The sequence below is a fragment of the Patella vulgata genome, chromosome 2, assembly GCF_932274485.2.
Source record: "Patella vulgata chromosome 2, xgPatVulg1.2, whole genome shotgun sequence".
NCBI lineage: Eukaryota > Metazoa > Mollusca > Gastropoda > Patellidae > Patella > Patella vulgata.
This window is the reverse complement of record NC_065880.2, coordinates 74,526,348-74,657,777: the sequence shown is the minus strand read 5'-3', so window position 1 is coordinate 74,657,777 and position 131,430 is coordinate 74,526,348. Positions and strand designations below refer to the sequence as shown.

The window sequence follows — 131,430 nt, the reverse complement described above, 5'->3', positions numbered from 1 at the left end:
GCTTTTGGCGCAATATTCTGATGTTTAGGCTTACACTGTTTTTAACGGCGTCAGCTTCTTATATTTATTGGGCTACAAACACTAAACAGTTGTCTTTTATTTTCTGAGGAGATTTTCTGACCTGGGTAATGTAAATGAAGTTTGTTACTTTATAGTAGGCTAGTATTTGACTAAAACTGCATAAATCAAATCTTAATCATAGATGTACCGATTGTAAATAATTTTTTTTGCTGACGAAGTCTTTTCTAACTTTTGGGGTAAGACTACTAACTAAGTAGCCTACATTGAAATTAGTGCTAGTACAGTAGAAGTGGTCTTGGCGTCGGGTAATCGATATGAAAACAAGTCTACATTATAATTAGGCCTAGATATCTACCTAGTCCGACTTCATTTCAAGCATTTTATTTATACCCCTTAAGTTGTAGTAGTGACAGTTTAACTATTAAGAACAAATGGCTTGTAACACAATGAACTGTTCCAGATAAGATTTGAATGTAGATTTTTGTTTTCAAATATTGACAGTGGGACTTTAAATTGTTAATGTATATCCTTTTTACTACTACCTCTTCAACTTATTTTTAATTGATCAATCCATTCCAGAATTATCCAAAGTGTCAATGCTTAATCAACTCTAAATGTTCTCATGTGATTATTTAATAAATAAACGTCACTGGAAAAGCTTCAAAATCATTTTAAATACATGTAATGCAAGTAATTATGTCAAGATATCCTTTCCATACATGTGAGTGTGAGTATAACGCAAACCCGAATGTCAATATCACCTGCAATCAGGGAAATTTCAATGCAAGTCATAACTTTGCTCAAATTCTACCCTACATTTCTATGACTTCAATGAGTACAATAATTAAATCATTTCTACATTTTATTTTCCAAACAAGTATTGAAATGACTTAAAACCATTCTAACATCCATCTTCATTAGCCTAGTCACATCCTAACTTACAAAAAAAGTGTAGTTAAAAAGTAATTTGAACGAAAATGGACATCGCAGTAGAACAGAGAGAAGCTATCCTTGACATTGCATGAGAGCTGATTAATAGATTATGGTCTGGATAAGTTAATTAATGTCTAATTTAGTAATTAATAGTTTTTATAACATTTAAGGCCTAAAGTTTAAAAGAAAGACCTACGAATACAATAGGCAGATTTTGCTCTTGCATAATGTATGTTTAATATAAATTATTGAAATTTAACTGGCTTCTTCTTTATTTTACAAATTTAAATAATGCATATAAATTTAATACAGAAAAGATCACATGATATCTTTATTTGTTTACAAGGTCAAGTTATAATATTCATTAAAAAAAAAATGTAAACTTACATGTCAAACACCTGAGTCACTTTACTAAGGTTTAACTTTAAGATTTGTGGTGCATTACTAAACCATAATGCTCCCACCAAGAAAATGGACAACGATAGAATTAATAATAATAAGTGAACAGTTCACTCGTTGAATAGGGAAAGAGCCATTATAAATGCTGCACGAATCGAATTGGCAAAAAGACGATTGCCTGCAGCATTAAGGTGAACTCCCCAACGATCGAAGTGCAATGCCCTATACCTCGTCTTCCGACTGGAATTCCCAAAAAGCACTCGATATAAAAATGACAACCTGTGGCGGAGCAGGTTGTTCACCGAATTCTTAACTTCGTTGTACTGCTTATCACTCAGACCACGAGGTTTGAGGCGAGCAAACAAATTGCCCACAACAATAACAGCCCATGGGCATTGCTGACGAATCAAATTAACTAAGTTAATTATATGTCGTTAACAATGCGAACAGCCTGTTGATTGTGTAGACCTATGTCATTACCCCCAGTCTGAACGAAAACAACATCAACGCTAACAGGAATCTTTCCTACATCCTGTCTTAAATTTAGTGACGTCCCTCCGCTACGCCAAACACGATGGATCCGTCCCCCACCCCCCAAATGACGTGGTAGTCTATTACCAATCCTATGGGATACACGATGAATAAAATAATGACCGAATAGACAAAGTTCAGCCATAACCGCTTAATTGCTTTTATTTAAAATGATCAAGAAATCAAGAAATTTCGTAAAAGTAGGTAGAAGCTAAACCTTACGTCAAGTGACGGCAGTGTCGTTGTTCCAAATGGCGGCGATCGGTAGGGAAATCATACGATAGGCCTATTGTCTCGAGAAGATAACTCAGTTTGGAAAATGTATCAAGGATCAAGTGACAAGTCGTAGAGTTATATCATTGAAATATATACTGTCAGTATATATTTCTTTGGCTTATTATAGTTTCTATATATATAGCTCTGCCGAGGTTTTCCGGAATCTGTCGAAGTTTGCCGAGTGAAAAATAGAATTCAACTCATTGTTAAAAATATAATTTGCGGGTCACGGAAAGATAACTCTGTTTGGAAACATGGTTTGGTGTAGAGGAGTAACCGAAGTTGGCCGAGTGAAATCTGCAGAGATATGCCGGGTTGCCGAGTGAAAAAATAGAACGTGACTCATTGAAGATCCAGTATTGTGCCTGTTGCACAGAGAATTACATGCGTCGCGGCCAAGCAAATATTCACTGCGGATCAGTGTGTCACAGAATGTGCAAATTTATCAAACTCATCAGAAGCAGGAGGCTACCGGTAAATATTTGCTTGGGCGTTACTATCACCGAATGGGATGACGCTATGGAAGACGAAATGGGACAATATGCATAATTTGTGTTTCTACACAACAGTTGCAACATATTATACGAAAACAATATCTTAATTAAACTCATGAATTGTTTCTACATTAACATTTTTATGCCGACATTTTCATGCACAAAATCAACATTTTAAACAAAATATTCACTTTATGTTTCAATTTCGGCATTTTGTCGATAACATTTCTATCATTAACGGGACAATAACTTTAATGATAACACTCTTGCTGGCTTGAAAGCTCCAGAAAATAAATAATATCTCTATCTAAGTACTAGATGTTTAAGTGTCCTACCTGCTGTGTAAATTATCCATTACATCCTATTTTACTTGTCCAGAGGGTTCGAAAATATTTTTAAATCGATGTTTCATTTGAAAAGGTTTACGTTAGATTTTTCAAACCAGTATGTTGAATTTTTCAAAATTTTTAAAAAAGGTGTGTTAAGATGAAATTTGTATCATCAATTAATTGAAATATTCTAAAATAGTACAATTTGTTGACCAGAATAAAGATTGGGACATATTATTCAGTTACAACAAGAGTGGTATTGAGCCTTTAAATAAATATTAAAATTAAATATCCCAGTCGGAGTAGAATTTAACAGTAAGGGGTTAAACCCTAATTCATTGTTTTCTGGGGGACAAAAGGTTTTGAGAATTATTTGAAGCAACCATTCAGATAGTTCAGGAACAACCAATCCATTCAGATGCTGAGATAGTTCAGGAACTACCATTCAGCTTGATTATGTGTTTAGTTGAGTGAGATACATTAACACGTCAGACAGATTGTACAAGGGAAGCAACCTTTTTATGTAATAAAGAATATACTGATTTATGGGCACCCCTCTATAGGTTGTCTTCATTAGCTCAGTTAGAGCAGAACAGTAGGATGTTAATCCCAATTTTATTTCATTTCTAAACCTATAAACACTATAATATACTTAATATTAATTTCTATGAAACATGTAAATGTGAACTTTTTGTTGGTTGGTGATGTAGATGATGAAATTGAATGGTATATTTCAAGATGTGTGCCACGAACATTGACCGTGTATAAATTTCAAATCGACTGGATAATATATTTGACCACTAAGAGGCCCACAAGATTTTGAAATGTGATGAAGAGCAGAAATCCTGAAAGATAGTTATCGGCTTCTTCATCTCACGAAAAAATGAGCATCCACAGGTTGAAAACCGTTAGGCTACCTTGTCTGATGAAATACATGTACTGTATGTCCATAATGGTATAGACACATAGGCGTACGAGCTGGGGATGCGGCTGCCCCCCCATTTTGGGCACCAAATGCTGGGAAAATTTGGGCACACAATTGTACTTTGTAAAAGTTGTATAAAAAAAATATTGTGTTCTTGAATGTGTCCAATTTAACAGCGAATTTATTATTATTATGTAACATACTAAGAACCTAACTACATTTTTTGGGCACCAACCACCACCCCAGTCAAAAATTTCCCCGTACGCCTATGTATAGACAATGTACCGATGGGTGAGGTGACGACAATATAGGACTGCATATCAATGTGGGGCATATCAAAATGCGTTTTTTTTATGTATTTTTACTATGTTTGAAAATCAAACTAGTTGGACTTAACGTGTTTCATTAAAATCTGACAAAAACTCTTGACTACACTAGCAATTGCCGACGGAAACGAAGGCCATGGGTGACAACAATGTATGTTCACATTAAAATTGAGCTCCAAGAAAGTATTTTTATATGTAAATAACTTTATTATAAATATTTCATCTATATAGCTATGTACCAAATACCCTAACAGCTGAATTTTACACTTATACAATACAAATCGTTTGACGGAAGAACGTCTATATAGATACATGATACCAAGATAACAAACTATAAAAATAAAACAGATACATGTACAGTATTGATACCAGTTCATGGTATTTAATATATTAAGGAAATGAATTAACAATCCTGAAATGACCATGAAAATGTGAGATTTAAAAAAATTGTGCAATTTGTGGAGAGAGTTTTACATATACATATACCTAGAATTTGATTTATAACATATTTTTTACAGTAGATTAATGTACATGACCAAGAAGCACTGACATTTAATATGAATTACATGTATATAGACATCTATAGTGCATCATGGGGACCCAAAGATAATGGTGCTACAATGGAAGGACTCAAATTTTATAGACATCCATAATAGTGCATGATAGGGACTTAAAGATACTGGTGCTACAATGGAAGGACCAAATTTTATAGACACCATAATAGTGCATCATGGGGACCTAAAGATAATGGTGCTACAATGAAATCCCCAAAATGTTATAGACATCTATAATAGTGCATCATAGGGACTTAAAAGTTCTTATCTAGTTTATATATATAAATAATTTGTATTATGTCTGAGAAGGAGAAAAATAATACTGACAATTTCCAAAGCCTTATTCACGGCTCTGACAATTTTAAGAATATGTTTTTTCTAAACAAGCGACTCCATTACAAGTATAACTGGAGTATTTTTATGGTAAATAAACAATAGATGCAATCAATATATGGGAATATTCCCACATTAGTGATAATTTAATCACGTCTATCTTTATTGTTCTTCCAGATACTATAAGTTAAACAACTAGCCAGAGATACCCAGCCAAGATAGGGTATCAGAAGATAACTGGCAGTTTTATTGATGGGGTTAAATGTGATAATTGTGGCCAGGATAGTGCCCCATAATGCTCCTATTTCAATGGTTGCCTGAAAAAAAAATGCACATTTACAATATATTATTGCGTCAAAATTTAAACTGTTCATTTATGGTAAGGTATTGTGTCACATGTTTCCGCTTTGTCAGCATGGTGTACATAAAAATTTCTAAAATCTTAGTATAATAATTATTCATTAATGAAACAATCCTTTATTGCTATGCGATTATTTCCAATCCATTATCGAAATTTCTTCTTTGGTTAAAGAGTTGAAATGGTCATAAAAAGATCCCTCCCACATAGCCAACACGGCGTATTACATGTATATACTTTAGAAACCGCTGTCCTTGATAATTTTGAGTTGTATTACAATAATTTAGAAATAGGGTTCAATATATAATCATCCACAACATATTTCTAATATTTGATGCATTGGAAATTGTGATCAGATGAATAACAGACAAAATTCACAGCTAGTGCCCCCTAGAATATTGCCAAAGCATATTAAAGTAGACATTTACAAAGTACTTGTGTGACAAGCAGATTATCTATAATACAACAGAAATAGCACTGGAATATGTCAACCAGGAGATCAGATACGTACTTTTCTTGACAGACACCACATCAATTATATGTATAGTTAAAACAATTCGTTATTACATACCAGACCCAGTTTCTTAGCACCAAAGAATATGGGAGTCCATGCCCAATTTAATGCCAGCTGAGTACCAAAGACCGCTAAAGGAAGTCTGGCTTCACCATCAAATCCTCCACCATCCCGCCAAACTAAATAGGAAGCATATCCCATGGAGCTGTACAGATATGTCCACACTGGACCAAACGCCCAATTTGGAGGTCTCCAAGATGGTCTATTTAAATGCTGAAATAATGCAAGTGAAATTATGTGGCAGGTGCATAGCCAAGGGAGACTGGGAGGGTGTGAATGTGGGGTGGAATGTAAAATTCTTTGGACAATAATTGTGCCCTCTAGAGGGTCTACAAGCTTTGTACATATTTCACATTTTGCGTAAAAGGTAAGGGACAGAACTCATCTAAGATCTTTAGACTCTTAACATATATATTGAGTTCTATTTCAATTGGTCAAAAAGAGCAGCCTCTAGAAGGTTCCACAAACTTGATACATAATTAATTCATATTTTGGGTAAAAGGCAGGAGCATATATTTTGGGTAAAAGGCAGGAGCATAACTCTGGCATGGAAAGTCTGTCCAAAACACACATAAGAACTGATGATCCTTAACATACATTTGAAGTTTCATCAAAATCGCCTCTGGAGGGTCCAAAAACATTGTACATATTTCAAATTTTGCGTAAAAAGCTGGGGGCATAATTCTGACGGGAAGTATCGGTCCGATTTTCATGAAATTCAAACATAATTGAGATGTAACTGGTTTTTATTTAAATTAAATAAAGTGTGACCTTTAGATGGTCCACAAGCTAAAAACGTGATTTATTTGTTCAGGGGCCATAATCCAGGTACGATACGTGCCAATATATCGACAGGAATATAAACATATATTTTAAGTTTCATCAAAATCATATAATACTAATAGTTGTGACCTTTAGGGAATCCACAAGCTAAAAATGTGATTGTTTGTACAATCAGGGGCAATAATCCAGGAAGTTTCGGTCTGATATGTGCCAATATAGAAATGAATCGTGACCTTTGAGGTATAAACCTATAATTCAAGTTCTCTCAAAATCAGATAAAAATTGTGACATCTAGAGCGTCCACAAACAAATGGTGAACAGATGCACGGGGGCGATCGCAAAATACCATTAAAATGTGTTTAAAAAGAAAGTCAAGGGTATCCCAAAACAATCTTTTATAGCATCTATATTTGTAATACCCATGACTTTGTTTTTAACCGTGGTTTCCCCTTGTCAATGATGCAGGACAGAGGGCCTGACAAGGACAGCTGTCTAGTCATTCGGATGAGACGAAAAACCGAGGTCCCGTGTATACATTGGAATGCACGTAAAAGATCCCTTGGCAGTTGGAATTCGATATAAGAGTAGGCGATAGTGCCGCTGCCCGGGCAAAATTTCCCTCATAGCACACTGTATGGCGTATGCCCATCTTCATTAGCCCAGGTTAGGAGCAGAACAGTAGGACGTTAAACCCCATTTCATTTCATTTGTTTTTAACCACTCCTGAGTCCTGACTACTGGTGTCACTGTATCAATTTTATGTTAAGTTATTAAAATGGTTTTTGATTCTACTCTCTTTATTTTTATTTGGATTCACATGAAAATGTGGGCATATAAAAAGCTCAGAAAAAGAATGTTACCAGTGAAAATTAAAGTTATCCATGTTTTATATAACAATGTAACCGGTTAATAGGCTTAGTTCCGCGAAAACGTGATTATTGTCGTGTTTTGGGATGTTTATTCAGATCCATTATAGAACGGTTTATATTTATTTATTTTAATTTTATCCAAAGATACTAACCTCATACCAGTTGGGGATGCTTTTACGTGTTATGACACCACCAGCTATACCACCAAGATTTGGTAGAATTATTGCAAATGCTGGTCGTAGATATTCAGCCATCTGCAAAATTTGTGTTAAAATGTTTAACATCTAGTATTAAATCTTACGTATTGTCAAATGAGAGTAAACGTTATGTATTCTACATAATATATATTAACCAAAATTACTTATTGAAATATGCATTTTTGAAATATTTAGTTCTCAATAATACTTCAGACCGTTATGCAACGAATCACGAAAAAAACTTATAACCTGCTTGTTATTTCCATTTTACACTATCTGTCAGTAACTATGACATATTCCACAGGACAACGAAAACATAATACGAATACTTACCTTCGAGTTTGCTGCAGATTTTCTTTTAATATTTCCAAATCTCCAACAGAGTTCTACGTTTTGAGCAGATATTTTAACCCTTGAACTAGTCGGAAGTTTTAGTCTCGGTTAAAAGTCTATAACAGAGTGGGACACATTATCTAGTTGATCGAGAAAATAACGCTATATTATGGAAAACATAAGGCGCCAAAATACTAAAAAAAAAATAAATACTGTCATTTTAATTTAGATAACCCGTGTACGAATCTGATCATGAATTGACCGACTAGATAAATACACCGGGAATCTTAGTATTTATTTTGCACAATAAGTGAACGAAAAGTTTATAATTCAGGAAGAGGTATTCTGAAATCGCTTAGAAATGGGAACCTTTATAAACAGTAAAAATAATATACTTCTTCCTCGGAGAATTTTGTCAATTTTTACTTTTGTGCCGTTGGGGAAATTGTGAATCAACAGTTTGGGCTGATGTGACCTTATCGCAAAAATGACCTTATGCGGTGGACACACTAGCCGAATCGTTCGGCCGAATCAATCGGCGTCGAAATTCGCCTAGTGTGTCCACTGTCATTCGCCCGAATCAAACAGGTTTGATATATTATTCGGCCGAATTATATTCGCCTGGTGTGTCCGCTTCGCCGAAGCATTCGGCCGAATATAGAATTCATTAGCCAATCACCACTCATATCGAGAAGTCACGTGATAGATTGAAGACATAGACGCCGCCATGTTTAATCATGTGACGTGAAAGGTGATGCAATCGACAGGTTGAATCGGGCAAAGCATTCGGCTAGTGTGTCCACCCATTCGGCCGAATAAAATTCGGCACCGATTGATTCGGCCGATCGATTCGGCTAATGTGTCCACTGCTTTACTGACAAGCAAAATCGTAAAAATTGTCAAAGAAGTGTATGGTCGCTACCTAACCTCATATGGTTTACTACCATTATAATCCCGAAAAACCCAGTTTGTGCCGATTCGATGTTAAGCCCCATCTTAATCTATTCGGTTTGATGTATTAATTAATAGGCTCAAATTACCCGCCCGCCCCACCCTACAACACCTCCCCGTAATAAAATCGTCGCATATGATGGTGCATGAGGTTGAAAGTTCAAATGTAGTACACCTAAGTAGTACATCTATTACAGATTTCTATATTTACATGACCTCTTGTCACTAAAACGACAGTAACCAAGGTACATTATTCAAGTACTGCTGATCAGTTTATGCTGAACTCACATATTCTTTGTCTAATAGTATATGAAGTCATCCGATGCAACTATATATGATTCACTTCAGCCCAGTTAAATACGGGATACGTTATGATATATGTTATTGGGGCACAATTGATCAATTGAGTAGGGTAGAGCAGAACGATTGGTCAATTTTATGGTCGAACGCAGCTATATTTGCCATGCAAGATCCGCCCACATTTTGCAAGAGATTCACAAAGAACAAGCTATAAAAGCGATTTTCGTACAATAAGAGACCATAATCCAGTATGTTACAGTTCCACGTGCGTCATCATCAAAACGAACCGAGATCTTTGGGATATAAACCTATATTTTAAGTTTCGTCAAAATCGGATAAAATTGTGACCTGTAGAACGTCCACAAACAAAATGTGACGGACACAGATGTCCGGACTGACATGGGCGACGAAAATTTACGTACACATGAATATGTTGGCGTACAAAAATACTGTCACAACATTTTCTAAACCTAAACGTTTGAGAAATGTATTATTTCTTATTTTTGACTCCAAAACGAAAATTATCCCAAGTTAATCAAATCAATTCAATTTCATTATTTTAAAGTGGATATGGAACCATGTTAATAGTATACTAACTAATACGTGTTCGTTACTCAGTGTATCGGGGCTTCTTGTCGCCATGCTATATGCAAGCACCGTTTTTCTGGAATATATTAACAACTGAAATTTGTAAGGTCATTTCTATTGCCAATTTTAAAACCAATTAAATAAAGCCTTGTCCCTTTAATAGATAGATTACCCAGAGTTATTTTAATTACATGTAATTTTGCCCGAATAAAATTTTTAACATGTTCTGAATTATTCTATTTTTTAACCAAATACCTTCTTTGCTGAAAAATCATTTTCAAGAAAACTTACTATACGCCGTATTTTTATGGCAAATATACAATATGTAATCATTGTATAAGCTAAGGGGGGTTGGATGGCCGAATGGTTAGTACGTGCGCGCTGTATCATAAGGTCTGTCAATGAGTCAACTGGCGGGATTTCGATTCCTCGCGGTGTTGTACGTTATAACGTGTAGGATCGCCTGTCCAACATCGTGGGTTTTCTCTGGGTCCTCCGGTTTTCTCCCACTGCTAAAGACCCCTACGCGCAACCGAATTATTAAACTATATGTAAATCCCGAAATGACTTAGTTTGTGTCGAGTGAATACTAAAACATGAGCGATAATTCAATCCTGTCTATTTTTATTGTTCATCCAGATATAATAATTAATACAGCTAACCACAGATATCCAACCTAGATAGGGTAGGAGAAGATAACTGGCAGTTTTATTAATTGGTTTGAAAGTGACAATTGTGGCCACGATAGAGCCCCATAATGCTACTATGTCGATGGTTGCCTGAAAAATAAAAGATATCAATATTTATATTTCACCTGTATATATATATATTTCTAAATATTCTATATGTCGGGCAGTATTATGGCCTTGTGTATAGCTGGAAAACTGTCCAGTGAATCCTGGTGGCTCTTAAGAGTGACGTTTGCACCCCTCTCGATTCAGCCCTGACATTCTTCTATTGTATTTAACACCCGCTTCCTGCGAGAGTGATATCACAGACAAGTTTTCTGTTTTTATTATCTAGACACTATGCCATCCCACCCCCCATTTTCCACACAAGTCTCGCTACCCAGCATTCAATAGTCGACATAAAGACCGATGCAGTACATGATTGGTTAAAATTTGAATATATTTGATTTTGTTTTCCAGCCAACCAGATGGCTTACATACTCTGCTGGGGCTAAATGGCAGCTTGCGGAAACATTTGGAAAACTACGAAAACTTTATCAAATGTTTTAGAAGGTTACTGTTTAATGCCACTTAACAATGTCCGCATAGCTACAGTAATTAATTTGTCACAGAGCAAAATTCTTATCAAACAAGAACAGAAATCATTTATTACATACCAGATCCAATTTCTTGGCACCGAAGAATATGGGGGTCCATGCCCAGTTTAACGCCAGCTGGGCGCCAAAGACCGCTAAAGGAAGTCTTGCTCTGCCATCAAATCCTCCACCATCCCGCCAAACTAAATAGGAAGCATATCCCATAGTGCAGTAAAGGTATGTCCATATTGGACCAATTACCCCACCTGAGGGTCTCCATGATGGTTTATTTAAATTCTGAAATAATTAAATGTGCAAATATGTGGGTTAATAAACGTCTACATGTTTTACGACACGATGTCAAAGGTCACACAGTTTGGTTCAGAAAACGTGACTATCGTCATGTTTTGGAATATTTATCCAGCTGCATTCTAAAAAGTTATAGCAAATATGATCCAAGAATACTAACCTGATACCAATTCCGACTGTTACTGCTGCGGGTTACGAACAACCCAGCAAAACCACCCAGATTTGGTAGAATTATAGCACATGCTGGTCTTAGATACTCAGCCATCTGCAAAATTCGAGTTCAGCTATTTACCATTTAAATTTAAATCTTGCATATTGTCAAATAAGAGTAAAAGTTATTAAAATTTGTTCTCCAGAAAGGATATTAAGTATATTATGTTTGTTGGGTTTTTTTACTGAATACATTTTTGAACCCTTTAGTTCTCCGTAATAAATTAGACCATTATGCAACGAAGCGCAGAAATTTATGTGTATCTTAAAATACCTGCCAGAAACTATATAATAAAAAATATGACATATTCCACACACATATTGACAACATAATGTGAATACTTACCTTCGAGTTTGCTAGAGATTTTCTTTAATAGACTGGGAATTAGTCCCAATCGTCAATCAACTTTCCATTTTGAACCGATATTTCAACCTTTGAACCCGTCCGACAGCGTAGTCTAGGTTAAAAGTCTACCACTGCGCTATGGAATACACAAAGCGCCGAAATACTAGAAAGCAAATATTGACATCGGTTAAAAATTGTGGTGAACTTTTTATCGATATGGCCTAGTTTGTGTTGAGTGTACACATACATAGTTCTGAATTTTGTCACTAAAAATGACAAACATTTATCACATTAATCAAGGTACGTGTATTTATATCATTCAAATACTGCTCTTCATTTATCATACTCATGAATTCACACGGAGGGCACCGGGAACCGAACATAACTTCATCGCCGCCATCATCGAATTGTGACGGTAGTTAAAAAAAATCGAATAGAGCCATACGCAGGTCAAAGGAACAACCATACCAAGTTTCATGCCGATCGTACTTAAAAAAAACTACTGTGTGAACCATCGTAAATTTTAAACGGATTTCTTCGATTATGAACAAACTACTTAACTTTGGTTATTATAAACTTACCTGTGTGTTTGTAATGAACTCCCGTTCGATAAAATCCATTGCACAACTAATTATCACAACGATGAGAACAAGTTCTCTCTTGAAAAATTTGAAAATTTACTTGTAATTTCGACAGAGTCGATGTCAACAATGTCTTCGTGACGTATTGGTCGAATCCAATATACCTGTTGCGGGGGTTGGTTAACATTGAAAGATAGTTTGACAGCGCGATCATTTTGATCGTATATGGGTTTGGGCGACGAAAAATATCAATTGAAGGCAATTACATAGGAGATTTATATGGAAACCATTGATCGCCAGTCTATCAAATTTTCTTCACAACTAAAATATCACTGATTGCACGGATACTCGTAAAAATAAAGTCATGTATAAACTATAAATATCCTATCTTCTTTATATTATAAATAATTTAACAAGGATCATGAAGCTTACCTCCGAATTCTCTGAGTGTATTTTTAATTTTATACGCATTCTTTCGATCGAATAATAACCGCTTCAGTAACATCTTTAAGTGTGTTGCGGCAGCCCCCAGCGTGTCTATTTGGTGCCCGGGTGGGTATATAATGCTACTAAGCCCGTATGACCCCGTAAGAAGCGGAACATTAATTCTCGATTCGACAGTTTTGACCGAAGTGTGATAAAGCGCGTAAAACGAATGTATAGTTGTGTTTGTGTGGCATGCGTGTTCAAAAGTAAATAATCCCATCCGAGTCGCTAATAAAATAATTAGAACAAAATATTTCAAAAAGTAAAGCTATAAAATTTGCAGAGATTTTACTAGAATGTAAAAGACGGTAACTAAATACAGGAATGCGGGTAGTTATGTGTGTGAACGCTCAAACTCAATGCCAATTGTCGTAGGTATCCAGACCACTCGGACCAAAGACTACTCGGACTAAGACCAGTCGGACCAAAACAAGACCAGTCGGACCAATTAAATTATATTATAAGGCTAGACAATATGCTATTTATTTATTATTAAATCACAATACAAAGAGGCAAATAATTCTTATACGGAATTATTATATTTAGAGTTCTTTGGTTCAATTTTGTGTACGGAAAATAAATCAACGATTAGTTTTAAAATTAATTAATAATGGTGCCAAAAAAAAATATCAATCTAATTTTTCTTTACTCTTGCAATGAGACTCGGTATGTCCAGACTTTTGACAGTTTCTACATATACGGGTATACTGTTCTTGTCTGATAGCCTAATTTTACTTTTTCCACATTCGCGGTATCCCCAGTGGTTTCATTCCGTTCTACCCCACTAACCCCTGGGTTACTATATATGGGGGGGGGGGGGAGACACGTTTTCAAGTTATCCGCCCTTGATGCGTTAATATAAACAGCACATAATAATACGAAGACCGGACGTTTATATGCCCCTTTTTAAACGTGACTACAAGTGTGGTTCTCGATATTTTGCGATTTGGAATACAATTATCAATTTATTCAAACAACACGTTATTATTAGTTCGAGTAGTCATATTAAAACACACACAATTAGCAATTTATTCAAATAACACTTTATTATTGGTTCGAGTAGTCATATTAAAATAAACACAATTATCAATTTATTAAAATAACACTTTATTATTGGTTCGAGTAATCATATTAAAACAAACGCAATTATCAATTTATTAAAACAACACTTTATTATTGGTCCGAGTCGTCTTTCTGTTGGGTCCGAATAGTCTTTTTGTATGGTCCGAGTAGTCTATTTGTTTGGGCTGAGTGGTCTATCAGTTGGTCCGACTGGTCTTGAACCGGGTGGTCTTTGGTCCGAGTGGTCATGGATTCTTGTCGTAATTGTACTTGAATTTCTGTCACCCCTAATACGAAATGATATCTTCCGCAGAGTGACGTAACCATCTTCCATATTGGTATTTTTCTCTGGGAAAAGTTTGTGATATTTCAATTTTTCAAGAGAGAACTTGTTTTCATCGTTGTGATAATTAGTTGTGCAATGGATTTTATCGAACGGGAGTTCATTACAAACACACAGGTAAGTTTATAATAACCAAAGTTAAGTAGTTTGTTCATAATCGAAGAAATCCGTTTAAAATTTACCAAGACTCAGACAGTAGGCGTTAACTTTCTCAATTCTTTTTTAAAGAGAGGGAATTTACATAGGCTAAGCATATTCTCCTATCCCATTCCGATATTCTGAATATATTAAAAAATATTGTTTAAATTAAATTAAAAAGTAGTTTCGGGTGTTTCGATTCACTTAAATCAGATGAAAAATGCCAACGGGCAATAACTCAGTGAACACTAACCAATCAGGTTTCAATAAGCATGGTTCCAAAGCGTACAATACCAAATTTGATGTATTATGTCCAAGGGTGGTAAACTGGAACTAGTTCGAAATCCAGTGGCAAGCAGGGAGTGGAATGGGCATCCATTCGAAGGGGTATAAAATGAATAGGATAAATATCAAAATTCCCACAAAAGTATTGATTGGATTGTTATTTCAAATAAAATACTGGATTCCCTGAAAACCACCCAAGGAGCGCGTACAGGACAAAAATGAGAGGGTGTCACTAATTGTCAGTCTTCCGATTTAGAACTGTCTGCTCGAATGACGTCAAAGGTTGCACGGAGATTGTCTGACCTCTTTTCATTAGGGAGCGCTTAATGTGTATGCTGATAAATATGATAGTGAGCGGACGTGGAAAATGCGAGTAACTTAAACGTACAACAGATTCTGGGACTAAACTGCGGAAAAAGAAGTGAGCGGGTGATAGTCCCAGACTTGGGGTTCGATATTTATGGTAAATGGACAGCGATTAAAGGCAACATATTATTTTATATGCAATGAATTCCCCTTTGGATTGACAATCTCCAGAGCCATCACGTCAAATGACACAAACATGTCATCCTTAAATAGATGTTTTAGCTCAGCATACAAATCAAGGTCCTAGCTCAGGGCACAACCAATCCTTGCACGCCTTCACTAGATATCTTAACAAGTTTCGTTGCAATCGCTCAACTCTAGCCATGCGTAGGGGCGTATTTAACAAACAATTAAAATTCAGATGTAAATAACTTTATTATAAATATATCATTTATATAATGGTCCACCGAATGTAAATAACATTATTAAAATATACTCTTCAAAAAAAGTAGGGGATATTCAGAAACAATACAAAACTGCGGAAATGCACAACTGTTTTTATTAGAGGTAACCAGTGTACGTTAATAACAGGCCAATTGCCTACACATGAACATAAACTGTTCATATGGGCGGCTTATCTGACGGCCCAATTTCACTCGCAAAGAGATACACCGTCAAAAGTGAAAATGGACGTTTTTGATTTTTGTCTTAAAAATGAGTAATTGCTCCACCAATCCTCAGACATTCAGCAATTCGTCGTGGCACGCTCCTAATCAACCGTCCAATTACAATTTGGGGCAATCTGACCCACTCCTCTTGTAGTGTCAAGGCCAATTCTTGCAGTGTTGTCGGTTGACGTTGACATCGACGAATACATCTCCCGATTAAATTAAACGTAACACACTAAAGCAAAGATACGTTAAACAGTAAATCTTATGCAAGAACCGATAGGAAAGCAAACATGGATAGATAAACCAGCACGCGGCAGTTTTCATCAACTCTTCCTTGAAGTCTTAAATTTAACAATGAACCCCTCCCACGCGTATGGAGCTGTTGCGTGTCACATGTGCAGCTCAATGGTTCTGTTGGTCCAATACGTTCTTCATCTGTGAACATACTCTGAAAGCATGTCAAATGTCCATGACTATTTATCATATCGCAACCTGCATAGGTATTTGCATTTCAATATCCCCTACTTTTTTTGAAGAGTATATATCTTATAGAAACTTTCAATTCAACTTAAACATACATTATGCAAGAGCTAAATCTGCTTATTGCAGATCTTTCTTCAGGCCGGAATTGTTATCTAAATTATTAATTAGACATTAATTAACATATCCAGACCATAGTCAACTCTCGGTGGCATCGCTAGTAGACCAGGAGCCCGGGGGGTCAACCTAGCTGAAAAGTGTACCAATTTTCTACTATATTTCAGATATCAATGTACAATGTACCCCCGACAGAGCTATGTAATTGCCAGACATTTGTAGTGGTGGCGTATCCCAGACAAGAGGTACTGGCTTAGCCCTTCTATGGCCCAGGAATCAAGCATGATATGGCCGCCATCTTGGACAGAGATTAGTTGTCATTAATATAAGAATAATATTACACTGATAACATCTATACTGATTTACAATTAGGGATTCCACTTAAATATTTGCGTAATGTGGCCCAGTTGGTACTAAAGTGCCATTTTAAATTTTACAATTAGGGATGTATATGACTTCATTAAAATGTATATTTTTATGGCTTATCTATGGCAAATAAACAAAATGAAACCCTTGTATGGAAATACTTCAAAATTAGTGATATTTTAAAATGCAAATGTTACGTCATCTTTCATATTGCTGTACCTGCACTTCAAATAACAGCACGACCAACGAGTCAATCTTACATTATTTATACCTGAAGGAATTATTGTAATCGCTTCATGATTTCAATGAAATGCACATGTGGGATAGTTTGTGTACTTTAAGTTGTTTAACTGTTTCCAGCAAGACGTTGGCGTAATACATTGATACAACTGATATTACTTGCTGTCTCGCTCTTAACCATCAACTTACACTTAGTAACTATATTAATAATTTAATCACGTCTATCCTTATTGTTCTTCCAGATACTATAATTAATACAGGTAGCCAGAGATACCCATCCTAGATAAGGCAGCAGCAGATAACTGGCAGTTTTATTGATGGGATTAAATGTGATAATTGTGGCAACGATAGCGCCCCATAATGCTCCTATTTCAATGGTTGCCTGTAAGAAAAGAGAAGACACATTTATATCATATATAACTCTGTGTACCAAGTGTATGCTCAAAGCCCGACATCTGCCCAGTGAATCCTTGGAAAAAAACCTTTCTACGTCATCTTACGAATGAATACTCGTATCTACTCCGGCCTGTCAGACTTACGTGACATCCCGACCAGTTATACTTAGTCGCCAAATGAGTATTCGATTAATCTGCCAATCGGATAGCTTCAACACACTTTCTAGGTTAAATGGTCGAGTATGATGATCAAGTACGCCATTATCTGGAATCGACAGAAACATCCGGAATACAACGAAATGAAAAAGGATTTAACTTCCTACCTTTCCGTATCGACTGGGTTAATGAAAACGGCCATACGCCGTGCCACGAGGGAAATTGTGCCCGAACAGCGGCACCACGGCCTCCTCCCATTCCGAATTCAGTTGTCAAGGGTTCTTTTACGGATCTTCGTCGATTTTTCCGTGCGACTAGACACTGTTCCTTGTTGGGCGCTCCGTTCTGTGCAGCTTATTCACTGAGCTACCGCGGTACTCGGAATACAACGAAGAATAGAATGATTATACTACATACCAGACCTAGTTTCTTGGCACCAAAGAAAAGTGGAGTCCAAACCCAATTTAACGCCAGCTGAGTACCAAAGACGGCTAAAGGAAGTCTTGCCTCGCCATTAAATCCTCCACCATCTCGCCAAACTAAATAGGAAGCATATCCCATAGTGCAGTAAAGATATGTCCACGCCGGAGGAGTTACCCAATTTGGAGGTCTCCATGATGGTTTATTTAGATTCTGAAATAATAGATTGTGCAGCTATGTGGGTTAATAAAGAATTATACTAGGACACAGTACACAACAAAATATACAAAAAATTATTTTAAAAAAATCCGTATTACCAGTTTAAAGGTCATCGGTGTTGTACGCCACAAAGTCAAAATAAACATGATTATTTTCGTGTTTTGGAATATTTATTTATCTCAATTCTTCATATTGAAATGATCTCAAAATACTACTAACCTTATACCAATTGGGATTGTTTATGGCCAAAAACCCAGCAAAACCTCCAAGATTTGGTAAAATTATCGCAAATGCAGGTCGTATATATTCAGCCATCTGCAAAATTCGTGTTAAACTATTTATCAGCTTATATTAATCTTGCATATTGTCAAATGAGAGAAGAAGAAAGGTTATCTATTCTCAAAAATACATATAAATCCAAATTGCTTCAAATCTAAGCCATGAACAATGACCAGTTTTCCGGAATACATTTTTGAACCATTTAGTTGTCCATAATACTTTAGACCGCTGGATTATGACCTATTCAATTATATACAGGGCAACAAAAAAAACCTAATGGGTGCTCATCTAGGGGCTTTACAAATAGCGATATATTTCACACATGAAGAGTAACGCGAAAATAGACACCAGTAAGCCATACAGGCTGGTCTACACATTATAAAATAATTTCAAAACGAACGCCTTAATTTGGCTTTTAAAAGTATTAACTCTAGAACATTGCCTTAGAAACTGTGGAATTTCATCAGGTATAAATGTAGTGCAAAAGAACCGTTGAATCGTAACAGGGTTTACTTGACCAGATTTATCGACGTCGGACCGTTACATACGGTATGCCAAGAAGCACAGAAAAAAAATCAAAATTACATGTACTTCCATTTTAAGACCCGTTTTCCATGTACGCGATTTCGAGGCGTTTCCACGCAGTTTTCGCCAGCGAATCGATCTAATGCAAATGTAATGGGACGCGTAGGCCTACCTAGGTCCTAGGTCATGAATTAATACATTTTTGAAATATTTAGTTCTCCATAACACTTTATGCAACGAAGCATAGAAAATACCTGTTATTTATAATTTACACCGTCTGTCAGTAACCATGACATATACCACAGAACAGGACTGCCAATATAATGTTAATACTTACCTTCGAGTTTGCTACAGATTTTCTGTAATAGTCTCAAGAAAGCAATCACAATAACCCGGCCAACCTCTTTGACCCCTGGTATAAACCTTCTTCAATAATAGAGCGGGATCATTCAGTATCTGGTTAATCGAGACTACATGGACTACACAGCGCCTATTCAAACAAACGGTTGTATCTTTAGATTAAGAAAAGGGTCAATATATTAGTTGATCATTAGACCTTGGTATGTTGAGTGTCACACTATAGTTTTAACTGGTTGGACAAGGGACAGTGTTAAGTTGTTCTGATGGGACAAAAAAACTGAGGACCCGGGTGCACATTGGCGTGTGCGTAAAAGAACCCTTAAAGGGCCAATCTCAATAATATTTTCGAGAATAAAACTGCCTAATTTTGCGTTAAAATCCTCTACCCTAGGCCCGAGCAACTAACTCAATATATGTGATACGTTTTCAAACAACTTAAACCTGTCAGCCTTCATCTGGAAATGGAGACTGGTGTCCCAAGCTGTATTATGCGGTGTCGTGATAAAACTAGACTTTTATTTTATAAAAATAATGTGTAGGTGAAATTTACCTTTCGTTATCAAGTACAGCACATCGGTCATTCATTGTATAGACCTCTAAAGGAACGGGAATCAATTATCAGGTAACCCAACGAAAAAACTGACCTGAAATCTTAAAAGGGTTACGTGTCCGGATAAGCAGTTTTGACGCTCACGTCCAAACAACTTAATATTCTGAGCTGAAATTTTCATTCAATGTAAATACACCATTCCTGTATATTTTGGGGCTTAAATTTCATACGTAATCAGACTTTTATTTTTGAGACTCTGTTCAAATCGGGATAGTCCCTTTAACAGTTGGAATTGGAAATAAGGTCGTAGCGTTGCAGCTGTCCGGGCACAATTTCCCTAATAGCACACTGTATGGCGTATGTTCGTCTTCTATAGCCCAGCCGGAGCAGAACAGTAGGACGTTAATTAGCTCACAATATTAATTATTTTCCTTCTCCAAATTAAACATTTTTTGAAAGTATTAGAAGAATAAATAAAGCTGTTTGGATAAAAATTGGTTACATAAAATAGTACGTTAATGCGTAAAATGAGTAAAGGGTGCAATTCTTCCCGGTTAGATCTATTTCATAAGGCCAACTTCAAGTTTGGTCAAAGGTCACGAGATGTTAACAGGATTAGCGCTTATCCTAACCTTAGCCCTAACGCTTAACCTACAATGTTGCCAACAATTATGTGCAATAACCTAATTTAAATCTCAGCGACCTTGACGAAATCTTGAGTTGGCCTTAAGAAATAGATCTAGCCATTCTGTTCGGACCAGTTTACGTTACTATTTCTTAGGTAAACAATGCATGTGTGATGTGACGTAACATACCGCTTAGAATAAAAATCAGTCATCTTATCACCCCTACAAACACTGCTGACAACCCTGTAAACGCGATAGAGGCTATTAAAACATTTTGGGCTGAAGATAACATGATGAACCATATCAATATTCAACGTTGAGAATGCCCTATATTTTACTCAGGAGAGATTTTACTGGACGATGAGAATGGACACGCTCCATCAAAGACTCAATACAGCAATGGCTACGGGTAACATCGTTCGTTAACCCGATTTGACTTAGGGATTGTCCTTTCAAAGCTAAATCACACTAAGTATACGCGGGCTGTGTGCTATACGCATAGGTGTATGTAGATTTTGCCCATGGTCCTGTTGACTATGTCAAGTATATATTGACGTATAATAATGACAAGGAATACTTATATAAAGAAAAATGAAAGCTTTATCTAAAAAAAAGAAGCCGTACTCGTTAATGAACGTATTGATGGGATAGCAAAGTTACAAAGAATTTGTTACTGTCGCTGATTTATCTTTGTCACTAATGATGAGGGACTCATTATGATTATTCAAACGCTTCCTCTTTGCTATATTCTTTAAGGTTTCCTGGAGATAATTAAACAAGTCTAATCTACTTCCGGGTGGTTTCCATGCCTTCGTCCACATCATATCCCGTTCCCCATTTCTGATGAGCCTTAGGGTCTGCTCCGCACGTCCTGAAAGATTAAATAAAGGAAAGTGCAGACGAAAATCTACCACCTCCGACAACCTATGTCATTTCGTGACCTTTTTTTTGTTACATTTATTCAATGAATTGCTTGTCCATAGAGGCCTTTCTGTAGCAATAGGAAGAAAGCGGAGGACCTGGAGAAAACTCACGAGGTCAGGCAGAAGAAACTGCCCATTATCCCGTACAAGAGTGTGGGATAGAAACCACGCCAATTGACCCAATGACAGATCTTATGATCTAAGATTTGGTACAACAAGAGTTGGTTTAACGTACACCCACGGTCTTTCTATAGTCATCGGAAGAAAGCAAGGAACCCGGAGAAAACCCACGAGGTCAGGCAGCAGAAACTACCCTTTGTCACGTACAATTGTGGGTTCATAACCACGCCTCTTGACTCAATGACAGACCTTATTATGCACGACCATTCGGCTACCCAATCCCTCTACCCGACAGTAACAACTACAATATATATAATTTGATATATGTATACATACACAATTATTAAATGAAAAACGTTAACTTACCCGATACTTTTTCATTATTTTTATCCAACCAATAATAGATATACACCATATATATATAACCCTTGGATCAGTTTATTGTGTTATCTTAGTGCTATTATGCTTTGTTTTCATAACATCTTGTGAATGTGGTTTTATTTACAAGACCGTGTGTTTATAAGCTATATCTGTTATATACTGTTTGTTTAATGTATGGTTTCCCCCTAATCATTTTTCTTTTTCAATATCAGGGTGGTTTTAAGGTTCATGTACAACTATATCCTTGTCATCACACGGTGCTTTTCAGGTCTTTGATGTTAAATATGTCTGTTAATTGGTTGAACTCTTCTAATGATTAGTAATAAGAATGGTTTCGCATTGTACATATATATACTATTCAAAAAAAGTAGGGGATATTTGATTTTGGGGGCATAATACTAAAATATGCAAATGACTACGAAAAATGTCACTATAGAACCTAACAGAAGAAACATTTCCAATTACATGTGACGCCCAAACGCACCAATAGCTACCGCATGGAATGCATGTGATGCTTGGGATCATCATGGGGGTCCAACCCAAGATTTGCACGACTCTGACTTTGAATGTTACAGTCAATGTGGCATTGAATTCCAGGGTGGAAACATCAGTTTAATTGTTTTAGTGACCAGAAAACAAATTTTGATATGCGTCGGCTTACCTAAAATGAAAGGTTACGTGCCCTTGGCATGCTACAGATCGGCACAACACAGGCGGTTGTGGCGCGGACGATGAATGTTTCTCAGTCTGTCATAAGCAGGCTATGGTCCAGATACCGTGATACACAATCTGTACAGGACAGACCACGCCCAGGTCGACCAAGGGCGACAACTCAAGCCCAGGATCGATTTATCCGTACCTTGGCCTTGAGAAATCGTGTCATCACAGCAAATCAGATCAGCGCTCGTCTTCAAACAGACACTGGTGTGAGAGTGAGTGGCCAGACGATTCGAAATCGACTGCATAGGGGTCACCTTCGCGCCCGACGTCCTCGCGTGATCCCTTGTTTGAGAGATCATCACATTCAGGCAAGACGTCGTTGGTGTAGGGATCGTCAACACTGTAGGGGATATTTGATTTTTAAGTGTTATTAAAGTCACCTAATGAAACTGACGAAGAAACAAATGACAAAATGAAATGAAGTTCACATTCATCGATTTATTCCAAATGATCGTTAGACTAAGTAAGGCACAGACTGACCATTATAAGGGTAAAATGATACCCGGGGTCAAACAGAAAAGTTACCACAGCATCACAACCAAGTCAGTAACGGGTAAATCCTCCTCTGTTTGCCAAACAAGCATTGATCCGACGTGGCATACTCCTAATGAGACGTCTAAGGTCATTTTGGTGCAGATTGTCCCATTCCTGTTGCAACGCAGCAGCAAGTTCTTGGACATTGGCAGGACGTTGTTGACGTTGACGTAACCTCTGTCCAAGCATGTCCCAGACATGCTCGATGGGGGAGAGGTCGGGACTCAGTGCTGGCCAAGGTAATGTGGTGATGTTCTGTTGTTGGAGGTAACCTGTAACGATCCTGGCCCTGTGACATCTTGCGTTGTCATCCTGGAAGATGAAACGGCGGCCATGACGTCGTGCGAACGGCACAACATGGACTGCCAAGATGTTGTCCCGGTAGTACTGGCCTGTAACACGCCCTGCAACAACATGTAAAGCCGTTCTTCCAGCAACAGTGATGCCTCCCCACACCATAACAGAACCACCCCCAAATCGATCATGTCTGATGACGTTAACGTCTTGGAAGCGCTCGTTTCGACGACGCCACACCCTCCTACGTCTGTCCAAAAAATCAACAGTGAACCTTGACTCATCTGAAAACATCACATTGCTCCAGCGTCGATTATCCCAGTGTTGACGATCCCTACACCAACGACGTCTTGCCTGAATGTGATGATCTCTCAAACAAGGGATCACGCGAGGACGTCGGGCGCGAAGGTGACCCCTATGCAGTCGATTCCGAATCGTCTGGTCACTCACTCTCACACCAGTGTCTGTTTGAAGACGAGCGCTGATCTGATTTGCTGTGATGACACGATTTCTCAAGGCCAAGGTACGGATAAATCGATCCTGGGCTTGAGTTGTCGCCCTTGGTCGACCTGAGCGTGGTCTGTCCTGTACAGATTGTGTATCACGGTATCTGGACCATAGCCTGCTTATGACAGACTGAGAAACATTCATCGTCCGCGCCACAATCGCCTGTGTTGTGCCGATCTGTAGCATGCCAAGGGCACGTAACCTTTCATTTTGGGTAAGCCGACGCATATCAAAATTTGTTTTCTGGAATTCAATGCCACAATGACTGTAACATTCAAAGTCAGAGTCGTGCAAATCTTGGGTTGGACCCCCATGATGATCCCAAGCATCACCTGCATTCCATGCGGTAGCTATTGGTGCGTTTGGGCGTCACATGTAACTGGAAATGTTTCTTCTGTTAGGTTCTATAGTGACTTTTTTCGTAGTCATTTGCATATTTTAGTATTATGCCCCCAAAATCAAATATCCCCTACTTTTTTTGAATAGTATATATAGACCCTCAAGTTTGTGCTTGATAACGATAAGAGAATACTCATCGAAACGTCGTGCCTGTGTATAATAAACCAGTGATTGTTGTCCCATATAACTGTATAGTTTTGTTAGATATACACCAGTTGACAATAACTCAGCTTTTCACGGTGTCTGACATATTTCACTTGATGTTCTGTCGCTTCTAGCTTTTTCCGCAGTTCCAGATCAGAAACATCTTTCACACATTTGGGTATTGTAAACCTTTTTGTCGACGATGATGGTGTACCAGAAAACGTGTTCCCTTCTGAAGTCCCTAGTTTAGTAGTAGATTGAGATAACGGCATCAATTCATCATCTGAATTATCCACCTGACAGGAAGCTGTTTCTATTTCATTTAAGGATTTCTGGGGAGTTTTGATCTTATGTAGATTGCGGTTAGTTGACACCTGCATGTCCTCTATTTTCTATTCCGTCATTTCTACTTTGTTGTTTTCCAAACTTCTGGTCTCGTCTGGTCTTTCCTTCACAGAAGTAAAACCTTCTTGTAATTCTTTTAATTTGCCTCTGAAATCCTTTGAATCATTTTCAACAACATTTAATCTTTTTTGAATAGAGACTAGTTTTTTAAACACAAATTCTTGCAGAGCCTGATATTTCTCTTCCCTTTCGTCTACTTCCTCCTCCATGCTGAAATCTAAAATGAAAACAAAGATACCGCTGTATATATCACGGGTGACTCATCTCTTTTAATGTGACACGTGACAGTTAGGGCTACACATGGGTATACCCTGAGTGCACACTTCGGTATACCCTAGGTATACATCTGGGTATACATTTGGGTTTACCTATAGATCTTCAGGTAAAAAGAGATGCATTAATCGTGATTCTTTCTTTCAGCTGTAACCGTCGCTAACCTGGAGGTCCCGTGTTCGATCCCTATGTTGGCCAAGAAAGTTTCTCGCGATATTCCGGTGTGATTTCACCTCCTTAGTAGGGCTGGACAGAGGGCCTGGCAAGGGGAAGCGTATAGTCACTTGAATGGTACGGCAAACAGTGGTCCTGTGTACACATTGGCGTGTACGATTAGGTACATGGAGATCCCGTGTTCGATCCCTGCGTTGGCCAAGAAAGCCAATCGGGATATTCCTTTGTGATTTCAATGTATAGTTATTTGAATGTGACGGAAACCCGAGGTCCCTTGTACACATTGGCGTGCATTTAAAAGATCCCTTAGTAGGAATACGATATACGCGCACGTCGTAGCGCATCTGTCCGGGCAACATTTCCTTCACAGTACGTTGTATGGCGTACGCTCGTCTTCATTAGCCCAGTCGGAAAAGAGCAATATGACTCTAAACCCCAATACATTTCATTTCATTCATATTTAGTTATACCGTGTGTGTAAACTAAGGTATACCCTTGGTTGTGAACTTACTACTTAGGTATACCCTGGTGTGAATTTGGGTATACCCTGGGTTTAAACTAAGGTATACCCAGTGTACACTTAGGTATAACCTGAGTGTACACTTAGGTATATATAACCTGGGTGTGAACTTAGTTATACCCTGGGTGTGATCTTAGGTATACCCCTAGGTATACCCTGAGCGTACACTTGGGTACACCCTGGTGTGATCTTAGGTATACCCTTGGGTATACCCTGGTGTGATCTTAGGTATACCCTTGGTGTACACTTGGGTATACCCTGGGTGTAAACTAAGGTATACCCTGTGAACTTACTACTTAGGTATACCCTGGGTGTGAATTAGGGTATACCCTGGGTTGAACTAAGGTATACCGTGGGTGTGAACTTAGGTATACCCTGGGTGTACACTTAGGTATACCTAGAGATCTTCAGGTAAAAAGAGATTCATCAATCATGATTCGTTGATGTTTGTAAATTTTCAATTGTAAAGAACAGAAAACATTTATTTAATTACCGCATTCGGTAGATATCAGCAGCCGTGTCATGAGTTTTTGTAATTGAATAACAGAAAATTACAGCAAGAGCTATTATTTGTTGTAGATGGGCGCTAGGTATATCGATCATTGATAGGACTATACGGGACTATATCGATCATTGATTGGACTATACAGGACTATAAAATTGTGCTAAATCTAATCAGAACATACGTCATACACCAATATGCATCAATCGTTACGTATTGAAAACTGTACTTTGTTTTATTTATTGTCACCATTTGGCCTGTACGGTTTACGGTCACTTGTCCCCCCCCCCCCCCCACCTCCAAAAAAAAAAATAGGGTCGGTCGGAAAATCTTTTTATTTTTTTCCGTGGGGTTTGTAATATCCATATCCAGCTTAATTACTGAGAAAGGTTCTTGAAAATAATACAAAAATGTCAGTGTTGCAATATATCCACAGCAAACCACGACAGGGCCGAATTATAGGGCATGCGAAATGAGGAAAAGGGTTTGGGGTCGGCGAATTCAGCTAAACACAGCATGGTTCCTCTTTGTAGAAAATTGTCCTCAAAATGAGCTAGAATGCACTATAATGTTGATCTTACCGGCGCCCCATTCCGCAAGCCTGCCCAAAAATGGTCGCGATTGTAGTTCAGTCACAACTTCCCACAAAACAGATTTGAAAAAAGAAAACAAGACAATATAAATTCGTCCTCTCATGTCCACAATGCTTCACACCAGTTACCTTACCTCATATTATTCAATACTTTCAGTCGCATTTCCGAAAATATATCCACCCAAAAATTCGCCGATGCTGGGTACAATTACAGCAAAGACTATTTTCAACAGTTCATTCATTTTCAATACAAACAAAAAATAAAAGTTATATTTAGTCATAACAGAAAACCAACGAAAATTAAAAATCCTAAATATCGGTTTTATATTGGAATCAACAGGAACGAATTTTTATAATAATTTTCATTTTTGTATGGAAAAAATTATTTTAACCTAGCGACGTTTATACAAGGTAGGGTATGCTTTACTTCAATCCGTGAAGCTGCTTACTTAAACTGACTTTTTACAGGTAAAAACGATCATGTGTTGCGGAGCTGGCCCTATTGAACGCAATAGCTTGAAACAGATTCTTTTCAAACCCAATGTGAAGCATTGGTGCAATGAGAGGATGAATCCTGTTGTGTTCCGGAATTAAACCGCCACCCCAGCTTCATCCGCAGCCCCACCCTCCACGACTTTGCCAAATATCCTGTGAACGTGATAGGGCTATCCTATTTTATATTAAGTGTTTGCAGCATTCTGTTCCAGAGTTGTGCCCCCTTTCACAACACCTTGTGCGCATGATAGATAGTGTCTACTTCCTCCTCCATGTTGAAATCTGAAATCACGCATTTATTTTAACTGTGCACTGACAAACAGGTCTATACAAAGGCTACAGGTATACCTTGGGTGTACACTTCTGTATAACCCGGGTGCACATTTCGGTATAACTCAATGCACACTTCGGTATAACTCGGATGCATACTGCAGTATAACCCGGGTGCACACTTCGGTTCAGTATACACGAATCGGAATACATAAAGTGTGCTACGGGTAACATCCTTCGTTAACCCGATTTGACTTAGGGATTACCCATTCAAAGCTAAATAACAGAGTATATGCGGCTTGGGTAATATATGCATAGATATGTGAAGATTTTGCCAATGGCCCTGCTGACTATGTCAATTAAATATTGACGTATAATTAAGAAAAGGAAGACTTAGAAAATAGAAAAATGAAAGCTTTATTTAAAATAAAGAAGCCCTACACGGTAATGACGTATTGATAGGATGCTAGCAGATAATAATACAGCTATTAGAAAGTACAATACCAAATTCGGTAATCGGAAACACCCACACCGACACCAGTAAATCATCCCCCACCCACCCAAGAATCAAAATAACATCAAAATAACATCAAAATAAAACTGCAAAATATCCAGCATTCTAAGTATACGGTATCCTTGTATATATAGACTAGAACGCTTCTTTTGACATTAACCCAACTTTTATGATAATACAATAAGGTAAGCTCAAACCCAGACAAGCATGGGAATAGTTACAAAGAATTTGTTACTGTCGCTGATTTATCTTTCACCCATAATCAGAGATTCTTTATCATTATCCAAACGCCTCTTTTCTGCCATATTCTTTAGGATTTCCTGGAGATAATTAAACAAGTCTAATCTACTTCCGGATGGTTTCCATGCCTTCGTCCACATCATATCCCGTTCCCCATTTCTGATGAGCCTTAGGGTCTGCGCCGCTCGTCCTGAAAAATTAAATAAAGGAAAGTGCGGAAAACATCTACCATGAGGGGGTGTCGGGGAGGGGGAGGGGCTGGGGGCCACCTCCACCCACGACAACCTAGGTCATTTCGTGACCTTTTTTTGGTTAAATTTTATTCAATGAATCGCTTGTGCATAGGGCCTTTCTATAGCAATGGAAAGAAAGAGGGAGGTCCGGGAGAAAATCCACGAGGTCAGGCAGAAGAAACTGCCCATTGTCCCGTTCAAGAGTGTGGGACCGACACCACGCCAATTGACCCAATGACAGATCTTATGATCTCTAAGATTTGATACAACAAGAGTTAGTTTAACGTCCACCCACGGCCTTTCTATAGCAAGGGACCCGGAGAAAACCCACGAGGTCAGGCAGAAGAAACTACCCTTTGTCACGTACAATTGTGGGGTTGAAACTACGCCTCTTGACTCAATGACAGACCTTATGATGTACGACCATTCGGCTACCCAATCCCTCTACCCGACAGTAACAACTACAATATATATAATTTGATATATGTATACATACACAATTAAATGAAAAACTTTAACTTACCCGATACTTTTTCATTATTTTTATCCAACCAATAATAGATATACACCAGTTGACAATAACTCAGCTTTTCACGGTGTCTGACATATTTCACTTGATGTTCTGTCGCTTCTAGCTTTTTCCGCAGTTCCAGATCAGAAACATCTTTCACACATTTGGGTATTGTAAACCTTTTTGTCGACGATGATGGTGTAACAGAAAACGGGTTCCCTTCTGAAGTCCCTGGTATAGGAGTAGATTGAGATGACGGCATCTATTCATCATCTGAATTATCCACCTGACAGGAAGCTGTTTCTGTTTTATTTAAGGATTTCTGGGGAGTTTTGATCTTAAGTAGATTGCTGTTAGTTGACCCCTGCATGTCCTCTTTTTTCTTCTCCGTCATTTTTACGTTGTTTTTTTCCAAACTTCTGGTCTCGTCCGTTCCTTCCTTTATGGAAATAAACCCTTCTTGTAATTCTTTTAATTTGCCTCTGAAATCCTTTGAATCATTTTCAACAACATTTAATCTTTGTTGAAAAGAGACTAGTTTCTCAAACACAAATTCTTTCAGTGCCTCGTATTTCTCTTCCCATTCGTCTACTTCTTTCTCCATGCTGAAATCTAAAATGAAAACAAAGATATCGCTGTATATATCACTGGTGACTCATCTCTTTTAATGTGACACGTGACAGTTAGGGCTACACTTGGGTATACCCTGGGTGTACACATGGGTATACCCTGGGTGTACACTTGGGTATACCTGTAGGTCTGCAGGTAAAAATAGATGCATGAATCGTGATTCGTTGATCTTTCAGCTGTAACCGTGGTTGTACGATTAGGTACAGGGAGCCAAGGAGGCTCAGTGAGTAAGACATTGGAGATCACGTGTTCGATCCTTGCGTTGGCCAAGAAAGTTCATCGGGATATTCCGGCGTGATTTCAACTTGTTAGTAGCGCTGGACAGAGAGCCTGACAAGGGACAACGTATAGTCATTTGAATGGGACAGAAAACCGAGGTCCCGTGTACACATTGGCGTGCATGTAAAAGATCCCTTAGTAGGAATTCGATATACGCGCACGCCGTAGCGCCACTGTCCGGGCAAAATGTCCTTCACAGCACACTGTATGACGTGCTGTATGGGAGCAGAACAGTAGGACTTTAAACTCCAATTCATTTCATTGGGTGTATACTTAGGTATACCTTTGGTGTGCATTTAGGTATACCCTGGGTGTACAGTTAGATATACCCTGGGTGTGAACGTAGTTATACTATGGGTGTGATATTAGGTATACTCTGGGTGTGAACTTTGGTATACCCTGGGCGTACACTTGGGTATACCCTGAGTGCGAACTAAGGTGTGAACTAAGGTATACCCCCAATTAATTTCATTTCATTTACACTTGGGTGTACCTTGGGTGTGCATTTAGGTATACTCTGGGTGTGAACTAAGGTGACTCTAGTGTGAACCAAGGTATACTCTGGGTGTGAACTAAGGTATAACCCCAATTCATTTCATTTCATTTACATTTGGGTGTACACTTAGGTATACCTTGTTCATGGGCGTACGGGGAAATTTTTGACTGGGGGGGCGGTGGTGGTTGGTGCCCAAAAAATGTAGTTAGGTTCTTAGTATGTTACATAATAATAATAAATTCGCTGTTAAATTGGACACATTCAAGAACGCAATATCTTTTTTATACAACTTCTACAAAATACAATTGTGTGCCCAAATTTTCTCAGCATTTGGTGCCCAAAATGGGGGGGCCCAGCTCGTACGCCTATGCTTGGTTGTGCATTTCGGTATATCCTGGGTGTACAGTTAGGTATACCCTGGGGGTGAACTTAGTTTACCCTAGGTGTGCACTTAGGTATACCCTGTGTGTATACTCTGACTTGGCCACACTTTCGTTGTAGACTGGAGATCACGTGGCTAAAATAGAAAAAACTTGATCGATCTTATTTTATTGAAAAAAATCTCCGACCTTGAACTTCTTTTTTCCATATTTCCCATGCACGTCCTATAAATCGGTTTTACCGTTGTTTTCTACAGAAAAAAATCCAACACTGAAATTTCGGTATTTACAACAGCCAGAATCAAGTTTATTTAGAAAATAAACACTTTGCATACCGTATTTAAAATGACATGATAAAGTCACGGGATTACAAGCATCCACGACAAAAGAACATTCCGTGTGTCGCCGAAGTGACCTAATTCTAGGCCTACTATCTCTATTTTTGTCACATCCAAAATAACGCAATAATCATTAAAGTTTCTTCCTTAAATATTGCACCAAATGCACAATAAATATTTTTGTTTTCTTTAAAATAGAAAAAAAAACAAAAAAAAAAAACTTTATCATGAAGTTATTTTTAAATTTATAAATTCAACCCATTGGTTTCCTCTTGCGAAAACAAATATAAATACCCCACCAAACTAATGTTCTATTTTATATTTTTATAAGATTATTACTATTACTATTATTAGGCCTATTATTGTAGGAAAATTTTTCTCGAAGCTATTATATGTTCCATATTCTCAAATATTTTGTTAATAATTTACACACTGAAAGTCCTGGTAAAAGCGACCTTTCGGCTATTTGCAGATGTCACTAAGAGAATTTTGATGTTTTTACGAAAAAAAAACGTATGACCGAGCTAGGCCGCCTTTTGTCAAAAAAAATCCTACAAATATTATGGCACGATATGAAATTACAAGGTATTCAACCGAGATAATATGTATCTATATTCAGAAAAAAATAATATGGATGAATCTGATTAAAGATAGACAATTAAATATCGCACTTTTCCTATACATTGATTGTATAATTGCCCTTCGACCTTTGTGAGATCATAGATCGTATATTATAATACATGTAGATACAGTTCTATGGCATAGTCTATGGTGGGATTGCCGATGAACAAACGACCTTCACACTCTCCGGAAGTTAAGGAATCCAATATGGCAGCTTCTCCTAACACTTCGGCTACTCTTACGCCAAAAAAGAAAGATGAGTCGTTCTTGGATAAAATTGGAACACTTGGACGCAAGAAGAAAATAAAGGAAGGTTTGTAGAACCCCTGTGCAATTTTTTGTTATGGTTCAATAAAGTTTTAGTAAGATATAATATAAATGTTTACATCGATAGGCTAGCTTTTAGCTTTACCAAACCTCCAAATTCCTTACTTCCTTTTATGGAGATCATCCAGATGCAACATTCCTGTCAGATTCAACATACTTTTATAAATTTAAATCGGACAGGCTAATCAGATTTTTTGCAAGTTAATGCTTATGTTGCGATTGTTAATGGATCCATTTGATCCTTGCTATTCTAATGTAGGACTAGGCCTAATAGAGAAGTAGTTACTAAAATAGGCAGCCACTATTTTTGTTATTATTATTTTGGGCGGTTGCTGTCACTAGCAATGTGTGTCAATCAAATGATAATATTCAGGCCTAGAAGGAGTATTTCTACTTACAGCTACATGATACAGTTCATTCGCTTCATAATAACCGGTGTGTATTGAGCCTGCAGGATTGATCGTCTCACTGCATTGAGCAAGTGAGCATTGTAATTGTATGATGAATTGAACTTGCACACTGACAGTACTGAATTTGAAAGTGAAAGTAAAATATTATTTAATTTTTATGAGCATAGTCTGCTAACTTGAACTTGCACACTCGCAAATTCTGAATCAGAAAACAAATGAAAGTAAAATACCATTTTTACTCTTAGTCCATGTAATCTACGGTTCTGGTACTCTCAAGCGCATTATAGAAATAAAATTAAACTATGTTAGTCCAGAAATAATCTAGTTTGTTTCAAGAGGACGTTAAATTCCATTTCTTTCTCACTCTCTTATTGTTTTATTTATGTATTTTAGTTAGTGAATTAGTTGAAGAAGGTAAACATGCTATAGAATCACCAACTAGTCCTACAAACCCTGATATAGGACCTGAAGGTTATGTACTTGGTAAGTCTTTCTTTTTATCAATAAGCTTAATCCATTTTAGGGCTGCATTGTGTATGCGTACATGCAGCAGAATACTTACGGTTAAATCTATGTGTATCTCTTTGAGTTCCAATCGAGACTCATGGTCCGAATACAACAGTAGTGATATTTTATATTGATGTCACTCGGTAATGCTATGGTGTAGTTGTTCAATGTATGATACAATGTATGAACAAAAAGGCATTCTTCTGGCACTATTCTTTTGATTATTTTGCTGTGTATGAGTGGTTTGACTATATAACCCTCATTTGAGCTTTCCTGTATTCAAGTAAGTTTTAGCCCTTCTAACCCAAAGCATTTTTATGCATACTCCACCTTTGTAATTATTTTTACAGTAATGTTTGATGACTTATTAAATCGAATACTACCTAGCCAAGCAATATAAGATACAAATTCAGTGGGTGTTTTTTTTGGTACCTGTCATTTTGTTTGGCATCAATTTATCTATTTTGGCACATTGTTAAATATGCCAGGTCCAACTTCAGTAGTGTCAAACATTTTGTCAGATACTAAAGTCATTATTTCCAGACCTGTGTTAAACAACTTTGTTTTGAAATGGGGGAGGGGGAGGTAACTGGCTGAGTGGTCTAATGCCCTAGCTTTAAATCATAAGGTCTGTCATTAAGTCAAGTGGCATGGTTTTGATTCCCAGCTTGTATGTGGCAAGGACTCGTAGGGTCACTTGTCCAACCTTGTAAACTTTCTCTGTGTCCTTCCACTGTTAAAGACCGCTATGCACTAGCGAATCACTGAAATATGATTGAACCACAAGTTAGTCCCGAAATGTGTCAAGTGTATGCAGAACCCCATTTCTCTCTGTGTTTGAAGTTTAACTGATAGATGTAAAATCTATGTACAACTGTGTTTGCCATAGTTAAGGTATGTTGGGTGGTCAAGTGGTCATGGAGTCAAGCAGCTTTTACCCCATTTCTCTCTTTCTCTTGTCGGAATTGGTACATGATAATTATTTATATTTTTACAGGTGATAATGAAGAGAGATCTATTATTGATCCTGCATCTAGAGAAGATCCAAAGTTAAAGGAACTTATTAAAGTGAGTATAATAGAATAACAGACAGCTTTATGAATAACATTCACTAGGCTTATTAACTTCAACATTTCAGTGAGGGTATACACACCGTTATCATGTAACCTCATTGAAACATTACAGTTAATGAATGTTATCCATAAACTGTCTGTTATTATATATTGCTTTGACTAAATGCCCTTTAAAGCGAGTATAATAGATATTGGTATATGATAAGGTCTCTCAGTAACTGTTTTTATTTATTTATTAACACAACACACAGGTATCGTGTTTATGCCCAATACAATTCATGCTACAGCTAAGAAATGTTGTGTGGGAATAACATTTTTTTTGAGAAAAAAATCTCATTCATTTCTAAACACTAACAAATCGATGAGAAACGAATAGCTAGACAGTGTTCCTGCATTCTACACCACAGACAAGGAGTAACCACACCAAAAAATCCAGAGCCAGTTAGCGAGCCAGTACCATAATCAATAAGCCACTTGGGCTCCCACTTCTTAAATATGTTAAATGTCTGTGGGTAGAAATCATTTTCATATCTCTCTAAATAAACATTATTATTAAATAAATAAAAATAAGTATATTAATTAAATAACAATTACTAGGCGTCATTGCCTGATGAAGACTAGAGAAGCCTAGTTGAAATGTCGCTATAATATATCCTTGTCACTTACTAAATACCATTTAAGCAACAGTTTTGTTATAATTTTTTTATAGATTTTACTTGATTGGATTAATGATGAAATGGCTGATCAGAGAATTTTGGTAAAAGATATCGAAGAGGATTTATTTGATGGACAAATTCTACAGAAATTAATAGGTAATTTAAACCACACTCCATGCACTGTATCCTGGGTACATCCATGGGTATTCCTGTATTCAAATTGTCTTCCCTTGATTGTAGCTTGATTCTATGAACCAATCAATAAACAGTTTACAAACCAGTCTTAGCCTCATTGTTTACATTCACTGGATTATAAGAAAGTTTGCATGAAATTTAATATAAAAGAAGTGACAAGCACACAAAAAGATATCGTAAAATATCATTTTGATGGGAAAGATGTTTTTATGTCAGTCAAAACAGGCAGTGGCAAGTCATTATGCTATCAAGCTATAAAAATAGCACAATCATCAAGGGCAGATAATTTGAATACATGTTTCCGCCATGGATGAACGGAATGAGACCACTGGGGATACTGAGGATGCACTCTATGTGACCACGTTTTTGTTCTTTTTTTTTGCTGCTACAATCTAATTAACAGACGGACCATTGTGTTGTTTCAATATCTTAAAGGAAACATAATGCCCATTTAAAGATACATTATGTAAGATTTAGATTAAAGATGGCCATTCTAGTTATAGTTCAATAATTGTTAATAAAAAATAATATATTGAAAGTTTCAGTCAAGTTACTTTATTCTGAGAGAAGGAGTGAATGTTTGAGGTTTTGACAAGAAATAGCCATATATAGCTGATCATTGATAAGTGGAAACTCTGCCCACAGTTTGTATTCTCGATTATCCAATTCTTACCATTGTCACAATAATAAAGAAATCTGTATTGTCAGTCCTTTTATCATGAGTGATGTCATGCTGTATTGCTGTTTAACACAGGTATTGTCTGTCATTGCCTAATGCAGTCAATATCTAAGCCATCCGATGGTCTAGAGAGTTGATTATCGGCTTGTAATGTAAGTTAATGTCTAAATAATAATTTATATAACATTAGAAGTATCAGTACCTGACGATTATGTTTGTGTATTTTACAGAGAAACTACAGGGAATTAAAGTTGGAACACCAGAAGTATCCCAGTCTGAGATTGGACAGAAACAGAAATTGAGAGTTGTATTGGATTATATCAATCGTATTTTAAATGTAGGTGGAGGATGGAATCAACAAAAATGGAGTGTCGACAGTGAGTGTGATTATATTATTGTAATATCTGAAATTACTTGTAAAAAAATGTTGTCAATGAAAGTACAAGTACATGTAAGCAAGGTTCAAATCATTCTACTGGTTAAAATTAAAGGATCTGTGATGGTGAGATCAGACATGTAAGCAAGGTTCAAATCATTCTACTGGTTAAAATTAAAGGATCTCTAGATGGTGAGATCAGACAAAGCAGGAAGAAAAATGGGATAAGTCTGTGTATAACCTAGTTTTGATTGGTTCTGTACTTCCATTTTAGGGGGGAGGGGGGAGGGGGGGTGGATGGTCGAATGGTTAGCACGTGCACGCGGTATCCTAAGGCCTGTCATAAAGTCAACTGGAGTGGTTTCGTTTCCCTGGTTGTACGTGACAAGGAGTAGGGTCGTCTGTCCAACCTCATGGGTTTTCTCCGGGTCCTCCGGTTTTCTCCCACTGCTAAAGACCCCTACATGCAAGCGAATTTTTGAAATAAAATTGTACCATATGTTAGTCCCGAAATGACCTGGTTTGTGTCGACTGGACGTTAAACCCCATCTCTCTCTCTCTCACTTCCATTTTAAACGATAGTTATAGTTCATTCTGGTAGCGCTATAAAGAAACTGAAGTCATGCTACTCATATTGTTATTACTGTCTCTTCCACGTGGATTACAAATCGCAATTAGAGGAACTGTTGTGATGATGGTGTTTTAAAAAAAACGGTTAATGATATTAGCAAGCTTGTTTATATTCAGCAGTTGTAGGTAACTATTTTAAAAAATTACAGAAGATGTTCACAGTAAATTTTTTAAAAAGTTACATTATGACTCAATTTGTGGGGTTTCTCTGGGTCGTCTAGTCTCCTCTCAGTTCTGTAGACCCCTAATGTGCAAGCAAATTCACTGTCTCTCTTTTTTTTATTGGTGTATAAGTTGGTATTTTTTTATTTTATTTTAACAGGTATCCATTCCAAGAATTTAGTAGCTATTCTGCATCTACTAGTAGCTCTTGCCAGACATTTCCGTGCACCAATCAGATTACCAGAAAATGTTCAAGTTATTCTGGTTGTAGTTCAGGTAAAACTTACTTAGAAATATTGTAGAATGGTCATTTAAATCAGCCGATTGTCATTTGAGGGGAGCCACAGCAGCTAAGTGGGTAAGACGCTAGCCTGGATGTCGCGTATTCGATCCCTGCATTGGGCAAGGAAGTTCATTGCAATTTTCCGACATGGTTTCCCCTTGTCAGTGGTGCAGGATGGAGGGTCTGCTTAGTCATTTAGATGGAATGAAATTTTGAATACATTGCAAAATACAATATTGTGAAAGTTGGGTCATTCAAGAGAATATTTGTCAAAAATGGTTCAATTCCATTCATTATTTACAAAGATATAATGAATTCAAAATTTCTCAAAATTTAGCATCCTCTGTTAATGATATAAACAAAACAGCACCACTTGTTAGTGTTTGGTACAAATGGTTAATGCACCTCTTTTTAATCTGTGGTTTAACACATGCCCTTTAAATAATAAGGTATGTCATTGAGTCAAGTGGCATGGTTTCAATTCCTTGCTTGTACTTGGGTTTTCTCCTGGTACTGCGATTTCCTCTCACTGCTAAATATCCCAACACGTAAGCAAATTATTGAAATAAAATTGAACCATATGTTAGTCTCAGAGTGACCTGCTCTGTTTCAAGTGGACATTAAACCCCATTTCTCTCTCTCTCTCTCTCTCTCTCTCTCTCGGAATGATATTTGTGTATTTTGTATTTAGAAAACAGACAGTTTGTTACAAACTAGAAAAGTTGCTGAAGAAATTACTGGTTGTAATGAGTAAGTTTATTTTTATTGTTTTTATCCACTTCAAATTGTATGAAGAATTTAGAAACATATAAGATCAATATAGAAATAATAAGATGATGGACTAAACATGTAAAGTTATTGTCTTTAGAAGAGAATTTCCTGGGTTTAGGATTGCTTCATCCATACTTGTCAAAATGTATTTTACCCAATTGATTAGTCATACTTAGATGTTTGTAATATTTGATATTATAACAAAATGAATGATTTTGATAGTCTTGATAAAGAATTAAGCAATAGTAAGAAAACTTCAATGATTTTATTCATAGTAGAATACAAGGCAGATGTGGTGTATAAATTTGAGTTATCTTCCTTCGTCTTTCATCTTATTTTTGTAAAACTTTAATGAAATCAGTTTTAACTTTCTTGTTTTCTTGTTTTCAGTGATATTGGGGCCAGATTTGGTATGTGTACCTTATTTAACTTTGTTTAAACTCTAATAATTAGACAATAACATCAATATTACATCTGGGGTTGGGTTTGTTGTTGAGTCAAGTGGAATATTTTCGATCATACACTTGTCCTGGTATTCCCTAATATCAGGATTTAATCTATTGTTTATTTATTAATTTTAAACTTACATACATTGTGATAAAGAGATCTATTTTTATTGAGTAATACTCAGAAAATAGAATCTGTTAATTTACTTGTCAAACCTGATTCCATTGATTGGTTTATTGTTTATTACAGAACGTGATGCATTTGATACTCTATTTGATCATGCTCCAGACAAGCTTAATGTCGTCAAAAAGGTAAAAACAATCATTTAATGTAAATAATAACAGACTGCTTTATGGATAACATTCACAAGTTTTATTAACTGCAACATTTCAATCACTGCTTGATAACGGTGAGAGTGACCTCATTGAAACGTTGCAGTTAATAAACCTAGTGAATGTTGTCCATAATGCTGTCTGTTATTATATATCGCTTTCACTAAATGCCCTTCAAAGATATTTAATTTAAACTTGAATTAGCATTAAGCTGTTAGCTTGCACCTGGATCCCTTAAGAATTTGCTTTCTGTCTTACATTCTTAGATAACAAATCTTAAAATTGTATTTGATTTTTATTTTATTTTTTCTAGACTTTAGTAACATTTGTGAACAAACAGCTTGTTAAAGTGAATTTAGAAGTTTCTGATTTAGATACCCAGGTAAGTGTTCATTAAATATAGGAAGTTGGTTTATTTAACACCTGTCACTATTTATAAACCTGAACATACACGACTTATATATTATAACATGCATTTTGTGATAATTGGTGGCTGATAAAGTCTGTGACATGTGCTCCTGTCAATCTTGAAAACAGATGTGATGTGATCCTTTAAAGGCATTTAGTGACTGGATAGAGCATTAAACTATAACACATACTTATATATAAAAACAATTACCTCCTTATCATCATTCAAGAAACTTTTGAAAACATTTGTTTCAAACATGTCAAGAGCTACAAGCACAATTTTTATGGAGTCTTGGCGCTATAGAAATAGAAATTTATTACATTTATAGGCCAGATATTTGATTATGTTGTTTGTTTCGTTGAGTAATCCCCAGAGAAGGTGAAATAAACTAATAGGTAAAAACAATCAGTTAAGCCAGGCTTAGCTTTCCACATATATTAATGCGGCATTAGGTAAGATTAAATAAGAAGCTAACAGTTCTCGCTATAATACATGTAGTTAAAAAATAGATAATGAAAAGAGAATATGGTGAAAATTTCAGTCAAATTTCTTCACTCTGAGCCAAGCTATCAGTGATTAGTCTAGTTCTGATTGTCATTACTAGGGTTGTTACATGTATGATAATAAACAAAGTCTTGATGTCCATTTTTACGTTTTTTCATCCTCCGCAAAACATGTTCAAATCTACTAAATATCAAAGTCATCTAATGGCATCGAGAGTTGATTATGGTCTTGACAAGTTAATTAATGTCTAATTAATAATTTAAATAACATTTCAGGGCTAAAAAAAACCTGTAATAGGCAGATTTAATTCTTGCATAATGCATGATTAAGAATGATGTTTACCAAGCTTGACATATGATTTTGTATTTTGTAGTTTCATGATGGAGTATTTTTAGTGATTATGATGGGATTATTAGAGGAGTATTTTGTGCCACTTCATAGTTTTCATTTAACACCTACAGCATTTGATCAAAAGGTAAGACTATGTTTCTTAATTGTCTTATATTTAAATGTTGTACAATAGGACTTCTCTCTATGGAAGAAATCTATGAATTTCCAAGATTTGTACACTTCATAACTTTCATTTAACGCCTACAGGGCTCTGTTTCTTTGATGTACTATATTTGATTATTATACAATAGGACAGGGCTTCTCTCTGTTGAAGAAATCATATTATTGCACGAAATTGTCATTTTAGACATTTTGCATGAGTTTTTTTATACAGGGGAGATAACTCTGGTAAGATTGAATTTTAAAGATTCTGTGTGATGAAGCAAAACCATAATAATAAAAAAATATTTAGCCATGGAAAAAAATATTCAGGTTCTTAGACAATTCTTAAAAAAAATAATCTGATGCAGAAGAGTTTTTATTTTTGTTGTGGCCGAATGAGTAACGATCACATCTCATCATCTGTTTAATCATTGTTAACAGTAGTAAACAAACATAATTACTAAATCTGGTGTTTCATAATAAAAGGGGAATTATGGGAGATTAGATAAAGAGCTGGCAGTTCTCACTATAATAGTTAAAAAAATAGATAATGTAAAGGGAATATACTGAAAATTTCAGTCAAATTGATCCACTCTGAACCAAGATAGTAGATTTTGAATTTTAGGTCTATCCCCGATCATCATTACTAAATTCAGTACGGTTATCAATTTTTGGATTTATGATTTAATCGTCAATGAGCCTGAGCAGCAGATCGGATTCAAATCCAGTAGAGTTGATTAAGATCTGGATAAGTTAATTAATGTCTAATTAATAAGTTAGATATCATTTCAAGTCTAACGAAAGACCTGCAATAGTCAGATTTAGCTCTTGCAATATGTGTGTTTAATCTTAAATGTTACTGTACACTGCTATGCTGAATACAGGTTTATTTACAAGGAGTAAGTAATTGTTTTCTCAGTCTATGAACAAATAGGGAAATATTATAGTTCTAATATGTAAATGCTGCAGGGTATTTCTCTTACTACCAGTTGAAGTAATGATAAGATACATGGTTGTTTTAAACATATGTTGGTCAAAAAAATGTCCTAGTTTGTGTTGAGTGGACGTTAAACCCCATTTGTCACTCTCTCCTTTAATATTATGTTGGATATGATATGTAATGTACAAGTATGAATTTCTCTGCATAAATGTACTGAGTATTTCTGTTACTAGCTATTGAGGTAATGATAAGATACATGTTTATTTTAAACACTTGTAATGACGTCTTTATTGACTCAGCCATCTTTACCTGGTGAAATATTGACTAAAATTAACCTTTTTTGACTTTTAAAAAGGAACTTTTTGTTTAATGTCATCTGACGAACTTCGATCCTGTGAACTCTCACCTCTGTAGATTGCTTGTGGTTGTATTAGTCATATCTTTTTGGAAATGACATGAGGTTATATGAGTGCATCTCATTAGTCATGAATAGTGTCTTTATGCCACATGTCTGTCTACCTTGGGTTGTCTGCAGGTTGTGGTTTATAAATAGCATCGTGTCAGTATATTATATAAGTATTATTCGTTAATATTAGCACAGACTAAAACAAAATTCTTGGCATCAATTAAAAGGAAAATGCAAAAAAAAAAATAGATTTGGCATCATATACTGTTGGTGCACACAGAAAATATCCCTTGATAGTTTTAACTTGAATGTACATGTAGGTCATAGCGTCGCTATCCAGGCAAAATTTCCTTTATAGGACACTGGATGGCATATGCATGTCTTCATTGACCCAGTTGGTGCAGAAAGATAGGATGTAAAACCTATTTTATTTCATATACTGTTGCTACATGGGAGGTTGGGTCACTGAATGATCAACGCGAGCGCTTGCAGCATAAGGTCTGTCATTGAGTAAAGTGGCATGGTTTTGATTCCCTGCTTGAACGTGACAAGAAGTGGGTTACCTGTCCAAGCTCGTGGGTTTTCTCCAGTTTCCATCCACTGCTAAACACCCCTACACGCATGCGTATAATTGAAGTAAAACAGTGGACATTAAACCCCCTCTATCTCTCTCTGTTGATAATGTTTAAAAGATTGCTCAAAAGAATGTTTTTTTTTTCTTACTTGAACACATAGACAAGCACCATGACCGCACTAGTTTCTCCTATAGTTTTCTATATTACATGTACTTCTGGCAGTATGTCCTTATTCAGGAAGCTGTCAAACCAGTGTGGTTATCATTTGACACCTGCAGACGGATTACCTGCCATAATTCGTCTTCTGAAAGTCAAATTGTGATATACACCATTTTGATGTATATATTTCGATGTATATATTTTCATGTTATTAAACCTGCAGTCTTGACATCAGGTCAATGTTGAAAGGGCTGTGGAGACTCTTCTGACTTCATATAACTCATAATATATTTTTTCTTTGTTCAAAAAATCAAATTATTCCAAACATTTGTAGCATAAATTCATTTGATCTCAGAAATCTAGCTTTAAAATGTTGCCATTTTTATCGTCACAGCTAAGTGTCATGTACAAGGCAGGGTATGTTGAAGCTGATTTTTTAGATGATTTGCCTTATTTATAGCAATATCTCTACAAATGATTTCTTTTAAAATAATTAATAAAGATTATCTATCAAAAGCAATTAACAAACCAATTTTTTATTTTGAATTGTTTTTTTATGATAATTGTTTACATGTTTATTTTTTTATAGAAATATTAGAGAAAACTTATTTTTTGTTGGTTGCACAGCAACAAATATAAGTATTCTATTTTTATGTACTATACACTTATCCATATTGGATATCGTTTATGGATTTTTATTAATTTATAAATAGAATTGTATCTGTAGTTTAAGCTACCTTAAAGTAGCTAAGTCTCTAACTCAATATCATCCACAGTCTTCCACATTCAAAACACGAATTATTCAGTAACTTAAATCAACATGGATGTTGTGATTTTACTGGAAAAAGATGGGCATCTGATATCCAATATTTAAGACAAAATAAACATTTTACCATTGATACACGAATCGTGTATCGTTAAGCGTTTTAGCGCCATTTGTAACAAGGGACTCAATGAACAAGGCTAGACATATTCCACAAGTCATGTCAAATGGTGAAACTATATTCTTATCTGGAGAGCGTGCGTAATAAATACTATCGGTGCAGACTGGAATAAACAGACGCTAGAGATTGCCATTCTATTGAGATGTCTGGTGTATTTTGTCGAACATAACTGATTAGAAATTACAGTAAAACAGAAACGATTGAATGTAAATCAGTTTATATACATTCATATTACATTATTGAATACGTTGCGACCAATTTGTGTCAATTTCTAGGTCCCAAATATTAGCGATTTAGCTCCTTTAAATCAATTTGAGTGCTGATTTTTTTGTTGGTACGTTGTAAATCAAACAGAACCTGAAATATATAATATACAGACGATTAGAATATAAACAGGTCATCGTGGTATACTAGTCTATATATATCATGGTGCCGACTGCCGATATAGGAAAGGCAAGATGCCCTTATAGTAATATGATAGACTTGTACTTTAAGTCTTTCTTGCAGTAGTCTTCAGAAAAAGTATTGTGGTCAGTTATGTAACGGATTGATTTTTTTCTGTTTAATATTTATTAGATGTGCAATGATAGAATTTTGCCAAAGCAGCACCACAACACACATACATAGTACACATAGTATACAGATGTTTTAAAGAACTGTACAACTTGATGTTAGAAGCTACCTGTTGTCTTGTTGCTGTCTGTCTGAGTAAACTTTAACAAACAGTTTACTAAATATATAACAAATGTACAGCATTGACATAAGAAAACAGGTGTTTTACTTATTGTAATAGCAATGTATATTTATAGACATTTATACATGTTGGGAGGCATTCAACCTGCCGGTAACTAGATATACATGGGTTAAAGGGCACTTGTTATTTTGAAGATGGTTGTATTGTGTTTTAAGATATATATAGATATGGTATATAGACTGGTATATTGTTATCATATGTAATAAGATATACACATATATTAAAGCACCTGCTACTTTTCTTATTAAAAAGTATATGTGTATATTATACTTACATGTAAATATACCTCAAATCAGACAATATAACATTACATACATATTACATGTTGTAATTAACACAAAATGTTACTTCACTGCATGGCATTGAGATAGAGAAATGGGGTTTAATGTCCACTCAACCCAAACCAGATCTTTAGATCAGACCTTATCTAATTATTAACACAAAACCTTGCTTCACGTGCTATGGATTATGTACACAAAGAAATAGAGAAATTGGGTTTAATATACTCGACACAAACTAGTCTTTAGATCAGACTGTTTTTTCCTATACAACATTTCCCAAGGAATATAGAGAACTGATTTATTTCTACTGAATTTGGATTGGTGCAATTGACACATTCAGTTTAAAGGGATGATGTTATTTGATGGGTGTTTGACTTTTTTCATTCATTTACGATCGAATCCGATTCTCGCCAGAGATCTCTCACAGGCCTTCGCGTGAATAAATTCCTTGAGAGTAAAAAAAAAATGCTTCCAGAAATTGGAAAAAGGGAAAATCACTCACCTGAATCTCTTTGAGGAGAGCGTTTTTGCATTTTACCCTTAAATATCTGGTTTATTGTAGAGTCAATGAAAAGATAACAGTATTATTTATTATTATGTGTTAAAATGAACCCTAAACGAGAACGAGATTTGGGGCATGTTGTAGCACTTTCAGCAGTGGCAGACATACTAAAACAGTTACGAAGCTTAGTATAATATACAAAATGCAACCGTACAATTTTTTACGAAAAAGGAAATCAATGTTGCCAAGGCGACAGTCGTTAAAGTTGGGTCGATCTGATTGGCTATTTTTGTCAAATGATCCTATAAACTCTCCTGTTGTTATATAATGAACAACCACAGTATAGACTAACTTAACCAGACCCAGCTACAACCTCTGTCTATTTCATATGTCGAACGTAAGACTAGTAAACAATAAACAGCGAGAGAGACGGGGAAACCCAAATTTTTGGTATGCAGATTGGTACATGGTACTCGCATCAAACGGAAGTAATCAGTCTTGAAGTAAAAAATGTCGAGATTGACAGTATTCATTACCGGTATATTTTTCTCTGACTATTTTTATTGAGGAGAGTCAATTTAGACTATTGAGACGAGCAATAAAAAGAGCATCTCAACTAGGAGAGCGATCACGCTCCTTTTGCGTCCAGGCCTGCTGTCAATCTGAGTCATCCATGCGCCTCCAGGAGAGCAATCACACTCCTTTTACGTGAAGGCCTGCTGTCAATCTGATTAAGGCCTAGTGTATCGATATGGCCAAACCAATTCATTATTAAGTTCTTCTGGGTCTTGGTCAATAAATAACCCATTTAATTCTTGTCTGTGATATTTTAAAACTTAAATATTTGGAACTAAAATCTTTTGAACAGCTCAACCAAGTACTTTTTGTTTTTAAATCAGTTTTTTTTCTAAACAAATTGGAGGCAGAATTTTTAATAGGTGTTCCCGAAAAACAGAAATTCAAATTGCTATGGCCTAATTGGTGTAACCTTCTCAACTCATTTGTGTATTATTATGGTTAAAGTTGGTCTTTGGTAGCACTTTAATGTTGAGCTGATACTCATCAGGTCTTAATGATTTATTATTCTTACCTTGACTTTTGAAGACTGAATGTGTGCTATTATAAATTTGATTTGGATTGACAATTCATCTTAAAATCATTAAAATTTCTTTTAAAGATACATTATGTAAGATTTAGATAAAGAGCTGACCATTCTTGTTATAATAGCTCAAAAATAGATAATGGGAATGAAAATATTGAAAATTTCATTCAAATTACTTCATTCTAAGCCAAGTTATCACTGTTTCTAGTTTTGACAAGATGTGTGCATTGTGGTAATTAGGGCACTGGTATATTCGAGACTTAGGCTCGCTTTCCCATTTTTAGATTAAATTTTTAAATGGCGAATTGTTCTAATTTAGTTAAAATCTTGAGTATTCGATGCCATCGGGAGTTAATTATGGTCTTGTTTTGTTAATAAATGTCTAATTAATAGTTTATATAACATTTCAGGCCTAAAGAAAGACTTGCAATAGGCAGATTTAGCTCTAGCATAATGTACATGTATGTTTAATACACTGTTTCATTGCCATTTTAATAAAACCATTTGGCAGTCCAGTAGATAAACAGGTACGATCATACTATGGATCAGGAACTGACCATGTTGTTGTATGAAATTCAAAAATATGATTCATATCGATGCAGAAGCGTTCAAAGAAGAAGCATGCTAATTTTCATGTTGATCAGACCTGAATTGACAGAGCCTTAGGCTTTTTCGAAGAGTGTCACCCGAAGAAGAACAAGAAAAGATGAGTAGCGGTTAGCGACCAGTTGCAGGTCAAAAAAAAAAATGAATTTAGGTGAAATCTGGTTTAATGTTCTGCATGGACCAACCCGGGTAACAAGCGGGCTAATGATGATTTGATAATCAAAAAGTTAGAGAATATTAATATTTAGTTTATCCATAGGATATCTATGAGGTGGGTCGACATGTTTTGTTTGTGAATTCAGTGTGGGACTTATCTAACCTTGTAACGTTCAAATCTTGTCATTGAAATCGATTTTGATAATCCATTTGGCGATGGCTACCCTTTAGTTGAGAAACAAAATGATTTGAATTGATTCAGACAGTGGTTTATCCATTATCCATGGATATTTATAAGATGGGTAGACATTTGTTTTTTGGTTGAATTCAATGTAAGACTACTCTAGACACTAACCTTACAACGTTTAAATCTCGTCAGTCAGGTGTAATATCACCTACCTGGAATAACCTTTAACCCCAAGTAAATTATCTCTAAAACAGAGCAAATATTGTAAAGGCCAGGATTACCTTGTGTGAACGTGAACAAATAAAATTGATCTCTAAACCAATTCGACAAAACTGAACTTGTTTAATTGTTACAAGTTCTAAGTCTCTAACCAATGACACACTGCATAGATAATACTCTCCAAGTCTTTTTCGTCACAATATATTTTATTTTTATCTAGAGAAGGATTTAAGACTGCAGTTTTCAAGTTTTTCTTTATTTGAAAAACAATGTCATATATTTTAAAAGTTTATAGCAGACAAACATTTTTTTTCAAGATCTTTTGTCTGTCTTGGTGTCATCTAGATTGAATGAAAGTCAATTTTCCTATTTTAAAGTGTTTGTCTTATTTATAATTTATTTATGTCAGTTCAGTTTTGGTTTGTTATTTGAAAGTTATCCCCAGTTAAAAGAAGTGTACCCCTATGTACTCCTCTCTAAGTACCAATTTTATTGCACATATCTTTATATTCCAAAAATCTCGGGGGGTGGGGGGGGTGGGCGGGGGGGGGGGGTTGGATGGCTGAATGATTAGCATGCGCGCGCTGTATCATAAAGTCTTTCATTGAGTCGACTGGCGTGGTTTTGAATCCCTGGTTGTACGTGACAAGGCGCAGGGTCGCCTGTCCAACCTCATGGGTTTTCTCTGGGTCCTCCGGTTTCCTCCCACTGCTAAATACCCCTACGCGCAAGCGAATTATTGAAATAAAATTGAACAATATTTTAGTCCTGAAATGACCTAGTTTGTGTCGGGTGGACGTTAAACCCCATTTCTCTCTCTCTCTCTCTCCAAAAATCTCAGTCCCTTTTGATACAGTATTTGCACATTTCAGACCATAACTTTCTGGATTATGGCCCCTGATTGTACAAAAAATCATTTTTGTTTTTAGCTTGTTCTCTATCCATCTCTTGCAAAATGTGGGCGTATCCTGCCTGGCAGCCGCTGGTTTGTAAATCTCATTGGCAAAATTAAGCACATTAAACCACCCAACCACCCTATATTTTATGAATAGCCTTTTCATCAGTCTCTTTGTATTTGATGAGTGATATTGGTTTCTAAATAAATTATATTAAGTGGTTATTATTTATTAAAGCCTTAATTTCGGTAAGTGGAAGTTTGTACTCCTTCCTGTATGTTTTATGGGAAATGAACATAAGACAAGTAGAAAGATTTAATGTGATTGCTTCTCAGGTTGTAAACAGATTCTTAAAGATAATTTGTATGGCTGACTAGCAGTTGGTGTTATAAAAAGATGGCACATAGTCAGTCTTCATACAGCATAGTAGAACATGATGTTAAAGTTGATTGAGTTGGGTAGATTGGATGGCAGCCAAGTGAGGTGAACCTGTAGACTAGTCAGCCTGTTAAGAAACACAACCAGATGTCTTTCTTTAACTATGTTCTATAATTGACTACTAGTAGTATGTACATGTACATGTAGTAGTAGATATATGGTATAGCTGTATGTCTGTCTACAAAAACTGAAGTTGTCTACAAAAACTGGGGTTTAATGTCCTACTGTTCTACAACAACAGGGTTAATGGAGATGGGCATACACCATGTATTGTACTAGGAGGGAATTTTTGCCCAGATAGCGGCGCTACAGCATACTCATTGTTATTTTGAATTCCTAGCTGCATGTTATTGTGTAAGCTAGCACAGGACCTCAGTTTCTTGTCCCATCTGAACGACTATATACTGTTTTTGCCAGACTCTCCATCCTGCATCGTTGACATGGTTAAACCACATAGGAAACTCTAGAGGAACTTGTTTAAATCTCAGCCAACACCAAGCTGAGACTGACTCTTTAGCTTTCCAGTGCCTTACACATTGAGTCACTGTGGCTTCCATTGACTGAAGTACTTGTTTTATTAAATGCACAGTATGTCAGAATACATTGTTCTCATTTAAACTGGGTGGGTAAATGTTAAATAAAACCTTAGGCTAGCAAGATTACTTATGCCGAATTATGGAACTTTTTTATTTTAAAAGAATATTAGTCTTTATATTGGGGAGTCCCCAAACTCAAGAAACAATAGTAATGAATAGATAAATTTAAATCAAATTAGTCAACCTCTTTATCTTCATATATTTATATGGTTGGAACATATTAATGGAATATATCTGTTATTAAACTAAAATCCAAGACCCTTTATCTTTATTTCAAAGCTCAAGAAACAATAGTGTTGAATAATAATAATAATAAAAACTTTATTTAATGAGGCAACGTATTTAGGTTGCAAAAAAACCCAAAAAAACCTAATCTTCCATAGGTCCCTCCTAAGCTACAAAGACATATATACATGTAATATCAGGATAAATTTAAAATCATTAGAAATGCAATAGCATTTTAAAGTGGGAAGTTTGATAATCAAATTAGTCAACTTCTCTATCTTCATGTATTTATTTGGTTGGAACATATAAAGATTGATGGATTATATCTATTATTAAACTAAAATCCAACACCCTTTATCTTTATTTCGAAACTTAAAGTGGGCATATGAAATAATAAAACAATATGTTTGTTTATATATTTAAGATAGAATCAGATCTAATGTCAGTGCATGAAGTTTAAATGTTGTTTTAAATAATAATAATAAAGTGGGAGTGTGTTTAATGTGATTAGTTTGTACCCAGTAACCAGCAGTAGTAGGTCTTTAACTCCAGTAAAAGATGTAATTTAATCTCCAACTTACACTCAATCAAGCAGAACCTATTGCCAGGCATATTTCATACTCACAAATAACTGATATGCATTAATGTCACATGCTGGAAGTGTTATTTTAGAAATTAACAGTGAATGAGCCCCCTCTTACTTATTGTAATGAAGAGAACAAAATAATTGATGCCTTTGTAGAAATATTCTCATATTGGTTTATTATTTTAGAAATTAACAATGAATTAGCCCCCTCTTACTTATTGTAATGAAAAGCATGAAATAGTTGATGCCTTAGTAGAAATATTCTCATATTGTTTTAGCATTTTGGAAATTAACAATGAAAGAGTCTGGGTTTCCTTATTTGAATGAAGAGAACAAAATAGTTGACGCCTTTGTAGAAATATTCTCCAATTGATTTATATTTTAGAAATTAACAGTGAATGAAGCCTGGTTACCTAGTTTTATTAAAGAGAGAGTGAAATAGATGATGCATTTAAAGTAGAAATTTTGTTATTAATTTATAAAAATCAACCACATCCAGTCTTTAAATGAAGTTGATACATACATGTTATATAATAGTCATCTACAGGCTTATTGAATCTTACAAATACAACATATGAATACTCTCTTTTTTTAAATTGTTCACAGTAAGTTATGTCATATAGACAATTAATCAGACATTATTCATGAAGATTGTAGGAGCAAGAGCTAAAAATTGCTATATTTTCTAAATTAATATGCATACTCTACAATTGGAATGATGAAAAGCTGATAACAAATTATTTAGGTTTGCATAGACTTATTATCACTTAAGTGTCACTCCACGAGAAAACCATGCAAAATCCTGCAAAAGTGATAAGGTGGGGGTCAGCCGATCGGATTCATATTCACAGGGATTAATCAGTCCGACTAGACTACTCGTTGACCAAAAGGGCCGATCTCAAAAATTAACTGTTCGGGAGATATGGCCCTATAACGATTTTCAGCCTATTTTCACCGATTTTGAGTCAAAATTTAAGCATATTTAGAGTCATTTTTCCATACTGATGGTAGGTGATGATAGTATATGTCTTCGACTATTCAAGCATCATGACCAATGATCAATCCATCTATAAACAATACTGTAAATTGTTACGTTCGTGTATAATTACTGATTCACTTACTTAATTGTTACGTTCGTGTATAATTACTGATTCACTTACTTAATTTTTTTGATAAAATTTCGTCTATTGGTCTGATCATTATAAAGCTTCCGCCGCTTTAGGACTAGGTAGAGATAGGGGGTATCCATCAAAATAATTTTCGATAATGCATAAAGGTACTTTTGGTCACCAAACCTATGAAATCGTATCATGAAGATTTATAGTCAATATGCGAAAATTTCAGAAACAGTGAATGAGTGATATCGGAAAAAAAAATTGACAGTTCCCCCTGATACAGGAGTCATTCTATCAAACATTTCTAGTTCATTCGAGCAGATTCGAGCAAATTTATGGTCGATATGGCGATTAAACTATGCGCATATATAGTGAACAACCAATTCACTATCGGTCAAAATTTCGAAAAAGGGGTAACTTTAAAAATTATTTCTGATAATGGGACAAAAGTGGGCAAAAATTTTATTGTTGATTTTGGTAGCACTAGTACCCCTCTACATAATTACCGTTTACCCATCTTGCCCATACCCGTACCATCGGCTATATTTAATTTCAAAGATAGGGTACTTTCAAGGTGATGGGCGACACCTATCAGTGGTTTCCATACTATGTCTCAGAGACATGGAGCAACATAAATTGGTCATGATGCTTGAATAGTCGAAGACATATACTATCATCACCTACCATCAGTATATCACGCAGTCCCTATTTTGGCCTGGAAAAATGACTCTAAATATGCCTAAATTTTGACTCAAAATCAGTGAAAATAGGCTGAAAATCGTTATAGGGCCATACCTCCCGAATGGTTAATTTTTGAGATCGGCCCTTTTGGTCAACGAGTAGTCTAGTCGGACTGATTAATCCCTGTGAATATGAATCCGATCGGCTGACCCCCACCTTATCACCCCCTGCATGGTTTTCTCGTGGAATGACACTTAATGTATGAGCATATTATAGTTAACACATCAGTTGGGAAGGAAAACAAATTAATTTCTTCTGCACTGTAAACAATTTTGTGACTCCAGGTTTTTTTCCATATTTGATTTTTTTGAAGAATAGTTACATCCATGTTATGGCTTGCTTTTCATTTTCTTAGCACTTTCAGTTATTTTTTCATTAACAAAATATTTTCGTTTAATTTAAAATCAGATTTTAGCACCTGATTGTTTAGATGGAATTTGATGGGGGAAAAAATTATTTAAAGCCATTAAAGGGGAAATACCGAATTCACAAGTGATTTTGTTTAAATTTGTAAAAAAAATCTCAAATAGCTTGTCAGAAAGTTCCAGCTCAAGATATATCTAGATTGGCTTAACACTAACAAGGTTACATGTACATAAATTAATAAGGAATTGTATGTATATGGTTAAAGGCTCATTAATGAGGACAAATCTTTTTGGCTTCAATAGACTTACTGCTGCTTTAAGAGGAACTGACTTTTGTTAACAATAACTGATAGTATATTAGTTTATATAATAGAAGACTTTCCACTATCATGCGTTTATATAAAGAAAGGATAAAAAAATATTGTGTTGAGAGCTGTGGTGTAAACAATTTTTTTTTTTTATTATTATTTGTGAATGAATAAATATCTACATCATGCTAATATAAATAATACTACTGATAAATTCATCTTTTTTTAGACAGAGTTTATGAATACATCAATTGTTAAATGTCGCTCACATGAGAAAATAAAATTAAAGGAGCTAAATCGCTAATACTTGGTACCTAGAAATTGACACAAACGCATATAATAATGTATTATGAATGTACATGTATATAAACTGATTTACATTAAATCGTTTCTGTTTTTACTGTAATTTCTAATCAGTTATGTTCGGCGAAATACGCATGTTCTCCAGATAAGAATATAGTGTCACCATTTGACATGACTTGTGGAATACGTCTTGCCTCGTTCATTGAGTCCCTTATTCCAAATGGCGCTGAAACGCATTATGGTACACGATTCGTGTACTAATGGTAAAATGTTTATTTTGTCTTGAATATTGAATATCAGGCGCCCATCTTTTCCCAGTAAGATCACAAGCCCAATGTTGATTTGAATTGACAATTAATTTGTATTTTCAAAGTCGAGGATTTTTGATGATATTGAGTTAGAGACTTAGCTACTTTAAGTTCAAAATCTCTGTCTTATGTGCTCTTTGAACTTCGTTTCTGTATCAATTGAAGGGTTCGAAACATAACTCACATGCCAATCACACTCTTGTCAATATCAAATGGTGAGTTGGGTGGTCAAATGGGTTAACGTGTGCACTTTAGATCACAAGGTCTGTCAATGAGCCAAGTGGGAGTGGTTTCGATTCCCAGCTTGTACGTGACAATGAATAGGATTGCCTGACAATGAATAGGATCGCCTGACGTATCTTGTGGGTTTTCTCCAGTTTCCTCGCACTGCTAAAGGACCCCTACGCACAAGCAAATTATTTATATGAGTTTGAGTCATACTGTTGATCCTGTAATGGCTTTCTTTGTGAGAGTTGAGTTAAAGCACCTCTCTCTCTCTCTCTCTCTCTCTCTCTCTCCCTCCCTCTTGCTTTTCAAATAAAAGAAGGGATCAAAACTGGTCTCCCATGCCTTCTAGGCCTAAAATTGTCTATTTTAGGCTGTCAATCGGGAAGTATAAGGCTGTGTTAAAGGAGGACATGTTTTTATAATAAAAGTTTTAAGTGTATAAATGTTATCTAGATGAAGATAGCTGTGTGCGGTTTTTTTCTGGTTCAGTGATCGTGGTGAAAGGCTGATGTTTGTTTTCAATTATCAGGTAACAAGGATGGGCTCATAGTTGGCTATTAACTAGACTCAAGACTTAGGCCAAATCAATTTAATATTTTTGTTCTTCAGGAGTCTTGATTAATGAATAGCCACTTGTGTCTTATGGAAAATGTTGTTTGTTTGGTTTTTTTTTAAAAATTGACAATGTGGAACTAAAAGCTCTTGAGGAAAAACAATCAAGTATTATCATTGGGTTTAAAATAGGACACATAATAGATATTACCTAGAAACAAAAGTTCACACTGATGTGGCCTTACAACAATATATCTGTATCTATATATATATTTGTGACTGTCGTTTGTCTGTCTGTCTGTCTGTCTGTCTTTTTCGGGGTTGGCGGCTACACTAGGTCTGCCCCGAGTCTGAAATTTGGGGTTTTGGGGTAGCTCGGACCAGGGAGTAACATAGACCAGGTGGCGTTAGTCTACCACATCTGGTTTCGAAGTTATGACCCCCGAGCGAAGCCGGGTATCCTGCTAGTTTACAATAAAGACAAGACTTACTTGTCCTACTAAAACTTAAAGTGTGGTTCTAAATGCTAGATGTTTTGGTGTTTTCGTTTTTGGTTTGGATTCAGTCTGAAAATTTCAGTTACATATCATTTCATTTGATTAGATTACATTTTATTATTTTAGTAAAATATTTTGTATTGAAATTTAAAGTTTTCATTCCTCGTGGATTCAAACGTCTCTCAGAATACAGGTTAAAAAGTGTTAATGGTCAAATATGTTAACCATAAAAAAAATTAATAATACCGGCTACAGGTTCGTGGATAATTTCTTTGTGAATCTTTGAGAACTTATTCGCCATGCAGTGTGTATGAGGGATATTTTACCCTAACAGCACCGCTACAACCAAATTTTATTTCAAATTCCAATTTTCAAGGGTTCTTTTACGTGCACACCAATGAGTAGACAGAACCTAGGTACATGTATCTTGTTCCTTCAGAACAACTAGACGATGTCCTTGCCGACCAGGCCCGCAATCCTGCACTACTGACAAGTTGAAACCACACTTTATCAGCCATCACCGTACTTTAGTATAATTACAGTAAATCTGGTTTAAATTTGACCTGTAGATTGTAATCCACAAAGGAGGCTTAAAATATGACCTAATTGATCAAGCTTTTTATTGTGTAGAGTAGATTTATTAACATAGATTAGAAAATAAACATAAGACTTTTATATCAACAACAACTGTCAACTGATAATGTTGTCCACAATACATAATTTGTCTATATTATGGTTAACATTCTAGTACAGGATACTACTATAGCTCCGTTTACACTTGGCCCTATAATAAGCATTCTGTTCCCCAAACATTCCCCAGGACGCGATAAAATTTAAGAATTTGCATTTTGAAATTGTTATTACATACCGGTAATCGTTGGGAATATTTGTACAGTTTTATTTTTTTAAGTTAAGTCCCTTCCGCATACAGATCTTTAGCAGTGGAAGGAAACCGGAGGACCTAGCGAAACCACGCCACTTGACTCGATGATGGCCCTTACGATCTTAATCTTCTCTTATAAACTGAAGAACATTTGCTTCTGAACAAATTTACTTCTTTACGACATAACAATATTGTTAATATTTTACAAATCATAAATAATTAAATGAATACTGTTGTTACAAATCATTAAATAATCAAATCACAAATAATAAAATGAATACTGTTACAAATCACAAATAATAAAATGAATACTGATGCAAATCAGTTGAATTTAAATAAATGAAAAAAAACCCAATAAAAGCCAAAGGGAGAAGGGCAAATTTTACAGCAAGCGGTTCTCTGTAATTATTGATACAGGTGGGGTAGAGTTAACACTTAAACAAACACAAATAATCCCTTATTAATGGCCCTGTTTCAAGCACCTTAACTTGATAAAGGGAACAACGACGGTCTCTACTTCAGTTAGCATTAATTACCCATGTTCAATGACTCTTAAACACAATAAGAAAGAGCTATTTGTGTTGTTCTTAATGGCGTATTATTCACCTTTTTTCAACATTTTTCAATATGAACAAAGGTTTACTATTCAAGATGTGGAAACAAACCAGGCTAATTAAACCTGGGTCAATAATTGCGAAATATTTACACCCTGGGAAGTAGTAGAGTCTCAACACCCTAGGGGTTGAAGTTACAACTCAGCAGGGTGTCTATAGATATAGATATCTTATCAGAAAAGGAATGGGTCCTATGGGTTTGAGTGATCCATGGCCTGTCAAGAACTAAAGGGATAAGATGTCCTGGTTTAACTCAAGACCTAATTAACTCCAGCTTGTGATATTAATTCCTATGTTAATTAACACTACCTGGCTTTTTGAGCAGCTTCTGTTTCTTAATTTAAAAAAACAAAAATACTTGGTTGTTCTTCACAAAAACTTTTAGTTCCACATTTTCATTTTTTTAAATTCTAAATAAAATATTCTTAATGAAAATCGAGTTACTTTTTATTTATCAATACTAAATTCTTTGGCCTTAGATTAACCCTTTGGACACATACGCCCTGAACGAAAATTCGGTAAAAATGGACCAAAAATGTTTTTTTTTGTTTGTAATATTATGTATTCTTAGGACTCTAGTGGCCGAAAAAAAAAACCGACTAGAATACCGAACAACCGGTATCATATCAGCCGCCACGGGTACCTGTTCGATACTGATTGACCGAACAGGTACAAACAGGTACCCATGGCGGCTGGTCTTTTGGCCGCTTGGGTCCAAAGTGTTATGGAATTTTTAGCTTGTCTTTGGTCTATTTTGTCTTTAGAAGTGATAATATTTAAAGTAACTGTGCTCATTGCTTTCTCTGTCTCCTGCTGGAAATATCAGTTTTTGTACTGATCCGGCTTTTGGTCAACTCTAATGGTATTTAGAATGGATTTTCTGTGCATTAAGTTGATCTCTTCCTGTGGAGTATAACCTTCAGTGGTGCTATAATCTGATCCACAAAGAAAATAGTTTATGTGAATCTCTCTAGGGGTGGTTTTATTAGCCTTCAGATTAAATTGAACTTAAATTTAGTAGTATGGAGGATGGAATTAATGAACACAGCATGTCCTCTCCATAAAAATAGAGATACACTATGTGGATGCTTGATGTTCTTGTAGGGATTAGCTAATACAGATCAAGGTCATGATGCAGATTCTTGAAGTGTTATTTGAAGAATCTATGATGAAATGAAATGAGGTTTAGTGTCCTATTATTCTTCACCAACAGGCAGGCATATTCCATGCAATGTGCAATGAAAGAAATCTTTCCAGGACAGCCACACTACGACCTATCCAAATGACTAGAAGTTTTTTCTTACCAGGTCCTACGTCCTGCACCAATGACAAGGGAATTAATACCTGCCAACAGAGGGAGTGACCCTGAGACCTCCTTGTTACCAAGCCAGTGCCTACCTTTTGAGCCAATATGACTCCCAAAGAATCTATGATGCTGCTAGCATCCTTAGTTTGTTTAAATGCTGCATTATCATTTAAAAATGAGAAAAAAAAATTCAAAAAAATATTATTTTGTTATGGAATAATAAAATACATTGACAGAGAGTTTTTATTAAGCATAAATGTCCCATTAGCAATGCTGACATGTCATAAACTTCCATTTATTTTTCGAATTTCATTGAAAAGGGAAATAAATCAACTGCAATCACTCATGTATTAATGATTTGCCTGTCTCTACAAATTTGTTTTATTTTTATGATGCATTCAACCATTTCATTTCTTTGTTTATTTCTACCAATTGTTTTGGAGTTATCCTATTAATGGCCATTTTTATACGTCCACATTCATAATGTGAACGTATTATGCCGTCGCCCCTGTCTGTGTGTGTGTGTGTGTGTATGTATGTATGTGTGTGTGTGTGTGTGTGTGTGTGTGTGTGTCTGTGGTTCGCCTACAGGGCGCAATTCTTCATGGATTTTCTTCAAACTTGGTATACTTATTCCTTATACCCCAAGGAAGATCCCTATTGTTTTTGGTGCATGCCCGACCCCCCGGGGCAGAGCCACGCCCATTTCTAGTATTTGTTTGTTTGTCGTCTACAGGCCACATTTCTTAACTAATAATCTTGAAACTTTGCATACACATTCTTTGTACCCTAAGGAACATCCCTATCGTTTGGGGTGCATGCCCAACCCCCAGGGGCAGAGCCACGCCCATTTTCTTTTCGTGTGTCTTTGTGTCGCCTACAGGGCGCAATTCTTACTGGATTTTCTTCAAACTTGGTATACTTATTCCTTATACCCCAAGGAAGATCCCTATTGTTTTTGGTGCATGCCCGACCCCCAGGGGCAGAGCCACGCCCATTTCTAGTATTTGTTTGTTTGTCGTCTACAGGCCACATTTCTTAACTTATAATCTTGCATACACATTCTTTGTACCCTAAGGAACATCCCTATCGTTTGGGGTACATGCCCAACCCCCAGGGGCAGAGCCACGCCCATTTCCCATTTTCTTTTCGTGTGTCTTTGTGTCGCCTACAGGGCGCAATTCTTACTGGATTTTCTTCAAACTTGGTATACTTATTCCTTATACCCCAAGGAAGATCCCTATTGTTTTTGGTGCATGCCCGACCCCCAGGGGCAGAGCCACGCCCATTTCTAGTATTTGTTTGTTTGTCGTCTACAGGCCACATTTCTTAACTTATAATCTTGCATACACATTCTTTGTACCCTAAGGAACATCCCTATCGTTTGGGGTACATGCCCAACCCCCAGGGGCAGAGCCACACTTTATATACTTATTCTTTGTACCCTAAGGAACATTCCTATCATTTGGAACATCCTTATCATTTGGAGTAGGCCCTACATGCCCAACCCCCAGGGGCAGAGCCATGCCAATTTTCTTTTTGTGTGTCGCCTTGCCTAGCCTTCTTGACAAAGTACCTTGTCAATCAAAGCAGAATTGGAATGTGGACGTATATTGTAGCGTTAGCGTTATGTTATTTATTTGTGTTCTGTCCTCACCTGATTGTATACTAAACAATATTTATCCAAGCACAAAACACATCATAAATCTCCTGCAGTGAAAGTAAAAAAACCCAAGATGTCTGTTGAAATGAGAAATTAAATGGGGTTTAACGTCCTACTGTTCTGCTCCAACTGGGTTGATGAAGACAGAAATTTGTCTGTTGAGAAGACTATTAACATTTTGAAATGTAAGGGTCCTTCTTGATATTTTTTGTGGTGACCCTAATGAATAAGGAGTTGATTTTTGGGGCAAGGACCTAGGGTATATAAATCATGTTAGATATACAAGATAATAAAAGATAATGATTGCAGGGTTGGGATGGCCTAGTGAACGAGTTTTTTCCAGGTACTCTGGTTTCCTCCTACAGGAAAGACCCCTGTGTATGTACTGCATATACTAAAATTAAGACAGCTTGTCAACAATATCGCCCTTGGTGAAAGTGGGCGTAAAACCCTAACAATAACAATAGATGTTATGTTAAAACATCAACAGTTAAGTAACTTAATTGTATGCAATTTTTTACTGTGGTGGTTCTGCAAGGATCCCAACTGTTTCTAGTGTTATTCTATGCATTAAGATATTTCCTGACAATGTTGTTTAAAAAGGAAGAGAGAAATTGGATTTAACATCTACTTGACACACACTAGGTCATTCAACACGAAGATCCGGTAGCAATTTTATAACAATATATAATTAGCTTGTATGTTGGGGTCTTAAGCAGTGGGTGGACCCAGAGAAATCCCACAAGGTTGGGCAGATGACCCTACTGACTCCTTGTCACGTAGATAAGGATCAAAACCAAGCCGCTTGAATCAATTACAGATCTTATGATATAAAGAGCACACAGTGGTCAAACATGCACTTTAATTAAGTCATCAGGTCTTTCATCCAAATTCAAAGGTCATTGTTTAAATCCTATGAGGTTGCTGGCCTAACCTCAGTGGTACTTTGATTCCCCCCACCCCCCCAGCACAGGTAAACAACCTTGTGTGTAATAAAATTGTTTAAAATAAAGATATATCATGTTTTAGTCCATAAATGACCTAGTTTTTGTTGAATGCAAACTCCTTTTCTCTCTCTCACATGGAAGAAGTAATAAATTTTATATTTGAGATAAAAAAAAAAAATCAATATCATTACTTTAATGCTGTGGTGAGCAGTAGCTATACATGTACCCAGCTTTTATTATGACCACAGTGAGAATAATCATAGACTCAATTCACCTGTGACTTTCTATTGATAAGAAAAGAAATGAAATTGGGTTTAACATCCTACTAATAGTAATCAGGAAATAAATTTGTACTATAGGTCCTGTACAAATAGTGATCCATATAGACACTTAACAAAGATAAAACGACGACTGATAAGTTATTATTGATAGAGCAGACGTCAGTATTATAATCAGGATTTGTATAAGAAGATTAAGGCCTTCTATACACATTGTCATTAATAATAGAACTCTAAACATAACTGATAATCTCTTGTTGTGGTCATGACTCGGCACAAATTGGTAGGGAAACACCTTCAAGAGATACTGAAATAAAAATCTACTCAACAGCTAATTCCTAATCCTCTTCCATCTTTATTACTTCCCTATCAGAAGCTTCTACTGACCATTTATCTGTTCTGTTTACAAGTTAATGCCAATAATGGAACTGAACATTTCTGAAAAACAAATGCATTGAATATGGATTATTTCATTATCAGCTTGATTCAGTTTCTATTTCAGGGCCTTCAGAACCTGGGGAATGAGGGATTGGGTGCTTCAACAATATTTCACAAATATGTGTTTAATAGTTGAAACATTGTCCCAGTGACAAGCCCTTGGAACACCATTTTAACTCACTATGCTGACAGTCTCCCTCGGGGTTCTTAATCCATTTTGAAACGAACCGGCCAAAATTTAGTCAAATGAGGTCCCGTAAGAAATGGGTTAATATGTCATTCCAATGTGTGTGTATTTCACAATTTTATTATGAATTACCATGTGATAGTTGGATGGTCGAATTATTGGATGTAAAAGATTGTTTTTAAATCAGCAGTAGCTATTATTATCAACAACAAACAAAAGATCAGATTAAAATTATATTTTTTGTGATGATGATTCTTGAAATTTAATAAGGGACCAGAATATCCAATATAATTTGTACGAAAATTTAGAATTTGGTCACTAGCCACGGCCATATTTTTTAATTGAATTAGTAAATTTAGGTTTCACGTCATTCAAAAATCATTCCTGGGTTACAAGTAGTAGCCTAGGTTCTTTCCTTTGAAATTAGTATAAAAACATAAACAAGAAAGTTTTCAGCGCATTACTTAGAATTCCATCAAACAATAAATAAAACCCCATGCAATTAGATCAAGAAAGATAACTCTTAAGTGGGCGACTAAAATTTCTATATTTGTTGGTTACTAACCAATACCATAATTTCTTTGTACTGAAAATACCCACAGTTATTTAGAAAACTTGTAACTTCAAAGAATATATTCAAGGTTAAGAGAACATAATTGTGGTAAATGAAGTATTTTTACAGACAAGTTGAATGTATATAATTAAACCTACATGTGGATGTTTATTTTAAATACAATAAAAACATGAAGACAACCTACACAAACTGTTCTAGATATTTGTATTGTACAGTTAGAATCATGTACTACTGTAGAATAAGTGGGTGTCGACTGTTTCATGTTGATTTTTCATTCATGAGTTGTAAAACTTAGCTAACATGTCATAAACCAGTCATTCAAATCTAATAAAAGAATGAATGGAGTTAATGAATGGGATTGATGTTTTTTATGATTAAGATCATTTTAATTGATATAATTTTACATATTAGATATGACGTCAATACTGGTGTAATTAGACATGTGCCATTTCAACTGAAGATTGAAGAGAAAGGTTGACTCGAATCAACTGTTGAATATTAATGCGCTACTCGTCTTTTTCTTCTTCTTGGGAGCACACACTTCGAAAAGAGAAAGCCTAAGGCTCCACCAATCCAAATACAATTAAAATGAAACTTGGCATGCTTGCGTTCATTGGACAATTGCGCATCAATCGACAGACTTCAATTTTTGATATGCCTTCACAATTCCAAGATGGCAGCAATGACATCATGCTCAGTTCCTAGTCCACATTGTGCCAACATACTTGTTGAGAACTGAATCTGTTCTAAGATAATAACCATGTTTCTTTACTGTGTGGTTATAAAATCATCAGCTTGATAATTCTATTTAATGATATATTATATATATCTACTTGTTTATCATGTTTACCTGAAAACTTTTATATACAATTTTCTTTTCAACCTGTGATAAAATAGTGTATTTCAAGTGGAGCAAGTTTCATTCATTCATGATGTGAATGTTTTTGATAATGCAATTACATGTGTGACGAATGATTATCTGATACGAGTTCAGATCGGCCAATGTACTTTTTATTCTCCATATGTATTGTAATAAAGACACCAATATGATTTAAACTTGCTGGGAGATTAATTCATTTGATCTTCATTCACCTGAGACAACCATCAAATGGTGTCAAAGGTCATTGCAAACGTGCCAGAGCACAATGAAGACAAAGTCTTTTTAGCTTGGCTGTATAATAGCTAGTCTGTTTGGTACACAATGAACAAAAAAGCGTGAACTACCTTATACTTGAATTTTATGTACTTAATCGTGTTATTGGTGTTGTCTGGATTTCATGAATGAACATTGTATATAAAGGTAGATCTGTGATTATCTTTTAACAGGTGGTTGCTATCTAGTGTCTCCTGGTCAAAAGAGAGAGAGAAATAGGGTTTACTGTCCACTCGACACAAACTAGGTCATTTTAGGACTAATATATGGTTCAATTTTATTTCAATAATTCGATTGCGCGTTGGGGTCTTTAGCAGTGGGAGGAAACCCGAGGACCCGAAAAAAAACCACGAGGTTGGACAGGCAACCTCACTCCTTGTCACGTACAACCAGAGAATCAAAACCATGCGAGTTGACTCAGAGACATACCTTATGATACAGAGCGCATGTGCTAACCAATCAAGGTTATTTTGGGACTAACTTATGGTTCAATTTTATTTCAATAATTGATTGCCTGTAGGGGTCTTTAGCAGTGGGAGGAAACAGAGAAAACCCACAAGGTTGGACAGGTGATCTTATTCCTTGTCACGTACAAGCAGGGAATGAAAACCACGCCACAGACCTTATGATGCAACACACACACATTAACCACATTGGCTATATGTTGTAGTGCTGGCACAAAATATCGATTGTATCGCAATTCACCTTCTCACGATTCGCACATTGGATCGCAAGATGCTGAATCGATGTATCGCGATTCTTTTTTTTATGTTTTTTTGTTGCTTCAGTATCTTACTTGTCACTCTTAATTACCCATGTACACATTATCCATAGGTACACAAACACTCTTAAATCATTTTGATCCACATCAATATTGTGATACAAAACAGTTTTATTTCCTCTACATCGGCAGGATTAAAAATATCAATTATTCATTTATTCTGTTGTTTTCTTGGTAAACATTGACCTGGTTATGAATCGTGATACAAATTGTATCGTAGCACCTGAATCGCAATACGTATCGTATCGTGACTGCAGTGGCAATACCCAGCACTAATATGTCCGTCTCAAAATCATCAAAGTAGTGTATTGATGAGACATTAAACTCGGTTCCATTTTAATCACAGTATTTCAGTCATATGCATGTGTGTATAAAATTCTGTTTCAATAACTGAAGAACTGAAATGAAATGAAATGAAATGAAATGGAGTTTAACGTCCTACTGTTCTGCTCGTAACCTGGGCTAATGAAGACGGGCATACGCCATACAGTGTACTATGAGGGAAATTTTGCCCGGACAGCGGCACTACGGCCTACTCTTATATCGAATTCCAACTGCCAAGGGATCTTTTACGTGCACGCCAATGTGTACACGGGAGCTCGGTTTTTCGTCCCATCCAAACGACTAGACAGCTTTCCTTGTCAGACCCTCCGTCCTGCATCACTGACAAGGGAGAACCACGCCGGAAAATCTGGATGAACTTTCTCGGCCAATGCAGGGATCGAACACCCGACCTCCAGGCTAGCGAGCTAGCAACTGAAGAACTACTGTTATATAACATCAAACAGTTTTTATTTTGTATCATACATTTAAATATCAATAAAAAGTGAGAAAACACTCACTTACAGAATATCCGGAACCAGAGGAATTGTGCGCTGAAAATTGTTAGTGACAGGTGGCCTATTTCCAGATTTAATAGTGTTATAAAGATTCAGGTTTGACGAACAGAAGTTGTGAAAATCTGTGTTTAATCAAAGGAGCAATTAATTTGTCATTTGTTTTATCTAAGAGATAGAGAGCATGTAATAATAGTACATTCCTGTAAGACAGATGATTTAATATTACCTATTCTTGTTAGTACATGGCACTTTGATATATTATGGTACTATATATAACTACCCAACTGATAACATAATCATGGTAGAAATATAGATTTTGTTTTCATCACTGTGTTGTAATAAATTAAACATGACTTCCATAGAATGGAACATGATGAAAAACACCTGCACATATACTATGAAATGAAATGTGCTTTAAGAATCTACTGTTCTGCACCAACTGGTATAATGAAGTAGATGCCGTGCAGCAGGGGTCTCGATAACTGGATTTCCATCGCATTTTTCGAATCAAATATTGCCCGGTGCCATTTTGAGTTTTCTATATATAAAGTAGCTAACCTGATTCGCACAAATGCTAATCATAGATTTTGCTTCTATTGTTTCTCATATGGACAATTTTATTTCCCATTTTTAAATGTAAAAAGTTGTTAAAACAATTTTACTACATTTCTTTGCTAGTTTAGTCAGGATCATCTAGTATCTATTACGTATTACTGCTAAAAACTCAGTTTTAGCACTTCTTATATTACATGAAGTTACATTTTGATTTTCTGTACCATCCTAATGACTAGGCACTGTCAGATCCTGACATGGGAAACCACACTGGAAAATCATGAGGTTAGCGAACCAGTGTCCCACTCACTGAGTCACTGTTACTCCCCTGCACATTGTAAATGCAGTTAATAATAGCTGATACTTTGTTGTTTTATAGTAAACGTGCACTTAAATGCACCAGTACCACAAATCCAAAGTCCAAATTCCACAAATCTAAAATGCAAAAAAGCTTTTATTCATTGTTAGGTTTTTAATCACCTTCCAGAAAGTGATACATTTCGTTGACTTACGGAACACACATATTTCATTGTGTTTGTGACCGACTCTTGTAATTCATAAGAAAATGCATTTATTTATGCATTGTAAGAGCTTCAACCATCTTCCAAAAAGTGATTCATCTTCTTATATTCCCAGACCACAGAGCTGCTGTGGGTTTTGTTGTGTTTGTGAGCAACTCTTATAAAGACATGCCGGTAGTCATTGTTACATGGTCAACAGCTTCTAAAAGGTGATACATTTCGCTATGTTCACAGAGCTGCTCAGTGAGTAAGGGCTTGCTAACCTGGAGGTCCCATGTTCGATCCTGGTATTGTCCGAGAAAGTTCATCTGAATTTTCCAGCAAGTCAGTGCAGAACAGAGGGCCCTGCAAGGGACAATGTATAGTCGTTTAGATGGGACAAAAAACCAAGGCATCGCATACACATTGGGGTGCACTTAAAAGAACCCTTGGCAGTTAGAATTGTAGCACCACTGTCCTGGCACAATTCCTCATAACTAACACACCATATGTCGTATACCGTCTTCATTAGTCCAGTAGGACAGTAAACCCCATTTCATTTGTAAATTATAAGATAAAAAGGTAGTTAAGTGAGAAAAGTCAAGTTATATTAACCACACTGTAAATTCTATATGCTCTCTGTTTGTTTTAGGCGTCTAAAATAAATGTGTAGCCTTATTGCTCTGTTAGTTCTGTGAAGTTGTGAGTAGGCTAGGTCTATTTACTCCTGACTTTTTTTTATCCAGTCTCTTGTTGACTTACCATTTCTATAGTAATTATCAATGTGCTGACACGTGTTTGAATTAAAACAACCACAAGTCAACAAAATTACGACTAGCATTATTAACAAAATGATTCAAGTTGTACCTGACAATATATCAGGTGCTACTGAACTAGTATCTGACAGTTTAAACTTTGTGGGGACATTTATTAAAAAATATCAATAAAAAACACAAATCTGTGCCACAAAAAATAGAAGGCACCAGAGGGATTGTGCCAATCTGTTTCACAGAAGTATTCTGAAAGCCTTCTTATACCTCTGTATAAGATGATTGACCTTTATAAGTTCATTTATGCCTTCTAATTCTACATGTGACGTCACATCGTACGGCGTCGATCATTGGTTTGATGGTGTGTGCATTGTTTACATAAGATGTTGTAACGTAATCTGGTCCAGGCAGAATGGTGTCGTTTACTCATTTTATATATCCATTTACACTTATTTGGAAATATTTTTTATCCAGATATACTTCAAATACCTTTATTTGTTTTTCTAATACTTTAATAAAATTGTTCTAGAATTTAATTTGCAGAAGGAAAAAAGTTAATATTGTGAGCTAATTAACTTGCACCGATGTCATCCCTCTCAGTGATTGTAGCAGCCTTGCGAATATTTATTGCTAATCAGTGTGGGATTGTGCCTGACAAAACCTGTAGTGCTTGACAACATTATGATAGGTGCCTTATTTCAAGGCTTGATTACTAACTGTCTGAGAAAATAATTACATCTCAGGCTAGTCTATATAGTAATCAATTTCAATTAAAACTACCAAAGTTAACAAAGCTCTTTACAAATCAAAATTAGTATTCACATTACTAACTAGATGTATCTGAGAAAATTATTACACCTTGGGCTTGTCTATAATGCATAAGGTTAGGAGACCAAATGGGTTAAAGATACATTATGTAAGATTTAGATATGGCCATTCTTTCTATAATAGTTAAAAAAAATAGATGATGCAAAATGAATATATTGAAAATATCATTCAAATTACTTTATTCTAAGCCAAGTTATCACTGTTTGGAGTTTTGACAAGATGTGTGCATTGATTGTTTATTATCGTAACCACGGTACGGGTATATTCAAGACTTGGCCACACTTCTTCATTTTGAAATTAAATCATTAAATGACCGAAATGTTTGAATCTAGTTAAAATCTCGAGCATCCGATGGCGTTGAGAGTTGATTATGGTCTTGTCATGTTAATAAATGTCTAATTAATAATAATTTATATAACATTTAAACCCTAAAGAAAGACCTGCAATAAGCAAATTTACCTCTTGAATACTTTAACATTGTGTGCTTTGGCTAATAAGATCTGTCATTAAGTCAAGCTTGTACATGACAAGGAGTAAGGTCACCTATCAAACCTCATGTTTTTTCTCTGTGTCCTATGATAAATGAAATGTCGAATCAAAAGTCGTTGATATTGCCTCTTTATGACAATAGTGGTTTGAGTCCTGGTTATAAACTTATCTCCACACTGTCCCCACCATGTATTCTTAAATATTAATAATATAGCCAGTTCTCAGAGGATTCTCCGATCATCAAAGATTCCAAGCTTTAATAAATCTCATGAAGTTTGCTTTCTTGTATTTAACGATTAAAGCTGAGTGAAGAACTTAACTGTTTTAAAGATGTAATAAGTGTTACAGTAAACTATTGTGATTTATCGGCTGTCTAGACTTAGACCACACCAGTTTGAATATCTCTTCTTCGGGAACACTGATTGAAATTCTGCCTTCAATTACTTCCAGGGAAAAATTATATTTATAAACATTTAAAGCTTTCAGTTCAAAATATTTAGGTTTTGGAATCTTAACAAATCATTGAACACAAGAATTGAGTGTGTTATTTATTGAATAAGACCCTAAAGAATTAATAATTAAATTGGTTCGGCCTTCCTTAAGAGATTACATTTCACACCTGAAACAGTATAAATATTCTTTTTTTGCCTCTATTTCTCAGCCAACTAGACATCACATTTGATTTTTTACTATCCTCTTTTAGACAGGGCGCTTATACATGTATAATGATATGGTGTTAAATGGTATGTCAGCACGATTCGGGCTATATTGTGCCAACCGCATATAAAGTCATACAGTTCTAAACATAGTACAACATATGCAAAAGAACAACAATATTAAATGTAATTAAATAGGGTTTAGTGTCCTGTTTTTCTCCACCAACTACTCCCCCTCTCTCTCTTTCTCTCTTTTTTTCTCTCTCTCTCTCTCTCTCTCTCTCTCTCTCTCTCATTTGACCTAGGGTTTCGGAGGGAAAAAAATGGAGTTCAGTTTTGTAGAAATGGTTTTCAAATTTATTAATAAATTAAAACATGATGTTCAGATAAATATAAAATCTTATGCACTGGTGTTAAAAATATAAATAGTATACATGTACATAAAAAAAAATGATTATTGATGGTCTTCTCTTAATTATGTGTATTAAAGGTCTGATGAAGTTCGGATGGAACTGAAAACTTATATGAAATATTATAGTTTTATAATGTGGGCGTCCGGATCTATTTTTATAAACTTTTCATTCATCCTACAAATTTCTGCTCTAATAACATCCATCGCTCTGTTATTATCTATTCATGAATATTTTTTTATTGATGTTTGGCTGGAATAATGATTCAGATGGCTGTTTGCCATGATAAAAAGGATGTATTCATCAGACACCTGTAAAGTGCAGCAGTTTATAAACAACCTAACTTCTTATTACAAAACTCATTCATGAATCTTAGTTTATCAATATTTTCACACTTGCCTTACAAATAAATTTAGAAATATTATCAATTATATTAATACATGGTACAATTTTATTTCAATAATCCACTTATTCGTTGGGGTCTTCAACAGTAGCAGTAGCAGGAAACCAGAGGACCCAGGGAAATCCCATAAGGTTGGGCAGGTGATCGGATCTGTTCCTTGTCGCATACAAGCTTAGGATCAATACTATGCCACTCATTGACAGGCCATGCATTAGTCCATGCAAACGCATGATGTACAAAAATAAATATAAAATCATTAACTTAACCTATTTATATAATCTATGTTTTTCAGGTACATAATGTAGCTTTTGCTTTTGAACTAATGCAAGATGCTGGTCTACCTCAACCTAAAGCTAGAGTGGAAGGTGAGTTTTATTAAATATTACACTTTATTCTAAGTTCTATAACTGATATATAGACATGTACCCAACAAAATGTCAGGTCCTACTACATTGGTAATTAAGGTTTTGAACTTTGTTCCAGACATGGGTGGCTGAATGGTTGAATGGTTGTGAATTGCATCATAAGGTCTGTCATTGGTTAAGTGTCATGGTTTCGATTCCCCACTTGTACGTGACAAGGAATAGGGTTGCCTGTCCAACCTCGTGGGTTTTCTCTGTGTTCCCCGGTTTCCTCCCACTGCTGAAGACCCTTACCACCAAGTGAATTATTGAAATAAAATTTAACCATATGATAGTCCCGAAATGACCTAGTTTGTGTTGAATGGATGTTAAACCCTCTCTTTCTCTCTCTCTCTCTCTCTCTCTCTCTCTCTGTTCCAGACATGTATTAATAATATACTAAAATACAATAAAAACACATCACTTTTATAAATAGATGATTGTACAACTTGTTGAGGGTTGCACTTTAATCCATCTACTTTATTCCTCGAGAATAGATCTCTGCCCTAAATGGCTGCCATATCCAAAAATTAGAATACTGTTTTGTAATGCATTTCTACTCCGTTTCATATCTGTCATACACATAAAGACTAAATAAACTTTTTCAATTTTATTAAATGGAAGCAGAATAAATACTCAACAAAATTCTTGGAGTATACTTTGAAGGGTTTTCGACTAAAATTGTTGATTTAGGATTTAAAATGTTGGTCAACTAGCTTAGTCAAGTGTCTGTTCTAAAGCAGAGCTAACTGTAGACAGACAGCTTAAGTTTAGTATGGCTTTAGTCTTGCAGTTCTAAATGTAACAGCCTCCTAGGGATATTGTTGATTTTCTTATATCGATAAATGTCCAGCCTACAATAATCGCAAAAAATCAGTACATTTATTTTCATTTTACATACCTGTGACTACTGGGACTTTAATTATATCAGTAATATTGTATCATTAATCAATAATATTGAATTGAATATTAATTTAAATGGTCAGTAACTTATCCAGATAGTGTAAATCAATATATGTCATTGACATCAGATATCATCATATTTAATCACTTCATAACTCATCATTGATATATATACTGGTGGTAATCATTCCATGTGGCCTATTATAAGGTGGGTGTGGCAACAAGCTTTCAATGAATTAAATGGTGAGGATAACATATTTAATGAACTAAATTTTTGTCAATAGCTGTGCGCTGAATCGATATAAATACATGAATGGAAATATACACATAATTTCACACCTATCTGCCATGGTTGATTTCATTAATGAGAACAAAATAATGACAATATAGTTTTAAGATTCAGTAAATTAAGTGTGAAATAATGGTTTTGTTTAAAGATTTTAAGAAATGAAATGATTTCAATCAAAACCTAAGATATTCCATTAAAAAAGTTCTTATAGAGCATGTGGATAATTATATTAGTTATTTGTTTAATTTCTGAAGAATTGGACACTCAATGGTTTGTCACCATTAGAATGCAATTCATTCCATCATGACTTCTGACCTTAACAACAAAAGGTCATTAACTTTTAAGTAGATTTTATTTGAATAAGACAGTAAGGAGGTGTCCATACTACCGGTACACAGGGATTGTTTGCTCAACTGTGACCTTTGACCTGGTCAGGTTTTGGTCACTTGGCACTGACCAACTCCAGAACAGTTCCTCACATTTCAGTTCCATTCAGAACATCAAAGGATCAACCATCTGACTATATATTTATTTTGACTTCTGTCTGTCATGAGAGAATTTTTGCATTAAAATTTCCATTGAAAATATTTTTCAAGTCCCACTGACTGACATTATATTTTGAATTGCTGACCCTTCGATTAGAGTACAAGTACTTACACTGAGACTATCAGATTAGCCCTGATAAATTTAATTAAATGATTGACGTAACCTTCAAAATGAGTAGATAAGAAACTGTAATTTTGATGAATTGTCTGTGGTTTTTCTAGATAAAGAACACTAATATAAGTAATATAGATTGATCAATCTGTTGACTATAAATACTCCTACATATTAAAGTAGCTAAGTCTCTAACTCAATATCATACAAAATCTTCAACATTGAAAACACGATTTATTTGTCAAATTAAATCAACATTCATGTTGTGATCTTACCGGAAAAAGATGGACTTTTGATATCCAATATTTAAGACAAAATAAACATTTTACCATTGGTACAAGAATCGTGTACCATAATGCGCTTCAGCCCCAGAGGTATCATAAGACTCGAGGGACGAGGCTAGACACATTGCACCAAATCAAACGGCGTATGTAGACTGGAATAACCAGACGCTAGAAATTTGCACTCGCTTGAGACTGCTGGCTTATTTCGCCAAACATAACTGATTCGAAATTGGAGTAAAAACGGAAACCATTGAATGTAAATCAGTTTAAATTATATATACATTCATATTACACTATTATATGCGTTGCGACGCACTTTTGTCAATTTCTAGGTCCCAAATGTTAGCGATTTAGCTCCTTTAAAATACAGAAGATAGAGAGAAATGAGGTTTAATATCCACTCAACACAAACTAAGTCATTTTGGGACTAACATATGGGTACAAATTTGTTCAAAAATGAGCATTGTAAGTTGCCCATATCCTGTCATTTTCTCAAATTATGTAATGAATATTCTCTTATGCTGTTGAAAATAGACTGAATCTTGCTTTAAATGACAAGAATAGGTATCTGTTCATTCGGATGTATAAAGCAAAGAATAAATTAATGGTCAAGGAAGTTTAAAAACCAACTTAGATTCTAGAACCAACTCTCTTGTAAATTATGAAATACTATAAATAATTCAATCAAATAAACATGTTATGTTATTCATATTGGGAACTCTATATTTAGAATGATATATGACAGAACTTGTCAATTCATTTATCAACATATATTTACACATATGACTCATCTTTTACTTACAGAATATATATACCTATACATTATTATGTCTATATTAAATTGGTAGATCATGTTATACAGCTTTAATTATTATTGGTTATATCATGTTATAATAGTATGTGCAGGAGGACCACACTACACACAAAACAAAAACAATAAGACAAACTCTGCGGACAAGACTAACTACATAAACATTGCAAAATATAAATGACAAATATCAAATCAAGCGAATGGATCCAGGGGCCAGCCATAAGCATCCACTGCACTGTACAGTCTCAGGCCTACAATGATTTAGGCTTTACTCAAAATAAAAATAAGACAATGATTAAGTCACTCATTCACTGTGCTACCTGAAAATCTTTGTCGGTCCGACCAAACCAATTTAATTTTTAGTTGTTTGGGATTTTATAAATAGATATAGCCACATGCGTTCTGTGAACATTGTTTTGTTTAAAATTTCAAAATACCGATATTAGGATTTAAAGATCAACCGAGTGCTATTTGTTTTTAATAATTATTTATTTTTCCCCTAAGAACAGAAATTCAAATTGATGTGGCCTCCCCTAGAATTTAAAAGAAATATAATGATGGGTCAGTGTTGATAACAGTATTATAACATTATTAAGCAACTCATGTCATTAAGACTTAGAAATGTTAGTATGACATAGTGTCATACGGGAAATGATTTTATTGATGATAACACTGAAGTCGAAGTCGTGTCCCACAGCGAAAGACTGTTAAGATCACCTTAAAAAGGATGAAAATGCTGCAAATGTTATGTTTCAATAATGCACTTTTAACGAATTAGGCAGTTTTGGTAACATTCCTAGGTTGATCCCAATAAATAGGCATAAATTTAACAAGTTCATCTTGTAGTTCCTTTATTTGATCATATAGCTGTCTTGTAGTTAATTGTTGTTCTAACATCATAACACTGGCTGTTCCTGCAGCCTCCCCTGTAAGAAACTCTGTAGGATGCATTCTAGATGGTGCATTACCAGCTTCTGTCTGTGCCATTGACTTACCAGCAACTAACAGATTATCAAAATCTTGATTGGTTAGAGCACGGAATGGTATGTGAAAGGGCAGGATACTCTTGTCATCTGTATATCTCGGCCATTTGCATTTCTTCATTTTATGTATATCTGACATATATGAACCAATGGCAATGCTGTCGTGAAATTTGATTGAGAAATTTATTCCTGATTTAAGATCATTGTTGTAGACTGCTGGTGTCAACTGGTCTTTTTTTGTGAACAAAAAGCCATCTAAACCTATACTTCTTCTGGAGTCTCTTAGGTAAGGTACTTTTGACAGTCCGGTGGTAGTTCCAATTATATCAGATAATCCTAAATACATGTGTGACTGTAGCTCCTCAGATAGATTGCCTTTATAGAAATTATACCAGCCCCATCCACGATCCTCAACTGCTCTTAATGATGTCAGATTGATACCGCCTTGCCAGTCATTAAGCTGTTTTGTTGTTTCGGTCTTATTGAGGTAGATATATCCATCACATAAGTCATTGCCATTTCCCCAATTCTGTTGAGAAATTTCGCCTAAGTGAAGTTCATCCTGTTCTCCAATATTTAAACCAACAGCCCTTCTATAAGCCCAAATTCTACCCCAAGATTCACCAGTGAAACTGTAACTTCCTCCTGGATTGGGAACATCTTGTTTTGGAGCTGTTGTATTATATGCTATCATGAAGAATGGGAAGGTTATACATTGTCCACAGTTTTCTATTGTTGTGTTGGACTCTTCTTCTGGTGACTCAACACCAATTCTGTAAGAAGCTTCAGAAAGTGCCAAAACATCTCCATATTCAGTGGCTTCAATAACTATTGGATACTGTCGGGGAAACTTTGGAATAAAGTTAATGATTTCTTTTGAGTAATATTCAGATTCATCTGTTGAATACCAATCTGGAAGTTCATCTGATAGACGTCTTGTCCAGGGATGGAATGGAGGATTTATTGTCCTCTGTATGGCTTCCACGCTGATGATCATTCTCTCTAATTTATCAACACTCTTGATCACAGTGTTGTAGAATATTTTTAGATTAGGTAATGCTGTGACTGTGTTGTGGATCCATCCTTCAACAAGATGACGTGGTAAATAACATTTGATACTAACCCAGCATCTTCCTGGATTTTCTCCTCCACCAAGACTGTCCATCATCTCTGCAAATGCTGCTGACTGAAATTCTGCCTTTTTGTTGTAATTTCCAAAATCTATAGCACTTACACCCGAAGATGTCATCTGACCTCCCAGCCAATCAGTTGGTTCTGTTAGACACACTATGACTTCTGGGTTCCGTCGTGCTGAAGCAATGGCAGCACCAAGAGAAGCTGTACTTCCTCCTGCAATGATAACATCACAATCTACTTGAGTTAAGTTTATCCTGATATTTGGCTCTTGATGCATCTGATAAACTTGCTGCTTCTGAAATGATGAATCCGGTAATTTAGATCCATATATTGTTGATGCCAATAGCACAATATTAAAGACATTATTAAGCTTCCTCTCCATACTGACTTCAATTTTGCATTTACCAGTATCTTGCCTCCTTTGTCTATCTGTAAATTATCTATTGACTATCTGTTGATTAAATGCCCTATTGGACTGAATACTAAGATAGAGGCAAATTGTAAATATATCATCAAGAAATGAGATTAAATTTAAAAAAAAAACAATAGAAAAAGAGTCAAGGTCTTGCTTTTAAAAAATACAATATTCAATGTCATTAAAATTAAGAGTCTTGGTTTATTTGAAGGAATATTGGTCAATACCAGTAATTGTATAATGTTCATGTATTTGACAATAAATAATAGCAGTAAGCCTTGCCAACAATCTGATCTTAAATTAAAACAAAAAATTTTAATATTTTCCTATTGAAGCTACCCCATTATTCTTCAGTTTTTTAATGATAAATCATCTTTTTACCTATCATAGATCATCAATTTCCTCATTTCTTACAACAGGATTTTTCAAGGAACTTATGCCCCATCATTTGGACACCAAACAATAGAAATGACATTTACCATATGTTAGTCTCAAAATGATTCAAGTTCTCCATTACTTTCATTTTAGATATGACAGATCAATAAATTACAACACATACTAATTTATTTGGGCTATGTCTAAGGTTTTCAAGCAAGAACATAATTACTGTTCTTCAATAAGTGTGTATTATAATTTTCTGTTCTATGAGTTACTAAATGTGTCTAAAGGATTATATGAAAGATCAATATCCATGGTAAAGGTTTGCAATAATTATTGTTCTTTCTCTAATCAGTAGTTTATATATTGTGCTGTAGTCTTTATAATTTTACTGGAGTAAGGTGACTGAATGGTTAAAGTGTGCGCTTTAGATCATAAGGTGTCTGTCATTGAGTCAAGTGGCATGAGTGTGCGCTTAGATCATAAGGTGTCTGTCATTGAATCAAGTGGCATGAGTGTGCGCTTAGATCATAAGGTGTCTGTCATTGAGTCAAGTGGCATGAGTGTGCGCTTAGATCACAAGGTGTCTGTCATTGAGTCAAGTGGCATGAGTGTGTGCCTTAGATCATAAGGTGTCTGTCATTGAATCAAGTGGCATGAGTGTGCGCTTAGATCATAAGTTGTCTGTCATTGAGTCAAGTGGCATGAGTGTGCGCTTAGATCATAAGGTGTCTGTCATTGAGTCAAGTGGCATGAGTGTGCGCTTAGATCATAAGGTGTCTGTCATTGAGTCAAGTGGCATGAGTGTGTGCCTTAGATCCTAAGGTGTCTGTTATTGAGTCAAGTGGCATGGTTTTGACTACCATCTTATATGTAGGGTCCAAGTCCAACCTCGTGATTTTCTCAGGCTCCTCTGGTTTCCTTCAACTGTTAAAGACACCAACATGCAAGCGATATATTGAAATAAAATTGAACCATATGTTAGTCCCGAAATGACCTGGTTTGTGTCAGTTGATATTAAACTTCATATATATATTTGGATCAGTGACACATGGACAAAGAGTAGCTATATCACAGGATCTACAGGATCAGTTTATGAGGGACTTGTTTCAAATGTGTTGATGTTTTTTAAATGTCAGATGATAAGATAAGAGCATAGTAACAGAGAGAAACTAACTATACATGTTTCTAGATCTTTATGTAATAAAACTGCCTGATCAGCAAATTTTATAATCTGTATAATGTTAGCTGTATACAAGAGACCTACTTCATTGAAATATGATAAGCTTATTATTATATAGTGTTTGTTTATAAACTTCTGGGATAAATAATTAACTGGATAATTAACATTCATTTTATTTTTATATGCTGAAAAAAAAAAACACACATTAATTGCATTTGTGAAAAAAAATGATAAACTTGACCAGACCTATTAATGAGAGAGTTTAATATCCACTTGATATAGGGGGGTTGGAAGGCCGAATGGTTAGTGTGTGCGCGTTGTATCCTAAGGTATGTCATTGAGTCAACGGGCGTGGTTTCGATTCCCCGTTTGTACATAAGTAGGGTCGCCTGTCCAACCTCATGGGTTCTCTGGGTCCTCCGGTTTCCACCCACTACTAAAGAGCCCTATGCACAAGCGAATTATTGAAATAAAATTGAACCATATGTTAGTCCCGAAATGACCTAGTTTGTCTTGAGTGGACGTTCAACCCCATTTCTCTCTCTCCCCCACTTAATATAAACTATGTCATTTTAGGACTAACATATGATACAGTTTTAATTCAATATTTCGTTTGCGTGTAGGAATCTAGCACTGGGGGGGGGGGGGGGGGGAACTGGATGACTCTGAGAAAACCCATGAGCTTAGACAGGTGACCCTAGTCCTTGTCACCTTCCAGTGTGGGATCGAAACCTCGCCACTTTACTCAATATGACATACCTTGTGATCTAAAGGCCACCCAACACACCAGCACCCACCTCACTAGTGTTGAGTTTTAGATGTCAATCATTGTGGAAAACTAGTGATTCATGAGATAATAGTGACACTAGTGTAAGGCTGTATTAAAGTCTCCAACTCAATATCATCAAAATTCTTCGACACTCGAAACACGAATTTTTTGTCAATTTAAATCAACATTGATGTTGTGATCTCACCGGGAAATGATGGGCTTCTGACATCCAATATTTAAGACAAAATAAACAGTTTACCATTGGTACACGAATCAGGTACCATAATGCGTTTCAGCACCATTTGTAACAAGGGACTCGAAGAACGAGGCTAGAGGTATTCGACAAGTCATGTCAAACAGTGACGTCATATTCTTTTCTGGAGAGCATGCCCAATAAATATTATCGGTGTAGACGGCAATAACTAGACGCTAGAGACTGCCGTTCGGTTGAGACTTCTGGTGTATTTCGCCGAATGTAACTGATTTGAAATTAGAGTAAAAACGGTAACGATTGAATGTAAATCAGTTTATATACATTCATATTACATTATTATATGCGTTGCGACCCATTTGTGTCAATTTCTAGGTCCCAAATATTAGGGATTTAGATCCTTTAACATAGAGCTAGAAATGGAATAAAACCGGATGTAACATCCTACTTTTCTGCACCGACTGGGCTAAAGAAGGCGGGTTGTAGAGCTAGAAATCAGATAAATTGGGTTTAAGTTATACTTTTTTGCACTGAGTGGGCTAAGGAAGGAAGGTTGTAAAGCTGGAAATTAAATAGATAGGATTTTAAATCATACTTTTCTGCACAGACTGGGCTAATGAAGACAGGTTGTAGAGCTGGAAATTATATAACATGAGTTTTAAGTCCAACTTTTCTGCACAGACTGGGCTTAACGAAGGCAGGTTGTAGGGCTAGAAATCAGATAAAATGGGGTTCAAGTCCAACTTTTCTGCACAGACCCAACAGACCCAATGGACTGGGCTAATAAAGACATCTTGTATAGCTAGGAATAACCTCAGAGGTTCATATAAACAATATATTATAATACAAACCATTAGGGTTCCTCTATATATAGTATGTTAATGAAAGATATGTGTTGAAGAAACATGTAATCGTGATGTAATACTAACGTAATAATTACATAATAAGTACAACATGTTACGTTATTGTTCTTATGTCAAGAAGAGCAATCACGCTTGTATGTCTAACATTTTGTTTTCTCCAACAAAACAATGTTTTTTTCTCCCGTCTGCTTTGATCTAAACAAACGTGTGTAGACCAGAACTGACGGAAAACTTCATTCTTTCCCTCCAATGACTTGTCAGGAATCTGAAATGTTTGGGAACTACCCTTGATTCGCAATGACGTCGAGAATTCCCCGGCGCAACTGAATTCTTGGTCGCTTTTGATCCTTATTTCGAACAGGCGTGTATTATTGTAGTTTGTGTGTTCACTTAACAAAGTGTAGGACAACGACAACGTTAGACCAACGTTATAAAAACCTCCCTTGTACCACATGTGTTGGCATAGAAACTCTTGATAATATTTCCTTCAATAGTTAAACTATTTAATTTATTGACAAAAATACATTCATATAATTACTAGAAAACTAAACAATGCCAGATTTCAAATATAAAAAATCTTTACATTTTATTATCGGATTCTGATTTTAAACAAACTTTTTTTTTTATTATAAATTTAAAGCTACTGAATGTCATTTGAGGGTTCTTGAATCCCTTGTAAATTACAGTATTACCAAAGGAATATCAGTCTAAAAATGGCTCAATTTCGTATTTACAAAGATATTGGCGATAGAATCAAGACAGCACCATCTATCTTGGGAAAAGTCTTGTATCTGAGATTATCTGCCTGTAAAAGTTTGGTTTTGTTTTCTAGATTTATGTTAATTAATCAACTTGAGTACCAACATTTTAGTGTGAAAAATACTTGCTGGAAAATGAACACTCGTAATAGGCAACTTTAAAAAGACAAACTTTGAAGTAAAAAATGACTTATATTTGGGAACAGTTTACAAATAGAAATTTTGCCAGTTGGTGTTAGAAAGTGTTTTGTCAGTAGTAAAAATCATGTTGCCAAGATGTGAATTATAACATTGTTTGTTTATACTGGAAGTCAACTAGTTGAGTAATAAAGCCAAGTTTTCATGTCAAGAGTTAGACAACATGCTGGTTAGATTTCTACATTGATAGGTTAAACAGGTTCTTCTGGCAGTGGTTTATGAACTATTTAATTATAATCACATTTATTATATAATACTGTGTGGTATTAAACCACCTAGGATCCAAACCACCGTAATTAGGTGCTAGTTTTCTTTGATAATAGAAATTTTGGACACATGTTTTGATAAAATTGTCCTTGGGCATTGCAACTATGGGATCTTTCTTGGTAATTTTGTGTTTATTGTGTATTTTTGTCATTTCGGACAGCACCTAAAACCTGGTTTCTTTCTTTTTGGTTGTTGTCGTGCTTCACTTCTTGTTAGTTATTCTAGAATGGACAGAGGGGAGAACCAAGATGTGATACTAATACTATTCAAATTTTTCCTTGATTTATTGTCTTCCAAATTTTGATTGCTTTTTATAGAATTATTTTATCTGTTTACATTTTGATTTTTATACACCCACATTGAAATATGGTTGAATATTGTTGTCACTCAAGTTCATCAGTCTAATGTCCATAATTGATAAATTTGAAAAATCTTGTGGATGCTCTATGGAAAAAAGTTGTCATCCAATTGACTTGAATTTAATAGCGTGTTTATTAAATGAAAAAGCTGATAATTACTTTTGGAGTTATTGGCTATTGGCCCATGAGAACTTTCTGACCCTCTCGCTAGTGGCTTAAAGGGCAGGGCGTATGGCTCTATTTTTTGGAACCTTGAAATAGACAAAAATGGTTCTAAAAGCACAATTAATCTAATATGAATGTATGTAAAGTGATTTATTTTCAATTTTTAAAAAAGATATTGTAATTTTTGATCAATTATGTTGGGTGAAATATGTGAACAGTTCAAATTGAGCAGCAGTCGTTTATGCCTGCTTCGTGCATTCTACATGTTTTTTAAATTATTATTTTGTCGTTTGTGAATCAGCCTTTACTAATTACTTCCACATTGTGTTGTAGGTATGTTTTTATTTGTTCATTACAAAATGGCACCTGAAACCATAGGGTACACGACTTGTGTACTGATTATAAAATGTTAATTGCATCTTAAATATTGGATATTAGGATCCTATAGTTTCACGGCAAGATAACAACATCAATATTGATTGAAATTGATCAATATTGAATTTTAATTTGTGTTTTTAATTTCAAATATTATGGAAAATATTGAGTTAGAGACTTAGCTCCTTTAAATTATTAGCATATCAGATAATTACTTCATGAGTTGCTACTCCAGATCAGATGTTAGTGTCTTTTAAATGCCCCTCAATACCTACAAAATAATAATTAATGGCTCAGACTACTTAGCTGCCATGGGCATATGTTTCATTGCCTGACAACTTATCTTTATAGTAACTCTTCTGGATTTGTTGAACACGGACAACTTTGCTGCAGGGGATCGTAATAGTGGGCATAACAATCCCACATCAATATTTCTTTTAAATTACTACTTCTATTATCGATTGAGTGACGTCTTGCTAATTTTAACAGACATTACATAATTTTATGTTATCAACTGTTAATTATTAAATTTTGTTACCTTTAGTGTGTATTGAAATTAATTTTACTGTAAATTTAATAAATTAACTTTTTTTCCATGCTTTAATGAATTGTTTTACAAAAAAAACACAAATTAATTGTGTTACAACACAAATCTTAATTAATTGTTTTACAGCACAAACCTTGATTTATTGTTTCGCAACACAACCCTTAATTGATGTGTTTATAACAATGTAACCTTAATTAAATGTGTTTTACAACCCAAACCTTAATTAATTGTTTTACAACACAAATCATAATTTAATTGATTAGTTTACAATGCAAACCTTAATTATTTTGCAAAAAGTTGAATTTGCAACACAAACCATAATTATTTATTTTTCAACAATGCAACCCTTAATTAATTGTTTTACAACACCATAATCCTTAGAGTTTTACAGAACTACACCTATCTGAAAGGGATGTTGTTTAGCAGTATGTGAAATAATACTTTTTATCTTTTTTAATCTAAATATTCTACATTTTTCCATTTTCAGACGTTGTCAACCATGATTTGAAGTCTACGCTTCGTGTTCTATACAATATATTTACAAAATACAAAGGAGTAGTTCCAGTGTCTGTATCTGCCTAAGATACTCAAGATTCATGGATCATATAAAAATAGCCCAGCATTATACATGGAGGACATTGCATATTTAATATTGTTCTATGAATATGAAATATATAATATATATTGTAAACAGCTATTTATTGGTTTGAATATCTGTATAGGAGACAGAAGAGAAAGAAATCTCATGAACTTTTAAACACAGGAATTAATTCTTTAGTATTTCACGGGTAGTATTTCAGTTGTCAGACGATGCATTTGCTAATTATATACTTTAGAGAATGTTTTCAATCCTGTGCCTTGACAATAATTAATCTAAATGATAAGATGCAAGGTTTGTTTAAATTTTCTCTGAAAGATGGTAAAATATTGGCATTTTTATTTTGGACAAATTGATGCCACAGTGCCCTGTATATATTATTTTTCTTAATGGTGCTATTATTTATTTTGTTTTATTAGATTTTTTTCTTGTTGCAAATCTTTGTAATTGAAAATATACATTTTCATTTCATTACCAATTTGAATGTCTGTTCTTCAGAAACACTTGTGTCTTGTGTCAAAACCATTTACTTCCAAATTTGAAACAAAATATTATTAATGCAACACTGGTGGCTATTTATTAAGTTTTAAGAGAGAAAAGTGGGGTTTTTAAAGTTTGGTTGACACAAACTAGCTCATTAGCAGTGGGAGGACCCGGGAAAACCCACGAGGTTGTCACGTACAAGTGGCGAATCGAAACCACACCATTCGACTCAATGACAGACCTTCTGATCCCGTGCACAGGCGTTAAAACCATTCAGCCACGCGACCCCCGCAAGTCCTAAAGAACTAAACATTCAATTGGTTTGGCCTATGTTTTAGATGTGTGTATTTACAGTTTAATTCATAAGTCCACCTGGTCAAAAATTCTGCCATGTTATTTTTTAGAAAAAAGCATTGTACATCACAAATCGAACTTTCAAATCGAATTGACATTTTTGATTTGTTATTTAAATTATTTCAAAATTTATTTTTAAAAGAAATATTGTATCAAATTGAGTAGTCATTTTTGAGTTGTTAATTAAATTATTTCAAAGTTTATATATGAAAGAAGTATTGTGTTCTACTGTGGGATACACAATAATACTCTTTATGTATACAATATGTATAAAATTTATTATTAATTATTCATTATTATCTCTATAAAACCATAGTAACCATTGTCATCTTGTACATTTCAATTAATAGTATAGAAATTATGCATGGTTTGTTTTGATTAAATAAACAAGTAGAATAGAAAGTAGATGAAAATTATGGTAAAAATTGAGTATGTAGATATTTATTTATTTCATAAGAGGATAATTTAACACTGTGTCACAGATTAAGAGACCGTCTCGTAAAATTTCAACACTTGCATCCAAACAAATATACCTTGCGGAATTGGGTGGGTGATTTGAACGACGCCACGGATAGAATATGATAAATTAAATGTCAGTTATTTTTTAATCATGAACGGAAATATGTCAGTATTTTCTTACTCTGTTGACATGAATGGGCAGGTATCAAGATTTAGTGTTGAAATTTTACAACAGTCCCTAAACCATCATGAACATTTGATACTGTTTGTAAAGTATTCATAGTGAAACGGTTAGATTTATTGATTGCTATGGATAGAATGTTATTCCTTATATAACATGGTGCATTATCATAGGTGTGTCAGGTGTATAGACAGGGAGGGGTATAGCCCTATCAAATGTGTTCTAAGATGTTTTTGGGGGGGCAAAATAGACACAAATAAGCTATTTACAGATCATAACCAGGCAAATCAGAGACATCCAGTCAATCGTTTTACAGCACCTGTGACATATTAAGAGTCCTGCACACATAGATGTTGATTAAATCTACACGATTGTTTTGTAAACTGGAATTGTTACTGTATATTATATATAACTCAAATCAGTTATTTCTATTATGAGCCAATCTTCACTTGGCTGAAATATGACTTTATATAAGTCTTTGGTATTACTTGCACAATTTCAACTGAACTGCTCCCTCCTTACAAGAAATTGTAGAAAAACGTTCAGCCAAAATGTAGCTAAGATCAAAGCATAGATAATACTATGCTTTGGGTTTTCAAGAAAGATAATTGTGTATTGATATAAAATTATAATATATTCATTAATGTCTGATTAGATGTTAGAGAGTTATTGATTAATAATAAATACATTGAGCCAAAATGTAGCTAGAGTCAAAGCATAGCTCATATTGTTCTTTGGGTTTTCATGAAAGATAATTATGAATCTTGATATAAAATTAGATATTAGAGAGTCACTGGTTATTAATAGTTATGTTTTTATGTAGTTATTTATATATGCTTTTGTATCATCTATATTATTAATACAATTTTTATATAATTTTTGTTATATGGTTGTTGACTTTTTTTCTCATTTTCAAGAGTCTCAAAAGATAGAAAGAAAGTTCCCCAAGATTCAGTATAGAACAAGATTAAGTTGGATCCATTACCCACTTTTCTATCCAGCTATCCACTGAACATGTTAGTCCCAACATTACCGAGTTTGTGTCATGTGGAGTTAAACACTATTTGTCTGTCCCTCTTGATTTTCCGGCGTGGTTCCCCTTGTCAGCGATGCAGGATGGGAGGGCCTTACAAGAACAGCTGTCTAGTCATTCAGATGGGGCGAAAAACCGAGGTAACGTGTACACATTGGCGTGCACGTTAAAGATCTCTTGGCAGTTGGAAATAGATATAAGAGTAGGCCCTAGCGCCGCTGCCCGGGCAAAATTTCTTTCATAGCACACCGTATGGCATATGCCCGTCTTCATTAGCCCAGGTTAGGAGCAGAACAGTAGGACGTTAAACCCTATTTCATTTAATTTCTCTCCCTCTTGGTTTAAATTGTATAGAAATAATATATATTTGTATGCAGTAAATGAAATGGAGTTTAACCTCCTTCTTTTCTGCACTGACTGGACTAATGAAGACTGAGTATGCAGTTAAAGTTTATCTTTAAGACCTGACTTGCAGTCTATGGCTCCAATGAGATAACTTTATCTGCAATATTCACCCATATAACATGCACTGCTAAAACAATAAACAAAGTTATAGGGGATTTTATTTATTATAGCCAAGTAACTGCCAAGAGATCCAAAACCTAGGATTAATATCTGAACCCTGACCCCAGGCTGTGCGAATATCATTTATTTACTGAGAGATTAAGTTGTGTGTATCTTGTCCTTGATAAAACAATAAGCAAACAATCAATCCTCACTATTACTATGAAATAATATTTACATTAACCAAAATAGGTTCACTTTCTCATAAAGCTAAACCATTGCAACACTACCAGCAACAAAACGCAGGAGGAGAAAGGAACAGCAACTTTTCGGTTTTACAAAACAATTTGTTTTTGTTACCTGTGTGTGGAAATGATTTATTTGAACTTTAAATTGAAGGAAGGTCGACTAGGGAGACTCTATTGCATCCTCAAGGCAGAAAAATGCTTTAAATGCAGTCCATCCTTTTGTAGATGGATGCCTGCGCCGAGGATCAAAGCCTTAAACCCACAATAAATATTTGCTGATCGATAGGACAGGTAACATTGGTGTGTCCATCTCCTCTGGGTCTCGAATACGGTACAAGGCTTTATTATACCAAAACCGTTTCGATCGTGCACAAGTCTGTGTTAGTATGTGTGTTCAGACGCTAGTGTTTCCAGTCATCGATCTCTAACCTGTCCGGCATTTTTGACAACTCAGTGACGGAAATCTTTTGTTGTCCAGGGTAAACAAAACTGCTGATACAAGTCTTTTGGTCACGCCGTGTTCATAAGTCGCCCGGGAAACCCGGCACGCGGGAAAACCCGCCATATGAAGCCATAGTTGACGTGAAGTGCACTAAGCCACACAAGAAATGATAGAGAACGTGCCTAAATTCGAACTTCTTAGAATAGCTTTTTGATTCAAGGGTGTTGGATTATACAATCTATTATTTTACTGATTAGCCGTACGTGTGTCAGTCATGCCTTCAAGTAGTTTGACATCTAAACGCCTCAAGGTCAAATCGTTTAAATGGATGACCATCTCTAACTAATAAATCAAATACGTCACAAAACATTTAATTAAGATGGAAAATCTGGACATAATGCGAAACTTCAAAAGATACATCATGAAGAGGTTTGCATTGTGGTATTTAATTTTATTTTTTTAAAAAAAAAAACAACTGTTAAATTCTTTTCTGCATCCAACACCATGCGCAATTGAATCACCTTCTGGGATTTGAAATACTCGTAAAATTGAACCATAAGACGTCGCCCCCCCCCCCACTCTCTCTCTCTCTCTCTCTCTCTCTCTCTCTCGCTTTAAAACTAAAAGGAGATACCAAAAAGCCTCGAGATCCATGTTTGAAACTGTCTTTTTTATCATCATCCACCTCAAAATAATCTACCGTTGCATTGAATTTGATTAATTCCCCACACAACATAAACATACAAACTAAGGATTTTCTCAGTCGTATCCAAATTACTATTTGGAAGTTTCAGAAAAATTACCTGGTGACATTGAGAATGATTTATAACCGGAAAGGGTCGCCATTTTGTGAACTTGAAAAATTGACATATAACTTTAAGTTATCTTTAATAATGTATAAGCAACAACTGTACTCAATCATATAAATCAGGTGCCAAAGATGTTCGATTCTTTGTTCATATACAGGTACATGTACTACATTGACACACGGCTAAATCTATTTCTTAAGGCCAGTTCAATTTTTCGTCAAGGTCGCTAAGATATAAATAAGGTTAGGGCACGTGATTGTTAGCGAGATTGTAGGTTAGGGCTAGGTTAAGCGTCAGGGCTAGGTCCAGGGTAAGGGTTAGGGTTGGGATTAGCGCTAGCCCTGTTTACACCTAGTGACCTTTTACCTAACTTGAAGTTGGCCTTTTCAAATAGATCTAACCATATACATTGACACACCTGGGATGGCTAAATCTTTTTGTCAAGGCCAGCTCAATTTTCGTCAAGGTCTCTGCGATGTAAATAAGGTTAGGGCACGTGATTGTTGGCGAGATTGTAGGTTAGGTTTAGGGTAAGCATTAGGGCTAGGTCCAGGGGTGGGGTGAGATTTGCGATTAGGGCTAGCCGTGCTTACATCTCTTGAATTTTGACCAAACTTGAAGTTGGGCCTTTTCAAACAGATCTAACCCACCTGGGATCGACATGGTTATGTAAATATCAAAATAAATAAACGAAACAAAATTGTTATCCAATTTTAATTTAGACATAGATCGCAACTATGATAGAAGCTTCATTTGGTATTTTAGATTGACGGACGAGCAGACACATAATAAGAATAGTTATAGAATTTCAGTTCTGTGTAGGCCTATATTGGCGCCAGTATTAATTAATATTAGAGATATACTGATATTTAATATTAGAAGCATTCCTTTTAATTTCCAACTGCATTTAGATTGATTATATATGGTATTTATAAATCTTCGATTACAGGTATAGGTGTATTCATTGTCTTTTAAGTCGGATAAACTTATTTAATCGCCATAGAAATATAAACACGATTTCATGTTGGATATTTTCTTGAATAGATATAATTAATTACATGTATATTTTTGACTGAGATAATGAAACGTGTGTTAAATCTGCAAAATTAATCAATTTTTGTATTATTTTGATTAAAATAGAGTTCTTTTTAGTTCAACAGTGTTGCATTAAATGAGAAATCTTTTTTGAACACACGGTGAGTTATAAATCGGGCGCCAAATTGTCAGTGTTTGTATTAAACAAATTGCCATGACTATAGTTATAATATTTTTAAATGGCATTTAGTAACTGGGTAGATAAATAAACTATAATACATACTAATAGAAACAGCTTTCCATACGTATGTGTTATAGTTTATGTGTAGTTATAATATTAGGGATTAAAAATATAAAGGTGTTTTAAGGGAGAAATTGTTCACTATGATTATTGATGTTTACTGAAGGAGTTAGCGAATGAGATTCGGTTAAGAACAACCTTGTTTCTTGCGAAGATAAAATCTCAGAGGGCTACCGTGATAATTAAATGATTAGCATTATCACTCATTGATTACGTCAAGTTTCATATTGGCACCCTGCCGATACATTATCCTCCCCAGAGGAAACCCTGGCTTCGTTTAACTCCCTGAGGCCACTATCACCGAATTATGTGGTCGAGTTATTTTTCTATCTTCGACAAGCTGTCCTTTGATCTGGATATTATTCAAAATCGTTGAAATATTTTGACGTCTTCTTCCGTCTTTTTAAACATCAGAAGAGAAATGTTTATGTTGATTACGTCACGGGGCAAACCCCAGTTAGAATTATGTTATCAAACATAAAGGCCAATATCAGTACATTGATGATGAAGACATCGTCTGTTCATCCAGTCAGTTTAAGTTTGCATTTGATTACGTAATTTCTTTCAGTGAACTGTGAAGTTATTTATTAAGCTAATCTACTTACAAAAAGAAGAGGAAAATTAAAATACGCCTATACAGAAACATTAAATTGTTCAATCCGAAGTTGTACACACGTACATACATTTCTATAAAATATTTACAGAGTAGATTGGAAACTTCGGAAGAGAAAACGTATATATTCCATCAAAACCATTATTCTAGTTCTACGGATCTTCTTGTATTATTTTATACTTATCCTAGTTCAGATTGGCAATGTGATTTCACAAATAACGCCACTGCTCTGCAGCAAGAGGCTTACCTGGCTATTGCAAACTTCAAACGGGTTGTTAGGCGAAGTATCAAAATATGAATGGAATGATATATGATTTAAAATCTCGTCAACATAATAAAGAGAGGGGGGGGGGGCAACAGTAGCGTTTCTTCCTAATCTTGTTCGATTACCAACGACCAAGGGTGGACCTGAATTTTTCGCCCACCTTAAAGACTAGACCGCTTTTTTTTGTACTCGTGTATCTATGGTAAATTAAATAAACGTTAATTCTTATGAGTATATTCAAAAAGTAGCCAAAGGATTGTATTAATTCAACTCATTATTGATAATAGAATTAAAATACAATTACAAAATGTACACTTCATGATACAAACATACATACAGCCGGATTAACCAATATGGGGGTCCTGGGGATTTGAGAATGTGGGGCCCCCAACCTAACACAAGTGACCAGAACTTAGGCAGTATTATTTCACACACATGAATGTAACTACATCAAACCTATAATTTGAAGTTCAATGATAAATAAGGGGGGACCTTTATAGTCATATCCGCGAAGGCCGTAACGTTACGACATAGTAATCGACCGCAGTTGATTTTTTGATGGAACCAAAACACGAAATATCGTAAGTAATGTCTATACAGAAATTACACATACACGCCAAATTATCAAATAATTATAGTTTAGGGGCTAAAAGAAAAATCGAAGAATACGAGTCCAGAAATCAACGTTCACCGGCAACAAACTTACTTTGATTCCACCTCCTAGTAGCACATTGCTGCTGAAGAGGACTTTAATGCGTTTTCTCTATACACTTTTACCGCTGAATAACAAGACCCCCCCCCCCCCCAAAAAAAAACCCCACACAAATGCCAGTCGAAAGTACGACGCGGCATCGCCGGATTACACCGAATTCTCGGATGTCAAACGGAACACGAGCCCACAATGGATGGAAGGGGAGGGCCCACCTCTAGCCCACAATGGATGGAAGGGGAGGGCCCACCTCTTCCAATAGCAGATGTAGTCCTCGGTCCCACAATGCTCACATCGTTTTTTTTTCGCAACTGAGATTTTTTTGTGGGGTAGGGGGTCTGATGTCGGAGGGCTGGGCCCCACAATGCCCCGTTGTTAATCCGGCTCTGCATACATGTAGCCTGGAGCGCACTAAGGCTCGGACAGCCGAACGTGGTCCGATGGCGCAGAGGGGTCTGGGGGCCATTGGTACTGACTGGAAAAGAAATGGACATATAATGTTTTCAAAATAAATCATGCACTGAAAATTATAACGGTCTAAATCCGAGGAGAAAAAATATCTGTAAGTGGGGCGGGGGAAAGTAGAATCTATAGCTACTTTTGTTTTTTCGTCATGTCACGCATTCTTCACCGAAATGGGAGTCCGAGGAAACGCAATTTAATCCGAGGACCCAGGGTTATTAAGTACGCCCCTGCATGTAGCAGTAGATAATATAACTATCTATATAGTTACATTATTTTGCGATAGTCAGCAATAAATTTCATTAACGGACTTATATATATTAGTGAATGATAGTGATAATACTAATTGTTTTACGCTAATCAATGAGGAACAAGATAGAACTTGTTCCAAACAATACATTATATTTAATCTTCGGTCTGTGTATATAATGTACTTATTATTAGGGGTATTATAATCAGTATTGTCTAGTGTGAATGAAATAGGGTTTAACGCCCTACTTGTACTTGTCTGTCCCAACCGGGTAACGGAGACTGGCATACATGCCATACAGTGTGCTATGAGGGGAAGTTTGCCAGGACAGCAATCGCATTCCAACTGTCTTGGGTTCTTTCATACACGTGAACGCCTCGGTTTTACGTACCACCCGAATAACTAGTTACACTTACTGTTCCGTGTCAGGTACTTCGTCCTGCACCACTGACAACGACCAAATCTCGACGATAGAACCCTTGACCAACTGGTTACTGAGCCAGCGCTTTGGACACTGGGCCACTCATAGCCTAAAACAAATTGCCATTAATGACCAACAGCGTTGCACGGGACGTATAGTATGTTTGTGAATGAGATTTTTTTTGTAGAGAATATCTTTATGAATGACACACCCCCATATACGTGAAAAGTTGTAATTTTATTACATGGAAAATAATTATGCGAAAGTTATTTTTATGTACTATGCAATTTCTTGTGCCATATTTCATTGTTTTCATAGATTATTGCATCAGGAAGTGACTTCCGATGTCAGAGCTGGATAAAAAAAAAGGGTTTAAAAAAAAAATAAATCACCGTTTTATAATTATATCATTATGTATACCGCACGAATATAAATCATGTCTCAAATTAAGCTTATAGCGTTAATTTTATATCTAACTGCTTTGATGTAACGTCATTTTTGTTTGACAGAAACGCCATCATGTGGGAATCATATTATTTCATGTCGTGGCAACGTAGTGTATAAATTTTGTACGTCAAATCCTTTTAGTTCATGACAGCTGACGAATGGCACAACGTATGACATGACGTTTACGTCATCAGAGTTGGCATATACATTTAAATTTCCTTTATTCCCTAAAAATTCAATACGCATACATCAAATCTTCAAAATAACAATAAACATTTTATTATCTTCTAAAATCAAAAGTATATAAACATTGATAAATAAATACAGAAAACTTATACGTCGAATTCATATGCCTACACAATATGCAAATATTAAAAAAAAAAAAAACAGAATTCAAATTTGATAAGAAATGTTTATTCCACGTATATATACATATCTCGATTTTTTTTTTTTAAAAAAAACCCCACAAAATTCAAATTTTATCTCAAATGTTTATTACTCGTATAATATATATATATATTTAAACAACCTTGACAATTAGCATTTTATTTATTTCATACGGATGTCATGAACCTGATTTCATATACGATCATCAACAAATATGATATTACGTTGTTAGTGCTATATACTAATAAACTATATGACGACCGATCCTATATTGGCACACATACATGTATGTCAAAAACATTAAAGCTTTTCTAGAAAACAAACGTCAAAATAAATCAAACTGACATTTGCGTTATATTTTTACGCTTCCTGGAAAAACGCCTGGATACTTCCTCTCTAGCTTATTTTTCTCTGTACAATAAATTTCCGATCATTACAGAAATTAATCCGTAATTTTAGGCCATTATATAATTTTTCTTTGATAAATGTTTTAATTATTGTTATCTCTTTCCAGTATAATTTTGTGAAAAGTCATTTTTGGTGAAAATTAAACAAATTAGTTCTATTAAATGACCACGTTTGTTGATCTTACAACTACCATGCTTACATAATTTAAATATTGATTTATAATGTGTGATTTAATGACCCCTACTGCACCTATTGACCAATAGGTTTATGATGCAAGGTGTGATAGATATATCGCTTATTTAATAGAACTCGCTATTCGTTATGTTCCGTTATTTGACAGTAGAGGCTTTTATGGGTAACAATGTCGTCCAGTCTGAATCAGTGAATGCCGTGTACAAGTAAACAATCGGTACTAATATTATATTCAGTTTAAAAAAAGTTTTGTTAAATTAAAATTTGAAATAAAAATTGATATCTAAAAGCGGGCACGTTTCATTTTTCTAAGAAGCCCAGAAAAGATTTATCATAAAAAGGCCTGCCTGATCTAGACTACACAGCTGATTACGTTGTTTTTACTGCGACGTAACCAAACTGACACGGGGTGCACGAGACACGCTCTAGTAATTACAGTACAATAAACCATTGTATGAGGTTGTTCGTGGTTTCTCAGGCCGCCCCATACTGTGGTGTGCTGCAATAAGTGTTAGATAGCTGTCAAAACACCTGGCTTCATTTTTCATTCCGTCAGACCGATCACTTCAGGAGAGGAGTTGAAATTACACTAATTACCTTTCTTGATTGATTAATTAATCAGAACAAATTTAATTACCGCCTCCGTAAAACTAACACTTGCAGCTTCAATCTTTTCACCTCACTTAATTAGCATTTGCCTTAAATTTATGATAGGCCTATATCTGACCAAATATTTTTTTAAATTTTTTTTAAGAACATATTTTGTTAAAAAATGGTTGTTTTAAACAATCAAAATAATTTAATAATCTTGATAGAGGATACTCGAAATTAAACATGATACTATTTTTTTTTTAACTGGAAATTAAACCAAGCAATTATTGTTCAATTAAAATAGAAAAGAGTCCAGAATAAAATACTAGATTTCAACTTTCTAAGAACATTTAGACAAATTAAAACACGTGTTTTAAAATTAAGTTTTGAGAAGGAAGGCCTTCAGTTGATGTTGATAAATTTAACATTATTGTTTGAAGGCATTTGGGTACAAAAATAACCCGATTTTGGATAATTCCACCCAATTATAGAATTAACCTTAGGATTAACTATTAAGACAATGCGTCATTGTTAGAAAAAGAACTTTTCGGAGCTTTGTTGAAAATGAGTCATGACTTGTCATCGTAGAGAGAACCTTCAAAACGCTAAAACAAAAATCATGACCACTGCACGTTTACAATAGGGAGGAGAAAGTAACAGCCACTAAAAACAATGAATTTATTTTAACTTTACTTCTATATGGATCTTGCAAACCGCGTGATCTGTGCCGCACCGAAAATCAATTTTGCACAGTTTCTGTCCTATTTGCGTTTTGTCACAATCGTTATTATTTTGTTAGATTTGAAAGTGGATTAAAGTTTGTTGTGATGCTATTCTCGACTTGCTGACGATTTGGTACACCCCTGCGCGAACTCGATGCGCAGTTGGTCACTACGTTGTCTGGATTCTTTGTGCCATACCTAGCATACCTTCATCCGAGTTCTCCAACTCTTAAATTTTGTTAGATTTAGTTCAGAGTTGTTTAAAGTTCATCTTCACATCAAGAATAGTCAGGGTAAGCCATTTTTAGTCATAATTTTTCTTTAAAATGTCTTATAAATGAGAAATAAGCTCGGGTATGATCGAAATGTCCGTGCGATCTTCGAATCTCTCAAATTTTTGTCATTCTTTTAGTAAGGACTTCCGGAAAATAGCTGACGTTTCGGAGTGTTGTGGAATCGCCGATCATACAACAATATGAATCGGAATATCATATCTTGTGTTTTCAAAAGAGAGGATTATACTTATTCAAGAAATAAGTTAGCGAGGGCTGACCTAGATTTGGAAATACAAGCAAGGCATGATGGCAAAGCTGAGCAAATCTGCCCGGTTGAAACGAGCTGGGAGTGGGAAAACAACACATAGCTTGTAGCCAGCAGTCTATGGAGGCTATGGGTATGACGTGCAATACTCGTGTTGGCTTTCACTGGCTGGTGTGGAAATATATGACCCAAAATTCGACCAGACAGTTCTGTGAACAGGAATGGATATTCTCAAGTCATTAAATGGTGATGGAATTATGAACGATTGTGTTGTCATTATTCGTAAATGAAGGAATATTATCAGACTATGAAACCGACTGATTTGTTAATATTTGACAGTGAGTTTTAACAATAGAATGACAGGTGCTGTGGAAATCAGAAATAGTTTTTTTTTTGTTTCTTTTCACCTGCCCAAGAGAAATTGAGTAAGAATAAGATCCCATTGAATAACTACAATCCTATGATTTTACATTACACACATCCATTCAGTTGATTTGATATGGGTATATTATAGATTGATGAATTAGGCCCAATTAAAATTTTATTAAAGTATTGTACATAATAATATTTGAAAGGCATCTAATTCGATTACAAATTTTGTTACCCAGCTGTCAATGTCAAATTAAAAAAAAAATAATATTCCTAAACTACATTTGTAGGTACCGGTACCTGGCATGTATGTATGTAAGCATATTCAAAATATATTACATGTGACTGAAGATAATTTGATTTATTTGAAAGATAATTAGTTGAATAATTTCATGAATAACTTATTATAATCAATTAACAATTTATACATAATTCCATTAAAAATAAGCATTGCTGATGTTATGAAATACATGTACTTGTAAAATTATAACTTGATACTAAATCATTCATTTTGTAGGCCAACTGATTATATTTTGGGGGGTCTTAATAAATCTTGTTATCAGAAATAATATTTGAAAGTCTACTAAACAAATTTTACTAGAGCAAAAGCACCAACACAGTAACAAACAGATTTCAATATAGCTGCGGCCTGCGACCATTCAAATGATTGTGTCCCACTTTTAATAAGCACGTTAAGGACAGGTTTAAACTACAGCTGTGATTAGTGAATTACTTTTATGTATATCAAAAGAAAATTGATTCGTTGAAAGTAAATTCTTACCAAGGTCGGGAGTAAAACGTATAGTGTATGGTACATACATTATTAGGTTTTTTTTATGTGTTCTATGACTTCTATGCTAGGGATAGTTACACCCTAAGCTAACTAATTTATAATATCAGAATTTTATGAAACACAGACCTGTATGAAAATAGTATGTTGACATAATTTAACCAAAAAAATAATGTTTTGAAAATAATATTTAAAGATAGGTTAATTTGAAGTTCTTTACATTTGATAAGATTGTAAACTGTTTTATACTGTTCAGAGCTATTTAATATTCAGAATGGTTGAATTAGAAATCTGTAATATTTCATACAAGTGCCAATATGATGGGTCAGGTGGCTTATATGAAATTGTATCCAAAATTGATAGTGTATTTATTTAAAAAAAAATTATTTGGTTAAATGAATTTACATTAAAGTTTTGGAAAATATTGAATTAACAGTCCCAGATTTTTGACGTCATCTGTTGATACAGCTGAGTAAAAGTATGCAAGTAAAAAGTCAAAATGTATAGATATTACGTCTGTGTAATTAAGTAAAAGTTCATTTTGATTCTACATTAATAATACATAAATTAAATAAATATTATTTTAGGAACATAATGTATTGCATTTTATAAAACAAGTTAAAAAAAACCCAATCATTTTTGCCTGTTTCGCTCAAGGAGTAATGATATACATTTACCAGGTTTAATCCTGTCTCACCACACCATTTAGACCTTGTTATTCTTAATGTGGATTCTGTCAGGCCTTACCCTAACAGGCCTAACAGTAATCTTCATTAGCCCAACCTGAGCAGAAAAGTAGGACATTAATAAACCACATTTGACATTTCTTTTGATTTCTTAACAGTAAGTAGTATTACATCCAATGTATCTGTATCAACTTGTACATGTATATTACACTGTGTGTGTATTACTAATTCATGTGTATAGGCAACTTATAAACATATACACTGTGTATTACTAATTATGTACAGTACAGGTACATGTATGGCTAATTGTTTATTAAGTAGATGTTAACATATATGGGTATAGATTTGCCTGTGTATTGAGTATATTAATTTATTACTAGGTTAGGTAAACATGTCAGTTCAATTCAGTTTCTGTTTTAATTAGATTTTTGATCATGGATAATGTGGTGTGAACATTTTGTTGTTTATCTTAAATAAAGTCCCATTTCTTGTTTATGGCTAATTATAACACAGGGTGTAAACAATTCCCTGAATCTTAAACGTACCTGAAGTAGTAGTTGATTAAAAATAGAAATCTGGGAATTATAGTAATCATTTTCCGGAAATAACATCATCGTTAATATAGATTTAAATGTACATATCTGGGCGCTGGCCAAATAACAAGAAGGGTCTCAGTTCGATCCAGGTGTTGGACAAGCAAGATCCTCCGGAATTTCCAGCAGGTTTCCACTTTTTAGTTGTACAGGGTGGCCAGGCTATGAAAATAACATCTAGTTGTTTCAATGGTACAATAAACAGTTGCACCCATGAACTCTATGACGTTCACTGAAAACATGACCTTGATTAAAATCTTTAATAGTTTATGGTCATATTGTTGTGAAACATTGTCATGTACATCTTGAACTAATAAGTGTATCAATTTAATGATAAATCAACTGCATTGGCATTGATAAATTAAAGGGGTGTTATGATTATCCACCGCCATCCCCTCTTTTACCCATGGATACAGCAATCAATTGGTCCCTTTGACCGTAACATGATCACTTCCTGCTTCGACTCTAAACTCTTTCAGAAAAAGGTTCTTTCAAAAAAAGGATGGGTAAGCCCCAGGTTGAAAACGTGTAAACCTAATGGCTATGTTTAATATTGCATAATGACTATAAAGATATAAGGGTAGGCTATTATCATCAATCTTGATAATATAAAGTAATGGTTAATAATAAATGTACATGCCACATAATGTTACTAAACAAGCTGGAGATTATTTTCACATAAATTTCAAATAGAAAACACACTGCATGTATTGAATGCTGAAATGGAAAACTCCATCATGAGATAAAGATGGAAAAGACTCGTTCTTCTTTTGATATTAACACACATGCAAATATTATTTTTTTATAAAAATCAAATTGATATTAAAATGAAGCAGTTTTCACAAATCTGCAGAAAGACTAAAAAAACATTATATAGAGTTATTTCAAAATAGATTCTAAACCAGAATAACCCAGAATAAATTATCTAGTAATTTACATTATGTGATGTATGAAATAGTGATTTACATTATGTGATGTGTGAACCATGACTTATATTAACTAATAATTTGTCCATGAAACATGATAGGTAGGTAGGAGTGGTTTGATAGGTTTTTATTGTAATATCTAATAAAGTGGCATGGCTATACAACCATGAAGCCTTGTCAAACTTTCCCATACTCATAATAAAAGAAAATCTAGTGATCAGTCTGACCTGTTTTCAATTTGTAGGGTATATGAATTATATATTTTCTACTTTATAGTACAAATAAATGTCATGTTATTAGCCAATATTCTTATTTTATTAACTAGACTGTTTGTAATAGGATATTTAATAGCAGCTTATTTCATTTACAGTGTATCAGTTGTTCATTTATTTATATCAAATTATGACTTAAGTGCAAAGCACAAATTTGAGAAATAATATTTTATAATATTTTAGAGGAGTAGGCATTCCCTGTCTTGTGCCTTTCACCTGCCATTTGCAGTTCCGTTACCATTTATTCTTGTCCTCATTAACCAGTGAGTTGGTGTAGAAAAGCAGGACGTTAAAAACCCCATTTCTTTTATTGATGCATCCGTTTGGTTACGGTACTTTTGGTATAAACTCACACATTTGAAGAATTTATAGGAGATTTGCTACATGGAATTTTTGTTGAGTGGATTTCAGAGATATGCTTTTAAATGGTGGGGAGTTGGCAGTTGGGTGGCCGGATGGTTAACATGTGAATGTTGTATAAGAAGGTCTGTCATTGAGTCATGTGGCATGGTTTCAATTCCCCGCTTATACGTGACAAGGAGTAGGGATGCCTGTCAACCTTGTTGGTTTTCTCCGGGTCTTCCAGTTTCCACCCACTGCTAAAGCTCTTACGTGCAAGTGAATTATTGAAATAAAATGGAACCATATATTAGTCCTGAAATGACCTAGTTTGTGTCAAACGGGCTGTTAAACCTCCTTTCTCTCTCCCCCTTCAAATGGTGATTGTGCACTGACAAAATGTTATGCTCCAGTCCAGTGATTCTCAACCAGTGTGCCGTGGCACCCAGTGTGCCGCGAGATCTTCCTAAGTGTGCCGCGAAATTTTGAACTGTACACTAAAAACCACATGATCTCAATTGAGTATTTACTGGTGTTTACTGGTAACTTCATAGATGCGTTTTTCTTTATTTAGTTTCTGTCACTCTATGTGTCCATGACTAGTCCATGTCTACGGTTGTATGCCGTCTATGACTTGTCATGTTTTTATTTTGCAAAATTCAGATATTTTTCATATATATATTTAGCCAATTGTGCCACTATTTTTTCATATGTTCCAAGGTGTGCCGTTGGCAAATAAAGGTTGAGAACCACTGCTCTAGTCTATTGAACATTTTAAACTTATGCGAGGCATATATTAAAAATATCAATAAAAAAAAAGGTAACAGGAAAAAATATCAATCTACATGTATTCAGAACAACATGACAATCACTGAATCTAACAATGTTGTGTGCCTTATATCCAGAGCTTGCTCAGCCCTGCCTTAGTAGTTTATATATTGTTATCAATGTATTGTATTAAAGTACAGAGATCGGTTTCATGAAATTTTATTGTTTTCTTGTATTTTGCAGGTTACAAGATTTAAAAAGACGCAATGTCGTCAACGTGGAACAGTAACTCAGAGAACTCGCATTCAGAAGCTCCGCCCTCAAATGGTAATAATAACAATGATAAAGATATGGAAGATTTACAAGATGCGGAAGGTGTATGGAGTCCTGATATAGAACAAAGTTTTCAAGAAGCATTAGCCATTTATCCTCCATGTGGGCGGAGAAAAATTATTCTTTCTGATGAAGGAAAAATGTATGGTAAGTAATTCAGTTATAGATCAAATTGAATTCCTTTCAATACGGTACTGTGAGAGAGGCAGACAGAAGATCATCAGTCATTTCAGAGGACAGAATTTCTGTTAAAACTTGTACAAAGTTTCAATTTCTGGCCTTCAACTCAAAAGGACAGCAGAGGAAAGAATTTCTCTTACTTCACAAATTTCAATTTTTGGCCTTTTTGAGTAAAAACTTTCAAAATAACAGCAGGGGAAAGACTCTCTCTCAATAAAACTTTCGCAAATTTTCATAATCTGCCTTTCAAGTAAAAAGCTTACTTTCGTACTTTCAACATTTATTATTAAAGAGTAAATCTCCTAGCAACATCCCTTCATCATATCTCATAAAATATAAACCAGCCATTCATCATCTCAAAATAAAAATATCCACTTGTGTGGTCGTATAATTGCATTTTAATATTTTTTCCAATTATTTATATGTGACTTGACACCAGATTGTCTACACTAAATCCTTCCCTAGGTATATTAAGTGCAGATTATCTTGTATGATAAAGAATGTGTCCTAAATTGTAGCCTGCTGTGATAGTTTTATGTTAAAGTGCAATCACTTCCATTTGTCATATTGTTTGCTGGTATATTCAATAATAAAATGTGTTTTTGGATTAGGAATTGATGCTGGTTCCTTGGACAATTATGCATCAATTTGTCAGACTTCCAATATGGCAGCGGTAAAATGTAATTAATGGTTAAGAATTTTGTTCATCAGAAAAAGAATATTTAATTGAACTGCCTATTTTGGTACCTTAATGGAGACTTCAAGTCTATTTACCAAAGACCCCTAAGTGAAGTGGATTATTGAATTAAAATTGTGCCATAGGTTAGTCCCGATATGAGTTTGTGTTGAGTGGACGTTAAACAAATAATTAAGCTACCCATCATGTCACTGACTGACTTGAGGTAATAATTCAGGCTTTATCAGGCCAAATTCTTTCATCAATCATTTTGTTTGGCAGAGATTTGTCTCTTTTATTGATATTTCTAATGCATGTGCAGCAGAATAACTTCAGAGTGCCTTAAATTTTATCAGATGCATGTTAAATTGTTATTTCGAAGCCATCCAGTTGATTTGTTTGCGACTTAACATTATTCTACTTATATTTGCTTGTTTTGTCAAAATTTATGACGTGTCTTGCTGACCCAGGTTTCTGTATTTTGATCAAAAAAAATTTTTTGTTGTTGCTTATTTTCTCCTGAGATACATTGACAGCTGTGATGTGACATGTCTCATGACACTTTTTCAAAATTTTGATTCAAAAGAGTTAGATAAATTTGAGAGGTAGCACCATAATCTGGCTAGAAACCTACACACCTTTTAACTGTTTTTGTCTGGTGTCTTAAAGAAAGTCGACCATTTTGTTTACTAAGTTTTAATTTGCCTCATCTGAACTATAAAAATAGAAATGTCAACAGAAGTAAGCAGGTTTAGAGGCACGAGACACAAGAGCTTTTTAGAAGCCAAAGGTTGAAAATGAAGTAAAAGTCATGTACAAATCTATTATTAATTATCAACTTGGTAAGCTTTGTTTAAGAAAGTGGAGAGAAATGCTGAAGTCAGCTTTTGTTGATTTAGTCAAGTTTGTAAATAAACCCTAGTTGAAAATTTATATGTGTAAACTTTTAGGATGCTGACACTGTTAATTACGTAGTATATATACATGTAAATATTATTTTAATACTTAAAGATGCATTAGGCCAAGAAAATAGGGTTCAAATTTTTGATTTTTTTCATACGATTTGTATTATCTATTTCCTGGCATTTCTAGGTTGATTACTGAGTAGTGTTCCTGAAAATAAGACCGGAGTTACAGTGTTGGAATTTCTCTACAAAAATGCATGCCAAGACTGAGTTATAGGGTCTGGAATATGAGAGAAAAACTTTAGGGTCGGTGTCGACAAAAAAAAAATGATAGTTTAAAAATAGATAATGAAAAATGACCTTAATCTGAGCGAAGTTATTAATGTTTGAAGTTTTGACAAGAAATAGTATGGATTGTCAAGTGCCATGATGTCTCAATGAAGATATGGCAGACATTGGCTAATTCACTCAATATTTCAGTCATCTGATGATCTAGAGAGTTGATTATCGGCTTTTCATCTGAATAAATGTCTACATAATAATTTATATAACATTTGAAGCCTAGAAAGAGAGATTTAATGTCCACTCGATACTAGGGAATTTCGAGACTAAAATATGGTTCAATTTTACTTCAATATTTTGCATGCACGAAGGGATCTTTAGCAATGGGAGGAAACCGGAGGACCCGGAGAAAACACATGAGGTTGGACAGGTGACTTTACTCTTTGTCATCTACAAGCAAGGAATTGAAAGCATGCTACTTGATTCAATGACAGACCTTATGATGCAACGCACACATGTTAACCATTCGACTGAAGCCAGAAGAAAGACCTGCAATGGGCAGATTTAGCTATAACATACATCTTTAATAGTTTCCAGTGAGTTTTTGAATCGAATACGTGTACCAAACTAAAGATCTAATTGTAAACCAAATTTAATACCACCATTGTACCATCTTTTTAAAGAATATACTTGTGCTTATCTTATAAACTTGGTAGAATTGCACCAAGCCAAAGATCTAATTGTAAATCAAATTTAATACCAATATGTTATCTTCTAATCTTAAAGAATACACTTGGTGCTTTATGAATTGGCAGAATGTATGCATTGATTATCTCTACTTTATCTTCACCAATTTTAAAAATTTACAGCAAAAAAAAAGTGTACTAGTACTTTATTTCATTTTGTTTACATTCTTCACAATAAGATACACAAAAGCTACTAGCTGAACACATGATGTAAAATATTGTTACATATATTGATCAACACACTGATGCATATCAAATATTGGTGAATATATTCTGATATATAGTTTGAGATAACTGAATTGCATGTTGCCCAATAGAATGGAACCAAAGATAAACATCTCTCTACCACCTTTTATCATTATGTAGAATAGAGAATAATATCAATTCAAACCAATGTTCCTCTTAATGTACATGTAACAAGCGATAATTATACACAATGTAAAATGGCCTAGTTCAGACATGCTTAGTATTAGGTCATTGCCCTTGTTACCGCAGTAATATATATTGATGCATTGATTGTAATGTAAATATTATTAAAAAAAAAACAACAAGGCATAAAGACTCCCAAGACAGATGACTTAAATGAATATTCTGGTTTTGACTTAAAAATATATAATACAATGTCGGTATTACGGTTCATGATCTCTTTCTTTCCCAATTACTAGAGCAGAGATTTCACAGTTATCATATACCCCCCCCCCCCCCACCACATCCTAGTTATCAAAGAAATTGTTTAAGAGTCAGCGAAGTCTCAACTAATAGCAATTCAGTTGGGAAGAAAAATTTAATATTCATGAAGAAGTATATGAGAAAGTGTGCAGCAGTGGCTCTGTAAGGCGCTGGCCTGTTAATCAGGAAATCTCCAGTACTTTTTTAGGTTGGTTTCCCTTTGCTTGTCAGTGTTGCAGGATGTAGGGCCTAGTAGGGAACAGTGTCTAGTCATTTGGATAAGACACAAAACCAATGAACCATGCTGTCCGGGCAAAATTTCCCTCATAGCACATTGCACAGAGATGTTCGTCTTCATTAGTCTAATTGGAGCAGAATATTAGGACTTTAAACCCCATTTCGATTCCCCACTTGTGTGTGACAAGGAGTACGGTTGTCTGTCCAACCTCATGCATTTTCACCCAGTCCTCTCGTTTCCTCCCACAGCTGAAAAACTACACGCAAACGGATTATTGAAATAAAATTGAACCATATTATGTTAGTCCTGAAAGGGCCTAGTTTATATCGAGTAGACATTAAACCCCATTTCTCTCTCTCTCTCTCATATTTGAATTCACTACTGCTGTTTAAGGTCTGTATATGTGTGTGTATATATCGTATAACAATGAAATTGATTGAAAATAGTTTATATTGATCAGTTCATTGAAAACATGGTTACACATAATAAAATATTGATGCATTTGATTAATGTGCCTCATTTATAAGCTACAAGTTATATTTAGACTTTTAAATTACTAGCAATTATAGATTCCACGAGGACCACTACTCCTATTAGTCTACGAACTTGACTGATTTACAAACAATTAGATGCATTATGGTTCTAATGGAAACTAATCAGCCATATTTTTACTTTACTCTACTTATATTAGCAATTATTTCCGCAATGGCTCAGTGAGTAAGGCACTGGCTCACTTACCAGGAAGACAATGGTTAAATCCTGGTGTTGGTCGAGAAAGTTCATCCGGATTTTCATTAGCCCAGTCAGTGCAGAAAAGTAGGATGTTAAACCCCATTTCATTTCCTATTGTCTCACTATGTTTTGTTTTCATATTTTATATCCTAATAATAATCAGTTAAATAAGTCAGTGTTATAATTGAGAATGTGGTTTATTATAGCTAAGGCCAAACTAATTTAATTTTCTGTTCTTCATTTCAAAACTTACAAATTTGAAACTAAAAGCTTTCGAACAGTGCTACCAAGTACTTTTGGTTTTTACATTAGTCTTTTTGCCCAAAGGAATAAGAAGAAAATTTTAACAGGTGTTCTGGAAAATCAAATTGGTGTGGCCTAAGAATGAATAACTAATGATGCAATGCAAAGTCAAAGTAGTATTTTTATTTTGTTGTAAATGCAAGAAGAAAGACTGCGTGTATGTGTGTGTTGAATAATGAATGCCATGATCAAACCTCTAGATTGAACACTTCAGTTGTCAAAGTAGAAAAGCTTTTGATGTAGAGTTACAGTACCGTACCAATTTAATTTGTTAAAACATCTCAAAGACCTCACATTCATAGACTTGATTCTGCAATGCTGCATATCTTTTACAGAAGAATAATGCTTTGGTATTAAATATTGTTGTTGTTTGAGGGTTTTTTTTTTTTTTATTCTTCTTTGCTTTCCCCTTTATTTCTATTCTTCTTTGGTTGCTTAATGTCAGTGGTGCACTGCACAGCAGAGGATCTGATAAGGAAACATGTCTGTTCATTCAGAGTTTGGATGATACGATAAATGGAGGTCCTGTGTACACGTAAAAAATTGACAGGGGGAATTCAATGAAGATTAGAGAGAAGAGCTGCTGTCCTGGCTGAAATTCCTAATAGCATATTATGATATTATGTGTCATATGTTTGTCTTCATTCGCTCAGTTTGTGCAGAAAAGTAGGATGTTAAACCATATTTCCGTTAATATCTATAGAACAGGAAACAATTGACACTACAGCTTAATCTCCTAATATTTAAAATTGTTGTATGATTATTAATATATTTAATCAATAGCTATTACTAAGCTGTGTTTATGACATAAATAATGTATGGTACAGTGTATGATCAAAATGATAATTCATTCATTATTTACTCAAAGATCACATTTGAACAAGATCAGTAAAAGTGAGAAAATTATGGAAAACAAAAATGGTTCATCACAGTTTTGATCTATTTTGCATCTGCATTTTAAACAGTTGTTAATGCACAGTTTATTTCACTATGGCTTAAAGATGCATTATGCAGGAGCTAAATCTGCCTATTTCAGGTTTTTCTTTAGGCCTTAAATGTTATATAAATTATTAATTAGACATTTATTAACTTGACAAGACCATAATCAACTCTCGATGCTATTGAATGCTTGAGATTTTCAACAGATTTAAACACGATTAGTGGTTAATGATTTAAATAAAAATGGATGATCAAGACATCGTTTACTATCGTAACAGTAGCAATGACAATTGAGAATCCCCATTCTCCAAACAGCCCTAACGTCATTCATAATGAAGCAATTTGACTGAAATTTTTAAGACATTCCCTTTTCATTATCTAGTTTTTATCTATTATAGCGAGAACTGTCAGCTCTTACATAAATCTTACATAATGCCTCTTTAAGATAAGTTTGTAATTATTTGTTACACCCATTCCAAGACATGAGATACAATGTAACCTCCTTTAGTCGAACAGTTAGGTTTTTGCTTAAAACAACCAATAGCTTAGTAGGGAATCGCTTCAGTGGGGTGCCCTATGATAACGAGAAAGACAATTACTTTCAATAGATAAATTAAAATCAATTTTAAAAAAACCCAAACAAAAACAGGTAAATAATTATAATATTATAATATTGTAGCTATTCATTGTAAATTAAAGATGATGGCAATATAAACAGTAAAAGTGGCAGCACATGGATAATTTAAAGAAAATAAACTCCCTCCTTTTCTTGAACTAAACTATGGAAATCTACGAATTTTACTTTGATAGACAGATACATATTTACCAATTTTGGTTATGTCCATCGTTTCAAAGTGTTCCCTCCCTGTCAAAACCCGTTTGCCCACCCGCTGCTCATGCTCATAGAATTAAAGTGTCTTCAACTCGTGATATATGCAGCCACATGCTTCTATACTTTCTCGCTTACCTTGATATATTGTTGCCTACAACAACGAGTATAAATTTCTCAACAGCATAGAACAATGCCGTTAATTCTTATTTATTCTACATTGCAATAGATATACACTTTATAAACTTAAGTTTATAAATGCATTTTAGAATTAGATAAAAAAAAAAAATAAGCTCACTTGTCACACGTAATTAAATTAATGAAAAATTATTTTTTTTATGCACATGTACAGTATTCTAATTCTGTATTAAAAAGTTAATTTGAAGATTATATGCAAATTAGATGAATTTTAAGAGATCCATGTTGAAACAAGTATTAATTTATTTCCTGTGAGGTTATGAGTAATGAGATAGAAAAGGCCTCAGGGCCTTTATAAAAGCTGATCTTTAGTCATGACATTAAAATCAACCACATAGATTTCAATAGCTGTAAATAAATACCCAGGTATGTCTTCGTCTAAATATTCTAGTTTGCAAAGTTTTATTTATCTTGAAAAGTTATCAAATAGATTGGATGCAACTTTTTGTCTTATTAAAGGATTCATTTGTTGGATAATAATGAATAGTTTTTGTTGACATTGCATATTTAGTTATGCATGGTTTTAATGTTATTGAATTCTGCAACGGCTTGAAGCAGATAGCTGAGTAAGGTCATAAAATATTAATCTGTTGTGTGTAGTTATATTGTCATCTTACAAATGACAACCTGTGAAATTTTGAGCTTTTAATTTTATTGAGTTATTGATACAGGGTTTTAGAATGATCTCAAATTAATCGTTTTCAACTTGAGATAATTAATTTGCTCAAATAAATATACATTAATGAAACCAAAAAATAACTGCTTTCTTCAATGAAGTATTTCTGCAAAAAAACTAATAAAATCTCAAAATTGATGCATGCAAAAGAACATTTGACAATTGGAATTCAAAATAAAACTAGGCGATAATGCCGCTGTCTGGGCAAAAATTCACCTCATAGCACACTGTATGGCATATGCTCTTCTTCATTAGCCCAGTTGGTGCAGAAAAATAGGATGTGAAACCTCATTTCATTTATTTCATTTCATATTAATATTACCCTTGGGGCTTCATTGAGATGAACTGCATTTATTAAAATGATTTCAGTCAGTGTTATGGCTTTATGAGACAATTCTGTTTCTTGAAAGATATTTTGAAAATACTGCAATTGAATCAGTAGTGTTGCACTAAGTGATTTTCCTCTTTAAATTGTATAATGTGCATGTGTACTTCACCTTAAAGTTAAAGATTGGCATATATACCTGTTTTCTTCGACTAAATGAAAAGCTGTGCTTTTATCACTTTTAAGCTAGAAAGATTGTTTATGTGACTTGCTAGTATTACAAGTGTTTGTTTGATCCTGTTGGAAGTTGTACACATATTTTTTTAGTCAGGTCTGAGGTATTACTTATTCATAAATGTTGGGTTAAATCGTGGGATGTTAAGAATAAGGTTATTTTCTTGAATTTTTAGCAGGGAGGAAGGGCTATTTTAGGTGGCTGAATGGTCCAATATGTGTACTTTAGATCATAAGATCTGTCTTTGAGTCACTGTTTTGATGCCACACTTGTACATGACAAGGTGTAGGATTGTCTGCCTAACCTCATGGGTCCATCAGGTTTCCTCCCACTGCTAAAATAAAATTGTTAGTCTCAAAATAACCTAGTTTGTGTTGAGTGGCTGTTAAACCCCATTTCTCTCTCCTCCTTGAATTTTATATAATATTTTGTTATTTGCAATGTTATAATGAAGGATCTTAAGTGAGACTAAATCATTGCAGGGCAATATATTTCTCAACAGGTAAACAAACTGGTTAATGGTTGGCTAATCTTAACCTTTTAAATATAGTGGTTGATAGTTGGAGGGTCACTGTGTAGTCCTGTATATTGGTAGATAAAGCTAAGGTATGAGTCATACCACACCAACGATGAGTAATACCCCAAATTAGGCAACTGGGCCAACACAATAAATACACACACTTCTCTCTCTACAACAGTTATCAATCCTCTTTATACTCTGTTTCTTTATAGTTCACTTGACCTATACTCTGTTTATATGTAAGCCTTTGAGAAGGTGATAATATTCTATGTATTATGAGCTATAAAGTCATTTAATGTTATGTATTATATGTACATGTATGTGTATATACATATAATTTAATATGAAAAGGGCAAAAGACACACATCTTGACAGTTGTTTAACTGTAGATCCTGTTACAAGAGAGGTTAAAACTTGCTCTCTATACAGAGACTTTAAATGTCATGTTGACCATTTTATAACATAAATGTGTGAAAAGTCTGAAAATAAAACCTAAACACAACACAAAATTAAATGAAAGTTCTGAATTGTAATTTCTTAAATTGAGGCTTGAATTTTCAATTAATTGTGTAAAAATGAAGCTACTATCTTCCCTATGACCTTGTCATTTTCGTTATGCATGGTACGGACACTTGCACTTTAGATCATAAGGCCTGTCATTGAGACAAATAGCATTGGTTAAATCCCACTTTTGTATGTGATGAGGAGTACGGTCACCTGTCCAACCTTGTTGGCTTTCTCCTGGTCCTCCGGTTTCCTGCCTGCAGCTAAAAATTTAAATGAAATAAAGCCATGTTAGTCCAGGAATTACATGATTTGTGTCAAGTGGACAATAAACCTTATTTCTCTCTCTCTCTCTTCCTAGAATCATTTTTCCAATAGTGTTTTATATTTGCGAATATTTGATTGAATATATATGGTATGATTGAATATATATGGTATGTGAAAGTTATTATATGAAAGTATTTGAATAAAGTTATTGTGATAGTTGACAGTGTAATACTGTGATTATATAGTTGACGTGTAGGTGTATTAAACAATAGATTGATTGTTGAACAATTTAACAACCAGGATATAACATTATACTATTATAGCAATATAGTACCGGTATGGTGAACTACTTTCAATATGAATATAATAATGTCCGCTTTAAATGTTCTTACAATGATGTCAGCCATGTGAATTTTCTTCGGTTTCCTCCCACTCATAAAGACGCTTACACGCAAGCGAATTATTGAAATAAAATCGAATAATATATATAAGTCCTGAAATGACCTAGTTTGTGTTGAGTGAGCGTTATACTCCATTTCTCTCTCGTACAATGAAGAGAAAAGTACATGAATGCTGATAATAAAATCTCTAGGCTATTCAATGGATTAGACAACGCCTGTCATATCTGTGTTAAATGATATAATGTCGGTGAAGCCAAAATTCTCTAAACAATGCCTGACATCACTCACGAGAACTGTCGATATTTTTATATATTATAAAGTCTTATTTTAATTTAAAGTAATACAAATTTTAAATTAAAACACATTTAATTACCAGTAGATCTGCTGTCTGAAACCTGATATAAGTAACCATACATGAACTATTGTAGCAAGAATGGCCAGATCTTTATCTATAAATATAAATAATTTAAATATTGAATCATAAAATTACTTGTTGAGATTTTCAGTTCAGACATAATTTATTATATTTGTGCATTCTATAGAGATAGACAGATAGGTGCTTGGTAATACTTGCATCATTACTTTCTGCAAGATCAAATTCCAACACCTTTGATGTTTTAAATGTTTATGAACATTATTATTAAGTTTGCATGTAATAGATGGCTTAGATATACAATATTTTCTCCATCTTCATTAGCCCAGCCGGTGCAGAAAAGTAGGACATTAAACCCCTTTTCATTTTCATATCAATTTTTTCTTTGGAATGGCCGAAAAACCAAGGTCCTGTGTATATGGTGGCATGCACATGAAAGAAGCCTTGACAATTGGAATTTGAAATAAGAGTAGACTGGAGCACCAATTTCCAGACTTTCTTTTTTTTTTCATTTCATTTGTTAGTTTAGTTAAATATTTTGACAATTCTCTAGTCTACACATGCAAAAGAATGGATGAAGTCTGTATTTCTTCGCAATGGTGATTGATTGTTTTATTTTCAATGTTTTTTTTTTTATTATCTGATTTCAGGTAGAAATGAATTAATTGCCAGATATATCAAATTACGAACCGGTAAAACAAGAACAAGAAAACAAGTGTCCAGTCATATCCAAGTTTTAGCTCGCAGGAAATCGAAAGAGATCCAAGCGCAGCTTAAGGTACCGGTAATAACAAATTTTGATTATTCATCTTTTATTCTATACTGTCTTTCATTCATAAGAAAACCAGAACAATTCCAAGAGATAATTGGAGAAAAATGGAGAGACATAGTAAATTCATCTACAGGTGTATATGTATAGAAGTCAGGAGGCATGATATTTGGTTTTATTCATGAAACAAAACAAAGCCTCTTTGATCAATTTTCACTTTAAAATCCTATCCTTGGAAAAATCTTACTGAATAGGAGCCGTGTTGGCTCAGTGAGTAGGATGCAGGCTCATTAAACAGGAGGTCTCGGGTTCACTCTCGGTGTTTTCCTAGAAAGTTTCTAGGGGTTTTCTGACATAGTGTTGGTCAAGATTTTCCAGCACAATTTTTCCTAGTCAGTGGTGAAGGATAGATGGCCTGGCAATGACTGTGTCTACACCTTCGGATGGAACAATGAACTGCGGTCCTGTGTACACATTCACTTGCAAGTAAAAGATCCCATGATGACCGGAATTCATAATAAAAGTAGGCAGTAGCGCTGTTGTCAAGACAAAATTTCCCTCGTCGCACACTATATAACATATGTCCATCTCAGTCGATGCAGAAAAGTAGGACGTTAAACCCCCCCTTTCATTTCTGAATAATTGTCATTTTAATATTCCTCCATTTCTTCATTTAAACTTTGGTCTGTTCTGGGTTTTGTTTTGTTTTTTTTTGTTTTTATTTAGAATTTCTGATGTGTTATACATGTACTCTGATCAGTTCAAAAAATTATTTATGTTATTATAAAAATTGGTTTTAATCACATAATAATAGCATTAGCTGGAATTTGAAAATTGATCAAAGTATAAACTGATATTATGTAGTTGTTGCACAATCATGCTTCCATCAAGGCTCTAGTTAATTTATTTTTCTATAAAAATGTGACTAATTGTAAACTTCAGACAGTGTTTTCTAATATTGCAACAGTTTAGATATGATTGATACACACGTCACACAGTGTACTAAAATTGTCACATTTTAAGAAAAATGCTCTATGCTAAAAATATCTGCACTGATCACTTGTCATCTAGAGGAATGGCTTTAAAACTAACTCATATATCTGCATCAGTATACCAGGGCACATGGAATAAATATCCCACGAATATCCATCTTGTTAAACATCCAACTAAAAGACCTGAATCAAAATTAGCATCAATTGTACTAATATTAATTTGATGAGACAGTTGACAATTTGGGTAGTTTTGGCGCCAGCTGGTAAAGGTTATTGTTTTTAGAGATTGACTGGAACCAAACATGGATTAGTAATTTTGATGGCAATTTAAATTATATAAAGTATTTGGACCTACCCTACCAAGAAACCATGTTTTTTCATATGTACAGAAAGAGGGTTGGGTTGTCGAATGGTCCAACACATGCGATTTAAAGTGGTGCAGTTTCGATCCCAAGCTTGTGTGTTAAAAGGGTTAGGATTGTCGACTTAATCTCGTTGGTTTATCCTGGTCCCCCGGTTTCCTTCCAATGCTAAAGACACCTTTGGTCAAGCAAATTATTGAAAGAAAATTGTACCATATGATAGTCATCAGGTCTTTTACTTCAATGTTTCATATGGGATACAGATATTTATTTTGAGTTCCTGTGTAATAGACTATTGGTTGTGGCTGATTGTAATCACTGGCTGGAAGCTCTTGTCTGAATTATCTTTGGTTTGAATAATCTTCATTTAAAACCACAAAAGTTTTAGTATGGAAAGAGATTAATTTGTTTAATTATTATTAGAAAATAATTCTGATTGTCCACAGATTTCTTATTTTGAGTTTTGGCTTTACAATAAAATTTGAATGTTTTTGATTTAAAAAAAAAAACATGAGTTTCGGCAAAATCATCTTTGATTCAACAGCAGCACCCAATCATCCATCAAAAATAGCAAATATAAGCTCATTCGGCAAACCTCGGCAGGCTTCGGTACCTTGCGTTTAACCTCGACTGTATGACAAATTCCACCATTGGAACTGCTTTCAGGTTCCCAGATCAAAAATGGCAGCTGTTTTTCTTTCAAGTTTATCCGATTTTCTTTAAACAAAGGACAACTTTGCAATGAAAACTCTGCGCACTATTCGAACGATGCCATTTTGAGAACTTCTTTCTAAAAACGGAAAGTTTCCTAATGATTAAACCGGTAGCCGCATCACAATTGTATGGGTGTAGCTACATATCACTTACCGAGCCGAGGTTAGATGTAGGGTACTGGAGTCTGCCGAGGTTTGCCGAATAATATCGGCTCTCATGATTTCATGTGCACATTAGGTGATATGAAAAGATAATATAAAGGGGAGTGCCATGTGATATGCCATCTCATTATTTGATTCATAAAAACCAACTGTAACAAACTTACAAAACCCACAGCTTTAGGGACAATCGCAAAATTTCCAAATGAATAATCTGCGGATAGATCTTGAACCCCAATTGTGCCGACAAGATAAAAAAATGTTGACATATTTCTATTCATGAATCAACATTTAATTTATCATTTTCTATCTAACCTGGTTCCATGGTTCCACCTTGTCAGTTGTGTAGGATGGGAAAAATTTCCCTCATAGCACACTGCATTGCAAATGTTTGTTTCATTAGCCCAGTCTGAACAGAACAATCAGACGATAAACCCCATTTCATTTCATTTGAACACAAGTGTTGAAATTTTGCGAGGGTCCCTTGTTAATAAATTTTCATAGCTTGCTTATAACATCTTATATGAATTTAGTGGTTTGCAATATAAGGGAGATAACTCTCATTGATCAGCAACTAACCAAATTGCTTAGTTTATTTATTATAACTAAAAAGACACATTATTATCATTGTTATCATCATTCTTTTCATCACCTTGGTTTCTAAAACATAAATTTAGATTTATTTTCCAATTCTGAAGAAAAATAACATGAATTACAATGTAGGTTTCTAAAACTTTAATTTTCTCAATTCTGAACAATACAACTTGAATGACAATGTAGGTCGCTATTTGACTCATATAAAACAGAGAAAGCAAGCGGTGTTTCATCCCATTGGTTTCTAATTTTGATTTTTTCCAATTCTGAAGAAAATAACTTATGACAATTTAAGTCTATTTTACTAAAAGAAACAGAGAAAGCAAGCGTTGTTTCAGTTCAGTTTAGTTTGCGATAAATATAGGAGATATATTATTAAAAAAAAACCAACAACCATATACTAAGTAAAGTATTTTACGAATTTGAAATAGAACATTTGAACTCAGATATTTAATGCAGATAATACACTGCGAGAGAAACATCATATTCTTTCATTGCATGAGGTTGCAGTTTTCATTATTATAATTTTTGCATGGTTTAATTTTAATGTTAAGTAGTGTAGTTATCATTTTGTTAGTTTAATATTTCATGGATTTTTTTTTTTGTTAAGATTTTTATTTTTTTATTTAAACGAACAGTTGCATGAAATTCAAGCTTGTTTTGCATGAATTTTTTTTTTTTTATCAGAAACCAAAATAGTACCTTTTTTTGGATTTTTGAAACAAATTAAAACCAAATTTTTAAAGTTACAGAGCAGAGGAATGGTAATCGATTTGTTGGCATTTTTAAAATGTTTTGGACCAAAACATTGAATTTAAGAGACAGTATGTTATTAAATTCTGAGTAAAATGTCGACAAGGAGGTATCCAACAAAATGCAAAAGGAAACCTCTTTCAAATCAATTTTAGAAATACTTTAGGAAATAATAATATTAAGTGATTAACCTCTAAAAGTAGGTATTATATAATATCTGTGTCGGTCATTCAAAACGTTCAGAATTCTAGAAACCTCATCATCATCACTATCATTATCATCTTCTTATTAATAAAAATCATTCATTATCTTAATTGCACATTAGAGATTAATTACATCTAGATTTTGTAATAATTTTATTTTGATTCTCGTAGAAATTAGCCATTCGTAATAATTTTTTCTTTCACAAAATAAAGGAGTAGAATTACTTTTTTCTTATTCAGTCTCTACATTTTATTCCAGAAATTTAGATTTTACTAGATAATATATATTAGTCTAGATTTTATCACCTTTAAATGAACAATTTAGAACTTTAAATCATGATTGATTCACAATTTAGAAACTTCTCTTCTTATATTAATAATTTTGCTTTAAAAACTAAAATAACTTTCATCCAAACAAAAGATTTTTAACTTTTATAGCTTTTTATTTCTTTATAACTTACATGTCAAGTACTGTGTCTTATATATATATATATATAAATGTTCTATTTTTCATTATTGAAATTTTCAAAACAGTTAAATTTTTAAAATTAAGAAAGAAAAATGAAAATTGATAAAACTAATTAATATTTAATCAATAATTACGATAATTATCTTTAAAATTCTAATTGATTGCGAAAAAATATGAGGTTTTCTTGTGCGTCTGTTTCAGGATGATTCAACGCGAGACAAGGTGATGCAACAAATGGTTTCCATGTCCTCTGCTCAGGTCGTTGCCACGGATATAGGCTTACGTTTGCCTCTCTCTAATCTGCAGGACCAGGCATGTCGTGACAAGGCGCTACAACAAATGGCGTCAATGTCATCTGCACAGATTGTTTCAGCTAGTGCCATGCACAACAAAAATCTCGCTTCCGGTCTTAGTGGGCTGTCTGGTATGACCCCCGTTAGACCCGGGTATCCGGGAGCTCCCCCGGTGAGTTGGCATGTCTTAGAGTGGTCTCCCCTTTCAAGCCTCGTTCTGCTTGAGAATCTTGCAGTTTTCTTGAATTAAGGTTTTAGATGGTCAAAATTATATAGTTTACCTTGAAAAAACAATCTTTGTAAGGTACCGTATTCATAAATTCTTCAGAACATCGACAACTGATTGAATAATGCATTATATTAAAATATTGCATTGTTGTTTAAACCATAGCAAGATTCTTTCAGGACAGGCTTGTCTGTTGTATACATATTTGCTTCTCCATGGTTTTTAGAAGTTATGTCCCTTTAGCTAGCCTAACATTTTTAGTTTTTCTAGATTATCCCCCTTTACCCTGCACCTTTAAATGTCAATTTTTAAGTTTCATTATTTAATTTAGTTTCTTTTTATGATGAATAAAAATAAAAGGTTTATAATTTATCACATTTCTCTGTTGATGGTATCAAACATTAATTTCACTATTTTTCTTTTCTGGTTAAAGTTTTAGAAAATAAGAAAAAGACATGTTAGATTGATCGATGACTAAATTAATCATTTCAAATATAGGTTTTTATAAAAAAAAATATTTTTTGATATTTCAGTTTTGGCAGCCGGGTTTAACAGCCCAAGGAGAGTAAGTAATTTATAAGTTATAAAACTACATCTGAATTTATATATATTTAAGTTTATAAAAGTAATTGTAGCCTGCAGGCAGTTTTATCTAAACTGATTAAGAAGTATAATTTTAAAGTTTTAACGGCTAGAGGGCTATTTTGATTTAACCGTAACATACAATAATATCTAGGCTAGCAAGATCATTTAGTTTTAAACGAAATAGGTCTCATGAAAAAGCTGTGAATCTTACTTCAGGTAGCTAAAACATTTGACATTCTATGTTTTATTTATTTATTTTTTTTCAGTGTTAAACCATTTGGTTCTCCTGGTTATGGCCTAGAGTCTAAATTACCTTCAGCAATCCCAGGGGAGATGACCCCAGCATGGCAAGGTCGTTCAATAGCTGGACCAAAATTACGCCTCGGTGAATTCTCTGCATTTTTAGAACAACAGAGAGATCCAGATTCTTATCATAAACATTTGTTTGTCCATATTCAGTCTAATCCAACATACAACGACCCTCTTCTAGAGGTAGGTAAACTAACCTAGTAAATTATATAATCAGTTTCAAGTAATAATTGTATGATGATAAAATAACATATTGTCCTTGTCTTTCACAATCTGATGATTGTCATAATAATGATGTACATGTTATTTTTGGAGTAGTTATTACAGATGCATTATGTAAGAACTAAATTTACCTATTTAAAGTCTTTCTTTAGATATGTTTTAACATAACAAGCCTATAATCAACTCTCTAGGTCATCAGATGGCTGAGATATGAACAAAAATGTTAAAATAGACTAAAAATATCTTTTTAATGATATAACAAGCAAGGTAAAAGTTAAGATTTAACAAATAAAGTGATCTAAATTTCAACAGTTTTGATCATATATTATTATAAAACCACGACTTGCAACTTCCATGAAATGAAAACAGTTCCGAAGATTGAGATTAATAATTTGATTATGTATGTATTGTGTTTCAGTCTGTTGATATACGACAGATTTATGATAAATTTCCTGAAAAGAAAGGAGGTTTAAAGGAATTATATGATAAAGGTCCACAAACAGCATTTTTCCTTGTCAAATTCTGGGTAAGCTACAATTCCATATTACACAATTATGTTGGACTGTTTTAAGTTGCTTATAGTAAGTAACTGTGCATGATTTGCATTTTTTGGGAAAATATCACATTATTGAACTGATATTCCTAATTAGAGATTCAACTTTTACAATATGGTAGTTTGCAAGGGATTCCAAAAGCGCTCAAGTCACACTCATATACTTAAAAGATATATCCTCTAGACTTGTGATCTCTTATTGTTCAGAGATTATATATAACCAAACTGCAGGCAAAAGCTTATTTGTTGCAAAAAATGTTTTATGATTTGGAAATCCTATTCTTTCTCATTTTGTGTGTCCAATTATTTTATATTTCCATTATTGAGGTGTCACTGGTATTTTAGTTTTAGGTAAATAGTTATTGATAAGTGACCTATTGGTTGATATTCTATGAGATTGAATCAGTCAACCAATATTAAGACGTCATATTGCTAGTGTCTGAACATTGCAATTTCATAGTGTCAATTTTGAACAGAGCAGGTAGATTGTCGTGTGTCACTGCTATTGTGTATCATGTAAGTCATAGGTCCGCCATCACTGCATTATAGCCTACCTTTTCATGTCTTAACAACTATCTGTGACTTTCCAACGACAGGACAGGATTTCATATTTTATCTAATGTGAGCTAACTAATCTCTTTCAGTCAACAGTTTTACTTTTGAGGTCATAACAAATATAATACATTTAGTTAAGAATAAATAAGTTTTCAGGTTGTACTAAAATAGGTACACTGCATGGTGTACGCCCATCTTCATTAGCCCAGTCCGTGCGGAAAAGTAGGACATTAAGCCACCTTTCATTTCATTTGTACTAAATAATCTAATTACCCTTGAGCTTGTGGGAATGTATCTGTTAATATCATGTTTACATTCGTGTTATTCTACTTTTACTTTCTTACTTTACATTCACTCATTTTACTCTGAAAAGGGAACTCTCCTATACAAGAGTCTAGTTTAGAGTAAAATAAATATGGTTGAAAAGAATGACTTACTTTATTCTAGCATATTAACAATATCTTTAACTGGCTTTTATTTATGAAATGAGGTTTAAAAAAATGAAATTAAATGGGGATTAACAATCTACTTTTCTGCACCGACTAAACTCTTGAAGACAGGCATACACCATGAGTTGTTCTATGAGGGAAATTTTGCCAGGGAACCATGAAAGAAAATCATGATGAACTATCTTGGCCAACACCGGGATCACTGAGTTACAACAGCTTCTATTTATTTATTTCAGGGGGATATCAATACCAATGTTCAAGATGAAGCTGGTGCATTTTATGGAGTAACAAGCCAGTAAGTAAAATTTACCTGTACTGTTTTTGTAGTGAAATCATTTCCTCGATTTCTTTTTGTGCTAAGTGATTGTAAGGAGTTGACATGCCAGAATTTTAAAACAAGTTATGTAATGTCCAATGATGCCAGAGTATTAAAACTAGTAATTTAATGTCCAATGATGCCAGAATTTTAAAACAAATAATTTTGCCAGAATTTTAAAACAAATAATTATGCCAGAATTATAAAACTAGTAATTTAATGTCCCATGATGCCAGAAATGTCAGCTGTATTCTGGATTAAATACTAACAGTTTATTATAATGGTGTTTTATAGGTATGAAAGTAGTGAGAATATGACAATACAGGTTTCTACCAAGGTGTGTTCATTTGGTAAACAGGTTGTAGAGAAAGTTGAGGTAAGATAATCACTAGGTTAATCTACATACCTATATATATATAGTGGTATCAATTATGGGGCCGTTGGGGGACCACAATAGATCACAAGGTATGAGTCAAGTGTTGGGATTTTGGTTACCTGCTTTTACCTGACAAGGAGTAGGGTTGTCTGCCCAACCGTGTGGGTTTTCTCCCATTGCTAAAGACCCCAATGTGAAAGCAAATTATTGAATTAAAATTGTAGCATATTTGTCCCAAAATCACCTAGTTTGGTCATAAAAAAGATGGCATGTACATCGATGTTGTTCAATGTCCGTTATCACTTCATGAATTAAATGTTACAGGATTTAATCTTTTCACTTCCATTATAACATATGTATATTATTTTTCAGACTGAATATGCACGTTTTGAGAATGGTCGGTTTATGTATCGTATTCATCGTTCTCCTATGTGTGAATATATGATTAACTTTATTCACAAATTAAAACATCTACCAGAAAAGTACATGATGAACAGTGTTCTTGAAAACTTTACAATTCTACAGGTATTACAGTTTTCTTTATAAAAAAAAAAAAAGCGGGTAGGATAGTTGAGTGGTCTAATGTGTGCGCTTTAGCTTATAAGGTCTGTCATTGAGTCAGGTGAAGTGGTTTCAGTCCCTTGCTTGTATGTGACAAGGAGTTGGGTTGCCCAATTTGCACAATTAATGCAAGTTTGTGGCTACATGGAATTTGGTTACAGAACTTAAATGCTGGGCCTAATATTTGTCATAAACTTTACAATCAATTTATATTTCAAACATTGGCCAGTTACAATGATGTCATGCATTCATTAGCAGGCCAGTCTCTGGCTTGAATTATTTGTTAAAATATTATTATTGTTCAACTTACATCTTTTCCTATCACTAAATGCCTTACAAACATCTATTGTTTTGATAAATTTTTACAAATTTTGAATTTGCTTTCTTTCAGGTTATTACAAATAGAGACACACAGGAAACGCTGATCTGTATTGCCTTCGTGTTTGAAGTATCAACTAGTGAACACGGAGCACAACATCACACTTATAAACTAGTGAAAGACTGAACACGCTTCACTATAGACAATTACATAGACTCATGGGAGACCACTCTTAACGCATGTTTTGAAAAGGAAGATGACTCTCATCGAATGTGCTTTTAAAGGGAAGTAACTCTAATATCCTTGTTCATGAAGGATATAAGGATAAAATGTGCTAAAGATAAAAAAACACCTTTACCAGCCACCTTTTTATATACAAAGCAATAGAAGACTTTATTAGATGTGAACAAACATTAAATGTTCAAACTTAAAGTGTTCAGTTGTTGATGAAGATTGTGGAGGAAGCACGGACATTGTAACATTGTGTGTCATATTATAAACAAAGCAAAAGAAATCAACATTGTTCTGTTAAAGATCTCCAGTCATTATATTACCATGCTTCATTATACATTTGTTAGTGCTTGGAAATTTAATTTCCTTTTATATTATTATTATATTTTTTTTTTTAAATTCTTTGAAGAACTTTGCATAAAATTGGCAATAAGTTTCTTTGAAAAATTTCTTTTCGTAGTTGTTGGGTTTTTGTATAAAAAAATGTTTGTGCTGTAGAAACCCTGATATAGAAAATTGTAGAGTTTTTATTTGTAGTTATCTTCTGTTTGTGTGATTAGAAAGTAAACCAGTATGGTCTAATCTTAGTATTTTACACATTTTTATCTTCTGTCTTTTATTTTTTTAAATATTTCTGATTCGATCTTGACATCAATTTCTTAAAACAATAACGCTTTCTTCTAGTGACGTTTTTGGCCAAACGCATGTTCTTTAGATCATGTTGTCTGTCATCGAGTGAAGTGGCATGGTTTCAATTCCAAACTTGTACGTGACGAGGCGTAGTGTCACTTGAACAACCTTGTGGGTTTTCTCCAGTTATCGCCCCCGATAAAGAGTACCTACTACCACCTACGTGCGATCAAATAATTAAAATAAAATTGTAGCAAATGTTAGTCCAAAATGACTTAGTTTGTGTCTAGCGGACATTAAACCCCATTTATTTCACTCGTAATTTATTCAGAGCATCATTGTTATTTTAAGAAATTAAAGAAAGATGGACATGTGTAAAGTAATAAGACTGTTTTTAGTCATATCTTTTGTACTTGCCGGTTTATTTGTTATTGATTATGTTTTTGTTTTCTGAAGTTATATATATTAAAATTCATCATGTTAAAAGATTTGTAAAATTGAAGAGAAGGAATAGCATCAATTTCGACAGACATATTATAAATCTTTTTATGCACTCTCTTAATAATATGTATCTGTCAGTATTATATACTAGTGAAAAATAGTTTAATGAATGGAGTAGAAACAATACCAAGATACACCCACCCTTTATGAATAAAAATGAGTACGATATGGACTAGGAACTGATCATGACGCTATTGACGTCATCTTGGAATTGTGACATCTTATTAGAAATCGAAGTCCACCAATCGATGTGCAATTGTCCAAGGAACAAGCATGAAAAGTTTCATGTAGATCATACTTGAATTGGCCTTGCCCCCCAAGAAGAACAACAAGATAAGCAATGGTCCCAAAACACCCAAAGTGAAATATAACTAAGTATATATTAAAATATTATATATATCTTTCTTAAATACATTTTATTTTAAAGATTTCAGATGCAATATTTTCAAATAACTACTGTTAAGTAATAAATTTATATGTGTTTTATTTTGATAAGATCAACATAGGAATGGTTACATTTACTGAACAAATTCTAGTTTTACAGTGTATATGTACATGCATGTTTTAATTGTTATATTTTATCAGAAGTTAAGATACTGTTTTAATTAAGATGATATTGAAGAATATTTTTTTTATCAAAAATTATATAATAAATTACATTCGTCCAATGATCTAAACAGTTTATATAATTGTGCCTTTTTGTTCTGGATTAATAACAGACAGTAGATAAAAACATAAACTTGTATAATTTATTCAAAATACTAGGAATTATGAATTAAGAGTCACTTTCATGAATCATAATTTAATTTTAAATTAATTTTATAAATGACATCTAGAGGTATGCAGTAAACTATTTACAATGCAAATTATATATGGATATAACTACTTCTGTTCTTTGATAACGACAAAACATGATGTGTATGTGTTACGACAAAATGTGACGTGTATGTGTTATCACAAAATGTGACATTAATGTGTTACGTCAAAACATGACTTGTTATGTATTACGAAACGTTGTTATTTAATAATAGAGAAGTAATTCTATCCATATATACCCTGTTTTGTGTTATGAATATTTTATAATTAGTAAGTTAATTCTTAAATCTCCTCAAATCTACTGTTACTGATGATAATTCAATGTCACTGATCGTCATTTGAGGGATTTTTAATCCTTTGCAAACTACAATATTGTGAAAGTTAAATTTCTTAAAGAAATATCAGTCCAGGCATAGTTTATTTCTGTTCAGTACTGACAAAGATATCTATTGAAATTTATCAGCATTTTGCAAACACTGCAGATGATATATAGGATGTGACCATATAGTTTTCGCTAAAATCTTTTGATAAATTTTGTAAATCTGATTGAATTCAAACCAGAAGGTTTATTTACTGTTAATATTTTGATGATGTTTTCTTAACCCTTGTGGGTTCACGTTATATTTGCCTGAAAAACAACTAAATTATTTTACAAAAACATTTTAGTGACATTTGGAAAAGATTTAATAATTCTCACAAAATTGCTACTTTGTGTACTATGTGATAAAGAGGTTAAAATGGCAATTCACGCTTGATACAAAAACCATTGAATATCTTGAATTCATCATTTAATTTTTGGTATTTGTAACATGCAGCTGCTAAAAGAGAGAATACTCTGGCATACACAATATGGTATCAGGCAGCAAACACATTAGCAAAATCCATACGTTGAGTTGTTTAAGTTAGGGGTCCGTTTGGCCCCCTTGTTATCTTCAAGCGTTGGGCCTGATTTGCATGTAACAGAACTCTGCATGTGGGAAACAGATGAATACCGAGTTCTTCACTACGTGTAAAAATGTATAGGAGACAAAGTCACTAAATTTCAGAAAGCAGTGCCGAGTAGTTTTTTACACAACACTATAAAACATGTGCATGGGCTCCACGGAGACCCCACGTGCACCAACAAGGGTTAATTATATGTTAAATCACATATTTTAGCGTGTATCAAGCAGTGAAAAATTAGATATTGTCCTTGTTCGATAAATATAAATGACGGTCGATAACTTTAATAGGATTCATGAAAGTTGATTCTTTGAACAACCTCTATAAGACATTTTACTGGGTTGTTCAAAATTCGTTTTATGCAGAAAAACTATTATTCATTGATGTTAATTCTACCAAAATAAAATATCTAGGAGCCTTATTCATGAAAACTATAACTAAAATATTTTAAGAAGACAGTCTTTTCATTGGCTAAGAGCTCAAATTTGAACTTTAATTTTAGTTTTTTGGCCAATGAACAAACAGTTTTCTTAAAATATTTTAGTTTTAAATTTTCATGAACAAGGTCCAAGATTAATGGCTTGTACATTGAACTGGACAAATATATCATTTACTTAACAAGTTACAGGTAAAGTAGCCATTTTATTAAAGATGACTTTGTAACCGGATCATATCACATGGTCAGTAATTTTATGCAAATTTAAATAATGGCATTTGGTGCATTGTTTCTATTTTAGCATGATTTAATAATTGTATATAGTGTGCCTTCATATTTGATCCATCCAATCATTGTCCAATCACCTCAAGCCTTTTAAAATATTATTGCAATCTGTCCAATGGCGAAGCAGATCCTTTACTGATCTGTCTTATCACACTGAAGCCTTTTTACTAAAATTTTGACAGAACTTAAACACTTATCTTTGAAAACTTGAAATCAGAATTGTTCAATTTAATCTTAGTCTTGCAAAAGACAGCTGCGAAATTATGCAATGGGAAGATTTTTATACAGATCTGTCCATTTATAAATAGCCTTATAAAAAGTGGAATAATTTATATTTAAGAAAAGACACTGGTGTCCAATTAGAATAAGTTGTGATTCTAAAAATACTTTAAAAGATTACTTATTTATTCTACTTTTATTTTAAGCACCTCTTGATCCGAGGTTTAGAATCAAGAATTTATGTATTTGCTCAACTGAGTTTTTACTCTAAATTAGATCAATTATTTCAGATAAGCAGATTTCTGCCTTGAGGCCACAGTATACCAATTTGATTTCTGTTCTTTGGAACACTTGTTAAAATATTTCTTCAAGAAAAAGACTAATTTAAAAACCAAAAGTACCAAGACCCTGAAGAACAGATAATCAAATTAGTTTGGCCTGATGATCACGATTATTTTCAATATGGTAAATTTTTACAAGTTCTTCAAATTTGAGTAAATTCTCAGATGCAGAGTTATATATAAACACAAAACCTTCAGGATAATAAATATTTGTATAGTTTATAAATATGCAATAATTTTCAAATAGAAAACATAGTTGTTTTATTTACCGTAAAAATAACACAAATAATCTACTCTTGTTATTTATTTTACACCATTAATTGTAAATAAATTCATTTTTCATTTTAAATATCAGAGTTGGAAAAAAAAATAAGTCCATGGCCTCTTTAAGAAAAATTGCATAAGATGTAATAGGATATTTTAGTGTTCAGTGAATGTTTTATTGAAAGTTTGTACATTTATGTTATGCATCAAATTTAATATTAATACTTTTATTATTGCTTTACATATAATTTTAAAATTGAATCATATGAGAAACCAGGAATGAAATATAATTTTTTACTTGTTACAGACTATGTATAATTAAATTTTCTTATTGAGGTCATGTTGTTTTTGTTTTTTAACTATGATAATCAAGTTGAGAATTTGGCAATAGTTTTAGACATTTTTTTTAAAAATATATATATATATATATATATATATAAAAATCTTGAACTGTTGTTTTATTTTGGATTTTTCACTTGTTCAATTTAGAATCATTCATTTTACTTGTCAAAACTTTACATGGTAGTTATCATTAAAAATAAAATCATAAAATAATTATATTATAATATATTATACATTTATATCATACCTACATATGTACAGTAAGTTTGACCATAAAGGCTTTTCTACTAGATATTTAAAATTTGTTGGTTTTGATTTAATTGGAGCCGCATTGGCAAAGTGAGTATGACAGTGGCTTACTAAGCAGGAAATCTTGGTTCAATTTCGATGTTGTTCATGATTTCCACTGTGGTTTCACCTTGAAAATGAGACAGAAAACTGAGGTGCCGTGTAGGCCTACTGGTGTGCATGTTAAAGAACCCATGACATGGTCTGTCATTTACTCAAGTGGTGTGGTTTCAATCTCAAACTTTTACGTGACAATGGTTAGTGTCACCTGCCCAAACTCATGAATTTTCTCTGGGTTCTAAAGTTTCCTACCACAGATAAAGACCCCTATGCATATATTAGTCCCAAAATGTCTAGTTTGTGTTGAGCGGGCCTGTAGCCAGTTCATAAAATTTGCTGGGGCTACGGAATATTTTGGATGTTTTGGAGGGGCTAAGGATGTGGCAGGTTAAGAACGCTCCTAAGAAATCATTATTGTTGGCATAAGAAATCATAATTATATTGTTGGCAAAATATTTGTGGGGGCTAGTACGTGTATTCCTGTTCGAGACTAATACCAGCTTTAACACATTAGGCAGCATTCTCGGGGTGAAAATCTGGTCACCTTTGCTCCCGCTAAACCGGTCTACAAATCGGACTATCAATATTCGTGAAATCAATATGTCAACAAAGTTCTCCAATATAATTTGCCAATTTAATAGTTCAAGTTCGAAATAGGCTAGAAATCGATGGCTTATTTCTTTATAGTGCGGAGCCATATTTGCGTAGATGTGAGTTGGATCCTGCGCAGCTATTTAAAATTTGGCCAATCAGCGGTCGCGCTTGCGGGGTTGCGGTCAAAAATTCTGGGGTCAAGTGCCAGGTCATAGCATTTGTAAACAAAACCATGTGCACGATTCACCTTGCTAATTGCTCGCGGTCGGGAAGAACAGAGATGAAATTAACCCAAAAACGTCCCATCGGTGTAGAGAAGTGGTGTATTAGAGCCACAAAAGGTATTTTGATCACGCACTGACATAAAATGTGGCAGTCAGTCAGGTTTTTTCGACACTGATTAAGGATATTGGAACGGTCGATTTCACCAGAAAAATGCCTTAACATCAAGGGAGATTACAGAGAATACAAGGTCGCTACTTCTATAAGTGTAATTCTAATAAAATCATTCATTTTACATAACAACATACATGTACTTAAAACCTGTCTAGCCTGCTGTCTTAATAATTATCATGGATTGGCTAGTGTATAGCTAAGATTAAGAATGAAAAAAACATATTTTGAAATAAAGGTTGAGAACTTAAAAAGTTGCAGAAATATTAAGAATAAATGCTTAAATAATTTGAACTAGCTCAGAATTGTCAGGGAAAAGCCCATATGGACGAAATAAAATTTTGCATCTACAATGTATAAGCTTACAATAGATATGAATTCAAGTAACACTTGACTGTAAGTAAAAGCTGTCAAATTTCATTCTCATATAGAAAAATGGGTTTTGTCTGCAAAATATGGGGCTCACCTACGACATAGTGTACATGTAATCATCGATAAAAGTGCCAAACACATTTTCAATGTCCGAATCTTGCTTCTGATAAATAAAAATTCTGATTTCTTTAAACAATTATAACAGATACTGTACATGTAGTCGATCAAATCCAAAACTAATTACCTTTGATTTAAAAAATATTTTTGATCACCTAAGATAAATAAAATACAATTTAATAGAGGATTTCCACTAAGAGTAAGACACTAACTCATTTAGTAGTTAGAATAAGGCTACCGGTATTTGTTTCACTGGACTTATCAAAGCAGCAAAAGTGTTATTGGTGCTTTAAATAAAATAATAAAAATGCTGTTTTTATTTCGCACTGGACTAAATTGTCCCTCTTCTGTGTGGCCCCCGCTCGAACATACTTGGATTTTTTCTTGAAAATTATACAGATCTCTGATAAAACTGACTTCTTTAACTCTGATGAAGTAGTAACAAGTACTGCACCATGATGTGATTCCTCTGGTGAGATTAATTAAGGAGTAGGGGTGAATGAGACACACTTTTAGTTTTTAAAGTTGTTAAGTACTAGGCCTAGTAGTAGGGATTATGGACATAAAGGCCCTAAACCAAAATGGCTCAAGTATTTGGTCATAACGGTCAAACATTTTGGTCATAACTACATAACGGCCAAAACATTAGGGTCATAATGGCCAAAAAAAACATTTGAATTTTGATATTTATGTATCAAATGATATTTATTAATATAAATATTGCATAATATAAATACCAATATTTCTTAATAGATAATATTTTCATATACGTTATTTAATACATAAATTTAAATACACTGTAGACATTTATACTTAATTCACTGTATAACTATAACATACATAATTTACAAAGACATCTATTTAATATGGAGGGTGGGTGGCGAATGGTTTAACATGTACACATGAAATCATAAGGTCTGTCATTGCGTCAAGTGACGTTGTTTCAATTCTCCGCTTGTACGTAACAAGGACTATAAGGGTCACTTGTTCAACCTTGTGGGTTTTCTCCGAGTCTCCCAGTTTCCTCCCTCTGATACAGACCCTTACACGCAAGTGAATTATTTAAATAAAAAGGAACCATATGTTCGACCCCAAAATGACCTACTTTGTGTCGACTGGACATTAATGTTCAGCTCATGTTACTTTATCAGTGGGGTGTGAAGGACTTAATTAGGGATTATCAAAAACTTTGATTAATTAGTATTCCCGTCTTTCCTTTGAATCACAGCATGCAATGTTCTGGGTTGACTTGGATGGTTATATTCAATTCTTTCATTCACAAATTTTTTCTGGACTTATGGTCTGTAGCCTATGATGCACCTTTATTACATTTATTTATTACTTCTACTAGTTGGAATAGAAGTGGTCATATCTTGTTGAAGGTTCGGTGGAACCGTTTTTAAAATAGGCCTATTATGTTATGAGTGAATTGTTATTTTTGTCGAATGATTAATATACTAATAGTCAGTTGTTATAATGTTTTGTAAAATATATTATGACCACATCACAGTGAATAGTCTGTATGTGGTGACAGTTTTAGTTGCGGTTGGACTGACTGAATGCAGACGCTGCCTTCTCACTCTATTTCTTTCTCGCATCTTTTAACTGTTTTGTTCTTAAAACATCTATGAAACGTTGGGTGAAATCCAAAATCACTGCCGACTGTATCTTCAGTATAATATCCTTCGTAATAAATCCATTTGTATCGAAAATGACGAAAAATGCTGCAATGGATTGGTCATTTCCATCCAATTGAAACCAGTCTATAGGGTATCACGTCATTTGGGACTCAACATAAACGACATTTTGGACTTGGTTCACGACGTTTGGGACTCGGTTCACGACGTTTGGGACTCGTTTGGGACTCGGTTCACGACGTTTGGGACTCGGTTCACGACGTTTGGGACTCAATATAAACGACAGTTGGGACTCAATATAAACGACAGTTGGGACTCTTAAGAATTTATGTAGAAATATCAATAACTTATCTTTTTTCGTTTTAGACGATGGCAGAAGACTCAATATAATAAACGACAGTTGGGACTCTTAAGAATTTATGTAAAAATAGTAGTAACTTATCTTTTTTCGTTTTAGATGATCGCCGAAGACAGATTGAATTGAAGACAGATTCGGAATAATAAAAAAGAAATGAAAACATTATTAGTTGTCTTTTATTTAAAAAACATTATTGAACATTTAATTAAGCTGTTACTATTCAATTGAAAAGAAAAACACGGCTGATACCTGTCTTTTGATGGCCGAAGACAGATTAGGAATAATGAAAACATTATTATTGATCATTTAATTGAGCTGTTACTATTCAATTGAAAAGAAAAACACCGCTGATCACCGTTACTATTCAATTGAAATAAAAAACACCGCTGATCACTGTCTTTTGTTGTATTTAATCAGGAGTTGATTAAAGCCCTGAAGAAAAACACGACCGATACCTGTCTTTTGTTGCATTCAATTAGTGAAAACACCCTTAATGATTAAAGCCGTTAATAAAAACACGGCTGCTAATCCCTGTCTTTTGTTTTATTCAATCTGGAGTTGATTAGTGACACGATTCACTCCTAATCCAAGCCCAAATGTATTATATATACGTGGCATATTCCATTCCTAGTCATTCTCAATTTTCTACGAATCTATTATGGCTAGTGTAAATTGCGTCAAGTGTTCCAATCCCGTCCGTCCTTGACAAGAAGGCCTTCTGCCAGAAGACATAGCCCTGGAAACGTGTGTCGTTCGAAGCAGGTTTATGGCAGGCGTTAAGACGTCGCTTTGGAGACATACGCATCCAGGGCTGTGTTTTCCACTGGGCCCAGGCAGTATTCCGGAAAATACAGGAAAAGGGCTTTCAGGTACGGTACATATATTCTTCTTTAAGATTCTACAATATAGATATACATGTTACAATATATTCTTCTTTAAAATTCTACAATATAGATATACATGTTACAATATATTCTTCTTTAAAATTTTACTATATAGATATACGTGGTACAATATAATCACTGCATATAACGAACATTTTAATATTTAATTTCAGACAGTGTACAACGAGAAAAAAAAAGGTATACGACTACTGTAGGAAGTTGATGGCGTTACCGTTTCTACCAGCTCAACACATCGAGGGCATGTTTTATCACTTTCGCGCCTGTCATCAATTACATCGAGGAAACCTGGATCCGTTACAATTTATTCCCCATAGATCAATGGTGTGTATTCATGTTGCCGTTGAGGACCAACAGTAACGTAGAAGGTTGGCATAACAGATTGAATTCAAGAGTCAACGCCAGAGGCCCTGTGTGATTTTATCTGCTAATTTGCGAATTATACGTGGAAGCATCAAAAATAGGATTAGATATAGTTATGATGTCCGAAGGTTCTTTGCGGCAACACCAGAGAAAAAAATACACACAGGTAGAAGGGAAGTTATTTAGTATTTGGGAAAGATACAACGGTGGGGAAATTTCTACAAGCAGATTGCTAAAAAAAATATCTTACATATATAAGATTACCTAACAGTACCAATAAAATATATGTGTAAATATTTATTTTGTTTTTTGTGTAGTCATTTTCAAATAAATTCATCAGCATATTATTCATTTTAAATAAATATATAACTTTTATGAGAAACGATGATTATCAAAGAACCATAAGTGCAACTAATGTTTTATCCTTTGGTTGAGCCTTTTTCTAACCACGTGTTTCATGTTAATAAATATTTTCTTTCGTGTTTTGAATTGGCCTATTTCTAACAAATTATCCCGAGTCCCAAATGTCGTATATCTGGGTTCCAAACGACGTATACCAAAGTCCCAAACGTCGTATACCCGAGTCTCAAATGACGCGAGTCCCAAATGACATGAGTCCCAAATGACATGTAATCGTCTATAGCTACCTCACGTTATTTGTCTCACCTTATTTTGTGTTTGTAAAGGGTTCTGCACCTCCCTTTTCAACACTGTCTAAGTGAACAATACAAGTTACTTGAGCCTTTGTCGCCATTTCGTGTAGCTTCTACATGTACAACTGCAATGTGCTCCTCGTCCGTTCGTTCTTGGTGTTTAACGTCTGCTTCCACATAAGTGATATCGCAGACAAGACATACGAGAGCCGAAGCTGATTCCTGTTTTTTAGAATATGATTTTGCAATCTTTCCATTTGACCTAAGGCCATGGATTTGGTTTAGTGGGAAGTTCTTCCCTTTATTTAATATAAAACATATCGTTTGGTAGATGATCTCGTCTGCTTCTGGATTGGTAGATGTCATCGTTTTAGTGTTTAGGTGCCAGGCCCATCTTATCGTGGCCTCCCCTTACTCAACTATCCCACTCTCTGGGTTTGGTATCAGTTTTATTTGCGGAATATAGTGTTTAGGTGTGACCGTAACTCCCCCTTACTCCACTATCCTCCTAGTTTGGTAGATGTAATCTTGCCAGGCCCGTCTTATCGTGACCTCCCCTTACCCCACTATCCCACTCTGTGGGGTTTGGTGTCTGTTTTTGGTGGAATAGTGTTTAGATGCCGAGTCCGTCTGATCGTGACTCCCCCTTACTCCACTATCCTGCCAGTTTGGTATAAATCCCCAATGTAGTTTAGTGTTTAGATGCCGGGCCCGTCTAACCGTGACCCCCTCTTACTTCACTATTCTACTTAGTCCAACTGTGTCCATTAGGGCGTGGATTTGTTCGAAGATTTGCAGTTTCAGATCTGGTCTCGGGAAGAGTAGGTTCTTAGTGTTGAATGGTATGTTGTTGGTCTCCATTGTTCTCACTAGTTCCCTTCTCTCCTCCTCGTATACCTCGCAGTCTACCAGGACATGGTTGGTGGTACATTCTTCTCCGCACTCACAGATGATGACTTGGTGTTTGTAGTCTCGCAGCCGCTCTTTCACCCTTAGCTTCGATATAAGTCTACAAATATCTCTTCTAGAGTGATTGAGTGTTGTCTTTGTGTAGATCTTGTCATCCAGTCTGCAGTGTATGTGTCATGTTCAACGAGATTTAATTCCCAGATTGAATTGACCTGTCTTTTGACCATACTGTAGATTTCCGTGGTGCTGTGTCCTTGAGACCTTCATTAGCGAGTCGATCTGCCTCCTCGTTTCCTCTAATGTTGACATGTGATGGAATCCACACGAGTTCTACTTTGCTTCCCTTCTCTATAACCCTCTGGTACAGCTGCCTGATTTCCAAAATGACTTCTGGTCTTGAGTCCGAGTTGTCATTTTGGATTGAAATCAGACTGCTCAGAGAGTCGCTTGGAATGACGAACTTATTAGTCTTTTGATGGGAAATCCATGATATAGCGTCACGAATGGCCACAAGCTCTGCAGTGTACACCGAACAGTTATTGGGCAGTTTCCTGCTTATTCCCTGTTTCCCGTTTGGCAGGTATATTCCAAACGAACTGGTGCCCCTTTCAGGATTGCGAGAGCCATCCGTGTACACATGGTCCCAGTCATCAGACGGCCAGTTGTCTTCCAGGTGTTCTAGAGAGAAGGCACGTGCAGCAGTGGGGTTGTTTTTCTTGTCAGTTTTCTGTAGTAGATCTAGATTAACCGGCGGTATAGGGAGCGTTCAAGGAGCGATCGCTGGGGGGGGGGGGTCGTGTTCATTTATCACGAGCTCACCCAGTTGCAGTTCCTTGATTGTTTCCCTGATACCCTGGCCGAAGCTTTTCTTTCTAGGATCTCTTACATATCTTGTCTTTTGTAGACTGACAAAAGTAGGGGATCTTTCGCCCAGTTGCGAGATCTTGGCCCAACGTTGTCGCTAGTTCTTTTCTTCTTAGGGATAGGGGCAACTCCCCGGCTTCCTGTAGTAATGCCTCTCTCCTAGTCCCAAGCCCTACGCCGGTCGCAATACACAGAGCTTTGTATTGGATGGTGTCAAGCTTACTTAAAGACTTTTGGCGCACAGTTCATGAAGGCCAAAGAGCCGTAGTCTAATACAGAGCGTATTAGAGCACGATACACCATCATTAATGTAACTCTATTGGCACCCCATGTGCTGCCCGTTATTTTCCTCATTAAGTTTAGGATTTTGGTGCATCTATCTACAGTCTCGTCGATGTGCGGTTTCCAGGTCAGCCTTCGGTCAAAGATTACGCCAAGGAACTTGGTTTGGTCTTTAAACTCGATGGTTTTCCCGTTCATACACAGAGTCATTCTGTTTATCCCTCTATCCCTGCTTACAAGCATGATGACTGTTTTCTTCTCCGAGACTTTGAATCCCCAATCGTTTGCCCATGCCATGAATTTGTCTAAGGCCTTCTGCATGTTCTTTTGTAGTTCACAGAAGTTCCTCCCTTTCCTCCATATCGTACTGTCAAATTTAGCTAACTCAGTTTTGGCGTCGAGGTAGGAAGATTTCTGTATGTCGTTGATCATGATATTGAAGAGAGTGGGACTGATAACCGACCCCTGAGGCGTGCCATTTTTTAATGTTTGTTCGGCACTCAGGAATCTGCCTACATTCACCTGTATCCTTCTATCGCTCAGAAAGCTTTTGATC

General features: G+C 34.7%; 5 protein-coding genes and 1 long non-coding RNA gene across 16 annotated transcripts; 2 read left to right on the top strand and 4 right to left on the bottom strand.

The window, feature by feature from the left end:
* Nucleotides 1–4,435: 4,435 nt before the first annotated feature.
* On the bottom strand, nt 4,436–8,360 carry LOC126809521 (translocator protein). Its single transcript, XM_050534147.2, has 4 exons — nt 8,236–8,360; nt 7,858–7,959; nt 6,051–6,266; nt 4,436–5,438 (listed from the first exon to the last, which is right to left on the bottom strand). Exons 2-4 carry the CDS (start codon nt 7,957–7,959, stop codon nt 5,268–5,270), a joined length of 489 nt encoding a protein of 162 aa, XP_050390104.2. The 5' UTR covers nt 8,236–8,360; the 3' UTR covers nt 4,436–5,267.
* Nucleotides 8,361–10,676: 2,316 nt separating this feature from the next.
* Nucleotides 10,677–12,327, bottom strand: LOC126809522 (translocator protein). The gene is made up of 4 exons (XM_050534148.2): nt 12,204–12,327; nt 11,808–11,912; nt 11,420–11,635; nt 10,677–10,853 (listed from the first exon to the last, which is right to left on the bottom strand). Exons 2-4 carry the CDS (start codon nt 11,910–11,912, stop codon nt 10,683–10,685), a joined length of 492 nt encoding a protein of 163 aa, XP_050390105.2. The 5' UTR covers nt 12,204–12,327; the 3' UTR covers nt 10,677–10,682.
* A 3,548-nt stretch (nt 12,328–15,875) lies between these two features.
* On the bottom strand, nt 15,876–19,742 carry LOC126809523 (translocator protein). The gene is made up of 4 exons (XM_050534149.2): nt 19,610–19,742; nt 18,688–18,783; nt 18,247–18,462; nt 15,876–17,660 (listed from the first exon to the last, which is right to left on the bottom strand). Exons 2-4 carry the CDS (start codon nt 18,781–18,783, stop codon nt 17,490–17,492), a joined length of 483 nt encoding a protein of 160 aa, XP_050390106.1. The 5' UTR covers nt 19,610–19,742; the 3' UTR covers nt 15,876–17,489.
* Nucleotides 19,743–28,501: 8,759 nt separating this feature from the next.
* On the bottom strand, nt 28,502–32,465 carry LOC126812461 (uncharacterized). The gene is made up of 3 exons (XR_007675931.2): nt 32,354–32,465; nt 29,572–30,171; nt 28,502–29,005 (listed from the first exon to the last, which is right to left on the bottom strand). It is a non-coding gene; the product is annotated as an uncharacterized LOC126812461 (long non-coding RNA).
* A 4-nt stretch (nt 32,466–32,469) lies between these two features.
* Nucleotides 32,470–83,729, top strand: LOC126812460 (beta-parvin). Its single transcript, XM_050538857.2, has 13 exons — nt 32,470–32,616; nt 33,434–33,523; nt 34,545–34,615; nt 35,330–35,432; nt 36,381–36,527; nt 37,479–37,594; nt 38,293–38,351; nt 38,763–38,782; nt 39,069–39,130; nt 39,465–39,533; nt 40,438–40,539; nt 69,109–69,181; nt 81,257–83,729. The coding sequence occupies exons 1-13, from the start codon at nt 32,511–32,513 to the stop codon at nt 81,349–81,351; spliced, it is 1,113 nt and encodes a 370-aa protein (XP_050394814.1). The 5' UTR covers nt 32,470–32,510; the 3' UTR covers nt 81,352–83,729.
* Nucleotides 83,730–92,817: 9,088 nt separating this feature from the next.
* LOC126812462 (transcriptional enhancer factor TEF-1) lies at nt 92,818–123,376 on the top strand. Of its 11 annotated transcripts, none has more exons than XM_050538860.2 (11): nt 92,818–92,976; nt 98,210–98,446; nt 108,948–109,081; nt 113,513–113,776; nt 114,364–114,395; nt 114,682–114,907; nt 115,365–115,472; nt 116,740–116,798; nt 117,114–117,195; nt 117,568–117,720; nt 118,148–123,376. In XM_050538860.2, exons 2-11 carry the CDS (start codon nt 98,233–98,235, stop codon nt 118,259–118,261), a joined length of 1,386 nt encoding a protein of 461 aa, XP_050394817.1. In that variant the 5' UTR covers nt 92,818–92,976; nt 98,210–98,232; the 3' UTR covers nt 118,262–123,376. The 11 variants fall into 11 exon arrangements, with proteins under 11 accessions (XP_050394817.1, XP_050394824.1, XP_050394822.1 ...); XM_050538867.2 differs by having other exon boundaries at nt 92,820–92,976; nt 108,948–109,075; nt 113,618–113,776; XM_050538865.2 differs by having other exon boundaries at nt 92,820–92,976; nt 108,948–109,075.
* Nucleotides 123,377–131,430: the final 8,054 nt, after the last annotated feature.

What these genes read in the sequence shown, in the direction of transcription:
- LOC126812460 (XM_050538857.2), top strand. Translation starts at nt 32,511, where the DNA reads ATGGCAGCTTCTCCTAACACTTCGGCTACTCTTACGCCAAAAAAGAAA. An exon ending in ACAAAAATGGAGTGTCGACA is followed by an intron (nt 36,528 to 37,478) that starts GTGAGTGTGATT and finishes TTATTTTAACAG; the next exon opens with GTATCCATTCCAAGAATTTA. An exon ending in ACCTAAAGCTAGAGTGGAAG is followed by an intron (nt 69,182 to 81,256) that starts GTGAGTTTTATT and finishes TTCCATTTTCAG; the next exon opens with ACGTTGTCAACCATGATTTG.
- LOC126809523 (XM_050534149.2), bottom strand. Translation starts at nt 18,783, where the DNA reads ATGGCTGAATATATACGACCTGCATTTGCGATAATTTTACCAAATCTT. An exon ending in ACAATCCCAATTGGTATAAG is followed by an intron (nt 18,463 to 18,687) that starts GTTAGTAGTATT and finishes CTATTATTTCAG; the next exon opens with AATCTAAATAAACCATCATG. An exon ending in GTGCCAAGAAACTAGGTCTG is followed by an intron (nt 17,661 to 18,246) that starts GTATGTAGTATA and finishes CTTTTCTTACAG; the next exon opens with GCAACCATTGAAATAGGAGC.
- LOC126812462 (XM_050538860.2), top strand. Translation starts at nt 98,233, where the DNA reads ATGTCGTCAACGTGGAACAGTAACTCAGAGAACTCGCATTCAGAAGCT. An exon ending in GGTTTAACAGCCCAAGGAGA is followed by an intron (nt 114,396 to 114,681) that starts GTAAGTAATTTA and finishes ATTTTTTTTCAG; the next exon opens with TGTTAAACCATTTGGTTCTC. An exon ending in AGGTTGTAGAGAAAGTTGAG is followed by an intron (nt 117,196 to 117,567) that starts GTAAGATAATCA and finishes ATTATTTTTCAG; the next exon opens with ACTGAATATGCACGTTTTGA.
- LOC126809521 (XM_050534147.2), bottom strand. Translation starts at nt 7,959, where the DNA reads ATGGCTGAATATCTACGACCAGCATTTGCAATAATTCTACCAAATCTT. An exon ending in GCATCCCCAACTGGTATGAG is followed by an intron (nt 6,267 to 7,857) that starts GTTAGTATCTTT and finishes GCATTATTTCAG; the next exon opens with CATTTAAATAGACCATCTTG. An exon ending in GTGCTAAGAAACTGGGTCTG is followed by an intron (nt 5,439 to 6,050) that starts GTATGTAATAAC and finishes TTTTTTTTTCAG; the next exon opens with GCAACCATTGAAATAGGAGC.
- LOC126809522 (XM_050534148.2), bottom strand. Translation starts at nt 11,912, where the DNA reads ATGGCTGAGTATCTAAGACCAGCATGTGCTATAATTCTACCAAATCTG. An exon ending in ACAGTCGGAATTGGTATCAG is followed by an intron (nt 11,636 to 11,807) that starts GTTAGTATTCTT and finishes TAATTATTTCAG; the next exon opens with AATTTAAATAAACCATCATG. An exon ending in GTGCCAAGAAATTGGATCTG is followed by an intron (nt 10,854 to 11,419) that starts GTATGTAATAAA and finishes TTTATTTTTCAG; the next exon opens with GCAACCATCGACATAGTAGC.